This window comes from Orcinus orca, chromosome 19 (genome assembly GCF_937001465.1).
Source record: "Orcinus orca chromosome 19, mOrcOrc1.1, whole genome shotgun sequence".
Lineage (NCBI taxonomy): Eukaryota > Metazoa > Chordata > Mammalia > Artiodactyla > Delphinidae > Orcinus > Orcinus orca.
In genome coordinates this window covers 12,337,875-12,471,990 of record NC_064577.1, presented here as the reverse complement: position 1 = coordinate 12,471,990, position 134,116 = coordinate 12,337,875, and the positions used below count along the sequence as shown (strand labels likewise).

At 53.4% G+C, this 134,116-nt stretch overlaps 9 protein-coding genes and 12 non-coding genes across 41 annotated transcripts in view; 11 read left to right on the top strand and 10 right to left on the bottom strand.

The window, feature by feature from the left end:
- The window catches only part of AURKB (aurora kinase B), a 5,493-nt gene extending 702 nt beyond the window's left edge, over positions 1 to 4,791 (top strand). For 3 of the 10 annotated variants that reach the window (XM_012531975.3, XM_049701781.1, XM_049701784.1), the window contains 7 exons: positions 1,256 to 1,358; positions 1,468 to 1,522; positions 1,767 to 1,961; positions 2,262 to 2,400; positions 2,510 to 2,658; positions 3,372 to 3,546; positions 3,720 to 4,791. In XM_012531975.3, the coding sequence (XP_012387429.1) occupies positions 1,256 to 1,358; positions 1,468 to 1,522; positions 1,767 to 1,961; positions 2,262 to 2,400; positions 2,510 to 2,658; positions 3,372 to 3,546; positions 3,720 to 3,893 (990 nt within the window). In that variant the 3' untranslated portion in view covers positions 3,894 to 4,791. Of the gene's footprint in view, positions 1,359 to 1,467; positions 1,523 to 1,766; positions 1,962 to 2,261; positions 2,410 to 2,508; positions 2,659 to 3,371; positions 3,547 to 3,719 lie in introns of those variants that run through there. The other 7 variants (XM_049701786.1, XM_049701783.1, XM_049701785.1 and 4 more) reach the window with 5 other exon arrangements.
- A 3,844-nt stretch (positions 4,792 to 8,635) lies between these two features.
- On the top strand, positions 8,636 to 10,486 carry BORCS6 (BLOC-1 related complex subunit 6). The gene has a single exon (XM_004266871.3). The coding sequence runs from the start codon at positions 8,717 to 8,719 to the stop codon at positions 9,770 to 9,772; it is 1,056 nt and encodes a 351-aa protein (XP_004266919.1). The 5' UTR covers positions 8,636 to 8,716; the 3' UTR covers positions 9,773 to 10,486.
- Positions 10,487 to 11,139: 653 nt separating this feature from the next.
- TRNAI-AAU (transfer RNA isoleucine (anticodon AAU)) lies at positions 11,140 to 11,213 on the bottom strand. Its single transcript has one exon. It is a non-coding gene; the product is annotated as a tRNA-Ile (tRNA).
- Positions 11,214 to 11,610: 397 nt separating this feature from the next.
- Positions 11,611 to 11,684, bottom strand: TRNAT-AGU (transfer RNA threonine (anticodon AGU)). The gene has a single exon. It is a non-coding gene; the product is annotated as a tRNA-Thr (tRNA).
- Positions 11,685 to 11,929: 245 nt separating this feature from the next.
- Positions 11,930 to 12,011, bottom strand: TRNAS-GCU (transfer RNA serine (anticodon GCU)). The gene has a single exon. It is a non-coding gene; the product is annotated as a tRNA-Ser (tRNA).
- A 416-nt stretch (positions 12,012 to 12,427) lies between these two features.
- On the bottom strand, positions 12,428 to 12,499 carry TRNAW-CCA (transfer RNA tryptophan (anticodon CCA)). The gene has a single exon. It is a non-coding gene; the product is annotated as a tRNA-Trp (tRNA).
- An 8,514-nt stretch (positions 12,500 to 21,013) lies between these two features.
- On the top strand, positions 21,014 to 26,146 carry TMEM107 (transmembrane protein 107). The gene is made up of 5 exons (XM_049701516.1): positions 21,014 to 21,920; positions 22,088 to 22,155; positions 22,258 to 22,358; positions 23,111 to 23,207; positions 23,434 to 26,146. Exons 1-5 carry the CDS (start codon positions 21,834 to 21,836, stop codon positions 23,501 to 23,503), a joined length of 423 nt encoding a protein of 140 aa, XP_049557473.1. The 5' UTR covers positions 21,014 to 21,833; the 3' UTR covers positions 23,504 to 26,146.
- LOC117200426 (U8 small nucleolar RNA) lies at positions 24,244 to 24,380 on the top strand. The gene has a single exon (XR_004482004.1). It is a non-coding gene; the product is annotated as a U8 small nucleolar RNA (small nucleolar RNA).
- Positions 26,147 to 34,739: 8,593 nt separating the features above from the next.
- Positions 34,740 to 38,553, top strand: VAMP2 (vesicle associated membrane protein 2). The gene is made up of 5 exons (XM_004266874.3): positions 34,740 to 34,893; positions 35,401 to 35,521; positions 35,984 to 36,142; positions 36,239 to 36,290; positions 36,901 to 38,553. Coding segments are annotated over exons 1-5 (351 nt in total). The 5' UTR covers positions 34,740 to 34,891; the 3' UTR covers positions 36,918 to 38,553.
- Positions 38,554 to 40,256: 1,703 nt separating this feature from the next.
- Positions 40,257 to 55,376, top strand: PER1 (period circadian regulator 1). 7 transcript variants are annotated; one of them, XM_033422916.2, is made up of 23 exons: positions 40,257 to 40,409; positions 45,761 to 46,177; positions 46,295 to 46,393; positions 46,482 to 46,636; positions 46,733 to 46,854; positions 46,946 to 47,147; positions 47,301 to 47,352; positions 47,491 to 47,633; positions 48,016 to 48,094; positions 48,172 to 48,278; positions 48,465 to 48,618; positions 48,693 to 48,801; positions 48,890 to 49,021; positions 49,438 to 49,543; positions 49,643 to 49,814; positions 49,902 to 50,032; positions 50,230 to 50,409; positions 51,042 to 51,275; positions 52,108 to 52,673; positions 53,099 to 53,285; positions 53,473 to 53,662; positions 54,000 to 54,150; positions 54,545 to 55,376. In XM_033422916.2, the coding sequence occupies exons 2-23, from the start codon at positions 45,903 to 45,905 to the stop codon at positions 54,812 to 54,814; spliced, it is 3,816 nt and encodes a 1,271-aa protein (XP_033278807.2). In that variant the 5' UTR covers positions 40,257 to 40,409; positions 45,761 to 45,902; the 3' UTR covers positions 54,815 to 55,376. The 7 variants fall into 7 exon arrangements, with proteins under 7 accessions (XP_033278807.2, XP_033278811.1, XP_033278812.2 ...); XM_033422918.2 differs by lacking the exon at positions 40,257 to 40,409 and adding an exon at positions 40,430 to 41,142; XM_033422917.2 differs by lacking the exon at positions 40,257 to 40,409 and adding an exon at positions 40,430 to 44,221.
- Positions 55,377 to 55,780: 404 nt separating this feature from the next.
- Positions 55,781 to 55,854, top strand: TRNAT-AGU (transfer RNA threonine (anticodon AGU)). Its single transcript has one exon. It is a non-coding gene; the product is annotated as a tRNA-Thr (tRNA).
- Positions 55,855 to 56,255: 401 nt separating this feature from the next.
- TRNAS-CGA (transfer RNA serine (anticodon CGA)) lies at positions 56,256 to 56,337 on the top strand. Its single transcript has one exon. It is a non-coding gene; the product is annotated as a tRNA-Ser (tRNA).
- Positions 56,338 to 70,348: 14,011 nt separating this feature from the next.
- TRNAG-GCC (transfer RNA glycine (anticodon GCC)) lies at positions 70,349 to 70,419 on the bottom strand. Its single transcript has one exon. It is a non-coding gene; the product is annotated as a tRNA-Gly (tRNA).
- Positions 70,420 to 72,730: 2,311 nt separating this feature from the next.
- Positions 72,731 to 74,694, top strand: HES7 (hes family bHLH transcription factor 7). Its single transcript, XM_049701660.1, has 3 exons — positions 72,731 to 73,216; positions 73,790 to 73,877; positions 74,207 to 74,694. The coding sequence occupies exons 1-3, from the start codon at positions 73,121 to 73,123 to the stop codon at positions 74,689 to 74,691; spliced, it is 669 nt and encodes a 222-aa protein (XP_049557617.1). The 5' UTR covers positions 72,731 to 73,120; the 3' UTR covers positions 74,692 to 74,694.
- Positions 74,695 to 75,261: 567 nt separating this feature from the next.
- TRNAR-UCU (transfer RNA arginine (anticodon UCU)) lies at positions 75,262 to 75,348 on the bottom strand. The gene is given in 2 exon segments: positions 75,262 to 75,297; positions 75,312 to 75,348. It is a non-coding gene; the product is annotated as a tRNA-Arg (tRNA).
- Positions 75,349 to 75,863: 515 nt separating this feature from the next.
- On the top strand, positions 75,864 to 75,945 carry TRNAL-UAG (transfer RNA leucine (anticodon UAG)). Its single transcript has one exon. It is a non-coding gene; the product is annotated as a tRNA-Leu (tRNA).
- A 433-nt stretch (positions 75,946 to 76,378) lies between these two features.
- On the bottom strand, positions 76,379 to 76,450 carry TRNAQ-CUG (transfer RNA glutamine (anticodon CUG)). The gene has a single exon. It is a non-coding gene; the product is annotated as a tRNA-Gln (tRNA).
- A 578-nt stretch (positions 76,451 to 77,028) lies between these two features.
- On the bottom strand, positions 77,029 to 77,101 carry TRNAK-UUU (transfer RNA lysine (anticodon UUU)). Its single transcript has one exon. It is a non-coding gene; the product is annotated as a tRNA-Lys (tRNA).
- A 1,161-nt stretch (positions 77,102 to 78,262) lies between these two features.
- Positions 78,263 to 98,351, top strand: ALOXE3 (arachidonate lipoxygenase 3). The gene is given in 19 exon segments (XM_004266878.3): positions 78,263 to 78,420; positions 79,027 to 79,239; positions 80,309 to 80,386; positions 80,930 to 80,945; positions 80,947 to 81,053; positions 81,355 to 81,480; positions 84,035 to 84,138; positions 84,675 to 84,797; positions 84,800 to 84,846; positions 85,571 to 85,732; positions 85,838 to 86,041; positions 86,135 to 86,184; positions 86,186 to 86,215; positions 86,631 to 86,804; positions 87,360 to 87,481; positions 92,081 to 92,181; positions 92,754 to 92,924; positions 97,436 to 97,586; positions 97,589 to 98,351. Coding segments are annotated over 19 exon segments (2,166 nt in total). The 5' UTR covers positions 78,263 to 78,277; the 3' UTR covers positions 97,633 to 98,351.
- A 3,827-nt stretch (positions 98,352 to 102,178) lies between these two features.
- Positions 102,179 to 113,701, bottom strand: LOC101281720 (polyunsaturated fatty acid lipoxygenase ALOX15B). 3 transcript variants are annotated; one of them, XM_033422924.2, is made up of 14 exons: positions 112,950 to 113,317; positions 112,647 to 112,890; positions 112,306 to 112,387; positions 108,979 to 109,101; positions 108,578 to 108,681; positions 107,116 to 107,288; positions 106,732 to 106,878; positions 106,428 to 106,631; positions 105,307 to 105,393; positions 104,759 to 104,928; positions 104,449 to 104,570; positions 104,251 to 104,351; positions 104,004 to 104,174; positions 102,179 to 103,593 (listed from the first exon to the last, which is right to left on the bottom strand). In XM_033422924.2, exons 1-14 carry the CDS (start codon positions 113,094 to 113,096, stop codon positions 103,414 to 103,416), a joined length of 2,055 nt encoding a protein of 684 aa, XP_033278815.1. In that variant the 5' UTR covers positions 113,097 to 113,317; the 3' UTR covers positions 102,179 to 103,413. The 3 variants fall into 3 exon arrangements, with proteins under 3 accessions (XP_033278815.1, XP_004266927.1, XP_033278816.1); XM_004266879.3 differs by having other exon boundaries at positions 112,647 to 112,869; positions 112,950 to 113,314; XM_033422925.2 differs by lacking the exon at positions 106,732 to 106,878 and having other exon boundaries at positions 112,950 to 113,701.
- Positions 113,702 to 118,030: 4,329 nt separating this feature from the next.
- On the bottom strand, positions 118,031 to 133,456 carry GUCY2D (guanylate cyclase 2D, retinal). Of its 4 annotated transcripts, XM_004266882.3 has the most exons (19): positions 132,622 to 133,454; positions 132,235 to 132,539; positions 129,971 to 130,322; positions 129,288 to 129,372; positions 128,920 to 129,022; positions 128,416 to 128,517; positions 126,786 to 126,866; positions 125,218 to 125,424; positions 124,963 to 125,119; positions 124,274 to 124,423; positions 123,523 to 123,671; positions 122,849 to 123,012; positions 122,561 to 122,753; positions 122,151 to 122,325; positions 121,753 to 121,851; positions 121,560 to 121,654; positions 121,361 to 121,446; positions 121,116 to 121,227; positions 118,031 to 120,790 (listed from the first exon to the last, which is right to left on the bottom strand). In XM_004266882.3, the coding sequence occupies exons 1-18, from the start codon at positions 133,391 to 133,393 to the stop codon at positions 121,134 to 121,136; spliced, it is 3,369 nt and encodes a 1,122-aa protein (XP_004266930.2). In that variant the 5' UTR covers positions 133,394 to 133,454; the 3' UTR covers positions 118,031 to 120,790; positions 121,116 to 121,133. The 4 variants fall into 4 exon arrangements, with proteins under 4 accessions (XP_004266930.2, XP_033278814.2, XP_033278813.2 ...); XM_033422923.2 differs by having other exon boundaries at positions 121,361 to 121,654; positions 132,622 to 133,456; XM_033422922.2 differs by having other exon boundaries at positions 118,031 to 121,227; positions 121,361 to 121,654; positions 132,622 to 133,456.
- Positions 133,457 to 134,116: the final 660 nt, after the last annotated feature.

The following is a 134,116-nucleotide window of genomic DNA, read 5'->3' as shown; positions in this document are numbered from 1 at the left end:
TTGAGTTTGACCAGCCTGTGAGGACCTCTGCAGAGCTGAGCCTATTTGTCACATCCAGATGACATCTGGGACTGAGCAGGCAGGGTCTGGCCTTTTGGCCATGATTCCCAACCCTTGTCCTGAAAAAATAGGCTAGGCAGGAAATAGAAATAGACTCTGGAAGGATTTAGATACGTTTATAAGTTTAAAAGGTCCAGGACAAGTCTAAATTAAGAATTTAGAATTTATTTTAATGACTGGTGTGAAGTAAGCATTCAATGGCTTTATTTTCCAGTTGTCCCAACACCTTTCACTGAAGAGTCTACCCTCTCATTTGAAATGCTACCTTTGTTACATATATTAAATTCCCACATATATGTGGATCTATTTCTGCACTCTATTTTGTTCAACTTGCTTATTTGTAAATTCCATGCTAATATCACTGTTTGCAAACAGGTCTGTAGGGGCACTGAGGCTTTCTTCCTCTCTTGGCTAAAGAAGAAAGAAGGGGCCCTGCATGGGCTTTGCTCTCTGTTTGCGGGGCTTGAGTATCCTGGGGGGGGGGTCCGTATGTCCCCTTGTCCACCAGCTGCCTCCCTGGTGAATCTCTGAATGAGGCTGTCAATAGTGGAGGCTGAATGAGAAAACATTGTCATGCCCACACTGGTCACTCCTAAAAGAAAGGGGTGTATATTACTCAGAAGTTGAAAGTGAAAAGTGGTCCAGGGCCGTTAGAGTAGCCCTCAGTGTCCTAAAGCCTGTTGTGGCAAAGGGGTAAATACTGAGATTTGCTGAACACTCAAGGCCACAAGGACCTTATCTGAGACTTAACAGACTGAGCTTAGGGGACCATGAGAATACCGCTGTGCTAAAGCTCCTTGAATTTTGTGTGTTCATTACCCCAGCCTGTACTGCCCCCTGGGGTGGGGCACTGGGTAAAGGAGTGGTGTTATGGACAAGACTTTGAAGGTTGGACAGCCTTGGGCCTGAGAATGTGGAGTGGGCCAGGGCCAAAGAGGTGAGAGGTTAGGTGTGAGGGTAAGTCCCTGTCTTAGGCTGACTTAGGTTGTTTATTAATAACTCATTTTCTATGGGGCTCTGAGCAGAGTCTTCGGGCTGAGTAGCTAAATTGTGGTCTCAGTGTTCCTCTTTGAACTGGGGATTGGGTAGGTGGGTGGGTGGCTTTATAGCAAGTCCTGAAATGCTGCTTGTAGCACATTCCAACCCGGTCACTGGGATAAAGGCACTCTCAGAGCTCCCCCCTGGTCCTTCTCAGGCTCAGTCTGGCCTGAACACCCTGCCCCAGAGAGTCCTCCGGAAGGAGCCTGTCACCCCCTCTGCGCTTGTCCTCATGAGCCGCTCCAATGCCCAGCCCACAGGTAACTAGGACAAGGGGAGGGCATCGACCTGAGGGGACTAGGGTCTGGGAAAGGTGGATGGGGATGAAAATGTCAAAGGATGGCCTCAATTTCCCTGTTCTTTCCTTAGCTGCCCCTCTCCAGAAGGTGGTGGAGAACAACAGTCGGACCCCAAACTTCTCAATGTAAGCGCCCCAAGCCTTGGGGTGGCAAGAGAGGGGGAGGGACAGTGAACAGGTAGGAAATGGGGGAGGTAGAAGGTAAGGGCAGGAGGAGTAGGGAGGCAAGAAAGCCTGATCCATCCTCAGCTCCCCTGGAAGAGAAACAGGGCTGCGGGCAGGATGGGCTGAGGTGCAGGGAGAAGGCAAACGCCTCAGGGGACCGACTAACCGGTACTCAGCTGCCTACCACCCCCCACCCCCCCTCCAGCAGGCGTTCCTTCACAATCGACGACTTTGAGATTGGGCGTCCTCTGGGCAAAGGCAAGTTTGGAAATGTGTACTTGGCTCGGGAGAAGAAAAGCCATTTCATCGTGGCGCTCAAAGTCCTCTTCAAGTCTCAGATAGAGAAGGAGGGTGTGGAGCACCAGCTGCGCAGGGAGATCGAAATCCAGGCCCATCTGCAGTACGCGGCAGCGCCCTTCAAGCCACAGTACCCCTGGCGCCTCAACCCCCTGCTCCTCTTCCAATCCCACCACATCCGGACTGTCTTCTCTGCAGCTGTGGTCAGGCAGCCCCAAGGAGCTCTCAGTCCTGGCCAGGGCCTTGAACCCAGAGAGCTGCGTCCAGTTCCCCGTTAGCACCTCCAGCCTGGTGTCCCCTGCCTGGCCCAAGCCTGACCCAGTTTGCTGCAGTGGGACCTGTCATCTTTCCCATTTCCTTATGCCAGGATACAGCCTGATGCTTCCTCTGTCTCCTCTCCCAGGCATCCCAACATCTTGCGTCTCTACAACTATTTCTATGACCGGCGAAGGATCTACTTGATTCTGGAGTATGCCCCCCGGGGGGAGCTCTACAAGGAGCTGCAGAAAAGCCACACTTTCGACGAGCAGCGAACAGCCACGGTCGGGGCGGATGGGCACCTGGGGCACCGGCCAGGGGCTGGGGGCTGGGGGGACGCTGCTTGCAGCCCGAAGTCTATCCTTGTCTGACTGCCTGTCGTTGGCCCCCCAGATTATGGAGGAGCTGGCGGACGCTCTGATATACTGCCACGGGAAGAAAGTGATTCACAGAGACATAAAGCCGGAGAATCTGCTCTTGGGGCTCCAGGGAGAGCTGAAGATTGCTGACTTCGGCTGGTCTGTGCACGCCCCCTCCCTGAGGTATGGTGGGCCAGGAGGCCGGCCCTGGGGGTGAGGCTGGGGCATTCAAAGTAAAACCACTCCAGATCTTGTTACCCAGAGACATTTTGGGTGGTTCTTATGTAAATATACAGACACAGCGATATCTTTACAAAAATAGGAGACTCTCTGGGAATTCCCTGGCGGTCCAATGGTTAGGACTCCGCGCTGTCACTGTTTGGGCCCGGGGTTCAGTCCCTGGTTGGGGAACTAAGATCCTGCCAGCCACGCAGTGTGGCCAAAAAGAAAAAACCCAAAATAGGAGACTCAGTCTTGCCACCCAGGTTTCTCACTTGAAATATATTGGGACCTTCTTGCCATATCACTGAGAATACGCCCACGTCATTTTTAATGCCTTCATAATAGTGCACAGTAGAGATGTCACCTGATTAATGTAAGCAGGATGTGCTTGGTGGACATTTGAGATTTTTCTTTTAATTCTAAGGTGAACATTGCCCTCATATCTGATTATTTTAACATACAGCCCTCGGTGTGGAAACGCAGACGCAGTGTGTAAGCCCACCTCTGGGGCTTTAGCGTATGTCTTCGCCCCACTCCTACCCCAAAGGCTCCGTCAGAGCCTGGTTGGAACACTCCCCTGGCACATCCTGGGGTCTCTGGGCTCCCTGTCAAGCTTCAGGGAAAGGAGAGAAGGTCTGGACCTGGGATCCCTGCCCACTCGCCCCCACCTCCAGGAGGAAGACAATGTGTGGCACCCTGGACTACCTGCCCCCAGAGATGATTGAGGGGCGCACGCACAACGAGAAGGTGGATCTGTGGTGCATCGGAGTGCTCTGCTATGAGCTGCTTGTGGGGAACCCCCCCTTCGAGAGTGCTTCCCACAACGAGACGTATCGGCGCATCGTCAAGGTGGGAGGCTAGCCCCGGGTGTGTGGTTGGGGTCTGTGCTGGCCCAGGGGCCAGGGGCAGGGAGTGGGCATATCGTAGCTGTGGGGCTTACGTCACTCGCCAAATAAAATGGGCAGTGAGGGGAAAGCAGCCAGGATGAAAGCTGGGGTCCTCCTTCTCCTTTACCTTTGCAGGTGGACCTGAAGATCCCCCCTTCCATGCCTGCAGGAGCCCAGGACCTTATCTCCAAGCTGCTCAAGCATAACCCCTCAGAACGCCTGCCACTGGCTCAGGTCTCAGCCCACCCTTGGGTCCGGGCCCACTCCCGGAGGGTGCTGCCCCCCTCTGCCCTTCAGTCTGTCCCCTGAACTGTCCCTGTTATTTTCTCAGTTGTGTCTGTATGTCTGTATATGTGTAGTTAGGAGAAGCGGTCCCTGGCCTGTTCCCGCATCTGTCTTCTACCTCCTCTTTATCTAATAAAGTCTGAAGCTTTTTGTACTGATGAGTGTAGATGTTTACAGGCAGAAATTGCTGTGAAGGAAGCCGTCACCTGTGGGGAGGAGGCGGGGGAGTTGCCCATGCCGGGTGCCAGGACTGGCATTGCATCACTGCCCCTGGGAGCACCCTGCCCTCTCAGCTCTAACCCCCACCTGGTCAGCTCCACCCCACCCCCAAGTCTTTTCTTTCCCCTGCTCTGACTCCCAGACCTGGGGATGCTGGGGGCTTCAGCTCCACTCTGCTACGCCTGCACACCAGCCATCTCTGCCCGCCTTCTCTTACTACTTGCTCTTAGTTTACCTCTATTCTTTCTCTCTTCTGGTTCACTCCTGCCGACCCGGGAGCAACTGAACATTGTTGTACCCAGAAGTTGTTTGTTTTTCCGCTTTGATGAGGCTCTAGCACAGGAGTGAATAGAAGCAGTCATTGGCTCCTAACCTAAGGTTTAAGGTTTCACTGCTAGATGCATGATGCTTGCTGTAGATTTTTAATACATGTCCTTTATCAGGTTGAGGAAGGCCTGGTCACTTCCTAGTTTGCTAAGGGTTTGGGCGTTTGTTTCAGGGTCAGCCGCAACAGCATGCGGGATCTTAGTTCCACGACCAGGGATCGAACCCGCGCCCCCTGCAGTGGAAGCGTGGAGTCTGTTGGGGTTTTTCTGAATGAAAAATAGGTGTTGACTTTCACCTAATGCTTTTTCTGCATCTGTTGATTATTTGCTCTTTTAAGCCATGTGGTGAAGAACATCAATAAATGTTTTTATTTTCATCTCAGTTACTCATGCTATATTCAATTCCTAGGGTTGCTGTAACAAATTACCACAAACTCGGTGGTTTAAAACAGCAGAAATGTATTCTCTGACACTTCTGGAGGCCAGGAGTCCACAATCAAGTTGTCTGCAATGCCATGCTCCCCTCAAAGGCTCTAGGGGAAAGTCCTCCCTTGCCTCTTCCAGCTTCAGGTGACTCTGGGCACTTCGTGGCTTGTGGCTGCATCACTCCAGTCTCTTGCTTGTGTCTTCACACAGCCTTCCTGTCTCCTCTCTTTTCTCCTCTGTGTCTTATAAGAACCCTAGTCATTTGATTTATGGCTCACCCAGATAATCCAGGATAATATTGTCTCACGATCCTTAATTACATCTGCAAAGACCCTTTTTTCCAAAAAAACATCGCATTCATAGGTTCCAGAGGTTAAGACACAGACATATCTTTTTTGGGGCTACCATGCAACCCACTACATATGCCCATAGATTAAAACAACTGAACGATGTTATAAGGCTTAAAAAAAGCCCCAAAAAACCCTAGAGTCTGCCCATTTCTCTCTCCCCACAGACAGCCTATTCCAAATCCTTTTATGGGTTTGTTTTGTTTTTGGTGTTTACCATGTATTTCCAAATCACAGGCTTCTGTTGCTACTTCTTAAGTTTTCAGTTTTAGGCTCTATCTATTGTTTTCCTGCTACAAAATGTACAGGTTTCATTCTTTCACTCCACTGCCACCATACACATGTGCATTTTCTGTCCCTACATCCTTCTGATGTAGTTATATCAAAATTTTGGTTAGATTTATTCGTTTGACAATAGTTATTGAGTGCTTTCCACAGTCCAGGCACTGTTCTAGAGGCAGGGGAGTGAATAAATAAGAAAGAAAAAAAAAAATCCTCTGAGCTCAGGAAGGTTGCAAATCTAGAGGATCAATGTCAGTATCCAGTGTGTATGTTATGACCATGAGATGCCAGCCAAGCTGTCTCATGACATTCTATATGTTTCTTTTGGAATAGATGCCCCTGAAGTCAATAGCCTGTGTTATTTTCTTAGCCCCTCTGAACAGATCACACCTCCAAATTCTCCCCCAGCCTGAGCACTTAGAGTTATCAACATTCATCAGTTGGGCCTTCATTGCATCATATGGGCCTGAGATGGAGTATGAAAGGTAAAAAAAAGCCCATTCTTAGCTCATAGGCCATATAAAAATGGGTGGAGAGCTGGATTTAGCCCACAGGCCATATTTTGCTGACCCCTAATGTAGTGGACACTGTTTTGCTCCCCCATAGCCCCTCCTCCGTCCTCCATTGTGTCGCTGCTACTTCAGTTTGGAGGGAACTGACCCACCTCTAGCTCCAGGAGGGGCATAATTGTTCTAACCTAATCAGTCAATTCTTCAATCACCTTGCCAGAGTGATTGCTTCCAAATACGAAATCCTAAGTCAATAAGACATGGTATCACCCTGACCAAAGTGACTAAATTGGGCATGTGAACCAGTTTAGGCCAAGGAGATGTGACGAGAGATTAACGGGGGCTCCTGGGAAAGATGCATTGGAAGCTAGTCCTTCCTCCCCTTCTGGAAGGTATGGGAGTATATCAGCCAGGGCTTCTGGTTGCATGCAACAGAAAACAATTCAGGTTCATTTAAGCTGAAACAGACCTTATTATGAGCATCCTGGGTAATTCATGGAATCTCTAAAAGGACTAGGCTTGGAGTCTACACAGTCAGGAAAAATTCCACTGCAGAAGTGGTCCAGTAGACCATGGTGGAGCCTGAGCCATGTGCTAGGGAATCTGGGAAAGTGACTGCTTGGTATTCCAGCTTTTGTAGTGGGAGATGGGCTCTGCCTAATGAGGTGGGAGAGTCCTCAAACACTGGGATTCAGATCCTGGGAGGCCCAAGAGAATGACAAATGATCGCAGTTATGGACTGAATATTTTTGTCTCTCCAAAAATTCATATTTGAAGTTGAAGCCCCAACTCTCAATGTGATTGTATTTGGAGGTGGGACCTTTGGAGGTAATTAAGTTTAGATGAGGTCATGAGGGTGGGGTCCTCATGATGGGACTGGTGTCTTTATAAGAAAAGGCCAGAAAGCTAGCTCTCTCTCTCCATCATATAAGGAGACAAGAAGGTGGCCGTCTGCTAGCCAGGAAGAGAGACCTCACCAGGAGCAGAATCAGCTGTCACCTTGGACTTACAGCCTCCAGAACTGGGAGAAAAAGAAAAAGATTCTGTTAAAACACCCAGTTTATGATATTTTTTTATAGCAGTTCAAGCAGACAACTATAATTCCCAAAGAATGACAAATGACATAGTGCCACCATGAGGAAGCCCACTTGGGATAAAGCTACTCCCTTGGGAAGAAACCAGGCCCTTTATGACAGTGTTAGGGCACTGAATGCAGGCTTCTCTGACACCTTAAGACCATTATTGTATGACAATAAATTCCCCTTGTTTTTGTTTGTTTGCTTTTGTTGATTCAACTTGTGTTTTCTGTCACCTGCAGAATACAGAGCATCTGCTTGCTGAGGAGTAAAAGGAAGACAAGGGCGGGGGTGTCATTCCCAAAGAGAGGGGGAGAAGATTACAGTAGACCATTGGTCTCATGCTGTATTAGTCAGGGCTCTGGGTGCAAGTGATAGAAACACATCTTGAATGAGTTCAAGCCAAAAAGGGGAAATTAATGGCCTAGGGTCATTTAATTAATAAATATTTACTGAGCACCTACTATACGCTAGGTACTGTTCTAAGCACTGGGGCTACAAATGAGAACAAAACCGACATAAAGTCTTACCCTCATGGCACTTACATGAGCAAGTAAGCAAAATGTATAGTATGTCAGATGGTGATAAGTGCTCCGGAGAAGAGGTAGAGAAGGAAGATGGGGAATTGCTGGAGAAAGTGGTTGAAATTTTAAACAGACTGTAAGGGGAGGCCTCACTGAAAAGATAACATTTGAATAAGGACCTGAAGGAGAGAAGGGAAGGAGGAATATCCAAGGTGAAAATTTTTCTTGGTAGACCCAGCCTCAAAAAAAGGGGAGGGCGGGAGAGGAGTTGCAAGAGCAAGTGTAAAGCCCTGAGGGGGCAGCATGTCTGTCTTGTCACAGGACCTGTGAGGAGGCCAGGGTGGCTACAGCAGGACCAGTGAGGGGAAGAGAAGGAAGAGATGAGATCAGAATGGTACCAGGGCTCTGAACTTCAGGGCTATTAATTTATTGAATATTTTACGTAGTGGCAAAATCACATACCATCCTCCAAGAGGAGAGAGACTCAGACCTGGAGGGGACAGGAGACAGAGAACAGAGTGCCAAATACACAGGAAAGCCCTTAAAAGCCCGCTTCGCTGTCCACTGTGAGTCGTTCTGGGCAATTCATCTGCTCGGTCTGTTAGCCGAGGACGATGGAACGAACCATTCAAGATCTGCTGAGAATTCTGGTTTCATCCTTCCTGATCAAATAGTTGCGGTTGAATCCCGACGGTCCAAGCAGGATATACTACTTCCATCCCAAAAACCTCCTAGGAACCCCAATTCTGGTCCGCACTATAAGTGTTTGTTAAGCAGCAATTGTGGGCGTGACAATTGTGGGCGGAAAGAGCCCTAGCCCCGCCCCCGGAGGACTCCGTTATTTCAGGATCTTCACCTTTAAGATCTGCCCCCTCAACTTTTTGAAAGGGCGGGGCGACGAGCGCAGCTGTCACCGCCTTCTTTCCACCCCGCTGGTTCTCACGTGCGTTCAGTCGTTCAATAACAGCTCCTCTCCTGGGACTTCCTGGTTGCCGGGACCAATCAGAGTGTTCTTTCCGTCCTGACCATTGTGAGCCCAAGGCCAATCGGCGCGCCTCTACAACGCCCCTTAAAGGCGCCGCCAACGCCTCCTGAGCCGGGGCGAACCAATTCCTTGGCTCCTGCCCCCAACTGCAGTATGGAGTCGCCCCGGGGGCGGCCTGGGCCCAAAGCAGGCCTTCTAGCTCTGGGGGAACAGCAAGCCGCGATCTTCGGCGGCGGCCCGGGCCGAACGGCCTCTGAGCCGCCCTCAGGCCTCCGGTTGTCCGAGGAGGAAGAGGCCGAGAACGTTGGGGGCGCGAGCCGCCTCCCCAGGGCGTCCCCGAAGACTTCGAGCTGCAGCTTCGTCCACTCGCCGGAATGGGAGGCTCCGGAGGAAGAGCCGGGCCGCGGAGGGACGCCTTCTGGGGCAGGGAGCAACCGGGGGGCGCCGGGTCCCGAAAACGACCCGTATGCGTCCTCCCGGCGCAAGGACCCTGAGGACAGGCCTGCATCCGAGGGCGTCTGCCGTCGAGGGAGCCCTGGAGGCGGCGGGTTGGATGTTGAGCAGGAGAAGGAAGACGACGACGAGGCGGCGGCAGACAGCAGGGCTGGCCGTTCCTTCTCCAGCCGCCTTCAGGACAGCCGCAGTCTGGACGGGTTGAGCGGGGCGTGCGGCGGCGCCGGGTCCTCAGGGGGTGCAGAGTGTGGCGCGGGCGGCGGGCGGCGCGCCACTATATCCAGCCCCCTGGAGCTCGAGGGCACGGTGAGCCGCCACGGCGACCTCACCCACTTTGTCGCCAACAACCTGCAACTCAAGATCCGCCTGAGCGGCGCCCCTCAACCCCCGCCTCCTGCCCCTGCGCGGCCCTGTTCGGCGCCCCCACCCACTCCGGCCATTCCTCCCATCGACCCCGACGTGCTGCGGGACCTGGAGAGGCTGAGTCGGGAGCTGGGCGGCAGGGTGGACCGTCTGCTTCGCGGGCTGGGTGGTGCGGTGCAGGAGCTGACAGCGCTGAGCGTGGGCTGCATCCAGACCTACCGTGATGCCGTGGACTCCCTAGGCGAAGCTGTGGACATGAGCATCAAGGGCATGTACACCCTGCTGGCACGCTGTGAGGAGCTGGAGAGGGCTCTGCAGCCAGTTCAGGGACTGGCGCGCCAAGTCCGGGATATCCGACGCACCCTGGAGGTGTTGGAGGCCCTGTGCAAGTGACCGGGAGGGCAGGAGAGGCCTGGCAACGCCAGGGTCCAGCAGGATCCTAAGGACTCTTCAGGGAGCCCTGGTGGGACCTGCCCGCTGAGGGGAGGCCTGTATATTGGAGGCTCTTCCAGATACATTTAGTAGGCCCGCGACCACTACCTGGGCCTTATGCAGGTGTACACGGGGAAGTTCTAAAGCCTCTCCTGGTGGGTGGGGTTGATGCTCTGCTTCTATTCAGTTGGCCATCTGCAGCTACCTTGTTCTCCCAACTCTCTTCCCTAGTTAGAGCACCATCTCTGGGAAGCCAGGGCTTTAGGTCTGGGCTTGGGAGACATGACTGCCATATGTTCTCAAGAAAGGAGAACAGGGGAGGCTCCAGCCCCACTGTGGCCACCCTGACCTCCAGTGGTCACATCTCAGGTGCCAGGGGCTGTGGGAGCTTGAGGGGTCCTTGGCCACACACCATGCAGACAAGGATGCACACTTACAGATGGATAACCCCCTGCTTCTGCCCTCTAGCCCCCTGCCCTCGCACTTCCCCAGCCATAACCTGGGTGGAGCTAGAAGGAATGTATTGCATGGTAGAGGGGGTGAGTTGGGAGGGGTCTCACTGCTCTCAGGGTTCAGACAGAATTGTTGCTGGGTTTGAAGCCCACCTGTTGTGGAGTGTTCTAATCAGTTTTGGCTTTCTGAGTTTTTGTGGAATTAAAGTGCTGCTGCTGCTAAGGGTGAGACTCTGTCTGTGTGGGGTTAAGGGACTGATGAGCCAAAGGTATGGGCATGAAGGTCAGTCTTTCCGTGGAGTTTTCTTGGGGCCGGTGCTGCGAGTGGGGTGGGGGTCCCAGGCCACATGGGGAAGGATATGTTTCCTGCTCCTGAACAGCAGAACGGAGGGGAAATGTAAGACACAGATCTGGGCTCAGAGACCCAGTAAAAGCAGAATCAGAAGCAAGGTGATCCAGAAGTGAAAGGGAAAGGGTCGTCTTCTCAGTTCCCGGGCAAACTGGACATCTTGGCTCTGGAGAAAGAGTGGAAACACTTGCTAACTCCTTTCTTGACCCCATTTCTCACACTCTGCTGATCAGTGCCATATGTATGGTCTGAAACAATCTTTGTTACAATCCCGGACAGCCTTCCATTTACCGTCACATAGTAAATTCCAGGAGCCCCCCGTTATGGTCAGGAGATTTGGAAACAGAGATCACAGAAAGAGATCCAGTTTCCTTAAACTTTTCTGCTCTCTCAAGACACTACGACTCGGAAAGAATTTAAGCACGTTTCTCTTTGGGGTGTGAAAAGTTCCGGTATTAGAAATGCTCCACAAGCCTTCCCTAAGCAACAAGAAATTAGCAGTACACATTTTTAAAATGTTACGTTACTGGCCCGTACGGGGATCGAACCCGCGACCTTGGCGTTATTAGCACCACGCTCTAACCAACTGAGCTAACCGGCCAGCTGACAGTGGCCTCGAAAAAATGAATCTATGTAAAATACAAATTACTGATCAGTCCTCCCTTCAGGAAAATTTTAAAATGGTAAGATTGTTTGGGGAGACAGGAAAACAGAATACGAAAACGGAATCACTTATCGTTTCGGGAAGCAACATCCAAGCCAAAACACTGACAAGCACAATAATGCCACTATGGTGCTTGGCGGCAGATCGAGGTGCAAACATACAGCTTAAGACTGACGACATGCACGTAGCGTTGACGCACACAACCGGAAATAGAAAAGGCCGCCTGATAGCAACTAGCAGGTTCCCAAAGAGATGTGGAAAATTATGTATATAAGCGCCAAATGCCCACAGCTCTTTCCTTGCGGTGTTTGCAAAAGGTAACTGACACCTTCGGAGGCACCGCTGGGATTCGAACCCAGGATCTCCTGTTTACTAGACAGGCGCTTTAACCAACTAAGCCACGGCGCCCGACTTATATGTTTTTCCACCTCGTTTCCCTGGCCAGGTCAGTTCTATGGCAGGTGACTGAATGCCAGGGTGCCTCCTCACCAACCTTTGGCCGTACTGGAAAACAGGGTAGAAGGGACGAAATCCGCGGCCGCAACCGAGAGAGGGTGAAGGGGCGACACAGAAATTGAATCCTGGCAGACCGAAGGTAAGAAGAGAAATTCTTGGATTATAAAAATCGAAGGCAGGCCACAGCAACCGCAAACCGACGAGGATGGGATTCGAACCCACGCGTGCAGAGCACAATGGATTAGCAGTCCATCGCCTTAACCACTCGGCCACCTCGTCCACGAGAAAGTCACTTAGGATCTCCTCTCTGGGGTCTGGACTCTTCTCAGAGTAAGCGTGAGCCCAACTACGTCGCGAAGGGAGGTGAGTCCCGAGAAATCTCGCCCAGCGGCTCGCAGAGCTCTGGTTACCGAGCGACCTTCTAGCTTGCGCCAGCGCCAGACCCTCTGGGTTGAGCGGTACAGAGCGTGCGTCAGTCCTCAGGAGACCCGCTATCGGCCCAGATTTACAGTACCCGGATCTACCACAAAAACTACCGCGACATCATTGCGCTCCCCCGACGGGGCGACTTCGAGCCGGGACCCTCCCCTTCCGGCGCCTAGGAAGAGCTTCTTTTCTGACTTGCGCAATGGGGCTCCAACCGGGTTGAAAATGAGAATAAAGAAAAGTGAGCAGAATTTTACAAAGAGGGAAGCTGACCCCGACGTGATTTGAACACGCAACCTTCTGATCTGGAGTCAGACGCGCTACCGTTGCGCCACGAGGTCCGCCGCCCATACAGCTGGACATGTCCCCTTATGACCATTGGACGGTCAGGCTGACGGGTCCCGACGATCGAGGCTCAAGAGCCGAGGGCCTTCCGAAACTTCTAAAATCCCGCGGCGTGGTGCCTGCGCTCTCCCTCCAGCATCGTGGGACCCGCAGGGCCCGCCGCACCCCGCAGGGCACGGCTTTGCGGCCTCCCGGCCTCCTGCCGACCAGCAGGCGGCCCAGAGCTGGTTCCCTGGGGGACCCAGAGCTCACAGTCCAGCGGGGACGGACTGGCACAGAAATTTGTGGAAGGACGGATACCAGGCGGAATGTGGTGGAGCAGTGCCAGAGCTCCGGGCGCGTAGGGTCAAGAGATTAGCTCCCCCAGCGGCGGTCTCCTCCCGGGCTGCACACTACAGTCGCCTGCGGGACCTTCCAGATAGCCAAGCACAGGCCCCAGATTTGGAGATTCTGATTTAAAGGTGCAGGGTAGAACCCCGGCATCAATAACTGTCAATTTTGACAATTCCGAGGAATCATTTACCTACAATGAAATGCACAGATCTTAAGTGTTTATTTTGGTGAGTTTTGACAAAGAACAAAGAAAGAAGACCTTTCCTTCACCCTAGAAGGTTCTATCATGTCCCTTCCCAATCAATCCCCGCCGCTCCCTTCCCAGAGGCAACCACTGTTCTGATTTCCATCGCCATAAATGTAGGTATCTTTTGAAGCTCCCCAGGTGAGCCAGAGCTGGGAACTTCTGAAGAGTGATACCAGAAGCTTGCAGAGACCCCCCATTTGCTTCTTGAAGGGTAAGAGGAGTTCAAGGGGCCAATATGGTGAAAGAAGTCCGGCTGTGTCTCACTCCTTCCAAGCCGAATGCCTGCACTTTTTGCATAAGGGCCATCCCGAAAGTTATCAGGGACCAGGGACAGGTCAAAGCCCGCTGAGGAGCCTGGCCTTAATTGACTTGGCAACATCTTTTAAGAGCCTTCTCCCTTGGTTGTCAGGACACTGCTGTCTGCTGACCTTCCCCTAGCCTCTCGCCCTCCCCCCTAGTCTCTTTTTCTGTCCTTTTTGCTAGGAGTTTTGTCTTGTGTCCTCATGCTACACACCTTCCCTGGAGTCAGCCATCACCTGTGTGCTGAGGACTCCTGAATCCCACTCCCAATCCCAATGAAGCCTCTGGATTCAGATGTCTAGGGCCTGCTGGACACCTTCACTTGACCCTGTCATCCTTCTGAAACCCCGCACCTTGGGTGAGACTGGCATCCAGTCGCACCTCAGATGGGACTCAAATCCACAATCTCTCGCTTAGGAGGGGACTCAAACCCATAGTCTCCCAGCTGAAACTGCACACTTCCTCTCAGGACTTACGAAGCTCAGGTTCTTTTTGTCTCAGCACAGAAGGAATTCAGCAAGAAGCAAAGTGATAGGTAAGAAGTAGATTTATTGAGAGAGATACACACTCCATAAATGGAACGTGGGCCATCTCAGAAAGTGAGAGCTGCCAATATATAGGGTGGTTAGTTTTTATGGGCTGGGTAATTTCACAGGCTAACGAGTGGGAGGATTATTCCAACTATTTAGGGAAGGGCGGGGATTTCCAGGAATTGGGCCACCACCCACTTTTCGTGCTTTTATGGTTGGCCTGGGAACTGCCATGGCGCCTGTGGGTGTTATTTAGCGTATGCTAGTGTATTACAGTGAGCCTATAATGAGGCTCAAGGTCTTCTGGAAGTGGAATCTTCTGCCATCCTGGACCTAGTTGGTTCTAACCATTTTATGTCGTATCCTCAACGACTATGTCATTCTTTTTTATTTATTTATTTATTTATTTATTTATGGCTGTGTTGGGTCTTCGTTTCTGTGCGAGGGCTTTCTCCAGTTGCGGCAAGTGGGGGCCACTCTTCATCGCGGTGAACGGGCCTCTCACTATCGCGGCCTCTCTTGTTGCGGAGCATAGGCTCCAGACGTGCAGGCTCAGTAGTCGTGGCTCACGGTCCTAGTTGCTCCGTTGCATGTGGGATCTTCCCAGACCAGGGCTCAAACCCGTGTCCCCTGCATCGGCAGGCAGATTCTCAGCCACTGCGCCACCAGGGAAGCCCTATGTCATTCTTTTAACGGTTGTGCCCTGCCCCCTTCCCTCCTGTTTCACCATCACCTTCGGGTTCAAATACTACTTTATTGGCTGGACCCCCAAGGCCAGGTGCTTCTTAAGCATGTGGGTCCCGGAACCAGGTTGCCAGCGTTCATAATCAGGCTTTGCTAATACTAGTTGTGTAACTTGAGCTTGTTATTGAACCTCTCTGTATTTCAATGTCCCTACCTGTAAAATAGCAAAGATTATAATAGTAAAGATTAAAATAGTAAAGATTAAAATAGTAAAGATTATAGTAGATAATTATTAGAACATGGCTGGTAATCACCACTCAATTATTATGGTTGTTGTTATCATAACTCTCTAGTCCTTGCATGATTCTTCAGCCACTGCCTCCTCCCGTCCCGTGTGCCAACGCTGCTGCCTTATTTACAGTCACCTAAACTCACCTTGGTCACAGCTGTCTCTGTGTCACTGTCCCTGGTATTGCTTGATGGTCTTTCTGAAATGGAGCAGGACCCTGTGGGGCCCTCCTGGGCACAAATTTTCCTTGTGCCCTGTTTCCCCATTAGCAGGAAATAGGCTTCATTCAACCTCCCTGACCTTCCCTGGGTACCAAAAGGGCAGATTCTAATAGTTGCTAATCAAGGAAGGAAGGGAATGTAGAAACAAAGGAGGAGCAGTCAAGAAACAATAGTGCAGCAGCATGGGGCAGGGTCCTGGTTCCTCCTCAAGGAAAGTATATAACAGTATATCTTTGAGCTCATCTGAAGGAACAAAGACCCCCACCCAGATGGAGGATGGTAACTTCAGGCTGAGCACAATATTACTGGAACACCGCCCTGTTACCTTACCACCAACGAATCAGAAGAAAGTCTGAACACAGTGGAAGATAACAAAGACTACGACCCCCTCCCCTAATGATTACCTGCAATTAGCTTTCCCTATCTCCCTTTAAAAACTTTCATGGTCCAGCAGAATCTTCAGAGTTGGTTCTTGGACGTGAGTCCACCTTCTCCCCAGGTTGCCGATCTCCTGAATAAAGCAAGCTTTCCTTTCCAGCCAACACTTATCTCTCAAGTATTGGCTTTAGCCAAACCTGAGTTTGGCAATATTCTCAGTCCTTCTTTACCTGGCTGACCCTTATGTACCCCTCCAGACTCAACTGAGAAGCTCTCTCTTCCCCAATTCTTCCCCCACCTGGGGAAGGAGGTCCTTCCTGTATCTCCTCCAAGGTAACACTTAAAATGCCGCCTTTTAATTTTTTGCCCAGTTGTTTCCCTTACTACACTCTAAGTTACTCAAGAGTAGGGAATATGCATTCCTAGCACCCAGGACTATGGTATGTATTTAATAAGCACTTGTGAACTCAGTGAGGGATAGCTTTAGCAGAAGTACTAGAGTGGACAAGAGACTGGCTTGTAGAGGAAGGAGTCTGGGTAGTTGAAGAGCATGGAGTGAGGTGGAAACTGTTGCTAGGAGGGGAGGTTGAGTCAGTGAATATGGTACCAGGGAATGGGAACATGGACTTGATCTCTAGGCCCAGAGAGTTGCTGCAGCAAATGAGAAGTATGATTAGTCCAGTGTTACTATCCAGAGTACTCTCTGATGTTGAAATCTCCTCCATTCATCCTATCAGTTTCCAATTTTTTTTTCTAATTGTATTATTTTTTTATCATTAAAAAAATGTATGTATTTATTTTTGGCTGCGTTGGGTCTTCGTTGCTGCTCACAGGCTTCCTCTAGTTGCAGCGAGCCGGGGCTACTCTTCATTGCGGTGCATGGGCTTCTCCTTGCAGTGACTTCTCTTTGTTGTGGAGCACGGGCTCTGGGCGCTCAGGCTTCAGTAGTTGTGGCTCGTGGGCTCAGTAGTTGTGGCACACGGGCTTAGTTGCTCCGCGGCATGTGGGGTCTTCCTGGATCAGGGCTTGAATCTGTGTCCCCTGCACTGGCAGGCAGATTCTTAACCACTGTGCCACCAGGGAAACCTTCAGTTTCCAAATTTTAGAAACCAATAAATTATTCTGTCCAGAGTTGCATTGCTACATATGGTAGCCACTAGGGTGGCTATTCAATATGGGGCTATTGAAATCAAGTTAAATTTTAAAAATTCAGTCCCTTAGTCCAAATAGCCACATTTCAAGTGTTCAGTAGCCACAGGGAGCTAGCTGGCCACCATACTGGACAGAGACAATGTGGAGTATCTCTATCATCATGGAAAGTTCTGTTGGACAGTGCTGACCCCAGACTGAGACAATCTGAGACTCAAAGAGCAAAACAACTGCAATGCACTGAAACACACAAAAGATGTTAAAATCTAACAACTAAAAACAACTAATTAGTCACTTTGGGAGGATACTGGGGAACCATTATTCTGAAAACTGGTAACTAATGGAATGAAAATCACACATTTATCCAACCTTTCCTGTATGACCTGTATCTCATGGTAAACAATGAGTCGATAAGGGCACATTCTTATTTACAGGAGAATCCCAGGTGACAAATGCAGAAGGAATGATAGAATTAGGACATCCCCAGTTTGCAACCCCCCCTTGAAATAATGGAGCTAGGCAGTGACGATTAATTAAACCAGTAGGTGAAAAACTGATGGGGAACTTTACAGTGGTTGCCTCAGTCTGACTACACCTGAACCCACTGCTCAGATTAAAAACCAGAAAAAGAGAGACAAGCAAGCATGATGTGCTGCCTGTTAAAAGTCCAAGGCACAGTCATATGCATTTTCAAGACAAGGGATCGTACATCAAAATGACATACTGATGTATTACATAAAGTTCACCAAGGTACATAGTCCAGGTAAGCACTTACAAAGTGACCGGCAAGTCACCATGACGCCCTACAGAGTTGGGAAAGAATGCTATTCTTTTAAGAAGTTAAAAAAAAAAAGTTACACTACTAGCATCAGAAGAAAGGGGGGAAAATTGATCTTTACAGTTGAGCAGTCACTTCTGTCTTTGAGGAGCTCTGGCTAATGTGTAATGCAGATACACACTGCACATTAGGGAGAGAGGGAGGAGGCCCAAACAAACACACAGAGAGAATTTTATGTTTAGTTTCTCTTGTCCTGCCTTAAAATATAAATTTTATTTCATCACCAGAATGAGGAAATTTAAGGCTAAGAAAGCTGTGTAACAAATGTCTTCATTAGTCAGCTACCCCTAGCACAAGCCCCTTTGTTAAATCTTCACAAATAATATTTCTTTGTCAAACAATGATATATAAACAGCCTGCTTTGGTCACTTCGGTGGTCCCATTTCTATGAGACTTCCCTGTGTATGATTAAATTGTTTTTTTCCTCCTGTTAATGTCTTGTGTCAACGTAATTATTAGATCAGCTAAAAGAACTCAAGAGAGATGGGGGGAAATTTCTTCCTCCTGAACAGAATTATTTCGTGATGTCTGGGATTTGCTTCAAAATAACCCAGTGGGACTGGGAGGGAGAGGATAGCTGAAAAAATGTGGGTCATGTGTTGGTAATTGCTGAAGCAGAACGGTAGGCTTCAAATGGGGTTTTCTTTATTTTTCTTTATCTTTACATATATTTGAATATTTCTGTGATTTAAAAAATGTTTTTCTAAATTCTTTTATGACCAGTTCAAATGTTGGGACATGTGAGTTCCAGCCCTGGGACGAGTGGCCCCCTGGGGAAGGACACCTGGTCACCAGCAATACCTCCTATGGCCACAGGGTGGCTCCAAAACTCGCTTTTGTGAGACTGTAGAGCAGGCTTCCCTGAACCAAGGTCATGGAAAGTGACAGGACAGACCTAAATGCTTGCTGTTTACTAATTCACAATGTGAACTGTGACTGCCCAGTTCTTACTATCTATAGGTCCCCTAGGCAGGAAGGCTATTATGAGCAGAATACCCCAAACTTCCAGCTGCTGGAGCCCAAAATCTAGCAGTCATCCTTGACTGCTCCCTTTTTCTCATCCACCCACAGCCCCATGTTCAGACTTTATCTTCTAAGGATCTCTAGATACCTTCCACTTCACTCCACCTCCCTGACTCCACTCTGGTCCAATCTCATCCTATCTTTCCTGGATAACACCATGGCTTCTTCATAGACCTTCTGCTTAAAATCTTAAAATCCATTCTCCATGTTGCAACCAAAGTCATCTATGTATGTTATACAAATCTGAGCCTGTCCCTCCGCATGGCTGCAAGGCCATGTCCCTTGTCTACCCATCCCACCTCGCCCTGATCACTTCTTCCCCTTCCATTATGGGCTTCAGACACACTAGCTCCCTTTCTGTTCAACAAATACACTGGGCTTGTTCCCACCTAAGGAACTTTGCACTTGCTGTGCCTGACCTGGAATGCTCTTTCCCCAGATCTTCATACAGCTGACTCCTTCTGTTCATTCTATTTGCTCCAGGGACCTTGGAGAATCTTGCAAAAGTGGGTCATGGGCTTTCCTACTTTCACTCTAGGACAGTGCTTCCTTCACCTGTGAATAGTCAGACCCGATGAACTGTCTGGGGGAGCGTGGCTAAGTCCTGGGCTTTCTATTCCCAGGGAAAAGTTCTAACGAGGACATTCTCTTCCATAAAGGCAGTAGAATTATCAAAAACTCAGGAAATTAACACCGATACAGTACTATTATCTAGGCTAGAGACCTTATTCAAATTTTGCCAGTTGTTCCACTAATGTCCTTTGTAATAAAAAAAATTTTTTCCTGATCCAGGATCCATTAGGATCACACATTAAATTTCTCATGTCAAATTTGGCACGTCTTTTTTTTTTATTGAAGTATAGTTGTTTCACAATGTTGTGTTCATTTCTGCTGTAAAGCAAAGTGATTCAGATATATAGATAGATAGATATTCTTCTCCATTATGGTTTATCAAGGATATTGAATATAGTTCCCTGTGCTATACAGCAGGACCTTGTCGTTTGCCCATTTTTGTCACATCTTTTTGTCTTTCATGACCTTGAGGAAACATCTTTTGACTGTCTCTTTGACTTATGAATTTTTTCACCCACTGGTTTAGAAAAAAGGAAATCCATTTATTACATTGGGGACCTGGAAGAGAGAAAAGCATTTCCTCTCATTTTTGGCCACATTTCCTAAAACAAAGTTTAAGAACAAATGACCCATTTTCAAAGAAACTTTCCTTGATCACATTATTCTAATATTTCCCTTAAAAATTTTTATTTACAGCACTTATTATCATGAAGATATATTATTTGTTTGCCTGTTTGTCGTCGATCTCTCTGACCCCAGGAATGTAGACACTTCTGACTTGTTCCTCAAGAACATGAGCCCAGCACAGTGCCTGGGACTTATAGCTAGTCAATGAATATCTGTTGAATGAATGAATGAAGAAATAAAAAATGCCTCTAGGGTTTGTAGTTTAGACCCTCCTAGAAGCACTGAGATGAAGAGTAGTGATAAAAGAAATGTTCACATATTGAGGTATGGGGAAGTCATTCTGGCTTAAACGTGAGTTAACTTGAATTTTTGTTTTTTTGTTTTTTTGCGGTACGCGGGCCTGTCACTGTTGTAGCCTCTCCCGTTGCGGAGCACAGGCTCCGGACGCGCAGGCTTCACGGCATGTGGGATCTTCCCGGACCGGGGCATGAACCCGTGTTCCCTGCATCGGCAGGCGGACTCTCAACCACTGCGCCACCAGGGAAGCCCCTAACTTGAATTTTATGCTAACTAAAACAGCCTGTTTGTGGCCTATCAAACATACATTGTACACCTGCTTTATTAAAGAAAAGGGCACACTGACCAGAAGTAAAGAATGTCCATGTTAAAAATAAACATGGCATCTTGGGATGCCAATGCTGGTCCTCTTTTGATGATGACTCCCTTCCCAGGTGCCAACACCATACTGACTTGCTGTGTACTCATGGTCTGTTCTTTTTTAAAAAAAAAAACATGAAGAAATGTAACACTTACTTGTTTAATGTTCTTTATTCTGACCAGATATAAAACTGTACTGGAAACCATGCTTCCCTGGAGCAGTTTCTCAGAGTGATGTGGGAAGTGGGCTTCCGGGCTAGTCCTTAGTTTGGTTCAAATAAAACTCTTTTCTATTCTTACTATAGATGTTTATCCATTATTATTCTTGACAGTAGGAAGAGAGATGATCTGGTAAGTGGGTAGGGAGGCCCCTGCGAGGTTGTGACTAGACTGTGAGCAATGAATGCGGGCGAGAACTTTCCGTTCTGCAGGGATCCCCTTTGAGGCCCAAAGGTCAGTGAGGTCGCGATAGTGAGAGATGCTTGGACTGTAGTTGGGCTAAGTCGTGCCCACAGCTCAAAGAGATAAGGAAATCGTTGCGGGGTCTGCATCTCCGCCCTCGATCCTTGCCTCCCAGGGACGCAGGGTTTCATTCTCTTCCTCCACTCCCCGCTCCACCCCCTTTTCTCGTACACTCCCTTCCCTAAACAAGTCTCTCATCCACACCCTAGTTCAGGAGAGCGGGCCATTTTCTGCACTCTGCAAATCCCTCACCAATCTGAGCAAGTTGTCTGGGGAGTTGGTTGGGGGGAACCCGAATCAAGGAAGGTTCAGGTATGAACCTTGTCCGCCGACAAGCGGTTGTCCGCCGACAACCAGGGACTCCGGGAGAATAAACGACAGCCGGACAACGTAGGGGCATCCACCTCTCCAAGTTCGGCCCAGGGCAGGTGGAAGCTAAACGGATGCGGAGGATGGAAGAAAAGAGAGTGTCCAGGCCTCAGGCATGGCGATGCCCTAAGGCCGGCGTGGCGGTGACAGTGGTATCCGGAGAGTCTTCCTGGGCAGCGCAGCGGGGGCTGGAGGCCGGGCGGCTCCCGGCGTGGGCATCCGGGTAGGAAGGAGTGTCCTGGGCTAGGCAGGGCGGGTTTCCGTTCGCCGTGGCTGCGCGGGCAGAGTCGGCAGTGCGGGACCGCGCCACCGGCGCACACTCTCAGGTGCCGACAGCTCGGCTGCGCGCGGAGAGGCGGCTGGCTGTCCGCACCCGGCCGGGATGAGGTACAGAGGACCCCTACCGCGATCCTCTGGGGGTTCTCCGCGGCGCGATAATTTACTGCTCTCGCGATATTTTCAGAGATTCCCGTCGTAGCCCCCGCTTATGCGGTTACCAAGGCAACTGGGCGGCACCGGCGCGAGCGGGAAGGCGGAGTACGTCGAATTTTTGTAGGCTAGCCTGGAGACTTAAGGAGTGGCCCTCCCTGAGCTTCCAGTCCCAGAGACCACGGCCTCTGCTCCAGGAGGTAACCCTTACCCAGGGGGCCATGGGTCGGATCTCGGGACTCGTGCCCTCTCGCTTTCTGACGCTCCTGGCGCATTTGGTGGTCGTCATCACCTTATTTTGGTCGCGGGTAAGACCCATGGCCCCCCTCCTCTCGCCCCCCTTCCCACCTTGGGGTGGTCCCAGCCCCACCGCACCTTTTCCCCCGGGGCCTTACCCGGTGGGGTCTTCCCATTCCCCCGCCATCCGCCGCCCGACCCTCTTTCAACTTCTCTTTCTTTCTGCCCTGCTCCCCAGGACAGCAACATCCAGGCCTGCCTGCCTCTCAAGTTTACCCCTGAGGAATATGAAAAGCAGGACATGCAGTGAGCACTTGGGGCAGGGTGGTCAGAATTAAGCAGTAGTGGGAGTGAAGGGGTGTTAGAAAAAGGCCAGAAGGCCTAAGCCAGCTCCCTTCCTTTCTACAGGCTGGTGGCAGCGCTCTCTGTCACCCTGGCCCTCTTTGCAGTGGAGCTGGCCGGTTTCTTCTCAGGAGTTTCCATGTTCAACAGCACCCAGAGCCTCATCTGTATCCTTTCTACTTGTGCACCTTTCCTGTACGGCCCATTTCCATCTTAACGCCCTTCAGCCACCTAACTAGGCCTTTCTGGCACAGTGGTGTTTGCCCTAGCAGGCAAACAGAATCCCTCCAGTTGAGAGATCTTCTTAGGTAATGTAGAAGATTTAATACAATCTTTGATCATTTGTTAAGCTCCTGCTATGCGTCAGGCACTGGAGATCTCAAAATGGGAGTAAAACACAGTTTTCTATCTTGAGGAAGAGGCAGACACACAGACAGACATCTGTAATTCAGTGTGATAAGCACTGTGCCATAGGATGTGTAAAGATGTGAAGCACTATGGGAATGCAGAAGAGACTGAGGAAGATGGATCAGGGAAGGCTCTTGACACTGGGATAGTGGACGGGGAGGACCAGGGTGCTGGAGAGTGATTCTAGCAGGGTGTATAATGTCACTGTGAGCGTTCCCGTGTGCTTGGAGTAGGTGGGGAGCCTACTACTTCACCTGATAGATATGGGGTGGCGGTAGCTTGGGGCCCCAGCTGTGCAGGCTCAGTTCTGGCCTCCACTCACATGGCAGTCCTAAAACTCAGAAGTCAAGGCTGCTGACTCTGGCCTTTGCAGTGTGGTAAAGGGAGCAAGAGGTGCCCTGCTCTCCAGGAGGTGAACCAGAATGCAGATGCCAGTCCCACCACTGGCCTTTTCTGGCCCATCACTACCTATTGATCCAAAGGCTTTCCTTGACTCTGGTGCGTTCCCAAGCCATTGGGGCTCACTGTAGTGCATCTGTGGCCCTATCCTTCTTCATATTTGAGCGTTGGGAGTGCACCACGTACTGGTACATTTTTGTCTTCTGCAGGTATGGTAGCACCCAATGTTTGAGGACGGGGAAGGACGGTTTACTTTAAATCTGAAGGTTTCCCCTACCCAGCCCTTTACTCCATGTATAAGATATCAGATCCACTCAACATCCCGTGGTCTTTTTGAGGTCCCCCACTCCTACACTTTGGGGGTGGGATTGCTGGCTTGGGGATTTGGATGTTTTTATTGGAAGGGGCCCTGAACCTATCACCTACCTTCCATAGTGCCATCCCAGCCGTCACCGAAATAGCATTATTCATCAGCGTCTTTGGGCTGAAAAAGAAACCTTTCTGATACCTTCGTGACTGGAAGTAGGGATGAAGGCTGGAGAAGCGAGGGACCACTCACCGTTCCTGGAAGAAGGGAACCATAGACTTCAGCCCTCCCCCTAAAACTGCATTTGGTGGAGGATGTCAGTGTTAGGGTAATTGTCTCTCGAGTCTGGAGTTATGAGTTTTGTTTACAATTCTTTGTAAAAAAAATATATTTTAGGGTAAGATCAAGACTTACTGGAATTCGTGGCAGTACAGTGGTTAGGACTCTGCGCTTCCACTGCAGGGGGCGCGGGTTTGATCCCTGGTCGGGGAACTAAGATCCCGCATGCCGCGCAGCGTGGCCAAAAAAAAAAAAAAAAAGATAGATCAAGACATAAAAATTTCAGGAGAAAATTGGGGTGGCCAATCTACTATAGAAACGGAACAGTCTTGCACTCTAAGATACTAGATGTCGCTTTTATTTTGGTTATTACGGTAGCTTTCTGGCGGAAGGGAGTGGGCGGGGATATGTAAATAAAGTGAGGCGGCCGGGTAGGACAGCAGGCTCTTAAGTGAGTGGAGCGTTCTGGGAGGAATTAGCCTATGCTTTTTTGACGCCAAATGCAAAAATATATTTTATAACATCTGCAAATAAATGTAGCAACAGAAATGGAAGAACCTAGATAGCTTTAGGTTGCTCAGGGTAACGTGTTGGGTTCTCACCCTCGCTGAAAGTGGAATCTTTTTCCCAGAGTACGGAATGCCCCACAGTTTTCTGTATCGTCAGGTAGGATAATCCTTACCTGTTTCTCCTTTTGGAGAGCAGAATGGAATATGATGATTGGAGCACGCATGATTTCGTGATTAACGGCTGTGCGTAATCAGGCTTTGCAACATCCTGATTGCTCCTCTCTGATTCTTTCTGACGATCTTTATCTGTAGTGTGGTTCTTTCCACGGGTAATAGTTAAGTGTTTTTAGCGGTATGGTATGCTTATTGAGAGAAAAAACCGACGTGTTATTCGTGTCCAGAGCACAAGAGTTTCTTGGGATTTGTTAGTAATGAGATGTATTTTTTGGAAGGAGAAAATTTAGAGTTTTTTTTGTTCTTCTTTGGAGAGGTCGTGTAGCGGTAATTCTTAGGTATATGTTAAATACTACGGTAGTAGGTGCTGGTTAATGTTATTTTTTAAGTTTCTAATGACGTGTTATGTGTCCTTGGGTTTTTGAGGAGTGGGTTTTCTGTATTTGTTATGGTTTTATTCTGGCAGTATTAGTTTCGAATCTTTAATTTCGCTCTGCTAGGAGTTCCCTTGTAGTGGAATTTTTCTTTTAAGAACCTGTTGAAGCTTCTGTTTTCAGTCGATAGTGTAGGTAAGAGTACCCTGTTTTTGCTTGGTAGTTTATAGAAAGAATACGTTCAAAAAGAAGTTATTGAAACGCGCTGTTAGGTGTTGTGAAAACTACAGGAGTCGAAGGTTTGGTCTTGTCATGGGGTGAGTATATTTATTTGCAAGCTCACGTTTTCAAGAGAAGGGTTGTTGTGTGTTGGGAAAGTTTTGTTCGTACATTTCAGTTTTAAAAGGTGGAGTCCAGGCCTTTTTTTTTTTTTTAAGCTGTACGCGGGACTCTCACCGTTGTACCGTTGTGGTCTGTCTCGTTGCGGAGTACAGGATCCAGACGCGCAGGCTCAGCGGCTATGGTTGAGAGGCCCAGCCGCTCCGCTGCATGCGGGATCTTCCCGGACCGGGGCACGAACCCGCCTTCGTCTGTATCGGCAGACGGACTCTCAACCACCGCGCCACCAGGGAAGCCAAAAACACATGCAAGGAGATGTTTTCTGGTGATGCCCTGCAGGTGATTCCTGTACGTAGATAACTTTTTCCTAGCTCTCTCTGTTTTCTGGCAGCGCTTCTTTATGGATACTAGTACTGTATGCTGTAGTAGGCACTGAGGGAGTAGATGTTTGATCCTCGGCCATCACAGATATTGCGGCTCATGGAAAGAGACAGAAGTGTGTGGTACTCCCAGAGTAGTTTAGTTCTAAATTGTTATAAAAGCTGCAGAGGCGATTTACAGGTGCTACGAAGGAGTGATGAAATTGCCGAAGGTGGCAGGAGTGCTGCTTCTCAGGAGCTGTTTGAGTGAGGTCCTCGAGTGTGGCTGGAGCAGAGAAAAAAGGGAGCAGGTTGTCCGCGAGGAAAAAAAGGTGGACCTTTGCAACGTCACGGGTTCGAGCCTTGGCTCAGGAGGATTCCACATGCCGCGGAGCAACTACACCCATTAGCCATAACTACTGAGGCTGAGCGCTGGAGCCTACAAGCCACAACTCTTGAAGCCTACACGCATTAGAGCCTATGCTCCGCAACAAGGGAAGCCATGAAGCCACGACAATGAGAAGCCCACGCACTGCCACAAGGACCCAACACAGCCAAAAATAAGTTAATTAATTAATTAATTAAAAAAGAATCTTCGGGCTTCCCTGGTGGCGCAGTGGTTGAGAGTCCGCCTGCCGATGCAGGGGACACGGGTTCGTGCCCCGGTCCGGGAAGAACCACGCGGAGCGGCTGGGCCCGTGAGCCATGGCCGCTGAGCCTGCGCGTCCGGAGCCTGTTGCTCCGCAACGGGAGAGGCCACAACAGTGAGAGGCCCGCGTACCGCAAAAAAAAAAAAAAAAAAAAGAATCTTGAAATGTCATGTCTATAGGCTGTTACACTGTGAATAGCACAGAAAGTTGAGGATACATTCCAGGATTTGAAAACTGTTGTCAGTTTCAGCAAAGAAATCACTCAAGTCATTGAGGAATCTGTGAGGTTTCAGCATATCGTGTGTTTCATTTTTGTCTTACTCAAAAACGTAAATGAAAACATCAACGAACGTTCACGTTGGAACTGCACTTGTACTTAGGCTATAACTCCATTTATGAAATCATGGATACAGAATAGCATTTACAATAAAAAAATATTGTACATTTTATTATTTGTGGATTCTGTTACATATCCTTTATATCAGTAAAATTTATAATAAACTTATGTACATACACAAATGCATACTTTTTTTGGAAAGTGGGTTGTTAAACATTTACCAGCACTTTCTTGCTCCTGCAATAATCCCAAGAAACCTCTCATCACCAATGATTTCCTTGTTCCTAAATCCAGAGGTTCCCTCTCAGACTAGAGTTTGATCTCTTTCCAATATGCTGACCACTCCCCTCATTTGAAATTTGTTCTCCCTTCGTTTCTGAAATTAGTTCCCCTGGCTTACCTCCCCCTGTTCTGGCTGCTCCTTTTTAGGCTCAGTTGATGAATATTGACTGAGAACCCAGAGCTGGCCAGTCACTGGGGACATATTACTGGGTTGTCGCCTCTTAAGTGCCGGTGGTCACTACTCCTTGGGTGACTTCATCCACCTCTTCAGACACCACCCAGATGCTGCTGGTTTCCATGCCTTGGCTCTCTTCTGTGATCCCCAGCCTAGGGCAGAGACCAGAAGCGAGCTGTGGAGCCAATCCTGGGGTTAACGTGCACCCTCTCTCCTTGGTTGTGTGATCACCAACAGGTCACTAAACCTCTCTGTGCCTCAATTCCTTCACGCTCCAGAAGTACTTACTACAAGCACCTCAACAATCTATCTCTTAGCCACCACCCGAGGCTTTGCCAATTAGCATCAAAAATAGGTTCTCATTTTATTGTGAAATTAGTGGCTTGTTAATCAGCGTCAGCCAGTCATGAAAAAACAAATACTGCTCGATTCTACTTATATGAGGGACCAAGAGTAGAGGCTCAAAGTCATAGAGACGGAATGTAGAACAGTGGTTGCCGAGAGCCGGGGGAGAGGAAAAGGGGGAGTTGTTTCATGGGTAGAGAGTTTCAGTTCTGCAAGATGAAAAGAGTTCTGGAGATTGGTTGTACAACAATATGAATGTACTTAGCACTACTGAATTGTACACTTAAAAATGGTTAAGATGGTAAGTTTTATGTATTTTTTATAATTTAAAAGTAAAAAAAATTAAAAATCAGTGGGGAAAGGGATTAGTCAATAAAGTTTATTAGAAAAACTGAGTAGCCATTGGGGGGAAAATATGGATCAATACCTTATAATTTTAGAGCACAGAAAAGTTTCAAAAACAGTACAAATGTCCTGTATACCCTTCACCCAGCTTCTCCAGATGTTCACATCTTGCATAGCCATGGTATAATTATGGAAACCAGGAAATTAGTGTTGATACAATACTGTTAACTAATCTACAAGTCATATTTGAATTTTTCCGGTTTTCCCATTAATGCATTTTTTCTGACTCAGGATCTAATCCAGGATTTCACATTGCATTTAGTTGTCACGTCTCCTTAGGCTTTTCCAATCTGAGACAGTCCCTTTTTTTTTTCCTTTCATGATCTTGACACATCTGTAGAGCACTGGTGAGTTATTTTGCAGAATATCCCTCAATTTGGATTTGTCCAATGTTTCCTCATGATTAGATTGAGGTTATGCATTTCTGGTAAGAATACCACAGAAGTAAATAGTTTGGAGTAAGGAAGACATAAGTATGAAAACAAGATGCAGAAGTCATGAAAGACTGATATATTTAAATCTGTATTTAAAATGTTAAAAGTATGCGTGGTAAAAAAAAAAGCGAAAGTTAAAAGACAAATGAAAATCTAAACAAAAATATTCATAACTCGTATTAGAAAGAGCTAATTTTGATACATAAAAATGTCCTACAAATCTGTAAGAAAAATACTGACAACCCAATAAAAATGTACAAAAAACTGTACAGACATTTCACAGAACAGGAAATATAAAAGGAAATATAAAGAACTCTCAAATATAGGAAGAGATGCCTGACTTCATTCAGCATAAGACAGATGCAAATCATGCCTAACTTACGCTCAATGACCAAGAAGTTTCATAGCGAGTTGAAGAGGGTATTGGGTTTAAGTAAACAAGCCTCACCTGTTTGTTGGTGGAATAAAAATTGGTAACACATCCACCTGAGAGCAATTTGGCAATATCCCATCAAAATCAAAATCAATCACAAAGAGCCATACCCTTTGACCTAGGACTTTCACATCTAGGAATTAGCCCTTCAGGTTTGCACACAGGTAGAATGGGGATGTGTAGATTATTTCTTGCAGCTTTGCTTGTAGTGGCAAAAGATTGGAAGCAAATGTCTGTCAACAGGGGGTTGGTTAAACTGCATTACCATGTAACACTGCAGCCAGGACGAAAGCAAACCTTATACATGGTTATGGAACAGTCTCCAAGATACTTAAGTGACAAAAGCAAGTTACAGAACAGTTCGTGTGGTGTTCTTCCATTTGTGTAAAGAAAGGTGGAAAGGTATGTGCACAGAGCATCTCTGGAAGGAGGGAAACTACTGGGAGGACTGGAGCTGAGAGGTGGAAGCTGGAGGGCTGGGAGAAAAGGGTGAGAGAGAGACTTTCTCCATATGCTCTTTTGAATTTTTGGAATTTTGAACCACATTCTTTTTTTTTTTTTTTTAACTAACATTTTAAAAGAATGTGAGCCTGCAGCTGCTTCTGTTCCCTATCTGGAAATGAAGCTAAGGCAAAGGCCAGCAGGCCTGGAAACAGAGAACCAGATCCCTGACGACATCACATGAGCACCTGGACCCTGCTGTTTCCAGCTACACTCCAGTCATGTGAGCCCTCAGAGCCTCCTTTCTGGTTTAAATCTGTCTGAGCTGTGTTGGCAAGTGTCTTGATCATTACGTCCATCAAAGATCATCGTGGGTGCTTTTTTTCCCTCCAGCTTTATTGAGGTATAATTGACAAACATGATGTGTTGTGGGTTTTGTTTTTATTTTTTTGGCCGCACGGCTTGGCTTGCAGGATCTTAGTTCCCCGACCAGGGATTGAACCTGCGCCCTCAGCAGTGAATGAGCAGAGTCCTAACCACTGGACCACCAGGGAATTTCCTCATGCTCTGTTTAATGATCTCTTTTCTTGTATATTATTGTAGCTCCTGGAGCCAGCACAGTGCCCGGCATTGTAGAGTGAAAGAGCCCTCATTTAACAAATGAGGAAGATGAGGCCCAAGCAGAAAGCTATTCGCTTGAGGTCATCATGCAGATAGGGAGATCTGGGACCAGAACCTGAGACTCCTGGCTGTGAGGCCAGATCAGTTGACTCAATTCAGCAAGTGTTTCATAGAGGAGCTTGTTAACCCCAGTGAATTTCTAATGAATAATAAATGGAAGGTTGCAGAGTGAGGGTATGGGATCAGGAGGCCTCCCAGGCCTGCTGTGCTGGGCTCTCCTTTAAAACGTTCCTCACTGAGACCGCGGTTCACCATCATTCATTATTCATGTGCCTGCCTGGCTTCTGCGCTGTGCTTGGTACCTGAGAAGGGAGAACTACACAGATTAAAAAGATGCCAGTTTATGTACTATAATATGTTGCATACGAAAAAAAATTTAAGAGATATTTATTCTATATATGAAAGAAAACACGGACTAACCAATTTAATAAAAGATCCCATCAAGGCATTTCTCTGAGCCTAGGTTTCCCCAAATGTAAAATCAAGCCAATACCTACTTCACAGGATTGTCCTGACGGCTGACTGATGGTGGGAGGTATTTACAACAGTGTTCCTAAGAGCACTGTTGTAACAGCGGAAAAATTGGAAACAACCTAAAAGCTGGTCCTTGGACTTCCCTGGTGGTCCAGTGGTTAAGACTCCAACACGCCCAAGGCAGGGGGCACGGGTTCCATCCCTGGTCAGGGAACTAAGATTCTGCAAGGAGCGGTCGGAAAAAAAACAAAAAAAAAATCCGAAGTTGGTCCTTGAGGGACTAGTTAAATAAACTGTGGTGAGACTTCTGGCTAAACATGGAAGACATGTGAACATGAGCATTTGTCTTCTCTCCCTTCCATAACTGAACTGCATAACAGGAGAGGCGTCAGAGAGGCATGTATGTACACAGACAAAGACCCGGAGAGAAGACAGCAGTGGAGAAAAAGATTCCAACAGGCTTTAGAGGCTGGACAGCGGCCTAAGGGTGGTGACAGAATGAACAAGAAATGATGCTCCACGATCCTGGAGGTCCCTAGACTCTGGGTCAGGGCCTGGCTGAACACAGAGGGTGGCCGAGAGCCTGTGTTCAGGGTGTCGAGACCCCTGGGTCTCCCTCACCTCTCACATCTGAGTCACACACACCAACCCTCCGCACACTCATTTTTGGGGAGGGTTTGGACTTGGGGACCCCAGGCACAGCAGAGGTGAGGCTTGAAGCTAGAAATAGGAACTCCCACCCTGCCCTCCCAACCCACACCCATACAGGACAGGGATGGAGAATGGAGGACATTCTCTCAAAAAACTGAACGGCCCCAGAGAAAGCCTGCCACCTGTCAACATTTGGGAGTCTGCGTAAAATGCTTTCACTGTCCTACAGCAAAGCCGACAGTCAATGAGTGCCCTCCCCCTACACGCGCGCGTGTGCGCGCACACACACACACACACACACACACACACCTTCCACTCGGCTTCTTGCTGGCTCCCTATTAGATATTAACAGAGAGCCAACGACCAGCAGACATTTAAGGAAAGCCTCCAAAATGAAAAGAGAGAGACTCCTTCCATATATTCCTCCCAGATATTGAAAAGCCTATCAAAGAAATCTGGAAGAAATAGAGAAACTAGGAAGCACAAGAAAAAAAGAAAAAAACTCTGTAATTGGAAAGTTTAAAAAAAAATGGAAGGGGAAACAATGCATATAGTCTGTTAGCATTTGTATTTTTTTTTTTTTTTAGCATTTGTATTTTTAAAGAGAAAAGAAGTATCTATGTCTGTGTCTCTGCACCAACCAATCTGGAGGATTTACAAGACTGAAACAGCAGCTGTGTGGAATAGGGGTCTTGGGTGGCTCAGGACAAATGTTCGCTGTACGTTCTTTCGTACCTTTTGAATTTTGATTGTTACCTATTTCTTGGGTTACAATATAATACTGCATTTAAAAAATATAGATGCAGAGAGATGCGAGAAGATATTGCACTTTGGAAATTAAAAAGGTAATCAACATCCATCTTTATTTAAGGATAAAGAGTAATGGAAAAAAATAAATATAACAAAAAACTTTTTCCCCCCAAAAGGAGGACACAGGAAAACTTCCAGAAAGTAAAACAAGAAGATGAAGTGGGGGGTGTCCAAGGGAACCTCAGTTTTATGTCTAGTGCTTTAATATTTTTTGAGGAGAATGCAGTCATATTATTTGCGTAATTAGGACACTGAATGTGGGTGGCAATCCATGTAAAGCTCTTCACATGCAGTAGGTACCTGGTAGTTTCCCTTCCCTCCAGGAGCCCAGGGATTGGCAGGCAGCCCCGAGCCTTCCAGTTTGGAGGGTAGAGCCAGAGGTCACAGGGTTTGAGTAGCCGATTGTGAGGGGGGCTAGGCCCTTGGTCCCCATTCCATGCAGCCCTCCCAGGGGCATGATTCTCCTAATTAGAAGGCCTTTTCTGTACATGCTGTGTTGAGGGACACACAAGGTCTCTGAAATTAATTACTAGTTTGGTCAAGTTTGACTCATGTGGATGGAGCAAATTCATGAGTCAGTGGGGCAATGACCCAGCTCCCTTCCACCCCAACTTTGAAGTCAGTTGTTAGAAGAGGAAAAAGCAATAAAAGAAAACCTTTATTAAACCTTTATTAAAGGTCTCTGCCATGCCGCCTACGTCAGAATCATTGGAGGTGCTTGGCCCCCTCGCACATCTTTTGAATGAGCGTTGGGAGTGGAGCCTGGAAATTTGGCTACCACCCCCCAGAAGCAGGTAAATGTAGAAGCTACGATCTCAGTTATGCAAATATATTACTTTATTTTTCTTTAGTTCAATTTACCTCTATTTTGGGTCTCCATTCTAGCTGCTTGCAGAAAACATTCTCTTCGTCATTCCCAGGTGAACTCACCTGGTCTCCCCCACCCCCACCTCTTCTCCTGCCTCCACCATTGATGTAAATGTGGGGAGTTCCCTAGCACCACAGCATAGGTGGGGTGGGTGGGGAGGATTGCTCGGTGAGCTGCGCGTCCTCTCTTGGGGATAAACCCTCCTGGGTCCCCGCCTCCATGGGTCCATGTGCTCTCATTTCTGTTCTGCTGCTGCTGCCCCCAGGATCCAAGAGCAATGGCAATGTGCCAGCCTTCCAAGCCACACCGCATGGCCTTGGCTCCCCCAGTGTATTCTGGGTTCCGTCCCTTCCATGTCCCCTGGACTTGGCCGTTGGGGAATGAGGATCACTCTTACACCCGTGTCTATCATCGTGTCTGGTCCTCCACTAGCTTCTCCCCTGCTAGCATAGGGTGTCGGGGCAGGGTGTGGGTGGGGAGCGCTGCCTGTTTGTACCTCCTTCCAACCTTACCTGTCTGAGACCCAGACCCTGAGGCTTTTGAACTCAAAAGCCTGGAATTTGGCGTCTTTGTTCTCTGGCTAGAAAGTAAAGTAATCTCAGGGCCAAAAAGCAAGAGCTAGTCTCCCACAGCATCATCTGAGACCATCAGGGAAGCTGCTCTTTTCTTCCTTTTCACATAGGCTGAGCCACCCAGACCTTCTGTGTCAGTGCCCAAGGACCAGGGAAGTGGCGGCTCCTGGGAGGGGAAGGGAGCTGAGCGCATCTTATCTTAGATCTGCTGGGTCCCCACACCCAACACACACTCCCAGTTCACTCACCTCCCCCGGACAGCTGGGAAATGACACCTCTGGTGACAGAGCCAGTCCCAGGCTTCCGCTGGGAGGGGGTGGGGTGCTGCATGGGGGAGGCTGTCACACCCGGAGGCCCTGGGAAGCCTGGGTGGGGGAGGGAAGAAGCTAGCTCCTGTTTGTCTCAGAGACCAAGGCCACCAGCCTCCCCTGCCCCCCTTCCAGGGACACAGTGAGCACCCCTGCCCCCGGGCCACTAGGTCTTCTTCTTCACTCTTGAGGCTGGTCCTGACCCATCCCACCGGACAGGCAGCTCACCTGTTCCCATCTTCCCCTGCCTCAGGGGGGCCAGTCCTTCTGGAAAGGAGCGGGGTGGGTGTGTCAGCTGCTGCAGTCAGGGACGACAGGGGTAGTGGATTATCTCCTACCGGGTCCCAGTAGTATATTTTGGGTCCAGAGCCAGGACAGGAGCTGTTAGGCTGACACCCATGAGGTTAATCTGCACGTACAGTAGTACCAAGTACCTGGGTACCGCAGGTGCCGTCCCTGCCTACTTACTGTCCTTCCGCCTAAAGGAAAACCAAAACAACAAAACAACAAAAAAGCAAAAGTCCTGGGCTTCCCTGGTGGCGCAGTGGTTGAGAGTCCGCCTGCCGATGCAGGGGACGCGGGTTCGTGCCCCAGTCCGGGAAGATCCCACATGCCACGGAGCGGCTGGGCCCGTGAGCCATGGCCGCTGGGCCTGCGCGTCCGGAGCCTGTGCTCCGCAACGGGAGAGGCCACAACACTGAGAGGCCCGCATACCGCGCGCGCGCACACACACACACACACACACACACACACACACACACACCCCGCAAAAGTCCTGTCCTTTCGCCCAGGCCCTGTGCTTGGGATCAGAGGTTGAGCCCTCCTGCTGCTGCCAGGGTAGCTGCCGCCACTCTGGGACAGAGCTAGGTTTAGGCCAGTCTGCAGCCACCACCTGAAGCAGCCCCACGGGGCAGCCCCGTGCCCTCCTCCCGGCGCCCTAAGCTTGCCCCACCTCAGCCAGGCCTCTCCTGCCACGGACCCCTGGTCTGAACCTCAGCTGTGAGGATCGTGTTGCTATCCCCCCTACTCAGCTGTCAGGGGCCCCAGACCTCCCTTGAGATATCCATCTGCAGGGCAAGGGGTTGGGGACCAACTGCCACCACTTCACCTCACCAGCGGGGTCCCAGCTATCCGCATGGCCCGGGAACCTGCACTTGCCCCTTCTGATTTCCCTCCGCCCGCCCATTCCACATGCTGAAGGCGGGTCCGCAGGCGTTGGGACCTGGGGGCAGGCCGAGACCTGGGGCTGGGTGGGGTGCGGACCGGTTGATGGGTTTCACGGAGGAGGAGGACGACGTGTTTGGGGCTGAAGGGTGCCGTAAGGGCCAGGAGGCAGGGGCACGGGGACGACGGGGAGAGCTGTGGTCAGACCGGGTGGGCCAGCTGTTGGTGTGGGGAAGCCGCGGCCGCCAGGCTCCGGGCTCACAGGCGATGAAGGAGTGGCTGGGGCTCCGCGGCGCCAGACCAGCTGCCCAGCCAGCCGCGATCTCCGCCCTCCGCGCCCCGCCCCCGCGGCCCGGCTGCCGACTAGAGGCCCGCCGCGCCCCGCCCCCGCCTGCAGTGCCCGGATGTGAGTGACGTGCGGCCGCCATCTTCCTGTCCCGGGCAGCCAGCGCCAGTCGGAGCCAGCGCTAGCCGCCGCCGCCATCACTGCTGCTGCCAAGTTCTCCGCCCGCTGCCCCCGCCATGTGAGTTGGCGCCCGCGCCCGCGCCCGCACCGGGTGGCCTGCGCCGGCCGCCGGCCGCCGCCCTTAGGCCCAGGCCCAGGGAGGGCCCGGGGTTCGACTTGCGCCCCCCGGCGCGCCCCGCATCCCGAGACCAGGCCGGCGCCAGTGACTGCGCGCAGGCAACCGGAGGGCCCCGCGTCCCCGGCTGGCCGCGCGGGCCCTGGCCGCGGGAGGGAGCGGACCCGGCGTGCGCCCGCCCCGCCCCTGTCATCGCTGCCGCCTGTCGTTTCGGGTCCACCCTCATTTGACAGGCGGGGAAACTGAGGCCCGGGGGGGGAGGGGGCCTCACTCAAGGTCACGCAACAACTCGCTCGCGGGGCCGGACGGAGTCCAGGGTTCCCATCGGGTGGCTTTCTTCCCGGGAAGCAGGAAGGGAGGGACGGATGGATGGACAGGCGGATGGGCGGGGCCCTGGCTGCGGAGCCAAGGGCTCCAGGCCTTGGGTCTTGATCCGTCCCTGCCCTTCAGGTCGGCCACGGCTGCCACCGCCCCCCCTGCCGCCCCGGCTGGGGAGGGAGGCCCCCCTGCGCCCCCTCCAAACCTCACCAGTAACAGGAGACTGCAGCAGACCCAGGCCCAGGTGGATGAGGTGAGTTGTGGGGGGCGGGTGTCAGGCCAGTGGGAAGGACCCTGAGGGTTGGGAAACAGGTGTGCGGGCCCATCTGGGGTTGGGGGTGACGGCACTTCATGTCAGTGAGTTTGGGGACAAAAATATGTCATGCCCGGTCCTTGTCAGCATGCAGTTGGGAGGGCCGTGAGGTGTCAGTCAGCCTTGCTAGCCTGGGGTGTTTCACCCTGGGCGGGTGTACTCTGGTGATCGGCAGGCTGCTTGAGGCTCGGTAAATAGAGGGTGCTGCTGTGATATCTGAGATGTCTGCCTACCAGCATGCCTTGGCGCATCTGCGGCTATGCTAGGCATGTTCTGTGTATGTTCTTGTCATGTTAGCCAGGCAGCATCAGGGTGCGTGTTCTATATGTGGGCTCATGGTGGAGGAGTGCCCTTTGCGATGGGCCTTGGCACACTCCCCCTGCTTTGCGGGCCTTCCCCCAGGTGGTGGACATCATGAGGGTGAACGTGGACAAGGTCCTGGAGCGGGACCAGAAGCTGTCGGAGCTGGACGACCGTGCAGACGCACTCCAAGCAGGGGCCTCCCAGTTTGAAACAAGTGCAGCCAAGCTCAAGCGCAAATACTGGTGGAAAAACCTCAAGGTAAGGGTGGAGGCAGGCGGGAGGGCAGGTAGGAGGAGTGGGGGGTGGATGGGAGTATCATGGTCTGTCTCACTGACCCTCCCCTCTCGCCCCCAGATGATGATTATCTTGGGAGTGATTTGCGCCATCATCCTCATCATCATCATCGGTGAGTAGGTGGGAGTGGCTAGGGCCCCTTCCTGAAGAGGTTTCCCCTGTCGTTTCTGGGTTTTGAAGGTCATTAACCTAGTTTTTACTATTCAGCAGAAAGCACATATAGCTGCCAATAGAAGTTCTGATTCATACACAGCCCCAAACCTTGAAGCTGTTTAGCTTGCTCTTTGCCTGAATCTGGGCAATTTCTCTTAAGATTTTTGGAAACAGGAAAGCTGGTGGATCCCCACTGCTCCCTTGAGGACCCTTTGGGCCTAGGAGCCCAGTCTGGGAACCCTGGAATTGGGGAGTGGGAGAGCAGCAAAGACCCAGGGGCTTGAGAAACAGCTAGGAAGCCAACCACCCCACTGTCTGAGAGCTGTGGTCTCAGAGGCCCAGAGAATTAGGGGTCTGTGGCCCCAAGGCCATACCGTGGAGTTGAAGAGACCTTGGAACCGACCTGTCCAGCCTCTTTGTGTTACAGATGGAGAACCTGAGGCCAAGAGGGGAAGGGATGTCAACCGGCTGGGAGGTGGGGAAGATGGGAGCAGGGCCGGGCTGACACACTGCTTTCTCTCTCTCTTTCTCCCTTCTCCCTCTTCTTCCTTCTCTTTCCCTCTCCACAGTTTACTTCAGCTCTTAAACCCCTGAGGAGCCTGCCCTGCCCAGAGAAGGGCCTCTCCCCCCCACCCCCAGCTGCTCCTCCACCTCTCAGCCATATCTTCCAGCCCACCTCCCTGGATCCGTGTGTGTGTGTGTCGTGTGTGTGCCCCCTTGTAAATAGCCAGCTGTTATTTATACATATATAATATTATATATATTTGGTCTGTTTGTAGTTTTATTACTAGAAGATTTTTTCCGGTTGTCCTTAACACCCCTTCCTGAGGTTCTCATCACCTCCTTTTTCTCTTTCCCTCCTTCCCTTTCTTCCTGACCAGCCCCAAGTCCCCTTCATTTGCATCTGTTATGCAGTCCCCTCTTCCTCCTTCCCTTGGATTTAGCTGATCCTTCCTCCCGCCCTGGACTTCCCCATACCTCCACCCCCTGCAAAAATTATAAAAAGCAACTGTCCAGGCCTCCCTAGGTGCATCTTCTTTGCAGCTTTGGGAGGCTCCGAGACTGGTCCCTTATGGTCCTGAGAATCCCAAGGTCTTTTGGGAGCTTCCAGCATGTTAATTAGCATCCATTTGCCTACTGACATCCCTTTTGGTTTCCTTCTCCCCCCCATTTTCTCTTCTGTTCAGTCTTTCAACCTGTGTTTCTTTTTTACTGAGGAGTTAGTCCCTGTTGGTCCTTGTATCACACTTTCATTTGCATGACGTTACTTGCAGGTGGTGGGGAGCCTGGGCTTTTGGGGAGCCAGGCTCTTCTGGCCCCCAGGATTGCCTCCTCCTAGCCCCCCTAGTCCAGTTTGCCTCCCCTACCCCGATTTTCCAAACCTCTTGTCCCTCCTTTCCCTCCCCCCAGCTGGTGTGTAAGTGTCTTGGAGTTCAGTGTGTTATGATGGACCAATAATTCTGCCACTTGGAGTCTCTCCCCACATTCCTGCTCCCCAGTTTCCGTGTGGGGTGCTCAGTTGACATTCCCATGGGGTCTCCCTCCCTCCCATCTGCCTGATCTGCCTCCTCCTCCTCCCACCAGGAGAGTTGGGGGTTGGCCACAATCTGATCTCTCTTGGGAGAGGTGGCTGCCAGTGTGTCGGGGGGGTCATCACTGCCTTGGGGAGGATGGGGCAGGGCAAAGAATCCCTCCAGTTCCTTCCTGAAATCTCTGGCCCCACGCCTGCTGGGGGCTGAACTGAAATCCCTCCTCCCTCATTGGGGGGTGTTGCCCCGTCACTGCCCAGCTCCTCTGACTGCCCCCTTGAACTCAGGCTGGGAGTACTGGTCACTGCCAATGTGTGCATGGGATGCGCTGCAAGACGGGGATTCTTGCCCCTCTCCGGGTCTCCTCCTTAGGTGAAATGATGAAGGAAGGGTCTAATGTCTTTTTAAATGGCACAATTTTAGGGGTCTGAGGGTGCAGTCCCTTAACCTGCCACTGGAGGGCACCCCCTAAACTCTTTCTTCCCCCCACAGTCGAGGTTCCTGTGTGGAGGGGGAGCAGGGAGATCGAAGCTGTGGTGTGAAAGGGTAGGGAGAGATGCTGGGGGTGAGGGTGCTGTGTTCTGGACCCCCCATATTATCCCAGTATCCCCTGCCCCCCTTCCCTCACCCCATGCCCCCAATTCTGTGGCGCATCCAGATTGTGAAAATGTACAATAAATGTGTAATGAGTAACCAGGTGGTGTTTTAAGATCTTTTCTTAACCAGTGGGAAGCGTATTGGATCTGCAGGTGTAACAGGAAGGTTGAGAAGATACATCTGGAAGGGACAGCTTTGCCAGGGGGCCTGACCTTGGGCAGGGCAAAGGCAAAGTGTGATTCACCAAGTGGCCACGAGGGGGCACCAGGAGTTGATAATGGGAAATGTTCATGATCCCACTGTCTCTCGGTCCCGTGAACCCTGAGGTCTGGGCTTCCCAGCTCCCCCCCCCCCACTTCCCTGCGGGCATGCTCCTGCTGTTTATTGGATCCCTTTCTACTCCTTGATTTAAGTCTCAAATGCTCTGCAGTCTCTCCCGTGGTCATGTACTCCTAGGCGTGAAGTAGATGGACAACTGTGAAACGTCTCTCCCTCATTGTGCCTAGCACAGTGCTACATCCAGAAGGCATTAGTAAATACTTATTGAACAAAACAGCTCAGGGAGATCCAGCTGAGTGCGGTGTGGAGCTGGCTGTAGATGGCCTGCTGCCCCTGCACTCTGTTGCCCGACTGGTGGCTCTAGACCCCATACTGAACTCCTTTTAACCTCCAGCTCCATAACGCCCTTGATGTGGCACCCTAGCATCCCTGCCCACAGGCACTTCTAACAGTGGGTGGTGAGTGCTAGGTGAGTTCTGGAGGGCCCACTTTTCTGTGCTGCAGCATGAGGATTCAGCAGCCTAGGAAACCTAATAGTGTTTCCCAAACTTCTAGGCTCCTAAGAACTACCGGGAATGCTTTTAAAAATAGATTTTCAGGCCCCTTTCCCGGAGATTGATTCCGCAGTTGTAAGGGACCCCGGTGATTCTTATCATTATGTATACAGTCATTATAATGTTCATCACTTGTTGAGGGCTTACTATTTTCAAGACAGTGCTCAGGGCCTTTTTGTGCTTCATCTACTGAGTCCTTCACATGTTTAGGGTTCCCGCAGGCCTTAGGGCCCACCTTTATCGTATCAGGGACCTGAGTTCAAATCTTGACCCCACCAGAGACTAGCGTGTTAATCCGGATACATTATGTAACCTCTCTGGATCTCAGTCTCATTTGAGACAGTGGGAAGTAGATCAGCCGCCTCCTCCGGGTTTGTAAGCGCATGGCCTGGCCCACAGAAAATATAATCTGGGAGGTGGCTATCATCTTCATCGTTGCCACGCGGCACTGAGACCTGAAGATCGCTTCACCGTAATGCCAGCAGCTTCCAGCTTCAGGGAGCTTCAGGAACCCAGGTCCACAGTCTCAGCGCGGGGGCGCTCTTGTCACGCGCCTAACGGCTCACAAAGCGCCCCCACCAAAGCCACCACTGCTCACATCTGCGCCTGCGCAGACTCGGCCGTCCTGGGTTAGCGTGTCGTCAAGGAAAATCCCCAGCTTCTAGGTAAACAAGTTGCCGCGTGAGATCGCCCGCACGTGTCCTCTACAGCTCCGGGACTTCTCAGCCTATGAGAAAATTTGGAGGACTGGACTGGCGTCCGCGTCACCGATCTAGGCGGGTCGGGGGACGCTGCCACAGCCAGTAAGAACTTCGGAGGTGGATGTGGGCGTGGCTTTCGGTCAGCTTCCAATCAACGTGCTAGGGTGGCCCCTCCCGCACGTGGATCTGTCACTGCTGGTTGGCAAACTGACCAATGAGAAGATGAGGGAGGCGGGCGGCGCCAATGGTGGCAGTGCGGGGGCTGCGCGGCCGCACGCGGCGCGGGGCATGGGTCGGCGCCCTTCGGCCAATAAGCTTGAGGGGCGTGGCATCCTGGTCGGCGGGCGGGCCTGGAGAAGCGAATCCAAGTCTCCTTGATCCTAGTTAGGAAGAAATTGGACGGCGTGCGCGCTGAGCGGTAAGTGCTCAGGCGTGGAGGGTGAGGAGCGGCGGTCGGTATGGGTTTTTCCACGGTGGTTCTGTAAGGAGGGGTGTTAATGCATTGCCGTGAGGGGGATCTTGCAAATGCGTGATCACCGCGGTGGGAGCTCTGATGGTTACGGGGGAATAGGGGCTGCGAACTCAGCTCTAGAGAGAGGGGAGCGGGAATCCTTGACATCAAATCCCTCAACGCCCTAGGGTCCCTGTACCCCTGACTGCCGCGGGGAGGGGCTCAGAAGCCAGCGAACTGAGGGAGCTGAGAACCCTACTCCCAGGGAGGTACGGGACAGGACCCCTGAGAGCCGGTGGGAGACGTTCCAGTGCGTGACTGCTGTTTTGGTAGGTGCCTTAAGCACTTGAAATAGGCAGGGGTTCTGAGGCTGGAGAGAGGTCCTGCTAGGGCAGTTGAGAGGGTACCAAAGGGGATACGGTGATTTGAAAAAGGGTGGGGTGATGATTTGTGTGACCCTGAGCTAGTCACATCAGGGCTCTGGATGTCTTTCTCATGTGTAAAGGGGAGGGGTTGGGACTCGGAGCCATCTTTGGGAGTAAACGTGCGGTAGCAACTGTCGGATCCTGAGAGGGAGGATGGGCTTGTGCAGATTGGTTGTATACTTGTCTTCCTGAGCCCCTGGCGGTGAGGAGGCACCAACAGAGTGCTCTGGTATCTGTCTGTACAAGCAACGAGGCCTGTGGTAAAGTGACCTGCGGTAAGGTGGAAGAGTGAGGAAGTGGGGTTCCTAGGAAGTCACTGGGGCTGGTGGCTGCTAGGGTGATCTCAAGGACTTTGTGAGCATGTGAAAACTGGGACTGTGATGATTTGAAGTGTGTGGAGAGTGCAAACTGAATGTCCCAGGGTAGAGGAGAGGTTGGATGGAGTCTGTGTTTTAGGCACCAAACTTAGAATTGGCTGAGTGTTTGAGAGACCCAGGTTCCCAGAGCTGGTAACACCTCAAAGGTTCCTGAAGGGTAAGAAATCAGAATGACAAGCCATTATCAGAGCTCAGATTTGAATCCTGAGTCCCATTTGTTAAGAGCCTGAGAACTGATTATGAGACATTTTAGGCAAGTTTGGTAACTTCTGAGCCTTAGTTGGTCCTTGTGGAATGGGGATAATTATACCCATTTCACAGGATTGTTCTGAAGATTAAATAAGATAATGTATGTAAAGTGCTCAGCGCAATGCCTGGGTCATGTTTTTAATTTTTTTTTTTTTAGGTAAAAGAAAATTGCTATAGGGTGACAAAAGAACAGTGACAGGGTGTAAGATTTATGTGAATGCTGTGGTTGGGAACTATTCTCATATTCTTTTTTTTTTGCAAATTTTGGTGACCCCCACCCCATTTCCCTCTTCCTGGTTCTTGTCTTGAGGCACCAGCCCCAAACCTTCATTCCTCCCTTTTATCCCTCTCCCAAGATCCAAGGCCCCAGGCTGGGCCACTTGCTCTTTCCCAGTTCGAGTTCCTCATCCTAGACCCATTCTCCTCCCTATCCCTCCTCCCTGTCTCTGCTACCATAGTAACAAGAGATTCAGGCTCTGAAGGGGGCCTCAGGGAAGGAGCAAAGGTCTCTTGCAGAACCTGGCCTCCAACTTACCCGCCCTGGCTTTGGGATCGGGCCAGCAGATGTGTACAGTCTGGAAGAGGGGGAAAGCCAATGCCAGGAGCTGTAGGAGCAAGCCAAGGGGAGGGCGGATGCGAGTCTGGAGAAGAGAGCCAGGCGTGGGGGCGGGGGAGGGGGGGACCCCTTCCTCCTAATCCTCTCTCCAGGAATCCCTGGCTTTGGGACAGGATGGCTATCGTTGGGTTGGGGGGAGGCGTCCAGGCTGGGTGCATGTCCTGGGCTACCAGCCAAAAGAACATGATGTTCCCAAGTTCTCTGGCCGCCGCCCTCTCGGGCTGGCCGCCTCCCAAACCGCTGCCTCTCCAGCCTCCCTGCCCCACATTCCCCGGCTGCCTCGCCCCGCCCCCTTCCTCCGCTTGACGTCACCGCCGCCTCCCGCCCCCTCTCCTCCATTGACGGCAGCAGGGTCTGGTTACTGTGGGGACCGTGAGGCAGGATCCTGATTAGGGCCTTGAGAGCTGCTGGAGCGCTGGACCCTTTTGTCTACGCAAAAGGAAAATATGGAGGTGGAGGTGGAGAGCAAGGATCGCCTGTGCCGGGGGAGATCACATCTAGAGCCCTAAGGAGTGCTGAGGAAGAAGAAAAAGGATGTTTCCAGAGAAGAGGTGTCTGAAAAGGAGACAAGGGACTGGGCCACAATATATGAGTTGTGGGGGCATTTTCAAGGAGAGAAGACTGAGAATCCAGGCTCCTCAATCCTTTATTTCCTGTGTTTTCTTGCTTTGGTTTTTCTGGGTTATTCTGTAAGCTTTTCCACAGAGCCCTGACCCTGCCCACCCCCCCCACCCCCCCATGGGGAACACAATTGTTAAGGAAAGATTAGGCCACGTAACAGGCGTGTGCACCCACGCTGATTACGTCAGCATCAGCCTCTTCACTTGCCACCCACGTTTCCAGGGAGCCCTGAGAGGAACTACACATCAGTCTTGGATGGAGGGGGTCTGTGTAACTGAAGCTCTTCGCGGCCCAAGCTGGCACTTTATTCCCCCAAATTTAGGACTCAGTGTTCTGCTTCTTGCCTCTTAAAAAAAAAAATTATAATTTCAGGCTCCTTCTCTATTACTGAGGCCCCTCCCCCTCCCCTACCTCTAGTTACAAAGTCACCATGTTTATGATCACCTACTGCGTGTCAGGTTCTCTCCTGGGGGCTGCGGAATACAGTTAAGCAGACAGGTGATGAGGTCCTTGGCTTTCTCTTCTCCTTGCGGTGGGGACCTGAAGCCCTTGCCACCCCACCTTTGTCTAAGGTCTCTTCTCTCAGCCACCGCTTTGTTCCCCTGCAGCCCTGGCTGCCTGGCCCCTACTTTTGGTGCAGCCGTAACTGGGGGTGGCTGCATCCTCAGGAGAGAAGCGCTAGTCACCACGTAGGTTGCCCGGTGACCTTTTCTCTGATTGGCCATGGAAACACCTGCCATTGTTTCCCTTCACAGCTCCTGTTGGCTCTGGCTGCCCCTTCTATTGTTTGCATCCTTCCCCCCACTCCACCCCCTCCTCAGATGTGGACCCTCGATTACCCTCCTCCTAGCTGTCCACAGGATTTGAAGTGTCAGAGGAAGGGATTGGGTAAAAGGGCTCTATTGTGATGACAAGGCTGGGGAGGGGAACCTAGGAAAGGCCAAGCTGGGTTTTCTGTCCATCTCCTCCCAGGGACCAGCTGTCTCATCCAGCTTGGCCCACCTCCTAAGGTCTGCATTCTTTCTGCCCACCCCTGGCAAGGCCAGGGTGTCCTGTTGTGCAAGGCTGGTCGGTTCAGGAAGTAGACTTATCTTAAATACCTACTGTGGCCCTGGTATGTTCTCTGAAGAGGGACAGCTTACCTCCCCTCCCTTCCCCTCCCCTCCCTTCCATTATTTACTGTACAAGGCGTCCCGCGCCCATTGGCTGGGCTGTGGTGTCTGGGGCCCTTCAGCCCAGCGCCAGCACCCAGATCCACGTGCGCCCGTGTGTGTGACACAGCCCTGACCTCAGTGGGGGCCAGTAGCCAATCAGGCGCCGGGACGAGATCCCCAGCCAATTGGGGGCGGGGCCTGTGGCTCCGCCGGCAGGAGGCCAATGAGGGGCAGCGCCTGGCGTTATGCAACCCGCCTCCTGGCCCCGCGGAGCTTGCACTCAGCTGCGGGCTGCAACGGCGGCGGGCAGGCGACCGGAGGGCGCTCGCGCGGCCAGGTAAGCATCTCCGCGGCCACCCCAGGGGCCGGTCTTCGGCCCGGAGGCTGACTGCCGCCACTTCCAGCCTGATGGGCCGCTTTCGGCCTGGGCACTCAGACGGCACACCAATAATCCGCCTTCCTTGCCGTTGTCCACCCGGTCCCTGTCCCCGGGGACCTAGGTATTCCTCACAATCCTGCACTGGGCGTCCGCACTCCTGACCTGCCTACCTTACCTCCAGCTTTGCCCCCAGCTCCCAGCTGCCCCGGCCCCACACCTGACCCTCATCAGGCATGCCCCCTGCTGCCTTTGTCACTCGGGGGTCTCCGGTTTTGCCCCAGCACCAGGACCCCTTCGGGCTTTCCACGCTTCCCGCGCTCCCTCCTCCAGTCCCTGGCCTCGCGCCGGCTGTGATGTCAGCCCGGTTCAAACTGGAACATCTCGTTCCCGGTGCTAGTTCCTGCTGTTGGCCACAGCCTTCCCTTTTCTCCTGAAGCTCAGAAAATGCTCTGAGGTTGGGGGTGTGGTTGGAGGGAGAGAGTAAGGGAACAGCCGTCTCTGGCCTTTGTCCGTCCCTTGGTCAGAGCAGAGTGTGTCTGCTTCAGATGGCTGTAGGGGGGGGTGGCGGTGGCGGCGAGTGTATAGAAAAGTAGGGGACCGAAGAGAGGATTCCTGGGTTCCTGACAGTGGCAGGCCTCGGTCCTGGGGGTCGGGAGAAGGTGCAGGGGCAAGAGGAGGAAAGGCTGTGTTGTCTTAACCAGAATGATTGGGATCCTGGAGAGCGCCAGTCTGGGGGCTTTTGCGCGGAGGGCGGTGGTGGTTGTGTTTTGCCCTGGGGAGCAAGGCCAGCCTCTGAAACCCCGATGGCTGCCCCTCTTCCTACGGCCACTCGGCCCTCCGGGGACTGGGGATCTATTAGAGGTGGGCGACCCCTGGTCGCGCTTGCGAGTGCGGGAGTGTGTCGTTGCCCTGTTTCCGCCGAGAAATGGGGGAGGGGTCGCCCCCTCCCCCGCCCTCTTGCGGGCCCTCCAGCAACCGCTGAGCTCAGCCGCTGACGTCGGTTTCCCTGGCGACCGCAGTGGCGGCGGAAGCGCGTGGTGGGGCCGCGCAAGTCCGCGCGCATGTGCGGCGGAGGTGGCACCGCCCCCGGATAAAATTAGCCCGGAGGCCTAAATATAGAAGGCAGCAGGCTCGCACCCTGCTCGGAGGCCTTGGAGTTCCAGGCGGAGTGGGGGCCTGCTGGGAATTTGGGAATGGGAAGTATCCAGGCTGTGGCTCACAGCTGAAGTTCTTTCTAGTCGACCGCTTAGGTATTACCTCCTCAGGCCACGCTGGCACGGGATGTGGGGGAAGGACCAAGAGAGGCCCCTTTCCACCTGCAGCCCCCCGACGCTCCCCCGCCCCGTACGCGGACAGGAAACAGAAATTGCTTAGGCTCCATATTGGAAGCCTGGGTCTCAGGAGCGTGGGGACCTGAAAGGGAGGGGGCTGAATGAAATTGGCAGGTGTTGTGAATTTACAGCCCAGGTTTTTCTCCTTCTTGGTCTCTCTTTTCAGGCGCTGGCTGTGATCAAACTTCTCAGCTCTCTGAGGCTTGAGTCTCCCACCTCGCTCCCCTGGCCAGGCCTCCCGGCCCCCTCGTGCCTCTCTGGTGGCCTCTCCGCCTTCCCTGTTCTCCTGCGCTCCCCATGGCCCAGACATGAGCGGCCCCCTCGAAGGGGCTGATGGGGGAGGGGACCCCAGGCCGGGGGAATCCTTTTGTCCTGGAGGGGCTCCATCCCCTGGGCCTCCACAGCATCGACCTTGTCCTGGCGCCAGCCTGGCTGACGACACGGATGCCAACAGCAATGGCTCCAGCGGCAATGAGTCCAATGGACCGGAGTCCAGGGGTGCATCTCAGCGGAGCTCACATAGCTCCTCCTCCGGCAATGGCAAGGACTCGGCCCTGCTGGACACCACTGAAAGCAGCAAGAGGTGTGTTTGGATGGGTTGCAGGTGCTAGGAGTGGTCTTTTGAGCAGACTGAGCTGGGAGACAGGCCCGTGCTGCTGCCCACTTTCTCCTCATCTTGGGTCTGTTGCTTCTCCCCTAGCACAAACTCTCAGAGCCCATCCCCACCCAGCAGTTCCATTGCCTACAGCCTCCTGAGTGCCAGCTCAGAGCAGGACAACCCGTCTACCAGTGGCTGCAGGTTCGTGGGGTGAGGGCTGGGGGAGAGGGCTGGGGGCCACGCTCTGGGGCTAATGTCTATACCCGCTCCCTCCCTGTGGGCCCTGCAGCAGTGAACAGTCAGCTCGGGCAAGGACCCAGAAAGAACTCATGACGGCGCTGCGGGAGCTCAAGCTTCGGCTGCCACCAGAGCGCAGGGGCAAGGGCCGCTCTGGGACCCTGGCCACGCTGCAGTACGCACTGGCCTGTGTCAAGCAGGTGCAAGGTGAGTGGTGCTTCCTGGGAGGGCAATGTTCAGGTCCTGGGCTAGTACCATGGGGGCAGTCTCCTCACTAAGTGTGCTGCTGCCCACACCCTGCAGCCAACCAGGAATACTACCAGCAGTGGAGCCTGGAGGAGGGCGAGCCTTGTGCCATGGACATGTCCACCTACACTCTGGAGGAACTGGAGCACATCACATCTGAGTACACGCTTCGCAACCAGGTCAGCGCAGCCTAGCCTCTGTATCCCGACGCACCCCCAGCCCCACTCCCACAGCTCCTGAACCTGCTCTTGTCTTTGCTTTCTTGCCTAGGATACTTTCTCCGTGGCTGTCTCCTTCCTGACAGGCCGCATCGTCTACATTTCTGAGCAGGCAGGTATCCTGCTGCGCTGCAAGCAGGATGTGTTCCGCGGTGCCCGCTTCTCAGAGCTCCTGGCTCCCCAGGATGTGGGCGTCTTCTATGGTTCCACTGCCCCATCTCGCCTGCCCACCTGGGGCACGGGGGCCTCGGCAGGTGAGGTCCCGAAGTGCTTGGGGGGAGGGATGAGCAGTTCCAGGAAGCACCTGCCATGAGGGGCCAGGGGCCCCAGGCTTTTCCTTGCTGGGTTCTTCTCAGCCCAGGGAGGGGATGGGGAGCTGTGCTTACTGTCCTCCTGGTCTGTCTCAGGTTCAGGCCTCAAGGACTTCACCCAGGAGAAGTCTGTCTTCTGCCGTATCAGGTAGGCAGGGGACGTGGGAGCAGACCCCTTGCACCTCCCACACCCCGTTTTTCTTTGCTGTGTGGCCCATGACCTTGAGGTGGGTGGTGGGTGGCTCTTCACTGACAGTTCCTAATGCCTCTTTCTCTTCCTTGCTAGAGGGGGTCCTGACCGAGATCCCGGGCCTCGGTACCAGCCATTCCGCCTAACCCCATATGTGACCAAGATCCGGGTCTCTGATGGGGCCCCTGCACAGCCGTGCTGCCTGCTGATCGCAGAGCGCATTCACTCTGGTTATGAAGGTGGGCGGGCCAGGCGCCTGGCCTGGTTGGGGTAGGAGGAAGGGGGCCTTCTCTAGGCTGGGGGTGAGGCAGGACGGGAGTGTGGGAGACAGCTTTGGAACACAGAAGGTATTGTTAAAATGAGGGTTTGAACGCCTCTTTAGAGGTAGAGTTGGATGAGAGCCCTAAGCTAGGAGAAGGCAAAGGAGAGTACCTTGGTTTTCAGTTTCATTATCGGCATGGGGCACAAAGATTGTCCAGACCATCTTTGTAGGCTAGAGGGCCCAGGGCAGAGGTGTGGAGAGAACTGTCTGCCAGCCAGCCTGGGCCTGAGGCAGCATGGAGGGCTGAGGAGCTGGACCGTTCTGGAGGAAATCCAATGGCCACACTTTCTGTGCCTCAGCTCCCCGGATTCCCCCCGACAAGAGGATCTTCACTACGAGGCACACGCCCAGCTGCCTCTTCCAGGATGTGGATGAAAGGTGAGGTCAGGACCTGGAGAAAAAGGAGGTGTCCAGGGCCGAGGCTTTCGCCATTCTGATGCCTCCTGTCATTTCAGGGCCGCCCCGTTGCTGGGCTACCTCCCCCAGGACCTCCTGGGGGCCCCAGTGCTCCTTTTCCTGCATCCCGAGGACCGACCCCTCATGCTGGCCATCCACAAAAAGAGTGAGTTCCTTTCATCCTGCGCTCCCTTCCGGCTGTCTCCAGGGCTTCCTAACAGCTGTCCTTGTGATTGTGTCTTTCAGCGCCTTGGCCTCTTGGATTTCGGGTGGGGGGAGGCTCCAGGGGGCTCCACAACCTTACTTAGCTCTCCCTCCCACTGACCCGCACCTCATTTCCCACTCCCTTCAGTCCTGCAGCTGGCTGGCCAGCCCTTTGACCACTCCCCTATCCGCTTCTGCGCCCGGAATGGGGAGTACGTCACCATGGACACCAGCTGGGCTGGCTTCGTGCACCCCTGGAGCCGCAAGGTGGCCTTTGTGTTGGGCCGCCACAAAGTACGCACGTAAGTGGGTGGTGCCCTGGAGGGCGGGCCAGTGTGGAGGGGGCAGGGCTCAGCTCATCCTTCCCACCCCGCAGGGCGCCCCTGAATGAAGACGTGTTCACTCCCCCAGTCCCCAGTCCCGCTCTCTCCCTGGACCCTGATATCCAGGAGCTCTCTGAGCAGATCCACCGGCTGCTGTTACAGGTGAGAGTTGAGGGGACGGGGCTTGAGAATGAGGAAGGGGTGCGGAACAAGGCCTTGGACATCTGACCTGTCGCTCTTCCTGCCTCAGCCTGTGCACAGCCCCAGCCCTACCGGGTTCTGTGGAGTCGGCCAGGTGACTTCCCCAGGCCCTCTCCTCAGCCCTGGCTCCTCCAGTGCCAGCAACGGGGGTGACGCCGAGGGACCTGGGCCTCCTGCACCGGTGAGTGCCTCTCTGCCACTTAACCCCTTTAGTCTCCCGTTCCCTTGTTCTCAGAGTCAGCACTGCCAAACCCAGAGGAGCCGCGTCCACCTCCTTTTCTTTCTCGTCCTGCTCTCATAGTGATCTCTGCTCCTCCCCACTGGGGCCTTTTTCTTTTTTTTTTTTGCGGTACGTGGGTCTCTCACTGTTGTGGCCTCTCCGGACGCAGCGGCCATGGCTCACACACAGGCCCAGCCGCTCCGCAGCATGTGGGATCTTCCCGGACCGGGGCACGAACCCACGTCCCCTGCGTCGGCAGGCGGACTCTCAACCACAGCGCCACCAGGGAAGCCCTGGGGCCTTTTTCTTGCGCTACGCTCTGGGCTCCCCCAGGCTGGCCACGCCCCCCCAATGCTGCCCACTGCCCTGCCCCACAGGTGACCTTCCAGCAGATCTGTAAGGACGTGCACCTGGTGAAGCATCAGGGGCAGCAGCTTTTTATTGAGTCCCGGGCCCGGCCTCTGCCCCGGCCCCGTGTCCCTGGTGAGTTGGTGAGGGTGTGGGTGAGGAGTGAGGCCTGGGGCGGGGCGGGTCCCATGACCCTCAGCCCAACCCAGAGGAGCTTTTCTCTCCTCGGCCCAGCTGCAGGCACATTCAAGGCCAAGACCCTTCCCTGCCAATCTGCAGACCCAGAGCTGGAGGTGGCACCTGCTCTGACCCAGGCCCCACTAGCCTCGGCTCCTGAGGAGGCTGAGCGGAAAGAAGCCTCCAGTTGCTCCTACCAGCAGATCAACTGCCTGGACAGCATCCTCAGGTAAGGGCATCCTGGCCCATTCTCCCGCTTGGGCCCCGGCCCTGCCCCACCCAGGCGCTGCTCTCATGTCTTCTGGTGCTTCCTCAGGTACCTGGAGAGCTGCAACCTCCCCAGCACGACCAAGCGCAAGTGCACCTCCTCCTCGTCCTGCACCGCCTCTTCGGCCTCCGACGAGGACAGGCAGCGGGCGGGAGCGGTCTCTGTGGGGGCCGAGAAAGGTGAAGAGCCAGGCCATCCTGCCTCCACAACCCTGTCCTCTGTTCCTGCGTCTGCATTTCTGTCTTTGGGGCCCCACCTCACTCTGTCCCGTCCCCGCCCAGCCTCCAGATCTCCACGCTCCTCTCTCTCCCCACCCCCACTGGGGTTTCCTCTCCCAGCCTCCCAGCGGGGCGATAACCGGCATCTCTCCGTACAGATCCATCGGCAGTGCTGTCTGGGGAGGGGGCCGCCCCTCTGAAGGAGCCGGTGGTGGGAGGAGGCGCCCTGAGCCCGCTCGCCCTGGCCAATAAGGCGGAGAGCGTGGTGTCCATCACCAGTCAGTGTAGCTTCAGCTCCACCATCGTCCATGTGGGAGACAAGAAGCCCCCGGAATCGGGTACGGGCGTGGCTGAGGGGGGCGGTGCCCGGGCTCCCTCTGCTCCCCCAGCCAGCGTCCCCCCTCCTGCCGGCTGCCTTCTCCCGCCCTCTGGTTCCTGATGGAGAGAAGGAGGCCCCCGTCTTAGCTCAGGGCTGCCGCTTCTTGCTCTCCACCCGCCCGCCAGCCTCTGCCGCCTTGTCTGTCCCTCATCCTGCTTCCTGTGTTCTCACCGTCAGTTCACACACAAAGTCTGGGGTGTAGTTCAGCCTGAGGTGCTGCCCGCAGACGGTCGAGGCAGGGACTGTTGAAAAGCCCTGAAGGGTCTTTGGGCATTGACCTGGAAAACGAGTGAGGGAAGTGCGAGGTGTGGGCTTCCCTTCCAAGGAGTCACGGGGGGGTCATCCTAGGGTAGTGCCACTGACGAGGACTGAGTATCCCTTTCTTACCCTGGGACGGCTTTACACGGGGAAGAAGGCCCAGAGCCAGTTCTCGGTGGGGAGGTGGCCAAGAGATTCAGGGGAGGCCCAGGCTCGGCCGCAGGGCAGAGCCCAGGTCTTTGGCTAAGCTGCTGGACATGGAGGGTGCCGTGTGGTGTGGGTGTGCTAACACTTAAGGTGATTCTGACCTTTCCCCTGTCTCATCTTCCTCAGACATCATCATGATGGAGGACCTGCCTGGCTTGCCTCTTGGCCCAGCTCCCAGCCCAGCCCCCAGCCCCACGGTGGCCCCTGACCCAGCCGCAGGTGCCTACCGGCCAGTGGGCCTGACCAAGGCTGTGCTGTCCCTGCACACCCAGAAGGAGGAGCAGGCCTTCCTCAGCCGTTTCCGTGACCATGGCAGGCTGCGTGGACTTGACGGCTCCTCCACGGCCCCCTCGGGCCCCGGTGAGTTGGGTAGCCACCTGCCTGCACCTGGTCTAGGGCCAGACTGTCGGGGGAGGGGTTCTTGAGGGAGATCCTTGTGCTCCAGGGACCCAGGCTATTGCCACCTCCGCCACCAGGGCCCTGCCTAGGGATGGCCCCTCGCTAGCTCCTCCCCAGCGGGCGGGGGTCCAGGCTGCCGCCAGAGGAGGGCAGCACTGAGACAGGCAGGCAGGGGCGCTCTGCTCCAGGTAAGCCACTCCAGGCCCAGTCTGGGGGCTGGGGCAGGAAGCGAGCCCACTCAGGACTCAGTTGCTGCTGACTGGGAGATCTGTGTAGACCGGCAGGGAGGACTGGGACGACTTCGGGTGGGGGCAGGGCTTCAAGGGCAGGTGGCAGCCCTCCAGGTGCCTGAGGGAGGCCCCCTGCAGGCGGGCATAGGGCTAGGAACTGGGCTTTCCCGCCCACCTTGGCTCCATCATGAGCCATGCGGAGCACGGCCCCACTGGCAGGAGGGTCGCCCAGGCTGGTAGTTGCCTGCTGGACCGGAGCCACCTGCCCATTCGTCCACGACCTCGCCTGCCTGCTGTCCGCCAGCAGGCCTCGGTCTTCTGCACACCTGCAGCACCCCGCCTCGTGTAACCTCTCCTTCCCCGGCCGCTTTGTCAGTGATTCCCGCGTCTTCCCTGAAGGTCCCCCCACCTCCCCAGAGTCCCCTCTGTTACGTGTGGGCCAGGGAGGCAGACTCTCTGGGGCCTATCCTCTCCCTGGTCCGAGTGGCAGGGCAGCCGGCCGGGGTGGCAGGGCTGGTAACCCCCAGGTCGAGGGCCTTGCTTACCCTAGTCTCTCCCCTCAGGCTGCCGCCACGGCCCCGCAGCCCCCGGCCGCCGCCACCACTGCCGATCCAAAGCCAAGCGCTCCCGCCAGCACCCGACCCCTCAGGCCGAAGCCCCCTGCCCCGTCTCCCACCCGTCACCTGTGCCATCCTCTGCCCCCTGGCCCCCACCACCAGCCACGCCGCCCTTCCCGGCTGTGGTCCAGCCCTGCCCCCTCCCCGCGTTCTCCCCCAGAGGAGGCCCCCAGCCTCTCCCTCCTGCACCCACATCTGTGTCTCCTGCAGCTTTCCCTGCCCCACTGGTGACCCCAGTGGTGGCCTTGGTGCTCCCTAACTATCTCTTCCCTGCCCCACCCACCTACCCCTGTGGGGCACCCCAGGCCCCCGCCTCCCACTCCCCTTCTCCGTCCCTGCCCCTGCCGCCCCCCAGCCCTCCCCGCCGCCCCGACTCTCTGCTCTTCAACTCGAGATGCAGCTCCCCGCTCCAGCTAAACCTGCTGCAGCTTGAGGAGCGCCCCCGTGTCGAGGGGAGTAGTGCTGGGCGCCCCCCTCCCAGCGAGGAGACTGCCGACCCAGCGGCCAGACCGGTGAGCACCGAGGCCCGCCCCCATCCTCTTAGGGCCCCCACGCGGCCCTCTCCCCTGCTCCTCCCGTCGCTCTTCCTCCTGCCCCCCGCCCACCTGGCGTCCCCAGAGGGTGGTGTCGTGGGGTGGGAGGCCCCAGCTGCGTTTCTGAATGAGGCAGAAATCAGCTGCCTCATCTGTGAAGTGGGGACAGGCCCGTCTGTCTGACAGGTGGCGAGGACGTCCCAGTAACTTCTGAGCGTGCTTCTGCTGCTTGGAAAGGGCCCAGCGCCACGGCGCTGCTCTGCGCCAGCTCTCGTCACTCAGCCTGGGCCCACTGTCATGGAGTGGGAAGAGGCCGCTTGGCTTGGGTGCGCTCCCGGCCAGAGGCAGCAGTTGAAGGGAAGCCTAGGTGCTGATCCCTTAATCCCTCCCCTCCCCTCCCCCAGGTGGAGATAACTGAGTCCTCCAACCAGGACGCGCTCTCGGGCTCCAGCGACCTGCTGGAGTTGCTGCTGCAGGAGGACTCGCGCTCTGGCACGGGCTCTGCTGCCTCGGGCTCCTTGGGCTCTGGCTTGGGCTCTGGGTCTGGCTCAGGCTCCCATGAGGGGAGCAGCACCTCAGCCAGCATCACGCGTGAGTGCCCTGCCTCCCACAACACCTCCCGGGGTAGGACAGTGTCTGGGGGGTTGGGAGGCCAGGCCCCACTTTGGCCAAGCAGCCTGGGCCCCTGCCCTGCTTCCTAAGGCCAGTGGGCTTGAGCGAGGCCTGGTGGAGCGCCGGGCGGCCTGACTCTGTTGGTTGCCCGCCCCTCACTCTACAGGCAGCAGTCAGAGCAGCCACACGAGCAAGTACTTCGGCAGCGTCGATTCTTCCGAGGCTGAGGCTGGGGCTGCCCGTGCCAGGGCTGAGCCCGGGGACCAGGTCATTAAGTACGTGCTCCAGGATCCCATCTGGCTGCTCATGGCCAATGCTGACCAGCATGTCATGATGACCTATCAGGTGCCCTCCAGGTGAGGACTTTCAGGGACCTCCTCTGCCTCTTCTTCAGAGGAGTGGGGAGGCTGGCGGCCCACCCTCACTGCAGCTAACTTGGGGTTTTCTTTCTGGGCCTGGCTCTGCTCTGGGGCTTTCCTGTTCTGCCCTCCGCCCCTTGGAGCCCCACCATTAGTCAGGCTGAGGGCAGCTTTCCTGGTCCTGGAAGGCCTGAATTCCCAGAGCACCGGTTCAGGGGAGGAGCATGAGGCAGTGAGTGGGGAGCTGGGGAGTTGAGGTAAAGGAAAAATGCCAGCCTCGTGGGCCCTGGCCCCAGCTCCCATTCTCTGCCTCCTGAACCCCTTCCCGGAGCAGGGACATGGCCTCTGTGCTGAAGCAGGACCGGGAGCGGCTCCGGGCTATGCAGAAGCAGCAGCCTCGGTTCTCAGAGGACCAGCGGAGGGAACTGGGTGCTGTGCACTCCTGGGTCCGGAAGGGTCAACTGCCTCGGGCCCTTGATGTGATGGTGAGAAGTCAAGTCTGGGCCAGGAGGGAGAAGAAAGAATTGAGCTCAAGTTGAAAGGGTAGAGGCTAAGGGCTGATCCCCTCATTGTTCCTTGGATCATTAATTCTGAAGGATGTTAATTCCACTAAATTTGCTGCTGGGTTATTTAGTGTTAAACCACGTGTGTTTTGGTAGACCTTTTCTCGGCCAATCTTATGCTAGTGTATAGTGCGGTCTGGGTACAGGGTACGATGCATTTTCCAATCTTGTTGACCCCATGCGCATCTGTATGGATTAATGTTTCTTGGGCATACATTTTGGGAAGTACTCTCGAGTTGGGGAACAAGGGGAACTGGGGTGGCAGGTCAGCAGTGAGAACTCTGCCTGACTCGCTCATATCCTTTCTTTCTCCAAGGCCTGTGTGGATTGCGGTAGCAGCACCCAAGACCCTGACCACCCTGATGACCCACTCTTCTCGGAAATGGATGGACTGGGGCTGGAGCCCATGGAGGAGGGTGGGGGCGAGGCGGGTGGCGGTGGTGGTGAGGGCGAGGGCGGTGATGAGGCCCAGGCCCAAGCTGGGGCCGCGGTCTCAAGCTCTCAGGACCTGGCCATGGAGGAGGAGGAACAAGGTGGGAGCTCATCCAGTCCAGCCTTACCTGCCGCAGGAAATGGCACCAGCTAGACTACATTTGGGGCCACCTCCGGGAATGCATGAGAAGCTTCCTTCTCCCATGTCCCAACTCGCAGAACTCAGACGTGGCTGGACCAACCAATAGAAAACTGTCCCGGCTTCTCCCGCTGTAGGGGGTGTGGGACCTCCCCCCGTCAGCAGCCCAGGATCCAGGGGCTGCCTCTGGCCTCTTAGAGAACAGAGGGTGGCACTCTTTAGCCCAGCCCAGAGAAGCCGCACCTCCCATCCCTGCTGAGGAGTCGTTCCTTCCCCTGGACAAGGTCGCTGACAAGCTGCTGAAGTGGTTCTCCAAGCCCCAGCTGAGCCGGAGTCCCTGTCCCTGCGGCTTGGGGCTGCGTTTATTTATTTGGAGAGCCAGCCCTCTGAGGCCCAAGCAGGACCCAGTGGTCCAGACCCCTAGCTGCTCCGGGGTGGGGGAGGTTGGTGGACCGTGGAGTCCCTGGTGCTGCCCCTCAGGTGGGACCCAGGTGTTCTCAGCTGTACCCTCTACCGCTGACATTTGTGTTTTTGATATCGTGTCTGTTATTTTTTAATATAAAAAGAAAAAATACCAGGACTTTGTGGAATGAACTTTGGGGGTTGGGTTAGGGGAGCTCTTTGTGGGGAGGTGTGGCGCCCCCGTTTCCGGAGGGTTGTAGTGAGAGTGAGCCATTCCCTCCTCTGAGGACCCGCATCCCTCTTCTCCACAAACCCTTTCTCACTGAGAAAGCAGGTCAGTCTAGGTGGCTAAGGGACGGGGGGCCACGCAGCCATTCATAGTCGAGTTGGTCCCCAACGGTGTGGGAGAGAGGCGGGTGGTGCAGAGTATTAACCCTCAGGCTCAGAGCTTGGGAAGGAAAGGGGGAACCTTGGAAAGGATGAGTCACTGAAGCCCCGTGGCAGCCGTTATTTCGGTCGTCTCGATTAGTGACCCTCAGGAACAGCTGATCTACATCTAGACTCACCAACCCACCCAACGGCGCCGTGGCTTAGCTGGTTAAAGCGCCTGTCTAGTAAACAGGAGATCCTGGGTTCGAATCCCAGCGGTGCCTGGGACGGTTGACTCTAGTATATTATTGCTGCGAAGGGGACACATTTCCAGACTTTGACAGGGCGCCTCTCTGTAGTACATATGGAAGGATTCTTCTTCTTACCAGCCATCCCATTGCTACTTGAGTCTCCCTCCCTGTGCACTTTTAGTGCGAATTTGGAGGCTGACCCCAGCTGTCAAGAACCAGGGTGTAGCGGCATCCCTTTGTCTGCCTTCAACGGTGTGGGAACGGTTGGGCCCATTTTGTACTGTGGCTCGGGGCAGGGAGAGAGAACTGGAAAGTCGCCGCTTCTGTAGGGCCGTTGCCTCACAAGCGCACGCGCACTGACATCAAGACAGCGCTCGCAAGAGGCGGGCGTGTTGATAGGCAGCTATAGTTCCGCAGGCCCCAGTCCACAGGCGGCTGTGATGGCCGAGTGGTTAAGGCGTTGGACTCGAAATCCAATGGGGTCTCCCCGCGCAGGTTCGAATCCTGCTCACAGCGTCAGTAGTTTTGGGAATGAATACTACTGCCGCCTCCGGTGAAGAAAGCAACTTGTTTTTCCAGTGCTGTCTTTCCCTGGAGCAGATCCCAATTTTATTCCAAGACTCTCAGGGACTCAGCCACCCAGGACCTGTCCACGAGCGCCCTCTTGCGGGCCTCAGATTCCTGCTTCTACTCCTCCTCCAAAGGTTATATCAAGCAAAAAGCCGTTTTAACTGCCAATTTGAATTCATAACTCCAAACTCAGGTGTTTTCTCAGTGCTATTAGCAATCATATCACATTTCCCCATCCATTTCCCCTCCATCTCTCCTATACGACTCTTTCATTCCTTTTCACATCAAACCACGAATCCCTTCATCCTCCTTCAGCTTTACTTCCTGTTTCACTGTGTTCAAAAGGCATTCGGTAATCAAAACACTATGGTACTGGCACAAAAACAGACATATAGATCAATGGAACAGGATAAAAGCCCAGAAATAAACCCACTCACCTATGGTCAATTAATCTACAACAAAGGAGGCAAGAATATACAATGGAAAAAAGTCTCTTCAATAAGTGCTGCTGGGAAAACTGAACAGCTACATGTAAAAGAATGAAATTAGAACATTCTCTAACACCATATACAAAAATAAACTCAAAATGGATTAAAGACCTAAATGTAAGGCCGGAGACTATAAGACTCTAGAGGAAAACAGGGAGAACACTCTTGGACATAAATTGCAGCAATATCTTTTTGGATCCGTCCCCTAGAGTAACGGAAATAAAAACAAAAATAAACAAATGGGACCTAATTAAACTTAAAAGCTTTTGCACAACAAAGGAAACCATAAACAGAATAAAAAGAACCTACAGAACGGGAGAAAGATCTGCAAATGATGCGACCAACAAGGGATTAATTTCCAAAATATACAAACAGCTCATACAGTTCAGTTCAAACAACCCAAGCAAAAAATGGGCAGAAGATCTAAATGGACATTTCTCCAGAGAAGACATACATGTGCCAACAGGCACATGAAAAAATGCTCCATATCGCTAATTTAGGGAAATGCAAATGGAAACTACAATGAAGTATCACCTCACCCTGGTCAGAATGGCCATCATCAAAAAGTCGACAAATAATAAATGCTGGAGAGGGTGTGAAGAAAAAGGAACCCTCCTGCACTGTTGGTGGGAATGTAAATTGGTGCAGCCACTATGGAGATCAGTATGGAGGTTCCTCAAAATACTATAAGTAGAGCTACCATATGATCCAGCAATCCCACTCCTGGGCATTTATCCGGAGAAAACTTTAATTTGCAAAGATACATGCACCCCTATGTTCACAGCAGCACTATTTACAATAGCCAAGACATGGAAGCAACCTAAATGTCCATCGACAGATGAATGGATAAAGAAGATGTGGTATATATATATATATATACACACAGTAGAAATATTAGCCATAAAAAAGAATGAAATCATGCCATTTGCAGCAACATGGATGGACCTAGAGATTACCATATTAAGTGAAGTAAGCCAGACAAAGACAAATATTATACGATATGGCTTATATGTGGAACCTAAAAACAAAACAAAACCAAAACAAAACAAATGAACTTATTTACAAAACAGAAATAGACCCATAGTCATAGAAAACAAGCTTATGGCTACCAAAGCAGAAGTAGGGGAATAAATTAGGAGTTTGGGATTAACATATACACACTACTATACATAAAATAGATACCCAACAAGGACCTACTGTATAGCACAGGGAACTATACTCAATATTTTGTAATAAGCTATAAGGGAAGAGAATCTGAAAAAAATGTATATGTATTCACTGAATCAGTGTGCTGTACACCTGAAGCTAACATAACACTATAAATCAACTATACTTCAATTTAAAAAAAGGCATTCCGAAGAAATTTTCCTACTGACATCGGCAATCGCACCTGCCTACCTACCTGAGTCTGTGACCACATGCTATTCCCCTTCCTCCTAACTGTAGATGAACCCTTCCACCTAACTAAGGCCAACCCCCACACCAACTAGATCTCCCGTTCCCTCTGGCCCACTCAAGGACATTGCTCTGTTTTCTTTCTTTACCATCAATTTCCCCCTTTTCTAACTGGATTATTCCCACCAGGCTACAAACATAATGAAGTTTATCTCAATTTAGAACATGCAAGACAACAAACGCCATCTTAACCCCACAACTCCCCTCCAGCTACCACTACGTTCCTCTGTTCCCCTCTACAGCAAAACAACTTCTCTTATGCCCACTGTTTCCAATACCATCTTTCCACTTTCCTTTGAACCCTCTCTAATCAGGTGCCCCCAACCCTGCACCTGCCCCCAACAAAACTGCTTTTGTTAACGTACAAAATGACCATCACGTTGCTAAATCCATTGATCACTACTGAGCAGCAGTTGACACAGATGCTTACTCTCCCTGCTTAGAAACGCTTTCTTCACTTGCCTTCTAGGACACCACACTCTTCTTATATTCCTTCCACTTCGTTAACAATTCATTCACAGATGCCTTTGCTAGTTCGTCATCTCCTGGATCTCTAAATGTTGAGGTGTTTCCAAGGCTCAATTTTCTAGCCTCTTCTCTTCTCTATCTGTATTCATTCCCTTGATGATCTCCAGGCTCATGGTTTAAAATATGAACCTACATTACATTAACGCATCCCCAATTTTCATTTCTAGCTCCAAAACTCTTCCCTGCATTACAGATGCATATATCCTATTGCCCACTTATTGTTTCTACTTGGATATCTAATAAGGAATCACAAACTTAAAATGTCCCAACCAAACTTCTGGTCATCTCCCCCAAAACTGCTTCACCTGTAGTCTTTCCATCTCAGTAAATGGAAATTCCATTTCTTCAGTTAGCCAGACCAGAAACCTTAGAATCATCTCTGATTCATCTCCCTTTCTCTCACACACACACAGTCCACATCAAATCAGTCAACAATTTCTTATTTAAAATAGGTAAAAAATTTGACTCTTTGTTACTACACTTCAATACTACACCTTGGTCCATGCCACCCTCATCTCTCACCCAGATTATTGCAATAGCCCCTAAATTATTTCCTTGCTTCCACTCTTGTTCCTTGTTCCCTTACAGTCTACTCTGAACACACTGGGCAAAGTGATCCTTTTAAAACATAAATCAGATTCTGTCGTTCCTCTCTTTAAAATCTCTCAGTAGGGTATAAATATGAATTCATGGTTTTAATGTGTATAGTTAAGGAAGGAAATGTAATATAAGGAAATGTATGCACATACACAATGTATACATTCACCTATATTTCCTAGCTCTGTCTGCTGAGGGAGCCTAAAAGGAATGACACACAAGTAGTGATAAACACACCAAGTGCTCAGATCTTGGTTACTAAATACCATTTTCTACTAAAATGAACCAGCACTCCTTGGAGAAAAGGGTGTCTCTAGGGCTGCAGCTGGGGAATTACAAAATGATCTTAGAACATTTTGTTTCACCAGAAAGTAAAGAAGTGCTCAGAAATATTGGGTGTATATCAAAAAGACACAGCAGCTAGGGGCTGTGGCTAAAGGGGCTTCCACTGGCTAAATCTTGGACAATCTGAGCATTAAAATAAATAATGCACTGAATCAAGTAAGAATCCAAAGTTCATATCAGTATAAATAAATAAATGGGGGCTTCCCTGGTGGCGCAGTGATTGAGAGTCCGCCTACCGATGCAGGCTACACGGGTTCGTACTCCGGTCCGGGAGGATCCCACATGCGCGGAGCGGCGGGGCCCGTGAGCCATGGCCACTGAGCCTGCGCGTCCGGAGCCTGTGCTCCGCAACGGGAGAGGCCACAACAGTGAGAGGCCCGCGTACCGCAAATAAATAAATAAATAAATAAATGGGACCTAGTCAAACCTACAAGCTTTTGCACAGCAAAGGAAGCCATAAACAAAAAGACAACCTGCGGACTGGGAGAAAATATTTGCAAATGATGTGACTGACAAGGGCTTAAGTTCCAAAATATACAAACAACTCATACAATTCAACAACAACAACAACAACAACAAAACCAATCGAAAAATGGGCAGAAGACCTAAATAGACATACAGATGGCCAACAGGCACATGAAAAAATGCGCATCATCGCTAATTACTAGAGAAATGCAAGTCAAAACTACAATGAGGTACCACCTCACACCGGTCAGAATGCCCATCATTAAAAAGTCTGCAAATAATCAATGCTGGAGAGGGTGTGGAGAAAAGGGAACCCTCTTACACTGTTGGTGGGAGTGTAAATTGGTGCAGCCACTATGGAAAACAGTATGGAGGTTCCTCAAGAAACTAAAAATAGAGTTGCCATATGATCTAGCAATCCCACTCCTGGCATATACCAGGAGTATATCCCACTCCATAGGCATGCACCCCTATGTTCACAGCAGCACTATTTACAATAGCCAAGACATGGAAACAATCTAAATGTCCATCGACAGATGAATGGATAAAGAAGATGTGTGTATACACAATGGAATATTACTCAGCCATCAAAAACAATGAAATAATGCCATTTGCAGCAACATAGATGGACCTAGAGACTATCATACTAAGTGAAGTAAGTCAAAAAGAGAAAGACAAATACCATATGACATTACTTATATGTGGACCCTAAAATACAACACAAATGAACATATCTATGAAACAGAAACAGACTCACAGACATAGAGAACAGATTTGTGGTTGCCAAGGGGGAGGAGAGGTGGGGAGGGAAGGATTGGGAGTTTGGGATTAGTAGATGCAAACTATTATATATAGGATGCTAAACAACAAGGTCCTACTGTATAGCACAGGGAACTATATTCAGTATCCTGTGATAAACCATAATGGAAAAGAATATGAAAAAGAATACACATAAGTGAGTCACTTTGCTGTACAGCAGAAGTTAACACAACATTGTAAATCAACTATACTTCCATAATTTTTTTTTAATTCCAGGATATATATAAAAAAACTGAAGATCAAGAATCTTCCAGATTAAATGAAACTGAACAGACAGAACAACTAAATGCAGTGTGGGATCCTGGATGGAATCCTGGATTGGGAAAAAAGGGCTATAAAGGACATAATTGAAACATTTGAGGAAATTTAAGTATGGACTGGCATTAAATAATACTATCATATTAATTTTAATATTCTGATGTTGACAGTTGTACTACTATGTACTATTATTACTACAAATGTCCTCATTCTCAGAAAACACACTGAGTAACCTGGGCAAAAGGGCCTGACATTTTCAATTTACCCCCAAATGATTCAGAAAACAAATATTTTATATCTATATTATATTTGGAGAGAAATGATAAAGCAAACGGAGCAAACGCGAACAATTAACAGAGAAAAGAGTACACAGGAGTTCCTTGTACTTTCTTCCTTTTTTTTTTAATTGAAGAATAGTTGATGTATAATCCTTGTACTTTTTTGTAACTTTTCTGAAAATTTGAAATTATATAAAAATTAAAAGTTCCAAAAACAAACAAAACAAAAAAGCTAGGGGGAAAAAAGTCCCCCAATGGCTTCACATTACACTCAGAGGTGACAGAGTCCTTGCGATGGCCTAGAAGGTTCTACATAATCAGCCTACTGCTTTGTCGCTCTGATCTCACCTGCTACGTCCACTCCAGACAACCCCACTCCGCCCCCTGCTGCTCTGTTCCCTTGACAAGCCTGGCAGGTTGTCCTACTAGCCAGCCTGTCCCTCTGTCTGGAGTGCTTTTACCCCAGGTCGCCCTGTTTGTGCCCTCACCTCTGTAAATTTCACCTTCTCAGTGAGTCCTTCCCTAATCTTACTGTCTAAAGTCACAATTCCCACTCTCCACTCTTCCTTGCCTCACTTTTCTCCATAGCACTTATCACCAACTGACAAATGATAAATTCTGTACGATGTGCATTTGACTGTTCCCCCCACAAGGACGTATGTGCCGTAAGGCAGGGATTATTGTCTGTTTTGTTTGGGGCTCTATAGAGGTCTTCTATCCTGATTCTTCCCTTGGCCCAGGGGCCTGGGCCTCCTACTTCCCCACCCCCAACCCCCAGGTCCCAACTCTCCAGGAACTCCCCCCTACCAGGACCCAGGGGGTCCCAGGAAGCCAGCCTTCTCTTTGAAGAACAAAGAGGGAGGAGCTGAGCCTCGGAACCCAGGCCTGGGGAGACGTCACAGCGGGGGAGGCAAAGCAGCGACACTAGGCCAGCTGTGCTGTCTCAGTTCCTTCCCCGCCTCCCGCCTCCCTAGGGCCCCAGCGCGTGTGGGACACGAGCTCCCCTCCCCCAAGCCCTTACGCTGCCCCGTATTGAGAGGGCGGCCAGGAACAGGCCAGAGGCCCAGACACCCATACACACACCATGTACACAGCCAACCACAAGGGACACGTACACAGGCCTGCGCTGACACGGAGGCGTGCCATCCACAGAGGCCCCCAACCCATAGCCTTAGAAACCCTGGGAATGGGTGTGGAGGATGCCCTCACAGCCACATCTACACAGGAGCGATGGCTGCAGAAAATCCCCCAACCAGGCCAACTGGTCTCAGGTTTGGGGAGCCTGAAGTGTATATAATTGTTTTGGGGGGTGAGAGCTTTTTAAGAAAATAATATAAAACTAGGTACAGGGGCTTCCCTGGTGGCGCAGTGGTTGAGAGTCCGCCTGCCAATGCAGGGGACACGGGTTCGTGCCCCGGTCCGGGAGGATCCCACATGCCGCGGAGCGGCTGGGCCCGTGAGCCATGGCCGCTGAGCCTGCGCGTCCGGAGCCTGTGCTCCGCAACAGGAGAGGCCACAACAGTGAGAGGCCCGCGTACCGCAAAAAAAAAGAAACAAAAAAACACTAGGTACAAAAAGTAATATTTACAGTGTAAAGCAATTATGCTCCAATAAAGATAAAATATTTGCAGTGAAACAAGAGATCATAACCTACAAACTGAAAAGGCTGGCAAATGACACAAAGGTTACAAAGTCCGGAAAAATACCTTATTGGTATCAGTTAATTGCCTGCATAGCCCTGTAATACTCTCCACAGACTGGCTACTGACTTTGTATATTTCAAATCTCATTTTTCCTCATTTTTCCTCTACCACCCATGTACTTATAGTGACAAGAGCACTGGATGCATTCACATCACATGGGCCCTTGGGCTTTGCACCTTCACTGCACGACGCCTAGTGAGTGGGCACAGGTGACAGGAGTTTCCCTGGAAGCCATTCCCACACCAGGATGACTGGGCTAGCTTAACTATGTGTGGAAGTGACTGGGAACCACATTAACTGCATTACCATTAACATACCCTCGAATGCCCACAGCGACTCCAACACCGGGGGCGGGGGGGAAAGGGTGACAGAGGGGAAGCTGGAGTGAAAACAGACAGTGGGCTTTACCATTTGCAGTTAAAGTGTCTTATTTTGGCAAGTTTTACAGAAGCATATGGCCATGTGAGCACATTGCTGGGACCCTCCCAGGGGCCTGAGTGAGGGGTCCTGAATTGTACATTTCATCAGCTTCATGGTGCATTCACCTCTGAAATTGTCATTTTTGATTCCACATCTCAGATGGACTCTCAACCTGCCTAGAAATCCTATTCTATCATAGAAGGTTTGTTTTCCTACTCCCCAAAATGAACATTTCACACCTTCTTTCTCCTCAAAGGACCTGTAGCTCTCTCTCCTCCAGCAATAAGCTTGATTCATTCTTTCTTTAAAAATTCTCTTTTATTGAAGTATAGTTGACTTACAGTGTTGTGCTACTTTCTATGTCTATTTCTAAGTGATTCAGTCACACACACACACACACACACACACACACACACACATATATACATTCTTTTTCATATTCTTTTCCATTATGGTTTATCACAGGATTAATTCATTCTTTGGGAAAACAGGAACCACTGGAGGGAAACTGCCTCATCCTTCCCACACTCTAAGTGACCCACACCCCCTGTCTTCCCCATCTCCCTGGGGGTGAGGACTCTTCCCTACTACCTGAGACCCATTTCTCCACCTGGTAGCGAAGTCTACCCACCCACCCACCCACCCTTAGTTACTCCCACCAGCATCAAACACACTCTAGCAACCCTCATCACTTTCTTCTGCTCCGGCTGCCAACAATGTTCCTCCCCATTCACAGCAAAGCTTGACAGAGTTGTGTCTATAGCCACCCTCTGCATGCCTTCACATCCCATTCTCACCTCGACCCACTCAAGTGGGACCGCACAGAGTCACTCTCCCCCCAGGTCATCTGTGATCTCTAAGAGCTAAACCGGGTGGTTGCTTAGCTCCCTTCTTACTTGACCTCCCAGCAGCTTAGCTAGAACTGACGGCTCCCTCCTTCACACACTCTCTTTTCTTGGTCTCCAGGTCACTTGGCTTTTTTGCTACTTCTCTAACCCTACATCCCTTTGACAAGTCTTCCTCCTCAACCTGACCTCGAAGCGTTGGGGTGCTCCACGCTCCTTCTCTTCTCTCTCCACACTCTCTCCCTAGGCACTCCAGTCTCATGGCATTAAAAGCCATCTATCTTCCAATGGCTCCTCCATGTTTACCCTCCAGCTCTGACCCCCAAACTCATGAACAGAGATGAGTACAGTGCCCAGCGTTTTTACATAATTGGCAAATGCTAGGTCTTTTAGAGCATTTATAGATTCTCCTGCTGGGCAGACACCTGGAATGGCCTATCACACAATATTTCAAAGGGGCTTAATTTAAGCCTGCTTCTGTGAGCAGGGCAACTGGCAAGGCCTTATCCCAAGTTAAATTAGTCTCTCGACATATATTAATGATGTTCCTTTTTAGTGTATGATTTCTTTTCTTTTTTTTTTCCCTTCTGTTGATAGAAAGGGATACTGAAGTTCTTGGCCGTCCCCGAGTAGGCTTCAGGGCTAGTGCCAGGGTTTTTCCAGATTGATGTTCACAAACAGATCCAGAGAGCTGACAGCATCATAGGGCTCTAGGTGGATGACGTACTCAGAGCAGCTCTGTGCTGGATTTACTATCATGGTCTTCTGCAAACACCGTTGGTTATTTTCTTTAAATAAACCCACAGAGGTTTATTTATTGGTCTGCATCAATTGTGATGTTATATAAAGTGGCCACTGGATTGTTTTGCTTAGTAGGTGTAAACTTCACACAGAAGTAGAGAGTTTGAGGTTTATCTCAGCATTCTTGCTGAGCAAAGTGATTTTTTTCTGGTGTGAAGGAAGCATTAGCAATACTCTGTGACCAGAGGGGAACGACCTGTCCAAAGACACCAATGGACACATCGGTGATGGAATCCCCATTTAAATCTCCATGGCCATCCAGGGATCTCCCAAAGTACTGAAGATGGCTCCTAAAGGCTCCCACAGATCCCAAGATTTTCTGGGAATACCTCATGCAAACACTGCCCTCACGACCATGGCAGATGTACACAGCTCCTGAGTTCTGATTTTCCAAAAGTGAACCAATGATCACGTCATGAAAGCCATCCACGCTGACATCTGAAAGAGCTGCGATTGCTGAACCAAACCGAGCATTTTCAACACCCTTGGGGCCTTCCAGAGATTGGTGCCAATTCAAAACGCCCTTTGTGGTAGAGAACAGCTAGACTCTTCCCTCCTCTTTCTTTAGGTCATCTGTGTATGTTGGTGCAGTAATGTGTCTTTATCCACATCGACTGAACTCCGCACACTACCAACTTAGGAGCCAATCTGGTTACCCCCGTGAGACTGAATAACTGCGACACTGTCATTCTCATTAACACTGTACAGTACTATCCGGTCAGTACTATTTGTCCGAGGGGCACCAGCAACGAAGTGGACACTTTTTCCAATAGAAATTGAAGCCACAAAGTAACCTAACTATGAGCGCCATCTGTAGGCTTAAAGCCTGTTCTGATGGGACTGACGTCAAGCTGTCGTGGTGAAAAAACTTCAGGGTGAGGTCTATCAGAAGGTTAATCAGCTCATTTCCCACTGTCGATTTTACCCGGGACTCCTGTGGGGAAATTGGAATTGGGTACCTCAAGTCCAAGGGAGTCCCTGGGCCTCTTCATTCATCAGAGTGTTCCTTTCTTTCTGCCATGCGAGAGGCTGTCTTCTTTTATCGTTTCTTCTTCTGTTTTAACCTAGGGCAATCTGTTTTCCAACGTTCTTCCTCCTGACAGTAAGCACGTTGTTCCTTCCCCAGTGGGGGCTTACTTCTTCTCAGGTTACTCGCCTTCTGGGAATCCAACGCCACTATGCCAAAAGAAGTGGCATTTCCTTCTGCATCTTCTTTCTTCTGTTGTTGCTTTTAAAGTGTTCAACAGGGAACGACATCTACCAGCTGAGAAGGGTTCAATCAAGCACCATCTCACCTTTGCAGCTCTCTCCTGATATCTGAGGCACTTCGCCCCCCGAAACGTCAACTTTACCATTCTAATATTTTCAGGGGCCTCGGGGTCTCCACTAGTATGATGTTTGTAGGCCTGATAAATCCTTTCTAAAAATTCCGAGAGTTCTTCATTTGTTTTGCTGAATTTCTTGAATTTTGTTCAAACCCTTTTGCTTTGGTTCCCATTTTCAAAGCCCTGCCAAGGTGCACGAAGAAGCAGTGCTCTAATAAGGGCCTTCTTCCCTCGCTGGGGTCCCAACTGGGTTCAGCTGTGGGGGCTGCCAAGTGGGCTTCAGGTGTAAAGGATCCTCCTTGTGAAGTAGGGTTGAAATCTTTCCAATTAAACAAGCCTGAGAAGCCCCGCCAGCCGGCATTCAGGCCCCCTAAGAGATAACCGCATAAGGGAAATCGCCTCGCCCCAGGAGTACCCTCTGGCCCGAACTGGGCGCCCAGTTGGGTCTTATGTGACAATACCAGACCAAGTCCCTGTGCCCCAGAAACTAACAAACACAGGATTTTCTAATGGATCCCTATGAGGAGGGGAAGTCCTGAGCCCCAGTGTCAGGAAGTGGGGCTGGATAGGAGTGCAAGGTGGTGGAAGGAGTGGATATATTGGCATAATGGTCAGAGCAGCTAAGACAGCTTGCTTGGCTGGAGGAGTTAAGGTTTGCAGCAACATATTCTCGCTCTCATTCCCTTCCTTTTTTCATTTTCCCTGATGTAATAGCACAAATGCTTACACATAAAGGATTTCATTATTCTTCCCTGCTTTCTCACAGAATAGCCACCATAAAATCATAAATGCAATTGATCACTTCTAACCGTCAAAAGGATGCCTTTTTGCTTTGGCATCAACCAACCAGGCTGAATTCTGGGATGGGGCTTTTGGTGATTTTAGGAACCAAGTGGAACCCTTCTCTTCTCTCTGGGAAAGTCCCACAGACTTCTTTTTTTTTTTCCTGTTGTTCCTTTCCTCCATTTGACATCAGTAAAAGTTCTAACTATCGCAAAATTGATTTGGTTGTAAATGGAGAAACAGTACCAAACAAAATGAAATGAAAAACCCAAGGGACAACAGAAAATCCTAAATAAATCCTCAAGTTTGGTCTTGGGATTTTACATATACCAACGACACAGGAGACCACAAATGACATAATTAACACAGCAAGGGTAGCAGTACATGGTGCACAGGGTCCCAAGATAACCGTGCCTAAACCCCTTCTGGAGATCCGAACAGGTACTGTGGCCACACATTGTTTCAATAAAATATATTCGTCCCACTCATGGGTTCTTGGCTGTAATCCGATCATTTATCAAAACGTGCCTCAGAGGACTTTCTTTAGGGATAGTTGAAACATTTCCCCATTTTTAAATTCAGAAATGCAAGACAAACAAAACACAAATGGCACACACAAAGGCTAGCATCCAAAGAAACAAACGAACCGGTTCACAAATTAGGTAAAAGTTCAACAACTCTTTCCTCTCTCCAACAAGGCACCCCCACTCAAATACAAATTGGCTTATTCCAGACAAAACCCCCCAAATATAGAGGAAATAAAGTTTCCCGCTGTACACACCGGAGTGACTTACCCTACAGTGTAGAGCCCATTAGCTCCCAAACGTGGATTCCTTGCTCTGCCTGCCAAGTGCTGGGGCAGTCGGTGCTGCTTCGGGGAATTTTGAAGGGCAGATCCTCAGGAGGAGTGGTCCTGGCAGCTGCTAGGGCCTTACCCGAGAATTCCTCAACCAGGGTCAGCTGGCCACGAGCAGCGAGGCTTGCTCACCAAGTCGAAGCCCCTACTGCTCACTGCCACAAGCCGATAAATCAAGAGATGAGTTGTTGGGGGCAAGGAATAGCTACTTTACTTGGAAAGCCGGCTGACCAAGAAGATGGTGGACTTCTGTCCCAAAGAACCATCTTGCCTGAGTTAGAGTTCAGCTTCTTTTACACCAAAAGGGGAGGGAGTAAAGTCAAACATTTCTTGGTTCTGGTCAACCTCCAGAAGGGATGTGTCAATTTCTTCCTTCCTGCACAGGTGGGCCTGGTCAGGATGTTTCCTGTGAGCTAATAAAGGTATTTTATCTTAATGCTCATTACCTGGGAGGCAGGGTTCCCAGAGACAGGCCATTATGTGTAATTTAAGATTATAGGCAACATCCCTTTAGTGATTAAGTTGTAACAGAACACAAAGGTTCTTCCCTATTACGTGATCACCCAGAGTAAAGTAGCCCTTCACTCTCAAGTCATTGCCACGACCGGTTGTCCCCGGCCCCACCCTCATAACCATCTTAGATTATTTTCTGCTTTCTTACTTATTTTCTGTCTCCTCCCCGCCCCCACCATAATGTAAATGTAAGGAGAGCCCAGGTCCAAGGCACCCTCAATGCCTAACAACACTTGGTGCACAAGAGGCCCTCCATAAATAGCGGCTTCGTGACTGAGCACAGAGGCTGTGCACACCGACATACAGATGCCCAGACAGTTGTAGAGTTTCCTTCTGGGGGCCACTGTCACGCCTTAGAGTTGAGAAGAGAGCATGCCCAGTCACTGACACAATCCAGAGACGAAAAAGAAAGACCCCAAGCCTATCCCAGATGAAACAGGAAGATGAAGCCCAGATGGAGCTGGAAGAGACAGGAGACAGGATCCAGAGGCAGAAACCCAGACCCGGGGCGAGCTCCGGAGAGAGGGACCGAGAGGGACCAGACTCAGCGAACTAGAGAGGCGGGCCCGCGGCAGCCCGGGCAGCAGCCGGAGACTGTGCCCGGAGGAGAGGCGCGAGCGCGGGGGAAGACAGCGGAAAACCAGCGCCCGAGCCCGGGAGCCCGGGAGCCCGGGAGCCCGGGCCACCCCGCCCCCGCTCACAAGTGGCCGCGGCAGCTGTCTGGAGCCCGGCCGCCCGCCGGCCCGACGCGTGCGGGATCAAAGCGGCCGGGAAGGGGCGGGCGGGGAGTGGCAGGAACCTGGAGGTGTGAGCGAGCTTCCCAGGGGATGGCCGGAGCGTGGGAGCACAGAGGGCCGGCAGGGGACAGAGTCCTGGAGACACGATCCCAGAGATCGAGACGCAGACGCGGAAAGGGATGCAGAGGCCGGAGAGACCCGGAGCCAGAGATACAGAGACCACAGAAGACCCAGAGAGACCCAGCGTAGCCGTTGTGAAGATACCTGGAAAGAATGTGAAAGAGACAGAGACGCCGATAGAAGGCGGGACAAAAAGGCCGTGACCGTGGACTTAGAGAGAAAGAAGGCGGGCTCCAGAGAACAGAAACAGAGAGCGAGGAAGAGAAAAGGAAAGAACAGCAACTGGGCCTTAGAGCTCAAGGGGCGGAGGACCTCGCCCCTCCCCCGCGGAGGGCTGAGAGGACCCCCGGGGCAGGGATCCCAGCGCCGGGTCCTTTCTCAGGGTCACGCCTGCGGAGGTGCGGGCAGGGGGCGGAGGGAGGGGTGTGGACAGCCGGAACCCCAGGCTGGGAGGATGGGAGTGTGAGGACGTTCGAAATCAGGGGCTGGATCCGGCGCCTCAAACTCTGCTACAGAGTAAAAAATCTAAGTATTAATATTAATATTTGGTAGAAATCTTAAAGATGCCTTTCAGATACATCAGAAAAGACATCTTTGGAGAAAGGACGAAAAGTCAGACGATGCATTGGCCGGGAATCGAACCCGGGCCTCCCGCGTGGCAGGCGAGAATTCTACCACTGAACCACCAATGCAAGTGAAAGCTGAACTTCGGTAGATCCAACTCAGTTTGTAAGGAGTCGAGGCGACTACGGCCAGGGAGGCTTTATGGCCAGTAAGGCTTTATAGCCAGGGTCTTCGCAGAGAAACGGTCCCAATAGTTGACATGGGTGGAGCGCCAGGCCATCCTTCCTCCCGCCTGGATCCGGTCACCCGGCCATAAAGTCGCCCCATATGGCCAGGGGCGGCCCCACACCCGGGTGCGAACTGCCGCCGGGGGCCCCGAGCCTCGCGTGCAGGTGAGAAAAACTCAGCCCAGCCCAGGTTCCCAAGGAGGGGGGCAGCGGGGGGTTCTGGGGCCACACATCTGCGCTCCCATTTGGCTCAGGTAGGGGGAGGTGGGATGTGCTGGGTTCCCTGATTCCAAATGGGAGCGCCCTCCCCAAGGTCTGTGTTCCCCTGGCTCGGACTTTGGCAAGGCAGGCTCCGTGAAAAAAACCAAGCTGTGGACGGGCGCTGGGAGGGCTCGCAGGAGCCCCATCCGTCTCTGACTCCGTAGCTATCTTCTGACTCAGTCTGCAACGCCACCGTGTCATTCTGTGTCCTTGTCCCTGGCATTCTTGCTGTCCCGTTAAATCTCTGATTTTATCTTCTCAGGCACTTTGTCTTGAAGTCTTCAAGTCTCACGCATCATTCTGCAGAGTGGCATACTCTTGGTTTGAGGTGGGTGTTGATCCCTTTTTTGTTCCCTTTCTTATCTTTTTAAGAAAACTGCCTTCTCCTTGTCCCCCCCATAATCACAAGAGGTCCCCAGGAGCAAGCAACACGAGCTCACTTGTATCAGGTGTCCTGGCAGCCGCACCCCCGAATCTCCTATAATTAGTTTTGAATCAAATACTTCTAAGTGGAAAGATCTCTCCACCCGTGCTTCAAAGCCTTGCTTCCTCTTCCATGAGGCTTCCCCCACCCCAGTCCAGCCGTCCCTCACGATGACCCTTTCCCAGAGCATCTAATTCACTGTGCTTCTAAAATAGCTACTTGACAACACATAAGCGTTTTCTACTGAAACTTGCAGGAATAAACTGGGCCTCCAGTCCATATCTCAGTACGAACAGTCCCAGCCTAGACCAGTGCCCAGTGGGCACAATGAACACGCAGATATTGGGGAACTGAATATGATTGACTTAGATTGAACAGAGCTTCTCTTCCACCTGCAAAGTCCCAGTTGAATAAACGGATCCAGCCAGCACACTCAGGTGGCTCATTATCTCAAGTAGGAGGTGAATTTTGGGTAAAGATGTATAGGATCCAGCCTAGGGGCTGAGGGATGCTAACTTTTCGATTTCAGGGTTAGTGGGGAGTACAGTGAGCTCCCAAGAAAGCTGAAATAGTGAACGGGGGGGAACTCTGAACTCCACTCCTGAGTTCTGTCCCCAAACTACTCAAACTCTCTCTTCTCCTAATCACCTCCTCCCTTCAGCTGGGTCCCGCCTCATTATACAGCCTTATGGTCCTTAAACAGCCGGTGCTGCTCTGGCCTCTCATTTCCCACACTCCCAGGCCAGTTCCACTCATACCCCTCCCCCTTGTGCTCCTCCCTTTTCCGGGAGCCTCGTGCCCAGGGTAGAGTCGGGCAGGAGCCAGGTGCCGAAGGGGCGGGTCCGGGTCTTTACCACCCCCTACTCGGGAGCCTGCGGGATATAAGGCTCAGGGAGAGCGGGGACTCGGTCCATACAAGGGTCCGGAGGAGCAATGGTCACCCGGGATCGAGCCGAGAATAGGGACGGCCCCAAGGTGAGAGGCCGGAGGGGAGGAAGCAGAGGTCCCTGGGCTGGTCAGGGGACAGGGTCCCTGAGACCCAAAGTCAGAGAAGAGGCTGGAGATGCAGGGCTGGAAGGGGGAGAGGTGCGCGGGGGACCCGAGGAGCCAGGAGCTGGGGAGGAAGCTGCGAAGTATGGAGAAGGGGTTAGCGTCAGAGCTGGCACTGGGTGGGCGGCAGAAGCAGAGGTCTGGGGCGTAGGTAATGGCAGTTGACACCTTGCGGCCTGGCGGGCTTGGGCGGGGGTCAGAGTCCGAGTAAAATAAGCAGGAGGAGCACAGAGCTAAGGGAGGAGAGTGGAAACAAAAAGCTGAGAGGATAGGCCCTTGCTCCATGCGGGCTGTGAGCCGGAGCTGGGCCAATGCAGCCTTGTAAGAGAAGGTCTGGAGGGCATTGGTTCCAGAGGCCCGAGCCCAGGTGGAAGATCTTAGAACCAACGGAGAAGGGTGACCGCACAGGCGGGTTAGTGGGAGAAGAGGGGGCGCGGTCGCTCTGGGTATCTCCCTTTCTACACTCAGGGCCACCAACTCAGCCCGCCGCCTTGCGGCCCACGTGTCTGGGCGCAAAGAGGGCCCCCAAAGTTCTCCACTGAGACAGAGAAAGACTGCACGAGACGGAGACGTAGAGAGAAAAGAGGAGGAGGAGAGACACAGAGAGGGGAGGAGGGAGGACAAGAATGAGAGAGGAGAATGCAGAAGACCCGGGAGAGGAGGCGAGCTACAGAAATTGACCCTAGGGGCGTTGGGAGGGAGGGAGAGGGGGAGCGGAGAGGGATCGAATGGGTCTGGCCTTAGGTTCTCTGGCGTCTTGGGGAAGGGGTGGAGGCCGGACTATCCCAGCGGCGGGATTCCGACGCCTGCGCGGCCGCGCTGAGTCTCGGTCGGGTCGGCCCGCTCTCCCTTTCCTGCTGGTCGCAGATGCTGAAGCCGCTTGTGGAGAAGCGGCGCCGGGACCGCATCAACCGCAGCCTGGAAGAACTGAGGCTGCTGCTGCTGGAGCGGACCCGAGACCAGGTCAGTTCTTCCGCCATCATCGGACTCCCAAGCATTCCGTCCTCCTGTCTCAGGGCTTCCCACTTGGGTGGGGACATATGCTGCTTTGGCGACCCTGGCCCCAAGGCATCCTGACCCTTCGAATCCCATCCCAGACCCCCTCTCGCTCTCAGAACGCGATCTTCATCGCCACCCCTCGGGTCTGTAAGTTTCACACCCGGCTCTGTAAATTTCATTCCCGGGGGTCAGTCAGTTTCAACCTTCGGGTCTGTAAATTCTCCCTCCTCCTCCCCCACATTCCCCGAGATAGCCAGCAGGGTGGTTAATTTCATTCCCCGGGTTTTCTGTTCAAATCCGCTCCTCACACTGTGGGTTGGTTTCATCTCCTCGGGTTGGACAGTTTCGTCTCAGGGTGGGCCAGGACCATTCTTGGTCATCTCCACTCCACATTCGGTAGCGCGCTCTGTGGTCCGCGCACAAACGCGATCCAGGGGCACCCCCAGCTCCCGCATCCCCCCTCCCTTCTTCCCCCTGCCACTTTCCCCCTCTCTCCCCACCCCTTTCTGTCTCTGCGCCCTCCCCTCCCATCTGTAGAACCTCCGGAACCCGAAGCTGGAGAAAGCAGAGATACTGGAGTTCGCCGTGGGCTACTTGAGGGAGCGAAGCCGGGTGGAGCCCCCGGGTACAGCGCGGGGGTGGGGCAGCGGAGGGAGGGAGGGGAGAATTCACTGGGGCCCGGGCCGGGGTAGATGGGGCGGACCCTGTGGTGGACGGTGGGCTTGGGGTGTGGCATGCTCCGCTCCGAGGCGAGGTTAATAGTAACACCCGCGCGTGTCTGTCTCTGTGTCTCCCTCATTTTCTCCCTCTGTCGGTCCATCTGGCTTCCTGACTCTGTCTGTGCGCCTGTCCGGCCTCGGTATCTCTGCGCCCCTTCCCTTCCCCACCCCCTTCTGGGACCCCTGCCCTGCCCTCCCGTCCTCCCGCCGGCCGTACCCGCTGCCGCGGCTTCAGGTGTTCCCCGGTCCCCAGCCCAGGACGCCGAGGCGCTCGCCAGCTGCTACTTGTCCGGCTTCCGCGAGTGCCTGCTTCGCCTGGCGGCCTTCGCGCACGACGCCAGCCCGGCCGCCCGAGCCCAGCTCTTCTCCGCGCTGCAAGGTTACCTGCGCCCCAAGCCGCCCCGGCCGGAACCGGTAGATCCGAGGCCCCAAGCGCCGCGCCCACCGCTGGACCCCGCCGCCCCAGCGCCCGGCCCCGCGCTGCACCAGCGCCCCCCAGTGCACAAGGGCCTCCCTAGCCCGCGCTGCGCATGGTCCCCGTCCCCCTGCTCCCCCCGAGCCAGGGATTCCGGCGCGCCGGCCCCCCTCACCGGACTGCTGCCGCCGCCGCCGCCGCCGCCGCCGCCGCCGCCGCCGCCGCCGCCGCCGCCTCACAGACAAGACGGGGCGCCCAAGGCCCCGCCGCCCCCGCCGCCCGCTTTCTGGAGACCTTGGCCCTGAGCTTTGGGGGGGTGGGGGTGGGGACGGGGGCTGGGGGGTTGGGGTAGAGACTCCAGCCCGAGCGCAGCAGAGGGACCCGGGCGTTGGGGTGAGGAGGTGTTGGGGAGGGCGGCGGGGCGCGCGGTCGCAGCGCGCGGGTGAGATGTGGTCTATATTAGAGTATCTATATAAATATATATTTCCCTGGTTCCTGTCCCTTCTCCCTGCCCCCTTTGCGTCTAGGATTGTACCCTCTCTGCCCCCGGCCCAGCCCCAGTCCCTTCCCCAGTCCCTAGTGCATGGAATAAAGTGGTTATTAAATCCCCGTGTGTCCCCGAGCCAGGGGCCTGCCTTTATCTCGGCGTCCACGCCCACTTTCCCTCCCCTTCTGTCTCCCGCCCCCCTCCCCCCCAGTCCTGCTCTCCTTGGCCCAAGACCCGGGGCAGACAGGTAAGTAAAGAAGAGCAGAGCGGAGGCTGAGGTTGGAACTGAAACCAGATGGAAAACAGTGAGATAGGATGGGGGAGAAGGGATGGGAGCCTTTAAGAAAAAGCCGGATAAAGAGGAAAGGGAAAAAAAATAAAATAAAATCGACTCTGGTGGGATTCGAACCCACAACCTTTGAATCGCTCTTTCGTCACTAGAAGTCCAATGCGCTATCCATTGCGCCACAGAGCCACCTGGCGGGCGGCGGCGTCTGACGGCTTACGGGTACTAGAATGGGAAAGGGGCGGGGGGAGGGGGAGGGTTGTGAGGGAATTGGGCGGGGCGTGTGACAGAAGCGCGTGGTTTGGACCTCAGAGGCTTGCCTGGAAGAGGTAGCGTGCGCAAAGCACGTGAGCCAGGTGGGAGTGCGGGAGCATAAGGGTGGAAGAAACTGGGAGACAGCGCAACTGAATATGAGCGAGCGAGCGAATACAGAGCTCCAGCTGCCCGCTTGGGGGATGCTTCCAGTCCAGGCGCATCCCACTCCCAGATGTGGCCCCACCCATAAGAATAAACTTGTTTTGTTGGAAATTTTCTGTGTGTCTCTGTTTCTTCTGGTCTCTCTGCCTTCCCATCTGCTGCTCCGCTCTCCGAAGGAATCTCGATAGTTCCCAAAGAAGACCAGCCAATTTAGCAGAACTATTTGTAGCTCCACTCCTCCTTTCTAGTCTCTTAGGAAGACTGCGGGGAAAGGTTTCCCCCACGCAGGTAGCGTGGCCGAGCGGTCTAAGGCGCTGGATTTAGGCTCCAGTCTCTTCGGAGGCGTGGGTTCGAATCCCACCGCTGCCAGACCAGAGTTTTTCTCGAGGCTTAAGCACTCTTTAATTCATAAAGTAAATTACTTACTTTTATGAGAACTCCTGGTAGCGGTCTCACCAACGTGTATTCCAGACAGAACTTAGGTCTGCCTCCCAGCCCCAAACCAATACATAATGGAAACTGCCAAAGAAACCTCAGACCTTCATAATCGATCTCCACTTCAACATGTCGTCAAATAACATTCCTATCAAAATTAGTGCAACTTGCTATATATTTAAGTGACTTACTGTATGTTCTCCTGACGGTGTGCTACAGGCTCGAATTACCTAGCCTGAAAAGCTCAGAAGGTAAGACCCTAGTTTAATTTTCTTTCCAGATCCTTTCAGAACATAAGAGAATATCATACATGAAGCTAATGAATAATATAATAGAACATTGGTATTGAGTGAAAAGGAAAAAGGAAAGGTTCCACCGAGATTTGAACTCGGATCGCTGGATTCAGAGTCCAGAGTGCTAACCATTACACCATGGAACCCATTCCCTAAGAAAAGCTTCTGACAGTATATATATTATTGTACTTCCTATTCTGTGCCTTTACATACTTTGCCATTCATAGAAGACAAAAAAGAGTTGTCGGATTTGGGTGGATACCGCTATCGAACACCTGAAATATAAATTTAAATGTGCTGTAAGTAGAAAATACACACTGTAATTAGTACAAAAAAATGGTTAAAATTTCATTAATAATTTAAAAATATTGATTACATGATAAAATAAGATTTAGGATATAATGGGTTAAGTAAAATGTTATTAAAATTAATTTCAAAAAAATTTCACCTATTTCTTTGTACTCTTTTTAATGTGTGGCTCCTAGAAAATTTAAATTCGCATGTATGGCTCGCATATGCACTGCTCTAAAACATCTCCGCTCTCCCTCCACTGTCATTCGTTCTGCCTTCTGAAAAATACCCTGACGCACTTAATACCATTTCCTCTTAACACCAGGCAGCAATATTTGCGTTACTCTTTTCCTCTGTTATGTTTGAATGAATACAATTATTTACTCAAAAATATTCTAAAGATTTTCATGTACCGGTGGAGAAAAAGGGCAGACGCCCGAACAGGGACTTGAACCCTGGACCCTCAGATTAAAAGTCTGATGCTCTACCGACTGAGCTATCCGGGCTCTGCTACAGAAGCGCTTCTACTTCCTATAAGAGATTCGCATTTACGAAAATGCTGAGGATAAGCGGTATCCTATGCACGCGCGCAGGAGACTACAGAACGCACCTCGAAGAAGCCGGTGAAGCTAATGGCGGATGATTGCGCTTTATCGGACCCCCTCCGTACAGCGGCCGCACCTGTTAGGACGCTGGGGGCTGGTGCGCCGCGGAGGCTAGGTGGGTGCGGTGTCGGTATCGGCAGCACGGGGGCGCTGCCGGCCGCGGGCTTCCCTCGAGGAGAGGTTTCCTCCCAGTCCGGATGACCGAGACCCCAGGCACCCCACGCACTTGGGCTCTCCCGCCTACCGCCCCAAGGCCAAGGGCGGCCCGGAGCGGAAAGAAGGCCACATGGGGCCTTCAGATGCTGTGCGCCCGGAGACCACTTCGGTCCCCAGACCGGCCCTATTCCAAGCGAGAGACTGAGATCGGGCGTGCCAAGGACCGGGGACACAAGAGGGCCGGGCTTGGGGGTGGTGGTGCCGAGTTTAGGAGGTGACAGGAGGGCTGTTTCTGACCCCTATGCAGTGTGCAGAGATGCGTGTCCGACTCGCGTGTGGCTGTAGTCACGTGTGATTTACGGCTCACTTGTGTATAGTGATTCACATGGATGATTCACAAGTAGGAATGCGGGTGCCCTGTGGCCAGTTCTGGCTGAGAGAGAGGATGAAAGAGTCTTGGGGGAAGTTGGGGAGTGGGTGGACAAGGGCCCCAGGGCATCAGTCGGCCCCTGACCAGGAGCAGATCAGTGTCCCAGTCATACAGGCGTCACCTAATCCCTGTCTCCCTCTCGGCATCTGGTCCCTCCCTTCCCAGTGGGACCCGGGCTCCTGACAATCATCTGGGTGAACCCGGTCCTGCCAGTCAGAGGGACCGGCTGTGCCAGATGCAAACAAACAACTATTAGGGCGAAAGGCTGTGGGCGGGAAGAGGGAGCCCTCAGCTAGCAGCAACAGAGAGCTTCTGGAGACAGCAAGCCAGCGAGTGAGCCCTAGAGCATCCCAGAGACAGCTGGACTTTTCCTCAAAGGCCTATCCTGACCCCCAGGCTCTGAAACAGCGGCTCAGCAGCCCAGCCCTGCCTGGCCTGCGGCTCACCTCCTCCAGGCCGGCTGCCAGGGGCATCCTTCCTTCCCTCCCATCATGGCCGTGTACCGCGTGTGTGTGGGCACTGCTCCCTACCTGATGGCCGGCACACCGGACAACATTTTTGTCACACTGGTGGGCACATGTGGTGAGAGCCCCAAGCGGCGGCTGGATCGCGTGGGCAGTGGCTTTGCCCCTGGAGAGAGGGAGGAGCCACCCCGAGGGGCAGAGCAGACAGGGGACCCTGAAGGAGGAGAGGGTCTTTCCTCCAGAGCTCATCAAATCCTGCAGAACTCAGGATGCCGGTCCTGACCTCGTCACTACCCCTATTCTGGTCCTGTCTTTTCTGGGGATGATAAACCCTATCCAGGCAGGGCTGTGGAGAAGGAGTCCTGGGCAGTGGCTCCGGAGAATTCCACTGGCTTCCTAGCTCCTCCTCCAGTAACTGAAGGTGGGCTTTGGGGAAGGCGCTTGCCCTCTTTGAGCCTGGGTTTCCTCTTCTCTGGAAGGGGTCCACCTGCCTCTGCCAGGCCCCAGGATTGTTTGCTGCTGGCCTACATAAGGTGAGGGCTCCAGGGAGGCTAGGGAGATCCAGAATCCACTCTGCTCACACAGGACTCCTGCAGCGCCGTGGCTGCTACTGCCTGGATGAAGGATGCCTTTTTCTAATTCATGCAAAGGCACCACATGGGTTACGGTCAGCTCGGGTTTATATGTCAGACTAGGTGTCGGTGTAGTCGCACTTTTCAAGGTGCAAGGATGACGTTGGCAGTTCCTTGCCTCTCAACTGCTTGCTCTCTTGCCCCCCAGGTGCAGAAGTACAAGGTACGCTGCTCAGAGGAGCTGGGTGAGCTCTTGCTGCTGCGGCTCCACAAGGAGCGCTACGCTTTCTTCCCCAAGGACTCCTGGTACTGCAGCCGTATCTGCATCACTACCCCTGGTGGTACTCTTTGCCACTTTCCCTGCTATCAGTGGATTGAGGGCTACTGCACCACAGAGCTTCGACAAGGAACAGGTGGGCCAGAGGCAGGGGCTGGCCTGGGCTGCAGAAGACATCTGCTGGGATCAGGGGGAGCTCTCACAAGAGCCCAGGGTGTAGGGAATAGGGCTGGAATTAGGGTAACTGGAACTCAGGGCTCCCAAGTAGGTGCTTTCTGAAAATATAAGCCTCTAACGCCCTGAAATGCAGGGGCTTTCTGGGCAGTATTTACCCACCACCCCCCAGACACACAGAGACTAGGCACACACACACTTACATACACTCACACCACTCAGAAACACACACACAAACACACAGATATGTGTGCTCACCACTGACACCCTCTGCCCTTCCCCAGAGCCAATTCCTCTGAGAGGAAGTAACCTGCAAGCTGAGTTACTGAATTTCAACAGGGGGAGAAGCCCTGAATGTTTAGAGAATTTAGCTGGAGAGGCCCTGGCCACTACCACTGGCTTTTCTGGTATGGATGAAGTCCCTGTGAGGGGCTGTTCAGATTCTTTCTTGAATTTGGGGGATGTTTCAAGGTTGCTGGGCTGAAGGTCCTTCAGCCCCTGGACCCCCATATCTCCTGAGCAGCTCTCTCATCTGCAGAGGCAAGACTAAGGCGAGTCCGAGCGTGGAGATGAGTCTTAGGCATGAGAGATGATGTTCTAGGTCAAGGTGAAGCGAGTGAACATCACCCTTGCTAGTACTGTGAGTTACTCATAGACTTCACTCTGAACCCCCATCTGTCATCACAGCACATCCACCCATCACTTCACAAAATATACTCGCTCATCAGTCCTTTGTCAAGTGCATATTATATGCACGGTGCCAGGCACCATGCTGGATGCTAGGAATACACAAAATGAATACGACGTGTCTTCTGCCCCCAAGGAGCCAAACATGCAAACAACTAGGAAGATTGTTCTAATCTGGGGGTGAGGTTGTCCTGAATCCCTTCTACTGATGAATGCACAAAGAATGTGGGACATCCGTGTCACTGAGGGATTGGGTTCAAGGGTTGGGGGGTTCAGGACAGGCATGCTAGAGGAGGTGTCATTTGACAAGAGACTTACCAATGAGTAATTTTCATTCCTCACGGCAAGAACTATTTGTCAGGACTCCCTTCCCCTCCTTCTGGATCACAGGAAATGGGAACTCCAGGCCCGACAGGAATGCTACCGGTGAGGGTGGCCTAATTTGACTTCTTTGCTATCTTAATCTGACCTCATCCTTAATCAGACTGGTACTAACTCTAAACGCAATTCCAACTTTGGCGGCCCAGCTCTGATCACGACCCTCATCTAAACCTAACCTTAATCTAATATTGACCCTGAGCCCAGACCCAAAATGCCAGTACCGACAATTGTCCCAACAACATCAATGAACCCACACTCAACCCCAGCTGTCCTAATGTGACCCAGATACCAGACATGACCCTAGGATTGACCAACTTCAGCCCATCCTCAGCCTCACCCCCAAACCAGCCATGATCTTGATCTCAACACAAACCCAGCTCTAAACCAGTGTGGACATTCATGTCATCCTCAAATGCTACCCTGATCTGAAGCTTAGTGCCTTCAGGAAAAAAAAAAAAAACTTTAATTCTTTGTCATCTACCCAGAAAATGGGTGGTTTCTGGGAGTTTTAAAGTCATGTCTTTAAAAGCTAAGGTTCCTGTTTACCCTAAGCTTCACTTGCCACCTCTGACCTCTTTCCCCTGGAAGCTGGAAAGTCTACGCCCGCCCCTGGCTTCCCGGGCATTGTAGACGTCAGCAGCTTTGAGGAGGTGGAGTCAGATAAGAAATTTGCTTTGATCAAGAGGGTGCCTTGTGCAGACCAGGGCGACAGGTGAGGGTGAACTGAGATTTGGGGAAGAAGCTGGAGGGGAGTGAAGGGTCTGTTGTGAGGACTGGGTGGGCGGCCTGGAAAGCAGGATCGGTGACAAACGCAGTTTAATTCAAGTGTCTGGAGAAGAATGGGTGGGGATGGTCCCTGGGGTCTGGCAGAGAGGAGGGGAGAGGGCAGGGGAGGAGCCTGGAGTGAGGGGAGGCCTGGGGATTCTGGGGGAGGAGAGAGGAGAGGAATTAAGGGGAGTGGGCTGCAGGTCCCTCTGACTGGTTTCTGTCCTTCTGCTCCCTCCACTCCCCAGCAGTGGGAATAGGTACCTGCCTGGCTTTCCCATGAAAACTGACATCCCGTCCTTGCTGTCCATGGAACCCAATATTCGCTACTCGGCCACCAAGACAACCTCGCTGCTCTTCAACGCCATCCCTGCGTGAGGCTACTGCCCTCTCCGCACTCCTGCTCACTCTTCCTTCAGCCTCTGTCCCTTTGATGCACATCCATGTCTCTGCCCCCAGTCTCCCCTCTCCCTGTCTCCAGTCTCCCCTCTCCCTGTCCCACCACCCCGTCTCCGCTCTCTCTTTAAGCAACTCCATTCTCTAGCTCCCCATCACCACCTCTTTGCTCTTAATTATCCCTTCTCTTTCCATTCCTCAAATCAATAGAATTAATTGAGCACCTACTCAGAGCAGAGCATGGTCCCAGGCACTGTTGGTGGGACCGTGTTGAGTAGGACCAGAGAGGCCCAGCCCTTAAGATTTAAGGAGGTGGTCAGGCCACCTCAGGTTCAATTTCCAGACCAAAACTTTCTAGCTTTATGACCTTGATTTTCACTTAGCCTCTAAACCATTTTCTCATTTGTAAAATGAAAATAATATTCATATCTACCTCATAGGTGTGGGGGAGACTTTAATGAGCTAACATCCAGCACAAAATAATCTCTCAATAGAGGTTACTGAGTAGTATTAGGATAGAGTTTTGGCCAGGAGGAACTCACAGTCTCCCTCGGGAGACGTGCAGCACAGTTAATCAGCAATCGGAGGGGTCACAAGCAGCTCAAGTCTGAGGTTGTGAGTGTGATGTGGCTGGAGGGGGTACAGCTGACATCTAGAGCATAGAGGAGGCGGGTCAGCAGGGCTCAGGAGGTGGTTGCTGGGGAGACACGTGGGATTGAAGCTTTGGGCGGGGGGCGGGGGGGGGGAGGATCAGTGAGGGGAGAGCGGGTGGGCTCCGGGCAGACCCAGGTCAGTATGGCAGGAGGAGTGCAGGGCTCGGCCATCTGCGCAGGGGCTGCATTAGGAGGCCCAGAGGAGGCCAGGGCGAGGAGCCGGAGCCTCGTGTTCTGGGCTTTGGTGCCAGAACGGTTCTTCTGGAGAAGCACTAGTGGGAGGGGATGCAGAGGTGAGGCGGAGTGTGGAGCTTGAGTGTGTCCACAGTGGACTGGGGTGCACAGGCAGACACGGGGGCTCAGGCTTCAGGACAAGGACCCGCTGAGAGGCCCTGGCAGGGCTAAGGGACCAGGGGAGCATCCCGGAAGGTAGAGTCACCTGAGTTGGTCCCCGGATGGATATGCGGGTCTAGGCAAGGGAGGGCCCAGGAGACCACGTGGACAGCCTGTGTGAGGCTCAGAGAAGGGCCCATGGGAAGAGGAGCTGGCGTTTGGCAGCCATGTGGTCATTTACAGAGGGGAGGGAGTCACTGGGCTTTAGTGTGAGGTGACTGCAGGGTGTCCTGAAGGACATGTGTGGCAGGCCTTGGAAAAGGAAGGCCTGTTCTTTCTTCTCTCTTGCCTCCTCAGCCTCTGCTTTAATGACCAAGCTCCCATCCAGTTTTTCCCATCCCCAGGTCCTGAGTGGGCAGGCGCTCAGCAAAGACCCATGGAAGGAGGAGTGAGCAGCTTAACGAGCACGTAGGAAGCTGCCCCTGGGCTTGTCAGGTTACTAAGGCCCCTGCGCCCTCTCCAGGTGCCCACACTCTTCATGGCACATCAGCATCCTTCCACAGCCTACCTTACTGACCAACTGCCATAACCTCCTAACCTATGTTCCATTCCCTTCCACTTGACTTGGCCTAGCTAGTGAGCAATTATTACGAACTGGGTATGTCAGGCATACACAGCCCAGTCCTGGCCCTAAGGAGCCCACAGTATACTAGGAGCTGATTTGAGTACACTGTAGGATAATAAAGGGAGTGATGTACTTAAGGGTTTACGATGGAACGAAGGAAGTCATGGGTACTTTGTGAAAGACACACACAAGGCGTGTGTTTGGGGGGCCATCAGGCCATGCTTCATGAAGGACTTTGCATCTAAGATGCACACAGAAGAATAGATAGGTTTGATACTAGGTGGAGATGTAGCAGAAGGTTTTCTAGAAGAGGCACAGCTTGAACAAAGCCCTGGACAGGGGAGAAAGCTGACTTCATTTCAAGCATTTTTTTCTGATTATAAAATAGGACATGCTCATTGTAAAATAATTAAAACAGTACCGACATCCACAAAGTGAAAAGTGCCGGCCCGCAGGTTGGCAAGTCCACTTTTACCGGTTCAGTGTACAAAGTACATCTCTGGCTATGTTTAGCAAGAAGGCTGTGACTGGATTGGTTAGTACAAAGGGTGGGAGAAAAAGCTAGAAAGGTTGTAGAAATCAGCTGGTGGGGAGCTTCCTAGGCAGCCTGAGCAGTTGGGGCTTTGTCATGTGGGTGGAGGGGGACCAGGGAAGGTCTGTGACAAGCTGAGAGCGTGGAGAAAGCAGGACGAAACACCAACGAGGAGACTTGTCTGCACCCTGCACGCCACCTTTGCACACACATGTGGAGTCACCCCTACAAAGCCGCAAGTAGCCTCTAGACTTTTCTCCCATGTGGACTGTTAGGTACCTCTTCTCTGGGCGCTGACCTCGTCAGATCCCTCCAGGCCTCTAGGCTGGGGGCACAGTGCAGTTGGCAGCCCCTAGCCCCCCTGCCCACCCCCACTTCCCCTCCCACAGGTCCCTGGGCATGAAGGTTCTGGGTCTGCTGGACCATAAGGGCTCCTGGAAGAAGCTGGAAGACATCCGGAATATCATGTGTTGCCACAAGACCTTCACCTCAGGTGTGCAGAGCCAGGCAGAGATGTCCATCCTCCACCCTACCCCATACTCAGACCCCTCCGCCCCATCCTGGGAAAGGGCCTTCTTCTGGCCCTCTCAGGGGGACGCTGGATACCAGAGGGAGGGGCTCCTGGCTTCACTGGTGGCAATCTCCCAGATTCCCCTCAGGAACCAATCTCTCCTCCCTCTGGGAGGGGACAAGAATAAGTGAGTGGGGACAGAGAGAGGATCACGGGTCACTTAGGAGTCCTGATCCTGATCAGATGCACTTGCCTCTCTTCCCCTACCCCTGCCACCAAGAGTTCTGGGCTTTGGGGCCAGACTTTGGTTCAAATTCCTGCTCTGCCACCCAACTGAGCAAGTCACTCTACCTCTTGGAATTTCGGTGTCCAGTGTTAAACTGAAGATATAATTATACCTACTCTCATAGGATTGTTGGAAGGAAAGGCTAAACCACGGTGATGAGCAAAGGGCTGGGTTGAGCATGATCTAGTGAAGCAGTTTCCAGCTCAACTGGCCCCCCTCTGTTGTCCCCTAGAGTACGTCACTGAGCACTGATGTGAAGACCACTTCTTCGGATACCAGTACCTGAACGGTGTCAATCCTGTCATGCTCCACTGCCTCTCCAGCTTGCCCAGCAAGCTGCCTGTCGCCAATGACATGTGGCCCCCTCGCTGGGACCAGGCACCTGCCCGCAGACAGAGCTAGAGGTGGATGAGCTGTCAGTAGGGAGAAGGGATGGGTATGGAGGGTAAGGGTGGGATGGCTGCATCCAGCCTGCAGGCCTCATGCCCCAGCCCTGCGCCGTTAAGTAGAGCAGATATGGGTGAGAGCCAGATGGGGCTCAGGCTTGAGGCATGAGATGGGGCCTGCTGAAGTGGTATGAATGGGCATGACAGCCTGGAGGAGGAGGCCCTGTCCCTGTTCTGGGGCCTCCAAGATCCCAGGTGCTGAGGCCTGAAGAAGGCTGTTTTAGTACAGGCCAAAGGCAGCACCACTAGAGGAGCAAGAATGATCCTTGAGAACTAGAAACTCCGAGGGTGTGGGAGGAGATGACGGCCCAGTCAAGCCCTCAGGCATCCTCCAGGAGGCTGGAGATGGGGTTGGTGGATTCCCCTCGTGTGTTGATTTTGCTGATACTGGATACAATGAAGTCATCTGACTTGAGAGAATAGGAAGGACCAGGTATGGGGAAAGGGGGAGAGGATGCCGGCTTGTCCAAGCTGCTGGGAAGCCAGGTGAGAGGCTGCACAACGAAGGACTCAGCTGGACCTCATTCCGGACATTTTGGGAAGGGTGGGGTACCCAACACTAGCCTTTAGTGCAGGCACCAATAATTACTGAGACCCAGGCTGGAGTGGGAGCGGCCAGAGAACGGAGGGAAGCAGAGCGCGGGTGGGGAGAGCACTCTAAGGCTCCGTGCAACCTCCCCAGAGGGGGCACATCTTCCTAGCGGACTACTGGATCCCGGCAGAGGTCCCCATCCACTGCATAAACCCCATCCACTGCATAAACGGCCGCCCGCAGTACGCAGCCTCCCCACTCTGCCTGTTGTGGCTCAACCCCCAGGGGACGCTGGTGCCCTTGGCCATCCAGGTGAGCCTGGGGCCGGGCTCTGGGGGGTTGCGTGGGGGGGGCGCGGGGCCTCAAGGGGCACACTAGCAGTCTAGAGCCTCAGCCCCTTATTATTCCTGGACGCAGCTCAGCCAGACCTCCGGGCCAGGCAGCCCCATTTTTCTGCCCACTGACTCCGACTGGGACTGGCTGCTGGCCAAGACGTGGGTGCACAACTCGGAGTTCCTGGTGCACGAGAACAACACGCACTTTTTGTGCACGCATTTGCTGTGCGAGGCCTTCGCCGTGGCCACGCTGCGTCAGCTACCGCGCTGCCACCCCATCTACAAGGTCTGGGTGACCCCCGGGCGGGGCCAGAGGGAGCGGGGCCGGGGCGGCCTTCTCCCCTGACCTTCGGCTCCTGTGATCTCAACCCGCTCGCAGCTCCTGCTTCCGCACACTCGCTACACGCTGCAGGTGAACACCGTCGCACGCCACACTGCTCAAACCAGAGGGCCTTGTGGACAACATGCGGCCTCCCGGCTCCCCGCCCGCCCCTTCCAAGGGGCTCCTTCCCGAGGGCACCTTGCCCCGCCCACAAACCCTGTCTCCCTCCCTTCGATCCCACCCACCGGCCCCACCTCCTCGGGCTCGGGTTCCAAAGGCTCCTAGAGTTGGACGAGGCACCCCGGCCTGAGCCCCGGCCTGCCCGGCCTTCAGTTATTCTTCTAGTTCCCACGTACCTAAGGATTACCGCCTACGCACGTAGTTAAGGCCGCAACCAGCGCAGCCCATGTCGTGCTCTCATGGGTGTTTGATCCTTCGTCTTGGACTGCTCGATTAACTAAAAAATGCCCCCTGCTGAGTAACTAGACCAATCTCATCCCCAGGCACTGGGGTGGGGCATGGGCCGGTCCGGGAGCCCAGCTGTGTTCTGTCCTCAGGTCACGTCCATCGGGAGGCAAGTCCTCCTCTACCTCATGAGCACCGATCTGGCCCACTTTACCTACACCGATTTCTGCGTTCCAGACAGCCTGCGGGCCCGCGGCATCCTGGATACCCCCAACTACCATCACCGAGACGACGGCCTGAAGGTCTGGGCGGCCATTGAGAGGTGTGGGCCCGGGACCTGCAGCCAATCTGGCCCAGGGGCAGGGTGGACCCGTGTGCTCATGCAGGCTGGGGCGCTTGATGCTGGGGGTTTCAGGTGTCCTCAGGCCCAGCGTGGGGCACCTCAAGGGTGAGAGTTGCGGTTGGGGTTCCTTATGAAATGGCAGGTAGCCATGGGCTGAGGAGGGAATGGGCTGTGTGTGAATAAGCAGAGGACCGGAAGGACGGGCCGTCCAGAGGAGTCAGGGCAGCAGCAACAGCTAGGTGTGGGCTGGGGCCTTTAGGTGGGCAGGTCTTCCCTTCTCCTGGGTGCTGAGTGGCGAGGGGACACAGCATGTCAGGCTCTCCTCGGTGGCCTCTCTGGAGTGGGGGTGAGACTTGAGGCAAGCCTGGGCACTGGGGTTCCAACTGAATCTGGGGGTCCCCACTGAACCCCCATGGACTCTCAGTGGACTCTGGGCAGCTGGCTCTCCCTGGCCTGAGCAGCACTGGGCCTTGGTTTTCAGGTGAGGCCTGAGCCCAAGGTCACTGCCGTAGCAGGGACATCTCTTTCCTACAGTTTTGTCTCAGAAATCATGGCCTACTATTACCCCAGTGATGCATCTGTGCAGCAGGATTTGGAGCTGCAGGCCTGGGTTGGAGAGATCTCTGCTCAGGAGTTCCTGGGCCAGGAAAGCTCAGGTATCCCCTCCCCATCCTCCAAACCCACCGTCCCCCTTGGCCCTACCATGACCCAGTTCTTATTCATTGACAAGCCTTGGAAGTACATGCTGTTGTTAGCCCCACCAAACAGATAAGGAACAGGCACAGAAGGCTGCACAGGTAGTAAGTGGCAGAGGCAGAGCCAGCGCCCAACATCTCCAAAGCCCTTGCTTTCAGCCACTACATGGTGCCTGTCTGGTCCCTGCTGGACCTTTACCACCCATTCACCTCCGCTTGCTGAGGTCTGAGGATGAGTCACATCATGTGGTAGGAGCCATCTCCAGCTGCAAGCACTAAGGACTCTGGACTCCTCTCTCATACCCTCTTACGCCCGTCCTGCCGGGTGGCCCCGCCAGCCACCAACCTCTCTCACTTTTGGCTTCATGGAGTAGCTTGGTACTGCTGTTGCCTGATTCCTCCTTATTTACACCTGTCACTGGCCCCTAACTCTCCCCTCTCTTCTGACACTGCCAGAGTGGCCTCTGAGACCCACCAACACCAGTGGCCCCCTCTCAGGCCTCCTTTGCTTAGTCCTCCCTTCCTTAAAGTCTTCCCTTTGCTCCACGGAGGACGTGTCCTTCAGAACCTCCCACTTCTTTCAGGCCTTCTGCCGCCTCCCCATCCCAGCCCTGGCTGGAGGGTGGAAGACTGTCACTGCCTGGGATGTCTTCTCTTGGCAGGGATGTGACTTTTAGCTGACTTAGCACTTTTGATGGCCACCCAGAGGAATTCCCATCGGGGGAGACCCAGGAAGGAGGCGTGGTCTCAGGTCACCAGGAAATAGAATGAACAGCTGGTGTAGCCCTACCTGTAATGGGCTCCAAAGGTTTTTTTGTGTTTTTTGTTTTGGCCACTCTGTGCAGCCTGTGGGGATCTTAGCTCCCCGACCAGGGATTAAACCTGCACTCCCTGCATTGGAAGAATGGAGTCTTAACCACTGGACCATCAGGGAAGTCCCGGCTGTTTTTTTTTTTTTTTAAACAAAATTTTGAACATACAGAAAAGTATAGGCTATGATGTAATGAACACCCATTACCCACCACCTAGACACAGTTCCTAACATCTTGCCATATTTGATTAAGCTGTTGCTTTTGCTTATTGCTGAAGTCTTTTAAGGTAAATTACACACATTTCATATTTTACCCCTAACTGCTATGCATCTCAAAAAAAACCCCAAACAAACCCACGATGCCGCTTTTCTACACAACCGCAATGCTGCCATCATATTTAACAAAACTGATAATAATCTCCAACATCACCCTCTTACCAGTCCATATTCAAATTTCCTCACTTGTCCCATTCGCCCTCAGCTGATCCTGCTGATTCTGGAGCCAGTCAAGGACCACATGACACCTTTGTTTGTTTTGACTCTAAAGCCTCTCTCACTTTAGCACAGGTCCCTCCACCCTTTCTGAAATCACATGACATCTCACAAGGGCTACTGAAAAGCTAGGACTAGTTGTTCTGCAGAATGTCTCACCTTCCAAATTTATCTAATTGCTTCCTCATGATGTCATTCCTCTACCCCCTGTGTTTTTTGTCAACCGGAAGCAATACCTAAAGGTTAAATGTTTTGGGCAAGAGTATTTCTCCAGTGATGCTGTGTTCTCTGCATTGCATCATATTGGGAGGCATGTGACGTCAGGCTGTCTCACTATGAGTGATGCCAAGTGTGACTTCTGGGTTAAGGTGGTGATAGCCAGGTCTCTTTTGGATCTTTTAAAGGGCAGCCCCTCCCTGTGCTTTGCACCCCTGCTATTAATCAGGGGCGTCCTGATCCTGACTGCTTCTCCTCCAGGGACAGCTATTTTTCTCTTTGGGGTTATCTGTTTCCTATTCAAGACCCAGAGCGGGATCACCTCTCTGATCTTTCTTTATTCAACTTGTCTCTGATTTAATACATCAGGACATCCTTCAGATAGACAAACATCTCTTCCAAACAGCCCAAAGTAATTCTAGACCCATGTTTTAAGGTAAAACACATTCATTCATTAACCTCAGTCAGCATGCCTCTTGCTTCCATATTTCAAAGGGAAAAAACAAACAATATGCACTACAGAAAAATTCCCGTAGACGGTCTATCTTTGCTTTTTTATTCTATCCACCACGAACAGAACATTCAGAAAATTCCCACACACTCCCAGGCAGACAGACACCTGGTCCTTCCTCCAAGCCTCTCTGCTCTGTTGCATCAGCCTCTTTCCTGTCATCCTGACTCCAAACCCTGGAGCCATCTTGACTCATGTTCCCCGATGTCCTCCTCTCTCCCTACATCCAGTAGGGTGGCTAATCCTATTGTCCCCATCATTTTCTACTGTCACCGTCCGAGTCCCAGTCCTCTCACTACTCGTGCGTTGTGGCAGCCGCCTCTCAACCCGTCCCACCCCTCCCAGCCTCTCGCTGCTCGCCTGCCAATTCAATTACCGGGGCCACTGCCCCAGTAATCCTCTGAAACACTGCCCAGAAACTACCCTGCCTGGCACACTGCTGCAGCCTCACCTCCAATTAAGTCTCCTCCTTTTCCCTCACGTTGTTTATGCCTCCGTGCCTTCCCACTCTGGCTTCCTACCCTCTCACGCTTTCACTTCATTCAACCAGTAAAATTTATTAAGTACTGTTAATATTTATTAAGTACTGTTCGAGGTGCTGGGGTTCAGCAGTGAATATGACAGACAAAAATCCTGGCCTTCATGAAGCTTAACATTCTTGTGGGGAGATACAGATAATAAACTAGCAAATATGTCAGGTGGTTATGAATACTAAGGAGAACAAAAGAGCATCAGGGGATATAGTGGGTCGAGGTAGGGGGGATTATTTCAGGTAGGTGGTCAGGGAAGGCCTCTCTGAGGAGGTGATTTTTTTAAAAAATAAATTTATTTATTTATTTATTTTTGGCTGTGTTGGTTCTTTGTTACTGCTCACAGGCTTTCTCTAGTTGCAGAGAGCACGGGGCTCTAGGTGTGTGGGCTTCAGTAGTTGTGGCACGTGGGCTCAGTAGTTGTGGCTCGCAGACTCTAGAGCACAGGCTCAGTAGTTGTGGTGTATGGGCTTACTTGCTCTGCAGCATATGGGATCTTCCCCAACCAAGGCTCGAACCCATGTTCCCTGCATTGGCAGGCGGATTCTTACCCACTGCGCCACCAGGGAAGTCTCTGAGGAGGTGATGTTTGACAGAGATGTGAAGGAAGGGAGAGAGCTAGTTCTGTGGATAACTGGGGCAAGAGTGTACAGGCAGAGATAGAGTCAGTGCAAAGGCCCTGAGGTGGGAGTGTGCTGGTGGGTTTGAGGAATCAGAAGACCCATGTGGCTGAGTAGAGTCAGAGGGAGAAAAGTAGGGAAGGAAATTAAGTTGGAGAAGGAATGAGAGCCAGATCAAGTAGGGCCATGGCGAGGCAAGTGAGGTGGGAAGCCCTTAGTGGGCTTTAGCTAGGGGTGACCTAATTGGATTTATGATTCTAAAGGATCACTCACTCCAGCTGTCACGTGAAGAACAGGCTATCAGGGGCAAAGGCGGAAGCAGTCAGATTCATCCAGGAGCGAGATGCTGGAGACAGGGTGGTATGGAGACTGGAGGTGATGGGACGAGATTGGTTTCTGCAAGAATTTGCTGACTTGTGCGGTATGAGATAAAGAGAGGAGCCAGCGCATGGATTTTGGCGGGAGCAACTGGACAGAGAGCACGGAAGTGGGACCACTGGTGGGGGAGGGGGAGATGGGTTTGGGGAGCATGCGGGGTAGGGAGTTAGGCTTGGCAGGTGTCAAGTCTGAGATGCCTCATAGACACTCAGGCAGAGGGATCAGGTAGTAGCTGACACCCACTGCTGAGTCCAGAGTTCAGGGGCCAGGAGGAGGAGAGATGTGAATTTGGGAATCCGCAGCCAGTGGGAGGTGCTTCAAGCCACAGTCTTGAATGAGACCACTAAGGTACAGAGAAAAAAGGACCAGGGGCTGAGCTTGAAAATGCCTTCCTCTGTCTTCTTCTCTCCATTCAAAGCTCACCCATTCTTCTACCCAGGGAGGCCCTTTTCTTCCTCCAGGAAAGTCACCCCTAACCATGCCAGCCCCAGTGCCGAGCCTGCCCTGCCTGCCCTCTCCTCAAAGAGCCAAGCCCTGGCCTTAAAGCTTCCCTCTGCTTCTACCACTGCAAGCTTATAAGTAGCACCCTCTCTGGCCATCTGTCTCTGCCACTAAACCCAGCAGTGGAGGATCTGCTCCTGAGTGCTCAGACAAATCGTGGTGAGCTGGGGAGAATTAAGTCATTAAGCACTAATATGGGCGGCAGAAAGAAGTGCCTTGGTGTTCAAGGAGGGGCAGCTTGGCTGTCACGCTGAATCCACTGGGCTCTTCGGTTGTGAGCTCTGCCAACTGGGCATTTTCTGGTCCCGTCCCAGTACCCCCTTCAGAGACCACACCTTGGTGAAGACCATCCCTAACCTCAGCCCAACCCTAATCCTTGTCTAAAGACAGTGGTGGCCACATGTTCAGTACGCACGGCTCACTCTCTGCCTGCAGTGAACCCCAGCCCTGGGGAATCAGGTCCCCTCCAACTGCACCCTCTTCCCTTCCTCCCACACGCAGGCTTCCCATGCAGGCTGTGCACCCCGGGAGAGCTGGTGAAGCTCCTCACTGCAGTCATTTTCAACTGCTCCGCCCAGCACGCCGCCGTCAACAGTGGGCAGGTGAGGCTGCGGAGGGCGGGCCTGGGGGGCACTGGGTCACGCGACATTAGGCCCAGCAATGGACATGAGGCCAGAGTTCGGGTTGAGAGCATGGGAGGGTCGGAGCTGTGATGGGTTTATGAATAGGGCTGGGCACTGGGGCTGGATGATGACTGGAGTGGAGCTGGGTCCAAGCTTGTAATGGTGACTCGAGTTGGGTTGTGGAGGGAGTGGAACTTAGGGGCTCCTGTCTCGGATGGGCTGCGGCCAAGTGGAGTAGCAGCCTGCTCTGTGTGTGGGGCCAATGCAAGACCCGTTTCTCGGGTGACCTCTACTCTGGGTCCTCCTCCCTCCTAGGTGACTCACTCCACCCAGTCCTGGAACATTGGGTGGGGAGTGACAAGGGGTGACCCAGGCTCCTGTCACCCTTCTGGAACTTTCAACCTTATACCCCTCCCTCTCTTCCCTCTCCATGACCCCCTTATTTCCCAACTGCAAAATCTGGGGTGGCACGTGCAGGAACAGGGATGTTGAGGAGGGAGAGGGTCCTCTTCCTCTGGCCAACCAACTCCACTGGGGTGGGGTCTCCACAGCATGACTTTGGGGCCTGGATGCCCAGTGCCCCATAATCCATGAGGCAGCCCCCACCGCAGACCAAGGGGACCACCACCCTGAAAAGTTACCTAGACACCCTCCCGGAAGTGAACACCCCCTGTAGCAACATTCTCCTCTTCTGGTTGGCCAGCCAAGAGCCCAAGGATCAGGTGTGTTGGGGGGTGTCTAGGGGTGGGGGGAGTCTGCAGGGCCTGGGCAGTGGAGGTGGTGGCAGCTCTCCCAGGGAGTTTGGGAGCCGATAGCTGGCATTTATGCTCACTGCTGAGCTGCCTTGGGTTCTTCAGTTTCTTCAGGAAATGACAGTTGGTCCCCAAAGACATACACCGAAGCAAATACCAGTTTAGTGGCCAGGGCACAACTTCCATCTAATTCACCAGTTTACCAATCTATCCACCTATCCGTCCATCTGTCTATCCAACCACTTACTCGTCCGTCAACCACTCATCCATTCACCCAGATATCCAGCGCACATCTGCTGGATCCCTCCCATGTGTCAACGCACTGCTGGGCGCCAGGCTCATAAAGCTGGGTGAGAACGTCCTGCCTTCAAGAATCCTGTGGCCAGGTTGAGGAGACACACAGGAAAATGGAAAAGGGCACCACCGGCTTGTAGGAATTATTCATGAACTCCTCCACTCAATCAGGACTTCCTGAGAACCTGCAATGTGCCAGACACTGGTGGGCAGTTATGAACCTTGATGTCATAAGCTTACAGTCTAGTGACAGAGGTGAGAATGGGGCCCCATGGAACCTGACCTAGTCTGGGCGAACCTGGGACAGCTTCTTGGAGGAAGTGACATCTCAGATGAAACCTCTGGGACAGGGAGGGGTTTGGCAGACAAAAGAGGGGCAGGGTTAGTTTCTAGGCAGAGGGAAGGACTCTACCAAGTGAAGCCAAGTGAAGGTGAGAGTCTGTCGGTGGGTTTGCAGGACCATAAACGGCTCAGTGTGGGTGCGGTATTTGTTCACAGGACAGAGGGGAACCATTGAAGAGTTTAAGCCTGGGGGTGACGTGGCTGAATTTGTGTTTTAGCGAGGGTGCTTCTGTGGCTGTGCGGATGGATGGGAGCGGCAATTCTGGAGGCAGGAAGGACGGCAAGGAGGCTGTGAGTTAGGCTGGGCCAGGGGAGCAGCCCTTTAATCACCAATTACTATCACCTCCATTTACACACCACGTTACCAGTCATGTCTCTGCCCTCCAGGTCGTGTCCCCAAGCTTTCTGACATTACGTGATATCCTCATCTCTCCCGCTTGCCTCCATTTGGCACAGAGGGTTTATCTCTCTAACAAGTTTTAACTTATCATCTCATGCCCAGGAATGCAGGAACTTGTCCCTGGAGGCTGCTTCTCTCTGGTCCCACCTCCCAAGGATCGGGAGACACCCATTTCTGTCGTTATAAAGGAAAAGCTCTCTCTGCTTTTTGTCTACTCACAGAACACTCTGTGGGTACTCTCGATACTCTCAACTCGATTCTTCCAGCCAGAAAATGTGTGTGAGTGCTTCCCACCACCCCAAGCAGTTCTCCGAAACCAGCTGGGTGTCCCATGACTTAACTCGGTTCTGACACTGTCCACCTGGAGATAGTGTCAGATCCCACAGGTCAAGGGCTCAGTCCCACAAGACTGCTCCTCCACTCCACCACCCTCACCCCCTTCAGGTGCCAATTGCAAGTCCAGCTTGTCATCTGAGCTTCTGACCAACCAGCTATAAGAGGTTTCTATGACCCCCTCCTCAGTTTTGATCATTTGCCAGAACAGCTCACAGAACTCAAGCCAAGTTTACTGACTAGATGACAGGCTTATGCTAAAAGGATACAACTCAGGAACAGCCCGATGGAGGAGCTCCACAGAGCGCGGTACTGGGGAAGGGGCGCGGAGCTCCCCTGCCCTCTCTGGGTCCACCACCCTCCCAGCACCTCCACGTGTGCAGCAACCTGAAAGCTCTCCAAACTTGTACGTGAGGGATTTTTATGGAGGCAGCCTTACCTAGGCATGATTGATTAAATTATTGGCCATTGGGGATTCATTCAACCTTCAGTCCCTCTCCTCTCCCCTGAGGCTGCAGGGGTGAAACAAAGTTCTCACCCTCTAATCACAAGGTTGATTCTCCCGGCAACCGGCCACCCCAGGGGCTTTCCAGAAGTCACCTCATTAACATAAGCTCCGGTGGGGTTGAAAAGGGCTTATTATGAATAACAAAAGACACCTTTAACATTCCATCACTTAATGAATTATAAGGGTTTTAAGAGCTCTGTGCTAGGCACGGGAAGAAGACCAAATATACATTTCTTATTATAAATCACAATGTCACAGTACAGAGAGAAGAGTATACAAGACGATGAGAGTGGAGAGTTCCCTTTCTCATTAAGCCAGTGGGAAGTTCAACCCAGAAAGTTCTAACAACAACAACAATAATAATAGCACCTATCACTTTCTGAGGATCTACCATGCCTCCGTCATTAAATCAGGTATCTTGTGTACACTATTTCAAAATACAAAATAAATAAGTAGCTATATTTAAAATGCTTAAGACAGTGACCGGCATATAAGCGTTCCATAAATGGCAGCTCCATTTTACAGGGGAGAAAACTGAGATTCAAAGGCACGAAGCAGTTTGTCCAAGGTCACAGCTAGTAAGTAGGCTTTGAACCCAGTCTATCATATTTCTGTGTTCTGCTTTATCAGTAGTGACACTATAGTTTTGGAAATTAGATGTCAATCTGGTAAGTAAGACATAAAGCTGATTCTTTGAAAAGACCGATAAAGAAACCAGAAACAATTCAAATCAAGAAAAAAAAACCCCATAAATGTACAACATCAGGAATGTAAAAGGCATATAGCCACATATTCGAGAAGACTGAAAAAATTTAAAAAAAATTAAAAAGGAGAGGAAAATACTTAGTTTTATGCAAATAAATTTGGAAACCTAAATGAAATAAGTGATTTTTTTAAGAAAACCTAAAAAACAAAAGAACCAGAAGAGGTGAAAACCATACATAAATGAAAAAGGTTGTGAAAGATCTGATCCCTCTCCTTGTAAATGGACATTCTATTAAACCTTCAAAGAACAAATAATTCCTAAATCATTCAAACTGCTTGAAAGTGCAGAAAAAAGTAGAAGCTTCCCAAATCATTTTACTGGGAACCCTGATACCAGCACCTGGCAAAGGCAGTGCTCCTGAGAAGTGAGTCTCAGGTAGAGGGTTCTAGTCCCAGATCCACATTTCCCACCTATGTGACCTTGGATATGTAATTGGGCTCTCTAAGCCTCAGTTTCTTTATCTGTAAAGTGGGAATGATAAGAGTACCTGTCTTATAGAATTGTTGTGCCGTTGTGATGGTCCATGTAAAGCCCTTGCAACATCACCTGTAATTAAGAAAATAAAATTACAAACTCATTCCACTTAGCTACAACAATCTTAAAAATATATCAGTAGTCCGTGAAGGCCAACAGTAAATAGTAAAACAATAATACATCATGATGAAATCTAGTTTAATTTAGGAATGAAAGGTTGGTTCAACCTTATGCAACCTAACAATACACTTCCTTTCATCAATAAAGAAACACCATATAATCATCTCAATATATGCTGAAAAAACGTTTGATAAATGAGAACAGCCATTACTAATAAAAACTCAGTATAAGATGAAACTCCTGGGACTTCCCTGGTGGTCCAGTGGTTAGGACTTTGCCTTCCACTGCAGGGGGTGCGGGTTCGATCCCTGGTAGGGGAGCTGGGATCCCACATGCCTCGCTGCCAAAAAAAAACCCAAAAGCGTAAAGTAGAAGCAATATTGTACCAAATTCAATGGAGACTTTGAAAATGGTCCATATCAAAAAAAAAAAAAATCTTAAAAAAGATGAAACTCCCTTATGGAGTTTTGATAAAATATATTTCGGAAAACATTGTCCTCATGGTGAAACCATAGAGGTCGTTAAAGTCAGGGACAAGAAAACAAGGCTGTGATTTAACAGTGTTTTGGGAGGCTTCACTGGCGCAATAAAACAAGACAAAGAATATTTTAAGCAACAGGATTGTTGGCAACAGTTGTATTGTATGAGCAGTGTGTGCTGGTTCGGAGACTGGCCCCAGGAACCGTGATGGCGAACTGGTTGTGCATTGCGGTCAAGCCCAGAGGGGCAGTTCTGCTCCGCCACAGGATGGCACTGACTGAAGTTCACTGCGCTGTTTCTTGCCTGGGATTGGCTACGCTGTAAAGCACGAGTGTATGGTGATGCTGCTCATGCTGGCAACATTGGTTGACTGGGAGATGCCTCAGACCTGGTTGTCTTCAGGGGTTTCCATCTGTGAAACTGTGAGGTAACAGGTGTATCCTTGGGCATAATTGCTCGGGCGTGTTTACGTTTGATTTCAGGTGTGTTCTGAATGTGGTTGTATTTAGTTCATAGAGCAGTGGCCCAGGGACAGGAAGGGACCTTTTTAGGGCCCCGTGGGCTGCGGGTGTCCAGGCTGCTCTGCGCAGGTCGCTGGAGTGGTGGTTTGGAGGTTTGAAGGGTTTGCGTTGACAGTAGCCGTGGCTGCGTCACGCCCGCCTTTACATGCCACTTTGACTGTATTTGCTGGCAAATGTGGTCCTTCATTATTCTCCATCCCGTCCTGAACATCATCCTGACCCCGCACCTGATTTTTCTCCCAGCGGCCCCTGGACACCTACCCGGACGAGCACTTCACCGAGGAAAGGCCTCTCCGGCGCACCGCCATCTTCCAGAGCACCGCCATCTTCCAGAGCCGCCTGGCTCAGATCTCGCGAGACATCCGGGAGCGGAGCGGGGGCCTGGAGCTGCCCTATACTACCTGGACCCTCCCCTCATCGAGAACAGCGTCTCCATTTAACCCCTTCCTCCTACCATCCGGAAAGCCCAAGCGTGAGGAGGCCCAGCTTCTCAGGGTCCTCAGGGCTCTCCCGTCTTCCCTGTTCTCGGTCAGCGTGAACTTTCTCAGCACGTGGGGACCTTTTCCACCCACGGTGGCTCTAGCATCACATGAACTGGGCCCTGAGCTGCCAGTACAGCGGTGTCCAGGGTGAGAAACCGCTGGCTGAAGTCAAATGCACAACAGGCCCTTCAAAAGGAGGGAACCCCAACACCCCTTGCCCTACTTTGGGCAGGCTCCTGTGAAAGCCTAGCCTACTCCCGCCTTCTGTGAAAACTCTTCCTCCTCCCGTTGGGCCCAGGTTGGGACTGTGAGGGCGCCTTCGCAGTCCTCCCCATTACAAAACTCCTTCTCCTACTTTGCCTCTTTGTTTCCACTTTCCTCCCATCCTAGGACCAACCCAATGCAACTTCCTTCTTTGGAAGAGCCTGGAAACTGGACAAGGAAGGATGTGTGCCCTGGATCTGTCATGTGGTCCACTTTGACCCCAGCATCTTTAGGGAGAGGGTTACAATTAGAGCCCAGCTTACCTGTACCTCTAGCTGTAGTTCTCAGGGCCAGGCTCCCTGGCTTGTGTGTGTGTGTGTGGAGTCTCTCCCCAGCTCTTTCCTATCCCCACTATCATTCCCCACCATTTTTGTCCTTGAGCCCAGTAAGTTCAATAAAAATCAATATACTTGGCTCCCATTTCATTTTTGTTTTTGTTCCTGTGTGCATGTAGGTGGGTGGGGAACCAAGGGATTAGAGAAAGAAAGAGCAGCAATGAATCCCTGGATCACCTGCTCTGGAGACAGGAAGCCTCCCAGCTCAACCCACCACCTAGCCAGATCCTACATTCCTTCACCTCCCAGAGTGTGTTATCCATCAGAAGGTGAAGGGATATCCAGACTCAAGGGGCCGATACAAAAAAGTGGGTATTTTGCAAAGCCTGAGAATCCAGCTTCTGGGTGTGGGAGTTGTTAGCATTGCCACTGAGATCTGGTTCCTCTTCTGGACACATGGAGGATTCAACCTCTGGCTCTCTTGTGCATGGGTGGAGTCATGGATGAGTTTTAGCCAACAAGCTATGAGCAGAAGTGATGTGGTCATCTCCAGGCTGGAGCATTTAACTGCTGGCATGAGCCCACCAGAGTTCTCTGCTCTCTACCTCTCTGTTCTAGAAGCATGTGATGAGGTGTTGCTTCCATCAGCTTCTGTCTCTGAGGGACTAGAGCAGAGCCCCGTGATGACCTGAGCTGGGCATGGAGCTGAGTGAGAAATGAACTTTTGCTGGGTTAAGCCATTGAGATTTTGAGATTATTTGTTGTTGCAGCATAATCTAGCCCACCCTGACTGAAACAGATGGTAATCTGGGGGGTCTAATGTTCTCCCTTCCAGCCCTGTAGCCCTTAAAAATTGAGATTTGTGCAGCCCTAAAGCCAGTCATCCACATCTTTCTCCACAGCCACCCAACCTTCCCATTTTCCTGCTTCCCTAGACTTCAGATCTAGCCCCCCTTACCTCTTCTGCCTCCTGAGTCAAATTTTGTACCCGACCAAACCCTGGTCACAGTGTCTTTGGGGAGTGGACATGGGGCAGACTTTGGCTCTGCCAAAGATCGGATTTTCACTTCCTGAACATGTGATACTGGGAGAATAGGATCCCCATGGCATTGTGCATGAAGAGGCGTGTTTGGGGATGTCTCACCTGCAGATTCCAACCTAAGAATTTAGCCAAAATCACCAGTTTCTGCTCGCCTTTGAACAAAATCAAGGAATAAGACATACCCAATGGCGCCCCCTTGTGGCTATAATAACTATAGCAGAGGCTGGCTGTGCCATCCCCTTAAACCTGGGCTTTGACTTAGAACAGCAGGACCGGGATACGCTGGAAGGATGTCAGGGCACAGTCAGGCAGCTTGTCTTTCCAAGAGGACGGACACTCCTTGGCCTGCACCAAAGTTAGCATTAGAAGACATGCCTCGTCTGCAAATGTCCCAGAGCCAGAGAGGGTGGAACCAGGGGGGATCACTGGAATCTGTTTCCCCAGAAAGCCAGCTTGGAGGGAGATTTACTGGGGAGACACACCTGGCCACATGTAGGATCCTCCGTGGGCTCTGGAAGCCTCTGGGGACAGGATGTGGAGAGGGGGCCCATGTAAAGCTCCAGCCTTGTCAGACAGGTGGCTTGCACCCTGGTCCCCCTCTGTGCTTTTCCTAAGTCTGGAGGGCAGCTGGTATGGTGTAAAGAGAAGATACCAGCCCTCTTTCCGAGTCCCTCAGCCTCAGTGGCCCAGATTTTTCAGATAAATGGGAGGAACGTGAAGACCGGGAAAGTCCCTTCCAGCACTGATGTTCTGGGGTCTGCTTGCCTCATGGCTCCTGTCTCCGTAGACAGTATGTGGAGGACGCGGCTGTCAATTCCCCTGGCATGACCCCTACTTCAACTGGCTTATGGGGGCAGACAAAAAACACATAAACAAACACATAAACAAATACATCCTTTCAGATGGTTGCAAGTGCAGTCAGGAGATGAAACCAGGTGGTGTGTTAGCATGACCTGGGTGGGGGGGAGCATTAGATGTGGTGATCAGGGAAGGTCACTCTGAGGAGGTGACAGCTGAGTTGAGACTGGGGGGAAATGTGTTACAAACAAGGACAGGGCAAGTGCAAGGGCCCTGAAGGGTGTGCGTTCAAGGCCCCAGTGGCTGCAATAGGTGATCCGGGGTGGACGGAAGCTGAGTCATGCACGATCCTATAGTCCACAGTTGAGTCCTTGGATTTGATTCTAAGGGAAACACGGTTTTAAGCTCTGGCTTACAGTAGGGGAGTGACCCAATCTGATTGTTTTCCCTCTGTCTTGGGGGGCGGGGGTCTCCAGGGGTTGCTCCCCTGCCTTGCAGAGCTCTGGGTGGGGCAAGGTGGGGGTGGGGTGGGTGCCCCAGCAGTGAGGGCTCAGCTTCCTGTGTGGGTGGCTCATTGTGAGCCAACCCAGCGAGCTCACATCCTTCCCTGGGGCCTCTCCTGCTCTCCGGGTCCACCCCTGGTCAAGAAGAACCAGTTCTTCAGCCCAATGAGCACCTACCCAGAGTCACGCATCCACATTTTGGTTGTAACTGGGGAGCGCTCCATCTACATCCTCGTGCCTAATCCCATCCATGTCCCCGGCCACATCCATGTCCCCACCATCCCCATCTCCATCTGTTTCCCTTGGGAACCTAATTTCCACTCCAGACTTGAGCCCTGATCAAACCTGGAGCCACCACTCCTACTTTTTTTGGGACAGAGGGGTTGGCTGGGGGACACCTATTGAGAATGGACTGTGATTTGGAAAATGGCGCCCAAACTCTTCTACACCATCAGCTCCCTCCCCTGTTTCTTCCAAATCCCCTCCCACAATCCCCTCCAGGCTGACTGTGTGCCCCTGCCTCCTTCCCACCCCCACAGAGTGATGCTATTGCTGGATTAGAAGGTTAAGGTTGGGCCTCTCACCCCTGCTCCTCCAGGACCCAGCATCCCAGAGGGGACTGGAGGTGCAGTTTCCCAAACCTCTGAGCCTCAATTCCTCCCTCCACTGGCCCTGCTCCTTACAGAGCCTTAGCAGCCCCCTGGGGGCACAGTCTCAAGAGAAGGGGAGTGGCTAGAAGGCAGGAGGCTGGGTAAATTTTCATCTTAAGATGCAAATTTGAATCATCAAGTTCCTCGCATCACACAAGGGTCATCAGGGTGGCTGAGCAGAGCCCAGGAGGGCAGGCCTGACCGGCCTGACGGCCCGTGAGAGTACTGTGACCAGGCAAATGAGACAGCTCTGCCAGTCACAGAGCATGTGCATGACCTTCATCCCCAGCCTCTTCTCTGTCCTGCCTCCATCCCCTTAAGGCATTCCCCGCCCTCACGTCACTTCCTACCCCTCATCTCATCCTTACTGAATATTCATCCTAATTCCAATCCCATCATTGATTCAGTTCCCAACCCTGATCTTGTCCTCATCACTAACCCGTGTTTCGAGAATCTCCCAGTTACCAGGTACTGTGCCTGGAGGTGGGGAGAAAACCAAACCAAATTACAGACAGTCTAATCTAGTGGAAAAGAAAGATATCCATCCATCTACAGTGCTCTGGGAGCCATTAAGAGTTAAACCTGGTCTTTCTTGATGAAGCAATTATCAAGCTAAGATCTGAAGGAAGAGGAAACATTAACCAGGTCTAAGATGTGGAGCGGGAACAGTATGTGCAAAGGCCCTGTGGTTGGAAGGAGTCGACCACACTTTATACCTTTACTCAAAAGTCCCCTTCTAAAGAGCTCTTGCCTGGCTACTCTATATCTAAATTTGCTCCCCTATACTTTATACAGTAAGTCCCCTACATACGAATGAGTTGTGTTCTGAGAGCACGTTCATAAGTCCAATTTGTTCCTAATTCCAGCAAATTTAGCCTAGGTACCCAACTAACACAACTGGCTGTACAGTACTGTACTGTAATAGGTTTATAATATTTTTCACACAAATAATCCATAAACAAACACAAAACATAAAGAAAACATTTTTAATCTTACAGGACGGTACCTTGAGAAGTACAGCAGTGCAGTACAACAGCTGGCGCTTCTCAGCAGTACCAGCTACATCACCACTGCTTCTATTCCTGCTTCCAGACATCCTGGGCTTGAAATAAAGATACTGTACTGCTGTACTCTATACAGCGCTGTACAGTAAAGTACACAAAAGCACAACCACTTGCAGAGGATGCAGGGACATGACAATATATACCAGACACGGGAGCTAACTTAGGTGATTGGATATGCGAAAGCATGTTCGCATCTTTAAAAGCTGGCTACTTGAAGGTTCGTGTGTAGGGGACTTACTGTATTATCCTTCCCTGATTTATAGCTTCTCTTCAGCACTTATCACTCTTTAATGTAGTATTTATTTATTTTTTTAATTAAAAATTTATTTATTTATTTATTTTTGGCTGTGCTCAGTCTTCTTTGCTGCGCGCGGGCTTTCTCTAGTTGCGGCAAGCGGGGGCTACTCTTCGTTGCAGTGCACGGGCTTCTCATTACGGTGGCTTCTTTTGTTGCGAAGCACGGGCTCTAGGCATGTGGGCTCCCGTAGTTGTGGCACACAGGTTTAGTTGCTCCACCACATATGGGATCTTCCCGGACCAGGGCTCGAACCCGTGTCCCCTGCATTGGCAGGCGGTTTCTTAACCACCGAGCCACCGGGGAAGTCCCAGGGTATGTTTTTTTTAGAAAGCATATGTGGGCACTGCCTGCAAATCCCCGGCAGTAGGTCTTCCTTCTGCCCTGCTTCCCATGGCCCTTTCTCAGTGGGTTGTTCATTTTAAAGTTGGGACCATAGGTCACCATCAACCTCTCGAGCAGTTTTCAGGCGGGCCACGCCTTATGCTGCTGGACGGTCTGGAAGAGGGCTGCCCTTGAGCCGCATGACCATTAGGTCCAGTCAGCTGTGGTCAGTGGGATTGGGGGCAGGACTGTGTTCCCCCTATGGTACCCTTCCAGGGCGCTGTGGCTGTGCAGGACTTTGAGGCTTGGAGTCTTCAAAAGGCATAGTGGTGCCGTCCAATGAGCTTTTATTCTCTGGGGTTTTTTTTGTTTCTGTTTTGCGGTGTATTGGGGATGAGTTACACCAGACCCAGCAGGGGCATATGGGGGCCTGGTTTTCTGGGGAGTCCTTTTCTCTGGGTGGCAGGTAGCCTAGAGCTATGGGGTCAAAGGGATGTCATGTGGGGCCCTTTTCCCCAGGGGATTTAGATGGAGACGCTGTTCTCGATGATGGGAGGGTCCAGGTAGGTGTAGGGGAGCTCCAGGTCCTGGTTTCTCTCCTGGATGTCTCGCGAGATCTGAGCCAGGCGGCTCTGGAAGGCCGCGATGCTCCAGCACGGGGCCGCCTCCGTGAAGTGTTCTTCCGGGTAGGTGCCCAGGGACCGCTGGGAACCAAACACAAGGCTGGGTGGAGGGGCTGCTTTGCAGCCGGGACCCGCCTTAGCCATCCACCCTGGGGGACCTGAAGCAGCCTACGACTGAGCCTCACCCGTGCCCCCTCCCCCTGAACAGTGATGATTACTGCAGGCAGCTCTCGGGGATGAAAGCTCAAGTGAGAGTTTTAAAGGGGGCGGCCTCACTGGAACATATCACACGTTGCCCTTGCAGCTAAGGGTGACTCTGCATCATCTCATTTGGCCATTTGACCCCTTGTGAGATGTCCAATGCCCTCGTGTCCTCCTGGGAAGACTCACCGGGGTCTCATGGCACAGTGGGGTGTGGGTCAGGGAGAGTAAACAGTGTCGCCTCCCTTACCCCAGGGCTGGCCTGGTCTGGCTCCCAGCCCCACACTCACTCTGTCTCCAGGCTCCTTGCTCAGTGCCCAGAGGGCAACGATGACATCACATGTGGCATTGACTGGTGGGAGGGTGGCTATGAACCTCTCCGGGCTTGCCTGGCCTTTAGAGGTGGGCGGTGGCAGCTGCATGGTAGGTGGCAGGTTGGGCATCCAGGCACTGAAGTCAAACTGAAGGCCGAGAGGGCAGAGTGAGGCTTGGAGCCCGCCCCCTCCGTCCCGCCACCCTGGCATTGACCCTTCTCACCTGCCCTGTACCGACAGCGGAATGCTTGGCCGAGCAGGTGAATATCACCATAGTGACATACTGTATCAGGGCTTCCCGTGTCCCCAGGGAGGAGGGTACGCCTGCAGGGAGAGCTGGGCTGGGAACGGGGCTACCAGGGTCCTGAGGACAATGCCGCAGTGGCCTGAGGGTAGAACCTAAGAACCGAGGTCCCCCTACCTGAGCTCTCCCGGCCTAGGAAGCCCTCGGAGAAGATCTCCCACACCCAGGCCTGGAGTTCACTGTCATCGCGGACAGACTCATCGCTCAGGTAGTAGATGCCGATCATTTCGGAGACAAAGCTGCAAGGCGCACGGGGTTCCATCCCAGCTGTGAACCCCGACCCTCTCTGAGGAGTGCCCCCGCCTGGTCCCAGTGCTATTAACGTCCGGCCCTCCTCCTGGTGGACGCCTCCCTGGGCCTTCCTTCTCCTTCCCAGTCTTCCTTCCTGTCCCCCAAGGCCCCAGCTCTCTGGGGCTGGCCCCCTCACCATTCCACTGCACCCCAGATCTGCATCCCATCATCCCGGTAGTAGTAGCCTGGGATGTCTTCAACTCCTCGGGCCCGGATATCCTCAGGCAGACACAGGACGGAATAGTTCAGCTGTTCCATGTACCTCTGTATCAGCTCAGAGAAACCTTCAATGCCAAGGCCTGTGGACTGGGAAACGGGACTCCTGGGTACCACAGCCCTTGCCCCAGAAGCAGGAGGTAATAGTGGTTGGGGAGACAGGGCCACTCCCACCCCAAGACCCCAGATTCTTTTTTTTTTTTTTTTTTTTGGCGGTACGCGGGCCTCTCACTGTTGTGGCCTCTCCCGTTGCGGAGCACAGGCTCCGGACGTGCAGGCTCAGCGGCCATGGCTCATGGGCCCAGCCGCTCCACGGCATGTGGGATCTTCCCGGACCGGGACACGAACCCGCGTTCCCTGCATCGGCAGGTGGACTCTCAACCACTGCGCCACCAGGGAAGCCCAAGACCCCAGATTCTTTACAGTGAAGGAATATCCCATCCCCACCCTCCCTAAAGCAGTCCTTACCCTGTCCACCACCTTCCCGGGGGCAATGAGTAGCTCACGGGCCAGCGTGTTGATGTGCAGGGTGTACCGTGTGTGTGGGATCAGCAGCTGTAAGGGCCAGAGAAGGCAGAGCTAGGCGAAGCCTGGGTCTCTGTGGCCCCAGACCCGCCCCCCCATAGAGGAACCCAGGCTTGTCAATCACACATGGAGAGAGATGACAGGGACAAGGGGGCAGCCTGGGATAGGGATCAGGGCTCCAGGCCCAGTGATGGGGGCTAAGGTCCACCAGCATCCTGTTCTGTGACCTTGAGCATGTGTTTTCCTCTCTCTGGGCATCAGATCACTGGGCAAATGAGAGGGCTGATGTGGACAGCACTATGAATCCCTCCAGCTCTGGCCTCCTGTGATTTCCTAACCCCAGGCAGGCAAAGCACCGTGATAACCAGGGCCTGCGGGCCTGGCAATGTGAAATGGTCCCCTAGAGACCACGTCTGAGTGCCAGGCCCTGGGAGCTGTAGATTGTCAGAAAGAATCAGCCTGGATTGAAGAGGACAGAGTAGGGCCTGCATCCAGGACCCAGGAGACTGTCTAAGGAAGAATCAGAAAATGTGAGTAGCTGTGGACCCCTCATCTTCACAGAGGAGAGGCTCCAGGTCCCTGGAGGAAATGAATCTGGGCCATCTGAAGGCTTAGCAGAGCCCACCTTAGAGACACGGGTCTCCCTCCCAGGGCTCCCCACCCTGCAGCTATCTGCAGAAAACCTGTTGGTCAAAGCCATGTTCACACTTTGGCATCTGTCAGCCCCAGGTCTCTCCTTTCCTAGGAGCTGGGCTTCTGTGATCGCTGTTGGCTTGAGCTCCCCTAAGAAGAGAATCTCTCTGGGGCATAGCCTGCTCTCACATGAGGTCCTCTCCCTCGCGCCTGTCCTCATCACCTCACCCTAGCTCAGGGCCTGCTGGAAAGCAGCCTCTCAGGGGAACTGTGCAGGGAGATGCTGCTGAGGCAGAATGGGGGCTCAGCATCTCAGCCTGAAAGGACAGGGCCACGTGGGGACAGGCGGCATAGGACCCCGAAGGGCAGGCCCAGGTGCAGCGACCTGCAGGCTTGGGGCACAGTCTGGGTCGTCTTGCTGGGCCACTGACCTTGAAGAGTGGGTGGCAGTGAGGCAGCTGGCGCAGCGTAGCCAGGGTGAAGACCTCGGTCACCAGGTGTACCTGTAACAGGTGTGTGAGGGCCTCGTGGATGGAGAACTCGGCATTGCGCACCCACGTCTTGGCCAGCAGCCAGTCCCACTTGTCGTCGCTGGGCAGAAAGATGGGGCTGTCGGGCCCAGGGGTCTGGCTGAGCTATAGGAGAGGCCAGTGGGGAGAGGCAGCCTTGAGTGTCTGCCAACCATTTAGTCAGACCTCTCCCTGCCCCTGCCCTGTCGCCTGCCCGGCTGCTGACCTGGATGGCGAGGGGCAGCAGGGGCCCACACCCTGGGCGCTGGTATAGCAGGGTCATTGGGGCCGCGGAGAACTGAGGCCTCCTATTAATGACATTGGTGCGGATGCCAGAGAGGATGCCGTAATCCACCAGGAACAAGGACCCTTTCTGCAGGAGAGAGAAGGGGAGCCAGGGCTGCCATCTGGCTTTCTAAAGGCAGAAGGTGGGGAGTAGGGGGGTGGGGAGAGGATTCAGGGCCAGGATACTGTGCACGGGAGAGGGTGTTCCTGGCACGTAGCACACAGTAGGTCCTTAACAAATGTGAGTGTTATTCCTCTCCAGTAGGGGATGGGCCCAAAGCACTGAGATGGGGGTGTGCAGAGCCAGGACTCCTGTGCCCCTCACCTCCAGCTCAGCCTGCAGACTCGTCCCGGGGCCCAACACTGGGGCCACCATGGCATCAGTGACAGGGAAGTTCTTTGGGAGGTGGCGACAGCGGCGGATCAGGACCGGGTTGAGGCCATTCAGGAACTGGTAGGCGAAGAAGGCATCCTCCTGCCAGTGCTCAAACACATACTCTGCAGGGGGGCAGGGGAGATGGGACCAGTCACCCCAGCGCCCAGGGGTCTCCCCCTGAGCGCCATTGTGGCGTTTCTCCTGCGTCCATCCTGTGCTCCCCTCTCTTCTCATGCAGTACTTCCCAGGGTGACCTCCTCTGACCCCTTGGCTTCAGTTCACCAACCAGCAAACCTTAGTCCCCAGCCCACCAGTCCCACCATCTACCTGCCATCTCCAACCCCATGACTCAAACACAGTATATCGGAGGCTGAACATGGGCTCCTGCTCTAGCCCAGTCCCCAGCCCATTGCCTGGCATCCCGGGAATGGCACCTTCATCCACTGGATTGCAGGTGGCAGAGCCCGGAGTCCTCTCGGCAGCTCCCCCCATCCTCCGCCCATCGAGTCCCACCGATTCTCCATCCTCAGTAGCTCTTGCTCCACACGTCCACTCCATCTCAGCTGTCACTGCCTCGCTGAGGATTCCATCCTCTGCTGACCACAGCCAGAGCCTCATAACTGGTCCTCCTGCTTGCACTCCTGTCCCCTAACAGCCCCCTCCCCACGGCACATCTGGCCACAGTACTCCCCAGCTGGCAGCTGGTTGAAGGTCCCACTGCCCTTAGGAAAGGCCCGAGCTCCTGCCACGGCCTCCACAGTCCTGCACGGCCCAGGGCCCATGCACGTCTCCTGCTTCGCCTCCTGTCTTCCTTCCCTGGCTCAATCCCCTTTGGCCACAGCAGCATCTTTCCCCTCAAAGGTCTCCACTCCTTCCATCTTCAGGGCCTTCACATGCACCGGACCGCCCCCCCCGAACCTGAAGCACCCTCTGCGCTCACACACCATGCCTGGCGCTGTTGACACCTCCCCACTTTGAGGTCTCAGCATAAAAGTCACCTCCGTAGAGAGTTCCCTAGCTGGACTAGGCCAGGTCCCCCTTTTACACACTCTCACTGGAGCTGATGCACAGGTTTCATAAGCGAAACTCATTATTTGCCTTTGAGCCTAATGTCTACTTGTCTGCTCAACTGGGAGCCCTGTGGGGGCAAGGACTGTGTCCACAGTCCCTAAGCGAGTGTCTCATGTGTAGTAGCCCAACAAGTGTCTGATGGATACAAGGCATTAGAAGGTCAGAGGTGCCCCCACGACACGTCCTTTTCTGTGTCTGAGGAGAAAGTAAGGTCTCGTGGGAGTCAGGGGCCTGCCCAGGGTCACACAGTGAACTGGCGCTTGGTTTTCTGAGATTCCTGACAGCCAGGAGAGCTGATACCCCAGGGAAGAGGTCTGGAGCCCCGGCTGGAGCCCCTCACCCACGGCTGGGGTCTTCCAGAAGTTGAACACACTTCTCATCTCCTCCAGGCTCTTCCAGAGCCCCTTGCGGTCCAGCAGCCCTTTGAGTTTCAGATGTGCCAACCTGCCAGAAGATGTGAAAAGTGGGGAGAGGGAGGCAAGAGGCCCTGGGAGACCCGCCCGCGTTGGCTAAGCTTATCCATCTTGGGGTCCTGAACCAGCCTCCAGGGGGGGGGCGTGGTAGTCACTGCCCCTGAGGTCATCCTCACCTTGTTGGAACAGGTGGTGAGCAGAGGCCGTGCCCTGGGCTGGGCTGTGTGACCCACATCCCTGATGGTGGGGGAGCTGAGTGGGGGAGGGCAGAAGGCAGGGGTACCCGTACATCTGAGGCCCAGGGGCAGGAGAGGGTGGGCATCCTCACATCGAGCTGCCTCGCAGGTAGAAGGTGATGTTCTTTGCCAGAGAGTATTTGATGTTGAGGTCCAGGTTTTTTATGGTCTCCTCGTTGAGGCAGCGAGGCCAGCCTGGGATGTAAGTCTTCCAGCTGGAGGGAGGACCAGGGAGGCAGCCAGCTAGAAGCCTCAGGAAAACCACTGACTAGGGAGAGGGAGTGGCAGACCCCTTGGAGGCCCTGGTCAGGGCCAGCCCCCTTCCACAAACAGGGGTCTTCCTGGGCTCTGCCCTTCCCCTCCACCCTCAAGGCCGCAGGGAGAGCTGCCATGTTCCCACAGCCATGTTCTCCCCTGGTCAGTTGATTGGTCCAGGGTTGGGCACCTGGCCAGAGCAAGGCCAATCAGAATCCTTCCCAGGGAATTGGAGATTGGGGCTGGACCAGAGGTCATCTCTCGCTGGATATCTGGGTTATAGCACATAAACACCAGGACTGGGAGACTTCCCTCGTGGTGAAGTGGTGAAGAGTCCGTGCTTCCAATGCACGGGGCCCAGGTTCGGTCCCTGGTCAGGGAACTAGACCCCATGTGCGTGCCGCAGCTAAGAGTTTGCCTGCCGCAACTAAGAAGACTGCCTGCCGCAACTAAGACTGGGCACAACCAAATAAATAAATAAATTTTTAAAAATAATTAAAAATAAAGGAGTTGCTATTTAAAAAAAAAGGCCATTTTCCACTGCGTGGACTGGGAACCAAAGAAAGCTGTTCTGCAGGGAGAGAGGAAAGTGAAGCCAGAGAGAGAAGCATCTAGGGGGCTCCAGAGACAGGGGGAGAGTCACCCTGGCTTCTGGCCCGTAAGATCTGGCTACGCTTCCAGCCCTCACTTCTGTGACCTGTTGACGCATTCCCATTTTTTCTGTCTGCTAGCTGGAGTCTGTTATCGTTCTTGCAACCACAAAACTCCTGACTAACACAGATGCATCACAGAGCGGAGGCTGTCCTGAAGGTGGGAACACAGGAAGGCGTCAGTTGCCTTTGGCAGGCATCCCGTGGAGAGACACTTCAGCCTCCAAAGCTTGGGGGAGCCCAGAAATGTACTCTGGCCCGGCCTAAAGAGATCTAGCCTCTTTAAATCCCTTTATCCAGCAAGCAACACAGCCTGAAGACCTTTAGGTGAAATGGTAAAATCATGTCCCTGCAAAGCTGAGGACCCCCAGCCAGTCATCCTCTCATTCCCTCCCTCATTCATTCTTTGGTTCATTCCGTCATTGCCTTTGGGTTTGAACAGGCAACTTCAGAGCACAATTTGCAGTTAAAGTACACTGCCACCAGGTGGTGGCCAAACCCTGCTTCTCCAACTTTAATGCACAAAAACTTAGTTCCCCCAGGGATCTTGGTAAGATGCAGATTCTCATCAAGTAGGTTTGGGGTGGCCCAAGACCCTGTATTTCTAACAAGCTCCCAGGTGATGCCGACCCTGTGGACGTGAGACCTCACTCTGAGTACTGAGGGCGTAGCCACTTGGATCAGAGGTAACTGAGGGGCATTACGAACCTCGGTACACACGTGTGCAGGGCTTTGCGGCTGACAAGCTACATTCTCAACCATCTTCTCATTTGTTTTTCCTAATAACACAAATCAGCCTGGTATTCTTAGCTCCTTTTGCAGAAGAAATTAAGGATCAAAAAGGTTAACTAATTTGCTTAAGATTTCACAGCTCCTTTCGGCAGGGCCTAGGCTGGCCTTGCGTCTCCTGACTCCTGTGTCCTTGTTTTGCCAAGAAAGGAAGAAAGGCCACTCCACAGACACAGCTCCCTCCATCTGTTCCCTCACCTGGGGCTGATGCTGGCAGATTAGGCGCCATGGTTTTCTCTGGGATGTAATTCACAACGCACGTGGAATCACCAGGAGCCAAGTAAGCCTGCAGCTGCTGTGCCCCCAGAGACCTAAAGCGCAAGCCTGCAGCCCGCTCTTCAGACAGCAGCCCAGTTGGCCAGACCATGACCTTTTGAACATTTGCTCGCGCGTGTGGTCCCTGGCTTTCTGCCTTAGAAGTCCTCGCCAGCGACCCAGAAAGACTCCAGCAAGAGTGAGGCATTTAAAAGCAGTGGGTTTCAGGGCTTCCCTGGTGGCGCGGTGGTTGAGAGTCCGTCCCCTGCCGATGCAGGGGACGCAGGTTCGTGCCCCGGTCCGGGAAGATCCTACATGCCGTGGAGCGGCTGGGCCCGTGAGCCATGGCTGCTGAGCCTGCGCGTCCGGAGCCTGTGCTCCGCAATGGGAGAGGCCACAACAGTGAGAGGCCCGCGTACCGCAAAAAAAAAAAAGAAAAAGCAGTGGGTTTCAAACTTCAGTGGGCATGAGTCATCTGGAAGGCTTGTTAAAACAATATTGCTAGCGGAACTTCCCTGGTGGGGCAGTGGTTAAGACTCCCTGCTCCTAATGCAGGCGGCTTGGGTTTGATCTCCGGTCAGGCGCAGCCCCCCCAAAAAAACAACCAAAAAACAAAAAAAACCCCAATATTGTTAGCAACAAGGATTTACTGTTATCGCTACAGGGAATTATATATCCAGCGTCAACTACAATTTGGCCCTTGCCATCCTCCTCTACAAGGACAAGGACTAAATCATGTGTTGCTGCAGTTGCTGACTTTCAACTCCCAAAGGAGTTCAGGGTGGGGAGCAGAAATGAGGCATTCTGTGCTCTGGGCAAAACGGGCAGAACAGGTTTTCAGATAGATATGATTTTATGAACCCAATTCTCGTATCACCTCATATCCAGAAAAGCACTAAAATCCTTCATGGTGACGACTGCTCTTCATGACTATTAGAAACCTTCTGCAAAACAAAATATGTGCTCGACTGCAAGAGCTCTCCCTTCACCAAAATCACATAGGTACTGACTTTCCCCACTACCTCTGTGGAGCAGTTTCTCAGAGCTGTCTGAAATGCCGTCTCCTGGGCTGTAGTCCTCATTTTACCCCAAATAAAACTTAACCCACAACTGTCATGCTGCACATTTTTATTAAGCTGACGCCAGTATCTTGTAATAACGTATAGTGGAATATAATCTGCAAATAAACAACCCAGGGCACGCTGCTGTACACCTGAAATGGACACAACGTTGTAAATCAACTAGACTTAAGTCAAAAACACCAACACTGCTGCCCCTCACCCTCAATATCTGATTCAGTAGCTATGAGGTGGGTCTGAGAAACTGTATTTCTAACGAGTTCCTGGAGATGCTGTGATTGGAAAGGACAGAGGACCAGGCAGGGACTTCAGGCCGCGTCAACACCAGCGGAACGAGGCTGACCCTCATCCCCTCGGCAACTCGCCTCCCCCCCAGTAACCCCCTCCTCACCTGTACGTCTCCCGCCTGGCCTGCAGCTCCTCCTGGCGCTGCTGCTGGAGGGTGGGGTGGCGGTCCTCCCGGGAAATCTTCGCTGTGGGAGCAGAGGAGCCGGTGGGGAGGACGGAGAAAGCCCCCTGACCTCCGGCCCCAGCTGCTCTCCCCTCCACTCCAGCCACCCCTTACCAGATCCCCTGCCCCCATAAGTAGTTTCTCCCACACCAGACTGCCACCCCACCCTCTTCCCCCAAACTCCCTGTCCCTCCCCCTCGGCCACACCGGCTCACCTCTCCACTCCCCTTGCCTTTCCCCCCAATACACCAGCCCCTTCCTCCCTCCTGTGTCCCCCTCACCTGTCCCCTCCCGCAGTACCAGGCTCCCCTGGTCCTCCAGCCACTGGTAGCAGGGGAAGCGGAGGGGGGCGCCCCGGGGCGGCGTGAGCTGGACCCAGCGGCAGAACCAGGCGTCCGAGGCCAGGGGCCAGAAAGGACGGAGCAGCGTGGGGGGAGCCTTGTGCACGCGCAGCAGCAGCACCCGGCCCACGTCCTGGGGGCACGTCACCTTGAAGTCCTCCTCCTGGGGGGCAAGTTTAGTATCCTAGAGCACCGCCTCTCCTGCTCCCTCCGCCGCCGCCCCCACCCCCACCCCACACTCACAGCGCCGGCGCTGAACTCTTTGCCGAAATGGTCCAGGGGCAGTGGCAGGGTCTCTCCTTCGGTCCCCACGATGATGACAGACATTTTGTCCCACGTGCCAGCCCCGAAGGCCTCCCCAGTGGATACCCTCACCCTGAACTCAGCCATAGTGACAGCTGGAGTCTGGCTCTCTGCTGCTCATCCGACGTAACTGCACAGCCCAGAGGCTCACCCCCAGGGACAGGCACCGCCCCACCCTGGCCAGGCCTTGTGGAGGTAACTCAGTTCCCACGGGGCCCATTACCACCCCCAAAAGCAAGCGCTGGCTCGGGGCAGAGAGGGCGTGGCTGAGAGGCAGGAAGGGAGGGATGCAGATGGGGGTTGGGGTGCTCTGAGACGTGAGGGACTGGGCGTCCTGAGGTTTGGGAAACAGAACATTTCAGTGATGGGTGGGGCCGGAGGGAGTTGGGATCCAGTGGAGTTCATGGGTTCGTTTGTCCCCCTCTTAGTTTCTTTGCCTCCTTAGCCTTTAAAAGCCTAGGCAGGACAAACTCCCCTCTTTCTACAAGTCTTCTTGGCCTGCCTTCATTATTTTATTTGATTCATGAATTATTTTGAGAACCTGCTCTGTGCCAGGTATTATGTTGGGTGCTGTGAGTATGGCCCCAGGCAAGGCCCAGTCTTTGCCCTTTTGCAGGTTAAAACTCAAGTGTGGAGGGCTTCCCTGGTGGCGCAGTGGTTGAGAGTCCGCCTGCCGATGCAGAGGACACGGGTTCGTGCCCCGGACTGGGAAGATCCCACATGCCGCAGAGCAGCTGGGCCCGTGAGCCATGGCCGCTGAGCCTGCGCGTCTGGAGCCTGTGCTCCACGACGGGAGAGGCCACAGCAGTGAGAGGCCCGCGTACTGCAAAAAAAAAAAAAAAAAAGATATCAGGGTGGCTGTGTCCATCGTAGCCACGTTGGTGATGATGATGAGCTGTGAGGGCTGTGGGGATTTTTCGGAAGTATGTGGGGAGGTCTTTTCTGGGCAATAGAAAAGCCCAAACAATAAACATCCCCTAAATAATTCAAGGAAAGCTTCTCATAGGAGGTGAGTTTTAAACTAGTGATGAAAAACTGATACAATTTTAATAGGCAGAGATGAACAAACAGGATAATCTAAACTCAAACCAGCCCGATAAAATATGGGAACATATTGGTTTATGTAACTGGAAAATTCAGGAGTAATGGCTTCAGGTCTGGATGGATCCAGGTGCCCAGAACATGTGTCAGGAATTGTGCTTCCTCAATGTTTCATTTCTGCTTTCTTCTATGTTGAACTGTGTTAGCTCATTCTCAGGCAGACTTTTCCCAAGTGGTGGTAGAAATGATAACCAGCAGCTCTGGGCTTCTATCCTTCCAGCTTAGCAACCCTAGCACAAAGACGATGTCACCCGCTTACTGCAGATGTTCTGGGGCTGACCCTCACTGAACTGGCCTTGGTCACAGACTCTGAAGCTAGGGCTGGAATTAGTCCCATACAAACTATATGGATTGAGGGTGGAGATGGGTGGATCCCCAAAGGAATTTTAGATGTGGGAAGAAATAGGCAAAAAAAAAAAAAAAATGTGTTTATTCTACCTTTTCTGGGAGAAGTCCCTCTCAGAAACCATCTGTCAGCGGATTGCTGACCTGAGTTTTTCAAAACTCTCAACCAAGGTTTAGAGGTCTTCTGAAATGGAGAGCTTGTTCTGGTTATCCATTGCTGCATGATAAACTACACTAAGACTCTCTCTCTTTTTTTAAAAAATGTATTTGTTTATTTAGTTTTGGCTGCGTTGTGTCTTCGTTGCTGTGCGCGGGCTTTCTCTAGTTGCGGTGAGTGGGGGTTACTCTTCGTTGAGGTGCGCCAGCTTCCCATTGCGGTGGCTTCTCTTGTTGCGGAGCACGGGCTCTAGGCGCATGGGCTTCAGTGGTTGTGGCTTGCAGGCTCAGTAGTTGTGGCGCACGGGCTTAGTTGCTCCACGGCCTGTGGGATCTTCCCGGACCAGGGCTCGAACCCGTGTCCCCTGCACTGGCAGGCAGACTCTTAACCACTGCGCCACCAGGGTAGCCTCGTCTTTATTGAATTTGTTACAGCATTGCTTCTGTTTTATGTTTCGGTTTTTTGGCCAAGGCATGTGGGATCTTAGCTCCCCGACCAGGGATCGAACCCGCATCCCCTGCATTAGAAGGCGAAGTCTTAACCACTGGACCGCCAGAGAAGTCCCAGCTGCTGCTTTCTGCCTTCAGTGATGAAGAAGGCTGGGGAAGCTACTCCCCAACCCCCAGGGGACTATACCCAGGATGGATCCAAATGTTGTGGGGACCCTCAGCTCATCCAACCTTTTTTTGTTTGTTTGTCTTTGGCTGGGCTGCGCGGCTCGCGGGATCTTAGTTCCCCGACCACGGATCGAACCTGGGCCCCCGGCAGTGAAAGCACAGAGTCCTAACCACTGGACCACCAGGGAATTCCCAAGCTTATCCAACTTTGAAGGCCCTCTTTAAGAAAAAGAATAGACAATTGGGTAGCGAGGCTTGGAAGGGACTTGTGCGGGTGAGAGATTGTGAAGTTTCACCTTCATCAGCTTTGCAGTGAAATCGCCTCTGCGCAGATAGAGAGGACGGCATCTCCAGCCAGCACCAGCAGCTGCTGAGCCAGAGTGAGACCAGGGGAATTTTCCTGATCCGGCAACCAGTTAAGCTTCTGCTGTATTCCTCCTTTGAAGAATGAGGGGGTGGGGGGTCCCAGGATCAAATGATGCCCCTATGTCCCTCCTCCCCTGATGGAGAAGCCAGAGTTGGCGGAGGAGAGAAGGAGCAGGCCTGCTCCTTCCCTCCTCCCCCACTACACCCCCCCCTCCCCACCCCCCCCTCCCCACCAGGGCCCTGACCGGCGTGGTGAGGAACAGACTTTCAGAGCAGATTAGGAAATGGGAGTTTTCAACTGGACTGGACTTTGGAAGGTACTGGTTGGAGAAATGTAAAATGGGTTCATGTTCATATCCCACCAAGTCAAAAGTCTTTAAGAATCTGATTACACAGACATTGGCTTGGAGTTTAAGTCGTGCTCTTGCAGAAAAGAATCAAGGGGTCACAAAGCAGGGCTGCCTGTGAGAGAAACATCTCCAGAGCATCGCTGAGAGGCACCCCGAGGCCCAGAGCCTGAACTCCTGGGTGTGCTTCCTGATCCCAAGATTTGCCAGAACTGCGGTGATTGGCAAGGCTTTTCACCACTGGGAGCCTCAGTTTCCATGTGTGTCAAATGGGTTGTGTGAGGATTAGGGGCCGTATATGGGGACGTGCTTTTTAGGTGATGGGATCGATGTTCCCTGTGACAGAATGGGTAAGTACCAGTGTGGCATGCCCTTCTCTGGGTCCAGGACCAGAGACCCAGACGCAGGGGTGGGTGGTAAAGTGCAATGTCCCTGGTGGAGGTAACAAAATGGCTTTAGTTTGGATGCGCGAGTCTCTAGACTGTGACAAACAAGCTCCTCTCTGTGGGAACCTGGGTTTTCCAGACATCGCAATTGTCCTTCTCCCCAATTTCTCTGCTCCCTTCCCCCTCTGGGAGCAGGGCAAGCCGCCTGTCCCACCCTAATCTCCTTGTCAAAGTCTAGTCACTAACTCACGAGGATGTTGACAAGCGAGATGCGCTGATCTTAGAGACATCACTTCACTCTCCTTTGCATCGTCTCCTCTGGGGCAGGACCTGAAAGATTCCTCCACCTTCTAAATGCTGAGTCAGCACGAGAGTCCCGACAAGGCTACCAGGCTGTGCGCCTTTTCTCTCACAAGGTCCTAACCTCTGCGTGGGTTAGGTTCCCCCGTAAATGGAATTTCAGGAACAGTCATACTGCAGGGAAGGGCCCGGCCTGACTCTCGGTGGAGTTGAGGCTTAGAGAGAGACATCATCTCTTGTCATTCATCCTTCACTCCCTCCTCCCTCCAAATTCAGTGTTTATCTCCTTTTCTTTCCTCTTAAACCGGTCCAACCCCCACTGCTTCCCACAATCCTTTTGAGACACTTTTGACTGCAAAGAACAGAATACCTGATTCAATCTGGCTTAAGCAAAGAAAACAACTTGCTATCCCATCGTACTGGACTAGCAGGAACTGGTTAAGCCTAGTGAAGGGTAGAGGCTCCAACAAGTGGCAGCAGGACTTAGTCACTGCCCATCTGTCGGTTCTGCTCCTTCTTTGTGGTGGCAAAACCACTCAGAGTCACATCCTCTCAGCAACCCCAGAGAAGAGATGCAACTTCTGCCCTTGGCTTCTAGCAATGTCTCAGCACGAAGCCTTGTTTGCTTCGACTGGGTCACCTGCCTGTCCTTGAAGCAATCCCTGTGGCCAGAGGGATGGAGCGATTGGGCAGGACTGGAGGGAGGTCTGGGGTCAGTTCCACAGGGACTGAGAGTGGGGCAGGGATGGTTGCCCATCATGGAGCAGACGGTTGCTAGGAAGGCAGAACACCCGACGTCCATCACGAGTCATCATGTCAGAAACATTGAGCCTGGGGCCGGGATAGCTGGGCTCAAAGAAAATAGATGACCAATGGGCTGGTCACCCATGGGTGGCTTTGGGATGTTCTCTCCTGTTCTAATGTGCCAGTGGTAGGCTCTGGAAGGGTCGGAGGTAGAGTGTGGGTTTTGGTGAGGTCTTGTCCAGAGATCAGTGGACCTCAACTTCCCCATTTGGGGGCCCCCTTCCCTCAGAATTGGACTCTGGCCTCCACGGTTCCTGGGTCCTGGCCGTAGACAAGCTCTGCTCTTCTTTTCCTTCCTCTCTCCTGCCTATGACCAAGGGATGAGGCCACACCACCCATTTCCAGAGCCTCAGAGACCCTGGTCTTTTCTAGAAGCCTGAAAGGCCTGTAGCTTCCCTGCTTGGTTCCCTCAGAGCAGATCCCCTGAGCAGAGGGGTTTCTGGGCGGGGGGTTGCTGACCCCAGTTCATCTCCCCCTGCCTGGGTCATCTCTAAGGTTCACCCCTTATCTGAAGCCCTCCATGGCGATGCCAGGTTCGAGCCCTCCGGGGATGGGGGTGTTCGGGCCACCCAGGCCAAAAGGACCACATACCGTGGACTGGAAGAAAGCACACCTTTATTCCAGCCCCCACCCTGCCAGGACCCAGCACCACGGCACATGGCCTGGTGTCCACAGCGCACAGTCCAGATCTCGGTGAACGCGGTCCCACAACGCAGTGTCACAGGTCCCCCAAAGGGGGGTGTCGGGGGTCCACTGCAGGTGGGGATGGGGAGCAGGGCCCCGACCCTGAGGAGCAGCACAGACAAAGGGGCCAGGTGAGCCCTGGGTCAGGGTGCGGCGTCCCGGCTATGGGATGGAAGCAGCAGCAGAGCTGCGGGAGGTCCCTGCTTCGGCCAGCGCTGCTCCTGGCGACAGAGCCATCCCGAAGGCAAGGCCACCCCGAGCGTGGGCTCCTGGCACAGGCCAGCTGGCCGAGGTAGTGTAAACACGTCTGAGGGTGAGGGGTGCCTAGTGGCCAAGCTGGGTGCTCTCTGGGCTGGGAATTGCCCGGGTCCCCGGAACAAGAGGGGTGACCAGGTGGAGAGGACTTGGGTCTGAGGGCAGCTGGGCTCTAGGAGACTGACTGGGCCCAGGAGAAAAGGTTCCACGGAAATGGAGGAGAAAGGCAAGGAGAAACTGCCCGGCAGAGAGAGGAGACTAAGGGCAGAAAGGAGACTGGGGCTTAGCTGTTTCCCTCCTCTTCTCCCACCAGCTCTCTGGGGCGGGTGGTCCTGCGTTCTCCTGGCTGGGGAGGAGGACAGGCCTCTCCTTTACCAGCTCCTCCCCCCTGTCACTTGCCTTTGAGACTGAGTCCCAGGAACAAGGCTGAGTTGAGGGTGGGAAGGGATCCACTCAGCCCTGCCCGCCCCGCCTCTGCCCCAAACTGGGTTTGGGCCCCAGGTCATACTCCTCCCCCTCTGGGGGTGCCTTGCCCCAGCCTGTCCACACTAATCCTCCTGCACCTAATCCCAGGCCAATTCTTTCCCGAAGCTCCGAGCCTGCCCTTGATTCCTGGGGCCTAAGTACAGAGAAAATCTGAAGAGAGATGTTTAAGAATGTACATAATTTAAAAAATATCTTGTGTGTGTGTGCATCAGGGTTTTAAAAAAAATCTTTAATTCATCATCTCTGAACTCGGTTAAAAATGTTCTTTAAATTATACTATATTACTCACTATAGCAGCACCACCTTAGTAACCAGAACCTACAAGTGCTGGATTCTAGGTATCTTGTCTGTTCTTCCTCTACCTTTAGGAAGGAGGGGCAGACCATTGAACTTGCGGACTTTACGAGCCAGGCAAAGTGATCTCCAGCAGTGCCTGTAATCCTAACATCAGCTACTCCAGAGTCCTGAGGTCTAACGTCTACAGGCTCTGGACAGGTACATAAGAGATGTTCAGAAAATCTTGGTGTCTCGGAGTCCACGGGGAGTGGTGGGCACTCCACTCCCCGTGGTGAGAACAGAAAAGCGAAACCCTGGAGAGACGGGACGCGGGGACGGTTGCTCTTTCGCTCCAGCAGGAAGTCAGCAATCGCCCCTGCGGGGCTTTGATTTCAGAGAAGAGGGAAATTTGGCAGCCATGTTTACAATGTGGTATCTCTTGATTTCTAAATGTTAGCTCAACACAAAAACAAAACCACTTCATTGATCAAACGAAACAAGTCTCAGGGCTAGTTTCTAGGCTGGTTTTTATGAAATCTTAGCAGTTCTGAGATTTTAGGGATCCTAGGATCCTTTCGTTCTCTGACTCAGAAACTTTAATGTGCATAGAAATACTCTGAAGGAACTCTGTTAGGGTGTAGATTCTGTTGCAATACGCCTGGGCCTGAGATTCTGCGTTGCTAACAAGCTCCCAGGCGATGTCGCTGCTGCTGGCCTACCTACCACACTGTGTGGTGAGGATTTAGTTCATCCTTCCGCCTAGGAAGTCCCTCTGACCGTTCTCTCCCTGCTCAAAGAGGTCTCCAGTTCTGCTTGCACATCTCCAGGGACTGGAGGCTCACCACCTAGTGACAGCCTGCGTTGGCTACAGCTGCTGCTAACTTCTGCCAGGTTCTGCAGCAATGGCGAAGGCCACCCAGAGTCCAATATGCCAAGGCTCAGGCTCTGGGACATCAGAGTTCCACAAAAGAAGCTTTACCTGGGGACTTACTGGGATGGGAGGGGTTGATACTTGTCGCAAAGATCTAAGCTGGGAGGATTTTCTGTTCAACTGCCTGCTCAGCGGCGCCCGGTTAAACAGAGAATACTACTATTCCTGGGTGTTCTGGTTAGGAGAGGTTTTGTGGAGTTTGTTTACCTTCGTTTCCCCAAAGCTTTGCAACAAGCTTTTCTCTGCACTTGGGCAAAGTATGCGGTTATGCCACAGAAGAAGGAGGGGGATGGAGAAGCCCTCAAATCCTCAGGCCACACGACACCCCTGCTCTGGTGGAATAGGTGGTCTCCACCTCCTCTGGGGTTGGGACATCCAATCCCAGATCCTCCTTCCTGGGGCCTTTCTGATGGGCTCAGGGTCACTGGGGCTGGAGGCCACGTGCCCAGTGCCCTGTACCCCAAGGCCAACCATTCTGAAGGCCAGCTGTCAGGGCCGGAGGGTATGGAAACCACCTAGGTAGGCCACTCTTCATTTTACCACGGAGGGGAAACCAAGCCCAGAGAGTGCATGAGACTTTCCCAGGGTCACACAGCTGGTTTGCAACCAGCTCTTGCAAAGGCTCAGAATCCTTTGAGGCAGAGCTGGACGGAAGCCACTGGTATTAGCCAGACTTTTGGTCACCTACAGCAGCAACTTTCAGGAAAAGGACCTTCTGGAATAATCCTGAGGGAGAGAGGAGTGTTTCAGAGGGAAACCATGGAAAGGGGTCACGGGGGTTCACCTCAGTAGGGGAGAGTCATTCTCGAGTCTGGACTCCTGGCCCACTCCAGACCTACCGAACCAGGGTCCCTGTGGCTGGGAAATCCCTGGGTTTAGGAACCAGCCTGGGCTCACCAAGTCAGAGAAGGATGGGGACACCTGGCTTGAGTGGGACGTTCTGCAGGCAGGCAGGGCTAGGTCCTCAGGCTGGGGAAGAGGTGCCCGTCCTCCAGGAAGCATGTGTGTAGCCCCCGGGGTCTGTGGGGTGTGGGAGCCAAGGGGGCAGTACCTTGTCCCAGGCCCAGCCTCACTTTCCGGAAAACTGGCCCGGCCTCGCCTTCTCCAGCTTCTGGCGCCGCTCAGGCGGGATACTCTGCAAGCTGATGCCGTGGTTGCTGGCCCTGTGGCGAAGGGAGGGGCGGCCTCATGGAGGGAGGATAGGCAGTAGGAGGGTAGGGTCCAGTGCAGGGCAGGAGGGGAGGGAGGGCATGGAGGGACCAACTCGGTCATGGCGCGTGAAGGCCGGATCCTCACCCCGGTTGCAGGTCAGGCGGTTTGGGGATGGGCTTGTCGAAGCCGCGTCTGCCCACCAGCCAGTACGTTTCCTCGCAGCCCTTGCCCTGGGGAGACACGGGGGAGGGAAGGACTCAGGCGGACTGAGGTGAGGGCCGGTGGATCTCGAGGTCTCAGTGGAACCGGGCGTGGCGAGTTGCGTCTTCCAGCCCGGCCTCACCTTCAGCTCCGTGCGACCCCGCACCTCGGTCTGGAAGCCCTCGTTTAGGGCGCAGAGAATCTCCACGGTGCTCCGGTTCACGTGGATGCGGTAAGCTGGGACGGCAGGGGACACCGTGAGCTCAGAGGACACCGTGAGCTCAGGACACCCCTCCCGCGCCCCCTCCCCGCCCCTCCCGCCCCGTCACACTCACGCAGCCCGGTGGACTCCATGCGCGAGGCGGTGTTGACCGTGTCCCCAAACAGGCAGTACCGCGGCATGGTGAGGCCCACCACGCCCGCCACGCACGGGCCTGTGGAGACACGCTGCGTCGGTGGGCTGGCTGGCCTGCGCTGAAGCTGGCCTGCTGGCGGCTGGGTGGCACCTAGGGCTCCAGGGGGCCTTTAGCACTGCATAATCTCCACTGGCTTCCCAAAGAAACCCTCTCAAGCGTACCCTCCCAATTACAGTGCGGTGCCTGCTGTTAAAACGTGGCTTCAAGACAAGTCCCCGCCCCCACCCACTCCACGAGTTTGCCTCCCATCTAGGAAACCTGGAGCCCGGCCCTAACGAGGGAGATGGGCTGGAGAGCCCGGGAAGGCGCGGAGTTACCCGAGTGCAGGCCGATGCGGATGCGCACGGGCACCTCGGGCATGTGCCGCATGCGGAAGGTGCCCACGGCACTGAGGATGTCCAGAGCCATGTTGGCGATCTCTGCTGCGTGCCGCTGCCCGTTCCGTTGGGGCAGCCCTGAGGCCACCATATAGGCGTCCCCGATTGTCTCCACCTGAGGAGAGAATTCAGTACTGAGCACCCCGCCAATGCCAATGTCCCTTGTCGGGAGGCCTAAACTGGGGTGAGTGCAGAGATCCTGGGGAGCCTTCCAGCTGGGGGACTGAGCTGGGGACCGGCAGAGGAGAAAAGGGACAGGAGGGCTGGGAAAGAGGATCGTGCTGGTGACCCCGGGCAGGGGGGCGGGGGCCGGAGAAGCTGAAGGAGGGCTTGCCCCCTACACACCCCACCTTGTAGACATCATGGGAGCCGATGATGGCGTCAAAGAGCGTGTAGAGGTCATTGAGCAGGTCCACCACTTCGATGGGCTCACTCATGGCTGAGATGGTGGTGAAACCCACAATGTCACTGAAGTACAGTGTCACCTCCTCGAAATACTCGGGCTCCACAGGTGTCCCCATCTTCAGCGCCTCAGCCACAGACCTGGGGATGGCAGGTGGTGAGCTCACCTGGAGGCCGCCCCAGTCTGGCTGGATTCCAGCTGTCCTCCCCACCCACCTCTCCCCATAGGCACCCACGGAGGCAGCATCTGTGTGAGCAGCCGGTCTGTCTTCTGCTTTTCCAGCTCCAGCTCCTCCGTGCGCTCCCGGATCAGGTCCTCCAGGTTGCTGGAGTACTGCTCCAGCATCCGCAGCATCGAGTCAATGATGTTCATCTTCCGGCCCTTGTTGATGCTCTTGAACTAGTAGGAAGAGGAAGCTGGTGGGGCTGCTGAGGACCTGGCCTGCCATGCCCCCCTCATGGGGCTGTATCATGCCTGATCTTCTGCCTCCACCCTCTTTCATCTACACCCATCGAGCCCGTGCTGCCCTGTGCTGGGCACTGTGTTTTCACAAGTTATTAGGAGGTCACCTGTTCTGTTAGCAACTGACAAGGTGCTGGAACCAGCCCAGTCTTTGGACTCCCAGGCCAAGGGTCCTTCTCCCTCACTAGGCCAAACACATACTCAATAAATGTCATTTGAATTGAATTAAATATTTCTCCCGCCCAGAGATCCATCTTCCACTCCAAAGGCCTCCACAGCCCCCATTCTAATTCTGTCCCCACCAAACCCTTAATCCTCAGACGACCCCTTAGGAAGTAGCCTGGAAGGTCAGAGATCCTGCCGGCTTGCCTTCCTGCAGCCTCCCCTCCCCCACCCCAAGTTGTTGGCAAACGGCCAGCCCAGTCCTTGCCCAGCCCAGCCCCTGACCAGCTCGAAGGTGCGGTCCATGGAGGGCCGAAGTTCCGGCTGCTCTGCCCAGCACTGTTTCATCAGCTGGATGCACTCCATGGGCGCCTGGTCCATGGACACCGAGGGCCGACATAGCGGAGGGGGGCTCTGTACCCTCTTCACCACTTCTGGAGGCATGAAGGGAACAAGAGAGGGGGTGTGCCGGAACAGAAGCCACCTCTGACTCTGGCCTGATTGTTGAAGCTCAGGAGGAGGGGGCTGGAAGGGGAAGCTTCAGTAGGTGGGGAAGTGTAGTGTGGGAGGTGTTGCTGGGAGCAACAGGACCCTGAACCCTGGGGGCCAGGGGGCAGTAGGAGGGGCCAGGCAAAGAGACTGACATTTATTGCACATAAGACAAGTGAGCGTTAGAGTGATCAAGCAGCATGCTGTATCCTACACGTGATAATATAGATCTGAACCAGATCCGTCTGCTCTGTTTCCCCCTTCCCCCTATGGTGCTGCCTCCCTGGGGCCCCTAAGAACCAGAGAGGAGCTTGCTACCACCGTTGGGGCAGCAGGCTGGGTCCAGGGTCGGGACAGAGGAAACCACTGACGTCTGGGTGCTGGCCGCCCCTCCCATCCTGATGCTTGGCTCTCCACAGCCCTGACCCTTCAGAACTCAGCTCTAGGGAGTCCCACATAAGTTAAGTCTCAGCACCGAGCGAGGCTGGGTCTCTGCCTAACAGCAGGGTGTCTTTCTAGTCCAAAGGCCAGGCGAGGGCGGCCGTACCCTCGGGAGTCAGCTCCAGCATGGCGTAAGGGGCGCTGCGGCACACGACCTCTTGCATGATGATGCCCAGACTGAAGACGTCGCCGGCCAGCGTTCCCCGGCGCTCCAGGGCCGGGTCCCGAAGCAGCTCCGGGGCTGTCCATAGCTGGTCTGGGGTCGGGGAAGGGGGCGTGGGCACGCGGAGGGCCATAGAGGCGCTAGGGACAGACCCCCCCACACCCTCACCAGAAAGCCCAGGCTCGCACCCGCTGAACTCCCCAGCCTCAGTCTGGCCCTGCTGCCCGCAGTGATCCCCAGGAGAAACTACCAGAAACCCAGAGCAGGTCTCAGAAAGCCAGGCCGTCACAAATAGGACCCGCCCTTTAGACAAAGCGGTGCCGAGAGCAGACTAGGTCCCTTGGACACAAGCCCCGCCCTTAGGCAAAGCCCCACTAGAAGCAGACCCCCCCGAAAGGGCAGGAGCTCCGCCCCTCAGGCACAAGTCCCGCCCCCTAACGACTCCCCGCCTCCCCAGTCAAGGAGCCAGACCCCCTTCATCTCAGAGGTCACAAGACCTCCTCCGCGGCAGAAGTCCCGTCCGGTGGGTGTGGGATGGAGAGAGTGCGCGGGAAGGAGGAAAGGAGAGGGCCTTGAAACAACGGGGATGCGGGGGCTGCTCGGCCGCCCGGGAGGCAGCCCGGGAATCCTACCCTCCGCGCTGGGAGGCTCCGGTAACACCCTCTGCGCTTCCAGCAGTCGCCCATGACCGTGGTCGGTGACTTTAAGCACGAACCTCCCGTCCACCACGCAGTTCCGTGACTTCAGCCGCCCGTGGGCCACGCCTCGATGGTGCAGATACCTTATTCCCTGGAAGAAGTGGCGTCAGGGGCAGCCTCAGCCCACGCGGTTCCCCCCGCCGGCTCCTCCCCGCCGCAGCCCACCCGGTCCCACCCCGACACGCACACCTTGATGAGGTCCAGTAGGAGGGAGGACTTGAACATCCAGTCCAGCTTTATGTCTCTCTGAGCGAGGAGGTCTTGGAGGGAGCCACGGGCACAGTGCTCTGAGACCACAGCCAGCATCCCTTCCCCGGGGGCCGCGGCACCGCCAGCTCCCCCCGCCAGGAAGAGCCCCAGGTAGAGGGCCACGTTCTCATGCCGGAGCTCCCGGATCTGGGGGAGGGGGTGGGAATTAACAGGCATTTGCTGTTTTGGGAGCGAGGTGGGGAGGAGGCTGTTCTTCAGGTCTGTTTTTGATTGGAGGATGGGGTAAAAATGGTGAGTGGAGAGGTCTATAGGGCATGTCGGGGCTTCCTTCTACAGATACCTTCTCTCTCTAGGAAAGACAACACAGTCAAAGGCCACCGTGCAGACGCTGAACGTGGTGTTAACTTAAAGTTATGAATGAAAAGACAATTTTGCGCTGGCAAATCAGGACCCAGGCAGTTTCTGATTTATTAACCATAAGACTTTGAACTTCCTGGGTCTTAAGGGAAAACACCTCATGAAGGAAAAGCTCCTGGTACTCACCGCCCCCCACCCCCAACTTCTGATATAACCGTCCCTTGGGGGGAGAATCAGGCAGACACTGCAGTGCTTTCAAAAATCACCAGAAGTGGCTTATGCTGGTGACTCAGCCCAGGGCTGCTTTGCTTGTTACATCATTGTGCCAGATAGAGGCACCCCCCCGCCCCGCCCCCCGCCACGTTAAGGAAGAAGGACTAACTAGTTGAGCTGTGTCCCAGAGGAGCCAGCAACAAGGCCACACCCACTCGGTGGGACAGAGGCCCTCACAGTCTGGCTGGGAAAATGAGGGCTAGTGGGTGACTGGTGCCCTTTCTAGTTGTTCTTTGGTCCAACAAGGGGCTTCTTTTCATCTTAATGCCTGTTGTTAAACGGTGATTTAGTCCGTTGACAACTGGTAGCCCACTTAATGACTTAAGTCATTCTGCAGCTGTGACCAAGAGCTTCTGTGGAGGCATCCGGGAAGGAGGCCAGGCCAAGGCTGTATGGTGTTAGGGGTAAGAGGGGCACTAAGGTTGGAATGACCAGAATAAGCCAGTTTATAGCCTCCTTGCCAACTTTCCACGTCACTCAGTATGCACCAACTAGGCCATTCTGTGCAAGCAGCCTGACAGAACTGGAAACCCATTTATTTTCTAGCATTCACTCAACAAACATTCACTGGATGTCTCTAATGTTCCAGACACTGTGCTGGGTGCTGGAAATATTAATACAATGGAGGGGGAAGGGGAAAAGCCCTCACTCAGCTTACAGTGCAGGGAGGGAGGCAGGTAAGAAATAAGCAAGCACACACAGGTGAACAATTACAAATCATGATCAACACCTCCAAGGAAAGAACTAGTGTTATAGGAGAGCACGATAAGAAACCTGCTTTAGAGAGGAGGGGACACTTCACTGAGAGCTCTTCGTCGTCCCTGCCACAGTGGGGTCTACTTGGACTCAGCTGCAAAGAGAAGGCAAGGAGGGAGGAACGATGGCCACCTCACACCCCATCACAGGCCCACTCTCACCTTGGAGAAGGCCATCTTGGTCGCTGGGCGGATAGCTATGTGCTGTTCCCCCGGGAATTTCTTCAGCCAAACCCAGTCTCCCTGGAGCAGAGACAGGAGTAGGGAACTCGGTTTCTCAAAACCCCATGATGTGAGGAGCCGTAGAGAGCCCCCATGTTTCCCTTGGCTCCCTGCCCCAGAACCCATCTTCCATGTGACAAAGAGCTTCAGGAACAAGGGGTATAACGTCTGCCAGCCCACTTCACAGCCAGCTGCGTGAGAGCCCGCCCGTGGGAAAGAGAGACGCAGAGGCTGTCCTCACAACGCCAGATGCGCTCACCAACAGCCCTATTAAGTGAGCCATCACCATCACAAGTGTCATTGAAATCACAGCCCTCATCATCACCCGCTGCCATAAGAGAGCACTGTGCTGGGCGTCAAGGAGTCTGGGTAGATCACGCGTTATTACAGACTAACGGTGAAGGATAGACAGCTCCCCTGCAGGCTCTGGGCCTCACTGTCCTCAGCTGTCCGCAGGGCCAGTTCATGGGCGTGCGACCCATCAGTCCCCCAGGGCCCTGTGCTCAGAAGGGCCTGAGCTTGGTTCAGTGATCTGCTGCTGTCATCCTGAATGAACAAAGGGCACCTCATTTTTATTTTGCCCTAGACCTTGCAGATTATGTAGTTGGCCTTGCCTGTTGATAAAGGATTTGGACTAGGAGGGAATTCTGGGGGTTTGGTACTGACCCCTAAAGAAGATTTGGAAATAAATGTGGAGACATTTTTAATTGTCACAAAAACTGGGGGCTGTGATCAGTGGACAGAGTCAGAGACAAGTGGCGCTAAACATTCTTCAAGGCATAGGGTCCTGCCCCAAACGACAATAGTGTTCTACTGGGAAATGGCTGCAATGGCCTCTAGGTGACATGCTAGGAGTCTCTGCATTCTCTCCACAACATGACACCCAAGAGCTCTAAATCTCCACTCCCTCTTCATTAGTGGAGCTCTCTCCCAGCGCTCTCTGAATCTGTTCTCATTATCTCCCACCCATCCCACCACATTCAGATCTGCTGACCCCGTGGTTAATGTCCTAATGCCCTTCTGTGACTTTCTTTTTCCCCTCTAAGTCTTGCTGCTCCAGAGTGTGATCTGATTGGGGTAGAAGTGCTGGGTGGGGCCAAGACATGGGTCTGGCTTGAGTCAGAGATTAGCTCAGTCTGGAAGCCCCTTCCTGAACAATACAATCCTGGAAAAGTCCTCTTTGTGAACATGAGATCACTTCCCAGATGAACCTCTGTCTCAATCTCTCCAGGGAGGCCTGTGCCCTTCAGTAACCCAAAGGCTTGGAGCACTGAGGGGGAGGACGATGACCTCAGTGGCCTCTTCAGGCTACATGCTGGTCCCATCAAACTCCCCACCCTCAGGCCTCTAGTCTTTAGGCCACTGTGATTAGCCTTTGAAGAGCCCTCACGCGGATAATGGCTAAGGGAAAATCCCCCAGCAGGAAGGATTCCCAGATGCTCCCCTTTGAGGAGGAATCCATGAACTCTCCCTAGTTCCCATTCTGGGCTCCTACCCCCATTTCCTGGACTCCGCAAGATACGACGCAACTCCAGGAACAGAGCCCGGCCTGCCCGGGTCTCAGGCTCACCTCATAGAGGCCAATGTTGGTGTAATCCGGGCTCTGGCTGTGGATGCTGCGAACGTCTGACAAGCTGCGGGCGGCCAGACTCCATCGACTCCCCTGGGCCACCTGGAGGGTAGAGGTCAGTGCATGGGGTCAAAATATACTATGGGGTCAGAGTCCTGGGTTGAGGTCAGGCTTAAATCTGGGGATTAAAGAGGGGAAGGGAAGAAATCTTAGTTCGGGCAGGTGATAATGACATTACTTCCCAAGTACACGACACTTCAGAGCTTACAAAACAAACACATTCATTTTCTGTTGGAGCTTCACCCTATCCAAGGAAAGCGGTCAGGACAGGGGCTGTCATCCTCATTGCACACATGACGGCGTTGATCCCAGCACTCAGACCTGGGATGGAGCGAAGGCAGAAACCAGGCCTTCCCAGGTGGGGGCTGGGGTGAGGGCTGGCCCAGGCAGGGGACCGAACATATAGGGGAGGACAGCTGGGTCCTGGCTCCCCTCCTCCCCTACCTTCCGAGAGCTGCTCCTCTGCGGGGGGAGGAAGGTGACGTCATCCAGAGTCAGGATGATCTTGTTGGGGCCGGAGACCATTTGGATGTGAAGTAGCCGGTGCCTGGTAGAGAAAGGAGGTCATCTTCGCAAAGGGGACCAAGGTCCATGAGAGGAAGCCAGTGGGGGAAAATGCTGGCTCAGGGGAGGGCAGTCATCGGCAAACCAGACCCCCCCCCGGGACTCTGCCAGCCCTCCAAGACTCCTTCCTTCTCCCCCTCTCCAAAAGACATCCTCCCTCCTTCTACTCTTGGGTGGGCCCAGCCTGCTGCACAGTTGCATTTCTGGCAGGTGGAGAGCCAAGCTCCTCTCCTACTTACCCTACTCACCTAAAATAATGGGCCAGGAAGGCCCCTGTCAGCCCCATGAAAACCACCAGGAGGAAGCCGAGAAAGACGACGCCGGGCTCCACTCCTGGAGGGGCAGTGAGAGGAGAGATGCTGAGGACTGTAGCAGAGGGGAGGCATCCTCTCTAGCAGAGGTCCCCAGCCCGGGCCGCAGACCGCTACTTGTCCGCGCAGCCTGTTAGGAACCCGGCCGCACAGCAGGAGGTGAGCGGCGTGAGTGAGCGAAGCTTCATCTGCCGCTGCCCATAGCTGGCATCACCGCCTGAATACCCCCCGCCCCGCCCCAGTCCGTGGAAAAACTGTCGTCCACGAAACAGGTCCCTGCTGCCAAAAAGGTTAGGGACCGCTGGTCTATAGGGAAGAATGCAGTCACGTCAAATCTTGGAGGATCCAGAAAAGGGGGATGGGAGCCCATAACAGGATCTAGGGAAAGGTCATGGGGTCCTGCAAAGGGCGGGGCGGGGGGTGGTCTGGGAATGCTAGAAAGGTTCCAAGAGGGCTCCAGGGGCTCGGAAAGACAGGGGTCCTGCACAAGCCAGGGGTCTCTGAGGAGGACCTGGAAGGGCCTCCAACAGGAGTTACAGGATGAGAGTTCACTCTCTTTCACCACTTTGTGGAGGGTTCATGGTCACTGTCCCAGTGTGGGCTGGGATGTTCGCCCTCACCTCCGTTGCAGATGACGTCTGGGTCGAACCAACACGAGGGGTCGGGCCCAGGCCCCCGTCCCCCTCTAGGAAAATGCACCGGGGTTCCGGCGGAGCGGAAGAAGCCCTGGGTGGGGTTCAGCACGTATGTGGTGAACAGCCGGTCCCCGGCTGCATCCGTGTCCAGCAGCACAAAGGAGGGCTCCTCGGCTCCTCCCAGGGCCCCACAGAAGCCGGGGACCTGGGCATCCCGGACGTGGCGGGCCACGGCTGCTCCGGACACCCAGCCGCCACCTGCAGCTGCCCGTGCTCGTGCCACGCCCCCGGCCAACAAGAAGACCGAGTCATAGATGGTGCCGAAGAGAGGGGATACCTGGGGAGGAAGGGTAGGGGGTTCAGGTTTCGGGGTCACAGCCCGTAAATAGACGGGGACTTACTGTCTCCGCTTATCCTTTCACTGGGCCCTTCGAGTCCTTCAAGCCCTGTGTGTTTTGACTGTTCACACCTCCTAGTTAGTGGTTCCATATCTCTCCTCATTGGCTCTCTCTTCCTCTCTCCCCAATTGTCTATCCCACCCCTTTTTACCACTGCCCTTTCCTCTTTTCAGTATTCTTACGCTCTTCTTATCACTTGTGACTTCTAACTCCAATACCTACATCTCCTCTCTTCCCTCTCCTTTTGGTTGCCCTGCATATATTTTTAAAATCGTTACCTACCATTCATTGAAAGCCTTCTTTCTCGTCTTTTGGTTGGCTTCTATTTTCTGTCTTTAGGTCTTTTCTTTTCCCCAAGGCAACCACCTGATCTCACGGAGCTTCTCTATTATTCCCAGTTCCCATCTCTCACAGCGCCAGGCACTGTGTAGAGCACTAGGGATATATCAGGGTACAAGACAGAGTCCCTATCTCGAGGAATCTTTCCTCTAGTGGGGAGAGACAGACAGGGATGTTAATGCAGTGTAAGGAGTGAGGGGAGGGGTAACTGAGGGAGCTGAGGAGACAGAAAAGATGCCCAGCCCAGGCTGGGGGAGGAGGAAGAGGCTTCCAGAAGTGACCATCCCTCAGGGGACGAATCCGAAATATCTGGGGGAGTGTAGGGACAGGAGAGAGGGAACAGTACACCCAGTAGCACAGAAGCAAAAGAGAAGGTCACATCTGGGGAACCCAAAGTAGCTCGGTCTGGCTGAAGTTCAAGAAAGAAGGAAGAGAGAGGAAGACATGAGACCTGATAAACCAAGTGAAGAGACCTGTATCTATCCAGGGCAAGAGAAGCCACTGGGAGACTTTGGATGGGGGCGTGACACAGTCAGATGTGTCAGATTTCTGAAGTTCACTCTGATTGCTGGGTGGAGAAGGGCCTGCGGTAGGTAAGTGGTGAAGCAGAGACCACTTGGGAGATTTTATTTGGGGATTTGGACCAGAGGTGCTGTGGCCTGAACCAGGGGTGTGACAGTGAGGATGGAGAAAGTAGATGGATTCAAATGACCTTTGGGAAGCAAAAGTGACAGAACTTGGTGTCTGGATGTTGGGGGAAGGGTTAGAGGAATCAAGGGTGACTCCCAGGGGTCTCACTTGGGCAGCTAGGTGAAAGGCTATGCTACTTACTGAGAACTGAAGAGGGTTTTCCCCACCATTTCCCCCACCTCTATTTCCCCACCTGTCCTCCATCCCATCTCACCACTGTTCTCAGGGAATCCTGGATATTAGCTGCTTGATGGGAATAAGCTGTGAATCTAGATGGTTATAGAAGCCCTTGCTCCACCTAGGGACCTTTCTGCTTCTCACAAGATGTAAGGCTCTCAAAAAGTTAAGACCACTAGGTGAAGCCCCAGAGGAAACACCTCCGAACTGGGCATGGAGGCTGGATCTGTATTCTCCCTCCTTCCTGCTCTCTTAAGAACACCAGTTGTTTAATACAGACCGTATGTCATGGCCGTGTTGGAAGTGGGTTTACTTTAAAGTAGACTGCAAAAGATGCTGCAGTGCAGAGTTTGTTAGCGTTTGCTCCTTGGAGCTGACCTTGAGAAGTCTCATTGCCAACTCTCTGGAAGCAATTCCAATACACAAAGCTGCTCCAAGCAAGGCCAGAGCTTTTACATCACCCAGGACATGCAGAGCTGCTGGTTATTCTCTCCCTGCTGGCCTCCTACTCCCTCCTATTGACTGCATCCTCCTCTCATTCCATCGACTCTATCCACTTCTCTTCCCATTGCCTCCAGCCTCCATCTCCCCTTTTTGGCTATTCTCTGCTCTCTTCCCCTCTTCCCTCCTCCCTGGTCCCTCTACCTGCTGCAGATTGAGGTCAGGGGGCAGCTCCTGATGCTCTTGGGCCCTGCGCAGACTGTCCAGCACGCTGCCTCCCGGGGGACAGTGACGCGTGAGGGTGAGCACCGCATCGTGGGCCTTGCGAAGCTGTGAGCTGTTGGCGAGCACGGCCAAGGCGTCCGGGCCTGGAGACAAGGCGTAGTGCAGCGTGTCGAAGGGCAGGAAGACCAGGGACCCATCAGCCAAGCCCAGCTCCTCTGCAGCCTCCAGCAGGCAGCGCTGCTCCTCACCGCCCAGCAGGACCGAGTGCATCACCATGATCACTGCTGCGGACAAGAGGCTCCGCTCGGTGCTCTGTCCTTTTCTCGCTGGACGGCCGACCCCCCCGCATCCTGCAGGGGAGCCTACCTCTGACTCTGGGTCCACCTTGGACCCTCCTCAGGGCCTCCCGGGCTCCAGACAGGTCCGAGGGCTCCATAGAGGTCACCAGGGCAACGGGCAGACCCCGGGCCCTGAGCGCCGTGGAAAGTGCGCGTCCCGCCTCCACCCACAGGTCCTGGGGAGCGGTGACCACGGCCACGTGCGCCCAGCGGAACGCGCGCAGGAGGGCGTAGAGCGCATCCGCCGCGGGCGTCACCGCGGGAGCCGTGGTGCCCGCCGCCCGCATTCCGGGGCAGCCCCAGGGAACCAGGGCGATCCCCGCCTCTTGAGCTAGTAGCTCCGCCGGCCGGCAGGCTGCGGGGTTCACCGGCCCCACGAGGCCTGAGACGCGGGTGAGCGCGGAGGATACCGCCCCCAGCGAGCCCGGCGTCCGGCACGGCTCGGGCAGCAGCGCGACCTCGAAGCGGGGGCCGTCCTCCAGGGCAGCTTCGTGGTTCAGGCGGGCGGCGGCCAGGCGGGCGGCCAGGTCCGGGCGGGCACGGGCGAAGATGGGGTCGCAGGCCCAGGGGCCCAGCACCCCAACTGTGAACACAGCGGAGAGGGCGGGGCGCGGCAGGAGCAGCAGCGGCAGCAGCAGCAGGGGGCGCAGCAGAGGCCGGGGCCGGGACGGCGTCCCGGGAAGGCCGGGCTGAGACGGAGCCTCCCGCGTGGGGGCGCAGAGCCCAGGGTCCCGAAGCCCACCCGCGAGGAGGGCGCGGGCGGTCATTGCCGGCTTCTGAGAGCATAAACAGAGCAGCATGAGAGGACGCGACCCCAGGGCTCTCTTAGGGCTCTCCGCACCCCCCAAGGTTCTCAAAGCCCAATTAACCCACGGCTTGTCTATTGCTTCCACACCCGCCTCCGCGGGCTTGGACGACTATATGGGGTCAGGGGCATAGCCTGGAAGCACCCCCTTTCCCCCCCGTTTTGCTCTGCTTCCCGCTCCCCCTTGTCTGCCCCTCTGCCCCTCTTAGAGCTGTCAGGGGTCAGTGGGGACACTCCCATTCCCTTCCATGGTCTCTTTCCGGCAGGAAGGACCTGGAGTCCGTGTGGAGGGGGCTCTGCCACTCACCGGAAAGTCCGGGGCTCGGGCCAGGGCCGGGGCTCGGGGTCACAGGGCCGATCCTTCTGACGCCCTCCCACGGGTCTCCTTTGCCAGGGCCCAGGGCGGGGGTGTGGGAAGAGCCACCCAGAGCCCTTAATCTCCCCAAGCTGATTAGGGTCTCTTAAGCAGGCAGGGAGGGGCTGGTGGAGGATGGGGCTCCCTGGGGTGGGTTCTGTCCTAGCTTCCAGGCAGCCAGCCAGATTCTTTCCCCTCCCGGTGTCCCAAGCCCCCCACCATAACCCCCAGCATAAAAGCAGCCGCAGGTCCCCCTGTCAGGCTGCTGCCACATTACCCTGCTCAGCCTGGGAAACAGCAAGATGTGCCCATGGAGACCTGTGGGTGATCAGTCCTGGGGTCCCATTTCCTCCAATCTCGTTT

What these genes read in the sequence shown, in the direction of transcription:
- BORCS6 (XM_004266871.3), top strand. Translation starts at nt 8,717, where the DNA reads ATGGAGTCGCCCCGGGGGCGGCCTGGGCCCAAAGCAGGCCTTCTAGCT.
- TMEM107 (XM_049701516.1), top strand. Translation starts at nt 21,834, where the DNA reads ATGGGTCGGATCTCGGGACTCGTGCCCTCTCGCTTTCTGACGCTCCTG. An exon ending in TATGAAAAGCAGGACATGCA is followed by an intron (nt 22,156 to 22,257) that starts GTGAGCACTTGG and finishes TCCTTTCTACAG; the next exon opens with GCTGGTGGCAGCGCTCTCTG. An exon ending in TACATTTTTGTCTTCTGCAG is followed by an intron (nt 23,208 to 23,433) that starts GTATGGTAGCAC and finishes TACCTTCCATAG; the next exon opens with TGCCATCCCAGCCGTCACCG.
- VAMP2 (XM_004266874.3), top strand. An exon ending in CCCAGGCCCAGGTGGATGAG is followed by an intron (nt 35,522 to 35,983) that starts GTGAGTTGTGGG and finishes GCCTTCCCCCAG; the next exon opens with GTGGTGGACATCATGAGGGT. An exon ending in ACTGGTGGAAAAACCTCAAG is followed by an intron (nt 36,143 to 36,238) that starts GTAAGGGTGGAG and finishes TCTCGCCCCCAG; the next exon opens with ATGATGATTATCTTGGGAGT.
- PER1 (XM_033422916.2), top strand. Translation starts at nt 45,903, where the DNA reads ATGAGCGGCCCCCTCGAAGGGGCTGATGGGGGAGGGGACCCCAGGCCG. An exon ending in CCGTCTACCAGTGGCTGCAG is followed by an intron (nt 46,394 to 46,481) that starts GTTCGTGGGGTG and finishes TGGGCCCTGCAG; the next exon opens with CAGTGAACAGTCAGCTCGGG. An exon ending in TTCCAGGATGTGGATGAAAG is followed by an intron (nt 48,095 to 48,171) that starts GTGAGGTCAGGA and finishes CTGTCATTTCAG; the next exon opens with GGCCGCCCCGTTGCTGGGCT.
- HES7 (XM_049701660.1), top strand. Translation starts at nt 73,121, where the DNA reads ATGCTGAAGCCGCTTGTGGAGAAGCGGCGCCGGGACCGCATCAACCGC. An exon ending in TGGAGCGGACCCGAGACCAG is followed by an intron (nt 73,217 to 73,789) that starts GTCAGTTCTTCC and finishes TCCCATCTGTAG; the next exon opens with AACCTCCGGAACCCGAAGCT. An exon ending in AAGCCGGGTGGAGCCCCCGG is followed by an intron (nt 73,878 to 74,206) that starts GTACAGCGCGGG and finishes CCGCGGCTTCAG; the next exon opens with GTGTTCCCCGGTCCCCAGCC.
- LOC101281720 (XM_033422924.2), bottom strand. Translation starts at nt 113,096, where the DNA reads ATGGCTGAGTTCAGGGTGAGGGTATCCACTGGGGAGGCCTTCGGGGCT. An exon ending in GCCAGGCGGGAGACGTACAG is followed by an intron (nt 109,102 to 112,305) that starts GTGAGGAGGGGG and finishes TCCTCCCTCCAG; the next exon opens with CTGGAAGACTTACATCCCAG. An exon ending in CCGCTGTCGGTACAGGGCAG is followed by an intron (nt 104,175 to 104,250) that starts GTGAGAAGGGTC and finishes CTCGGCCTTCAG; the next exon opens with TTTGACTTCAGTGCCTGGAT.
- GUCY2D (XM_033422922.2), bottom strand. Translation starts at nt 133,393, where the DNA reads ATGCTGCTCTGTTTATGCTCTCAGAAGCCGGCAATGACCGCCCGCGCC. An exon ending in AGAGGAGCAGCTCTCGGAAG is followed by an intron (nt 128,518 to 128,919) that starts GTAGGGGAGGAG and finishes TCTACCCTCCAG; the next exon opens with GTGGCCCAGGGGAGTCGATG. An exon ending in CTCACACAGATGCTGCCTCC is followed by an intron (nt 122,754 to 122,848) that starts GTGGGTGCCTAT and finishes TGCCATCCCCAG; the next exon opens with GTCTGTGGCTGAGGCGCTGA.